General features: G+C 40.8%; 7 protein-coding genes across 8 annotated transcripts; 1 reads left to right on the forward strand and 6 right to left on the reverse strand.

Moving 5' to 3' along the window:
• The first annotated feature begins 437 nt into the window (after positions 1-437).
• Positions 438-57,483, forward strand: LOC137277947 (solute carrier organic anion transporter family member 4C1-like). Of its 2 annotated transcripts, none has more exons than XM_067809962.1 (12): positions 438-763; positions 38,104-38,477; positions 45,609-45,890; positions 46,399-46,572; positions 47,143-47,245; positions 47,910-48,031; positions 48,500-48,757; positions 49,214-49,406; positions 49,752-49,905; positions 50,519-50,694; positions 51,307-51,371; positions 51,825-57,483. In XM_067809962.1, exons 2-12 carry the CDS (start codon positions 38,225-38,227, stop codon positions 52,124-52,126), a joined length of 2,082 nt encoding a protein of 693 aa, XP_067666063.1. In that variant the 5' UTR covers positions 438-763; positions 38,104-38,224; the 3' UTR covers positions 52,127-57,483. The 2 variants fall into 2 exon arrangements, with proteins under 2 accessions (XP_067666063.1, XP_067666062.1); XM_067809961.1 differs by lacking the exon at positions 438-763 and adding an exon at positions 769-852.
• Positions 57,484-58,074: 591 nt separating this feature from the next.
• LOC137276808 (uridylate-specific endoribonuclease B-like) lies at positions 58,075-64,330 on the reverse strand. Its single transcript, XM_067808453.1, has 6 exons — positions 64,245-64,330; positions 62,516-62,629; positions 61,507-61,663; positions 60,679-60,893; positions 59,289-59,533; positions 58,075-58,372 (listed from the first exon to the last, which is right to left on the reverse strand). Exons 1-6 carry the CDS (start codon positions 64,318-64,320, stop codon positions 58,109-58,111), a joined length of 1,071 nt encoding a protein of 356 aa, XP_067664554.1. The 5' UTR covers positions 64,321-64,330; the 3' UTR covers positions 58,075-58,108.
• Positions 64,331-67,773: 3,443 nt separating this feature from the next.
• On the reverse strand, positions 67,774-74,576 carry LOC137277956 (uridylate-specific endoribonuclease B-like). The gene is made up of 6 exons (XM_067809974.1): positions 74,486-74,576; positions 73,946-74,059; positions 73,241-73,397; positions 72,400-72,614; positions 69,950-70,206; positions 67,774-68,100 (listed from the first exon to the last, which is right to left on the reverse strand). Exons 1-6 carry the CDS (start codon positions 74,550-74,552, stop codon positions 67,822-67,824), a joined length of 1,089 nt encoding a protein of 362 aa, XP_067666075.1. The 5' UTR covers positions 74,553-74,576; the 3' UTR covers positions 67,774-67,821.
• A 3,981-nt stretch (positions 74,577-78,557) lies between these two features.
• On the reverse strand, positions 78,558-85,276 carry LOC137277957 (uridylate-specific endoribonuclease B-like). The gene is made up of 6 exons (XM_067809975.1): positions 85,135-85,276; positions 83,664-83,777; positions 83,085-83,241; positions 82,425-82,639; positions 79,702-79,964; positions 78,558-78,872 (listed from the first exon to the last, which is right to left on the reverse strand). The coding sequence occupies exons 1-6, from the start codon at positions 85,202-85,204 to the stop codon at positions 78,639-78,641; spliced, it is 1,053 nt and encodes a 350-aa protein (XP_067666076.1). The 5' UTR covers positions 85,205-85,276; the 3' UTR covers positions 78,558-78,638.
• Positions 85,277-90,416: 5,140 nt separating this feature from the next.
• On the reverse strand, positions 90,417-101,981 carry LOC137277948 (UNC5C-like protein). Its single transcript, XM_067809963.1, has 2 exons — positions 101,861-101,981; positions 90,417-92,820 (listed from the first exon to the last, which is right to left on the reverse strand). Exon 2 carries the CDS (start codon positions 92,683-92,685, stop codon positions 90,691-90,693), a length of 1,995 nt encoding a protein of 664 aa, XP_067666064.1. The 5' UTR covers positions 92,686-92,820; positions 101,861-101,981; the 3' UTR covers positions 90,417-90,690.
• An 877-nt stretch (positions 101,982-102,858) lies between these two features.
• Positions 102,859-113,192, reverse strand: LOC137278870 (immunoglobulin superfamily DCC subclass member 4-like). The gene is made up of 10 exons (XM_067811372.1): positions 113,035-113,192; positions 111,037-111,212; positions 110,289-110,453; positions 107,465-107,593; positions 106,519-106,615; positions 105,933-106,120; positions 105,505-105,636; positions 105,066-105,197; positions 103,973-104,072; positions 102,859-102,997 (listed from the first exon to the last, which is right to left on the reverse strand). Exons 1-10 carry the CDS (start codon positions 113,190-113,192, stop codon positions 102,859-102,861), a joined length of 1,416 nt encoding a protein of 471 aa, XP_067667473.1.
• Positions 113,193-115,078: 1,886 nt separating this feature from the next.
• On the reverse strand, positions 115,079-124,715 carry LOC137276809 (protein sax-3-like). The gene is made up of 13 exons (XM_067808454.1): positions 124,616-124,715; positions 123,617-123,713; positions 122,555-122,678; positions 121,816-121,994; positions 121,264-121,425; positions 120,372-120,500; positions 119,600-119,708; positions 118,955-119,142; positions 117,939-118,076; positions 117,166-117,309; positions 116,878-116,934; positions 116,229-116,319; positions 115,079-116,010 (listed from the first exon to the last, which is right to left on the reverse strand). Exons 1-13 carry the CDS (start codon positions 124,619-124,621, stop codon positions 115,830-115,832), a joined length of 1,605 nt encoding a protein of 534 aa, XP_067664555.1. The 5' UTR covers positions 124,622-124,715; the 3' UTR covers positions 115,079-115,829.
• Between the last annotated feature and the right edge of the window lie 18,343 nt (positions 124,716-143,058).

Consider the following 143,058-nt stretch of genomic DNA (forward strand, 5'->3'; position numbering starts at 1 on the left):
AGTGAAAACGCTAAGCTCTCAGCAAGTCTTCATCGATCTAAGTGGGAGGTCAAAGTGTGAGTACTAAGAAGCGCAACGATTAGGGCCCGCCATCAGTTGATATCGATCTTTATTGATCGGCGTTATTCCACCGCTGCTTATGTCACACTCACACACTAGCTCCGCAATCAAGCCAGTCATTAGTCAGATAACGGTATAAATATGGTCTGCCTCTCGACTATTTCCACAATCATCTCTAAGGAAGCTACTTTGACGATGCCATAGGTGCACGTAATACACAAGATGTGCTTCCCGGGTCAGGTCTACGCTCGCGGCTCTTCTCGTCGAAATGGAGTCAATCAGTTGCTTGAGAAAATCCATATCGATAGAGACGTTAGCGACCTCATAATTAATCGGCTTCTGACGTCACATGCCTGACGTCATCGTCGCGTAACTAGGGTGAAGGAACAGGCGCGTTCAAGTACGGGAGAACGCAACGCGTTGTGTTATATTACCAGGCTGGAAAACGACGCTTGCGAACTGTCGATCGATTGTAAACCCAAAGCAGGCCTCGTGTCCCTGTAGCCTGCCTTCAGCGCTCAGCTGCTAGTTGAACGGCCGCCATGGATGATACATGACCACCTCGCTGCGATCTGCCGGGAAATGAGGCCGTGCACGTGGGATCACAGCGGTCAGTTCTCGCCCACTGACACCATATGGCTCCTGTTTACCCCTCACCACACTGGGACCTTGGGAGGAGTCTGGAACAGCCTCAAGGTCAAAGGTAAGGCTTCAGGAAGTGTTGCACGTCACGTGACACGTCACTGTTATTCAAGTACTAGCGATGCCGGATTAAAGGTCCTTCGTGAGCAGGTCTGTATACAGCATGTGTTTACTCTGTAGATTTATGTATACATCATATGATCTCGTAATATCCGTCACTGCACATCGTGCAGACATGTTCCCCAGCCTACACGTGTAACGCGCGAACCTGCACGAGATATTGGGTACAGGCAAACTTTCTCCCGAGATGCAAAAATAAATCTTACTCCAGGACCTGTTTTGCCCAAACCATCACTCAACCAGCTACACAGCTTGTCGCATCAGTCATCTTATCAGACGTCTCTCTAGCAGACTGGCATCAGAGATAGGCACTGGACGACATCAATGTCAACTTTCAAGAAAGTTCCATACCCTCGCTATTGCGCTATCTGTTCAAGATAAGACGATGTTTACTCAATTGTTGGAGTTTAAGTAAACACCAAACAGGCTCCGTCTGATGAAAATACGGGGTTTTACAAAAGCGCCCATGCATTTAGAAAACTCAAAATACCCTCTAAACTCAGTGACACGTGAATGCTCCAGATTCTCCTGTTACAACAGCAGAGACTGTCGCTATGCTCATCTGGGTATAATTAGACGAGTGATTTTGACTAATGAATACAAGGATGACTACGAGATTTATCTATCGATCACAAATATCGATCAAGATGTTGGCGTGATTTCGTCGGGAAAGATCGAGCGTTTCCTTGCAGTGCATTCACCTTTGTCTTAGACATTCACTTGCATCTCGGGTTGTGTAAACATCAATGCTTTTGGGATTAAATGCTTAGTAAGCAAATGAATTATAATATTGACTTATGACGCTTACTGATTGTCGTTTTCACTTTGAACACGTGGTCATGAAAATGTATACCGTTCAATTTAACTGATACGATCTCATGTTCCCCTCATGTCGTTTACTGTATGGTGGCAGATCCCATCATGATTCACTGAATGTCATAGCGCAGCTGTATTTCAAATGTTTGTACCTATATCTGCAGAATATTTCCTTAAACGAAGTTACTGCATGCTTATATCTAATACTTACAAACTTCATTATTATTTTACATAGGAAACCTTTTGTTTGTTAACCGACTTGATTTTGTGACGATGTATAGAATGATGCTGACAATTGCATAGGTAATGTCACGACCATGGGATAGACGTTAAGGAATCGTGTTGCTAAATACAGTTACATACATTTAGACGCAATAGAGACAATTAATGTCAGTTACAATGACTTTGACCTGTCACGGAAATCTATCCACTGAACCACGGCTAGATCAAAATTTTGTCTCTTAAATGAACATAATATAGAAAAACAAATGGTTCCTATATTGTATTCATAAAGTACGTGTATTATAAAAGGCAATGGTAATCAATGGTAATCTACACTTGCTAGGTATTAAGCACTTGTATGAGTTGTATTAGACTAACAGCTAGTCTCTGAAATGAACATATTTTTCTGAAAAAAAAACCGTTCAGATTAAAAAAAATATAATGAAATGGAGCCCTGAGACTTTCTTCATTTTCCTGAAGCTAAGGAAATCTAGACTTGCCACATTTTCTAGACTTGCGTGGGCTTTCTTGGATATATATACTTCAGGGTCTGTACGACAGACTAGAGTTGTATTGGCAACATTCGTTCCAGGATCTGTATGACAGACAAGAACCAGGCTGATCTTTGTAGAGGGGATAGGACGGATTCTTTGGGCGTGTTGTGGTGGGGTAGTGGCGATGAAGGTGTGTGTTGGGGGTTGGAGGGAAGGGGGAGTGACATGTGATAGGTTATTGATAGCGGAGGGCGGGATGGGAGATATCTGGTGTATGGGTGTTGTTTGGGGTTTATGGTGGAGCGTAAGGGGGTGTTGTAAGGAGGAGGAGGGGGGGGGGGGTATCGTGGGGTGTGAGAAGGATAATTTATTGTGAGGTGTGCCGATAGTAATATTGCATATTTGTATGGTCGTAGTGTGTTTACGGTTAAGGGGTATAGTCGTAGTGTGTCTGTTAGAGGGGGATGTAGTCGTAGTGCGTGGGGTAGTGGGGTGTAAGGATATCCCGTCAACATCTCAGCGACGGGATAACATCGTGGTTTTGTACCATTACTGTCATCCTTCCTGTTGCATGGAGGAACAATCAGTTTGCTAGTAATTACTTTGGCGTACACCTTGAAATCTACATACATCGTCAGAGTTTCGTGAGGATCGCCCGTTAACCACAGGGTATAACATTACACACTCGCGTTCACAGGCCTACTAAACACCGCGTCCATATTCCATGTGTTGATTGGAAGCATGACTTAAGTGCATAGCGCCTCCATAAACACATTCAGAACCATCGTACCGGTCACTTCAGAGATATCAATCTCCATGCCCCTAATAAACATTGATGACTTGACCGGAGGGTCTGCACATGGTTAACGAACTTTGGCTTTGTATTTGTTCATGCCGGTTAGGGGCTACACATATGTATCGCTCCTGTCCGGATAATGTTTAATAAATTCACGTTTTGATGGAATAAGGCCCTATCTTCTGTTGGTTATATTACGTGCCCTGAGCCCGCCTCGTTAAGTCAGCCTGTTCTTCAGATGTGTTGAAATTGTTTCTAAAACCGATGACACTAAAATTATGAAATTCAGTTTTGTTATTTATATAGACGTGTGTATGTGTACAAACGGATAGTCAAACGAGAATGACAATATGTATTCTAACCACATGACGTATAAATGAAAATTTGTTGTTGAGATTTTTAATAACAACAACCCTCTCTTTCCATGCTAAACACGTGTTGAATGACATGTGTATATTTCATTGAGACAACAGGTCTATTTATGACACAGCACGTCTTTTTCGAGGACTCTTTGGAATGAAATAATTACTCTCCAGACGGAAGTTACATTATCAGAGCTTAACTCGGAGCGGCATTTTTGCCTCTGCCAAATGTTACCGAGCGAGTCTAACGGCCTCCATCTGTATGCCACGAAACAGAGAGACCCACACCGAAACCTCATTTGCAACCAATGGCCGTAAGGTGTATGGAGCTCAGTGTTTGTTAGACTGAATTTTGCCCCATCTAATAAAATGGTGATATTCCAAATATGTACATCTCCAAATAATATAATATATCACCCATGTTGGCACAACAATGCTGAAATGTTTAGCTGCAGCATTCTTGACAAATCGCATGAGATATACTCCTTTTGAAATCATGTATTCTCAAGGGTAAATGATGCAGATAAGAGTCCATATTTGTCATAAGTTGTTTTCTTTTTCTTAATTTGAATTAAATGACTGTTAATAACAGGAACAACACGGCAGCATAGAAAATTATGTTTTTAATGAATTTTACAGCCTTCGAAATTACCGTCAGTCTCTCGGATTCACAGCTCTTGTTTTCTACAGGTTCTTATGGCCGACAGATCTTTCATTGTCCAAAAATGATAGTATTAATTCAATGTCAAAATATAGGGCGTGCACAGTCAGATAAGAACACATAACTTTTATTGTTTTGTGTCCATAGCGGTTGCAGCTTGTCGGGATTAAGGGAGTGGGTGGGTGGGGGGCAGGCTCGTGGTTAAACCGTTCGATCGTCACGCCGAAGACCCGAATTCGAATGCCCACGTGGGTACATTGTGAGTAGCCCATTTCTGGTGTCCCTAGACTAACAGCTAGTCTCTGAAATGAACATATTTTACTGAAAAAACGTTCATAGTGAAAAAAATAATATAATGAAATGTAGCCCTGAAACTTTCTTCATTTCCAGAAGCTATGGAAATCTAGACTTGCGACATTTTCTAGACTTGCGTGGGCTTTCTTGGATATTTATACTTCAGGGTCTGTACGACAGACTATGGTGTCCCCAGCCATGATATTGCTGGGATGTTGCTAAAAGCGACGTAAAACTGAACTCACTCACTCACACAGGACAAAGGGCGCAGACAATAACAAAAACAAAATTTACGCAGCATACTACAGAGTAGTTGCCTGATCCGAGCTGATGTATTTTGGCCCACTTTAGTCACGTTTAGATAAATTAGTCATCTAAATATCTAAAACAAAACGTTCATATGATGGTCATTGTCAATGTGTGCGAGATTCAGGACAGGCACCTGTTGCACGAGGCGGACCTCGTTTGTTGAACTTGTTGGAGTGTCAGTATGACATCTAATCAAGCCCGGTAGAATACAAACAAACCTAGCAACGTCAGTTACCAAGGGACTTAAATTGTTCTCAAGGGTATCGAATTATGAAAGTTACTCCACTCTGCAATTACGGTACACTGAATAGTTGACCCGTTGAGATGAAACTGCCATCGTACTCAAAGTACAAGACCGTCTCCCTTCTGTAGTAAAACCCCAAGTACGATGCGGTTCCGCTAGATATGGGGACCTTCACAGTTGGTAGGGATGTAGGGTTACGTTTTGGAAGGCGAAGATTAGGTGTTATATTTTGAGAAAGCGAACGTCTTTATGTGTAGGTGGAGATATTCTACTGCTTTCCCAACTACAGTTTTACCGCGTTGATAAAACGATCTGTTTGGCTCTAAAACGGATAAGGGGCATGTTTTCAGAGGCTGAAGGGAGCGAGGCGCTCCAGATCTCTGGAACCACCCTTCCAGTTTAAGGAGCAATGGTTGCTATAGCGATACCACTGACGAGGCACAAGTAGTCTTTTATATGAAATACGTTGTTGATACAACGCCATATTAGATGTAATTAATCTCTCACACGTGACATCGACTTATTGCCGATTCTTGATTGCGAAATGCTGCATTTGTAATTGGACAAGGTCGCAATGTTCTACATTGGTATTTGAATATACCATGTTGATGAACTAAGAAACAACTTGGTAGGTTTGATCTGTAATGCCAACAATGCTCTTTCCAAACGATAATAAACTGATATTTTGTATTTGGACCACAAAGGACTTAATCATATTGTTATTCGAAAGAGGAGAGTTGTCCAGGGAACATGATACGGCTAATACAGACGCATTCACGGGGTTTTGCTGACTGAGGAGAGATGTAAGTAGTAAGTGCACTCTCGATTTCAGTATCAACATGTCACAACACTGTCAGACACATCATTGTTTATGGTTGAAATGTACACCACAAAGAGGGATCCGCGTGATGTGAAATGGACATCACGTCATCTAGTCGTGAAGTGTCTTCTGGGTTTATTTTCACTTTCAAACGTTTGCGTAATATAGAATGGAGAATTGGTGAAACTTTGTTCCTTTTAATTCCCGTGTTTTCATTTATGTATAACGCCTTTGTAATACAGGACGGTGACTAATTGTTGCGTCAGTTTGACATGGGGAAATGCTCGTTAGGACTTCCCGGCTCAGAATAAACTGCTGAAACAATAGAATGACGTCATCATATTGTTTTAAAGACAGTTTCATCACATTGGTTTATTGATAGGAAATTTTATGTTGGTGTATGGCAGTGCCATTCCTCTCATCACCTCTGGCTAACATAAATGTTGTCAAAAAGCGACCTCGGTTACTATCACAACAACAACAACAGCAACAACAACAACAATAACAACAACAACTACTACTACTACTACTACTACTACTACTACTACTACTGCTGCAGCAGCAGCAAGAATACTACTACTACTACAGTTTCATTAAGGGCTTTAGAACTAAACATAACTTACCGAAAATAGAACATAAAAATATAAATACAGTAAAAAAGAGTCTACAAACGTTCTCATGTGGAAACCTATGCTTGGGTGGGCTTGCTCGGATTTGCTTTAGGGTCTGTATGACAGGGTCTGTTTGTTAGTTGGGAACAAATGCATTTAAAGCACCGTGAGACAGACTATTACTGCTGCTAGTACTATTTATGCATTACATATTCTTTCAAAAGTCCATGATGGAAACGAAGATTGACCTGTTAAACTTAAAACCTGTTCAGTGGAATTACTGAAGTCTAACTTGGTTTTGATTGTTTTAAAGAAGCAGTGTTGAGTCTTAACCATGTGTATGTTTACATAACTATGTCGTGATTTTATTTGAAAATATTTCCGGCGTTTCTACAAGAGTGGGTCTTGGTGCAGCACCTTCACAGCGTGTCGGTCGCTAAGCCATGCTTAATGCTAAGTGATCTATCTGAAATTATTGCTCTTAATGTAGGGAGACTGCAAGTGGGTAAGCCTCATATTTATGTGTTTGCGCGCACGCGATGCGATTATAGTCGTGCGAAATAAAACCACCACGGCACGCAACGGGTTGTCGATCGTTGCGAAAATTTCAACTTTCGCTTCTCATCAGCATGGACGTTGTGTTTGGGACAGCGATGTGATTTATTCGGTATTCCGGATGCATAACTTATGGAGAACTAGAACATGGTTTTATATATTTTACATACACGCTGCGTAGTACACAGTTTCCGTTCCTATTTTAAATGTGTTTTCAAATTCATGTGCACGCACAGGTTGGCCGGAAACCCCACTAATAATTCGAAAGTCACAAGTGTAAGAGATATCAGCTGTGATATACACTGAAACCTCTTTTTTCGGACTGGGACGAGACGATGTGTGCATGCATTTCTTAACTAACGAACCCCCTGAAGAAAGTAAACTTTAAGGTAATTTACCTTGGTATTCAGAGTATGATGACTCGGTTACCCTCAAAACCAAACAATTAATCAGGATAGTATTGTCAAAGGACTTTGGAGCAGCGTGTTTTTGACTGACGGTATTTGTTAGTATTTTCTGAAAAAGAATCACAAGAAAGATGGATCTCCGGAGAGGCTGGGTTCTGCTGTATATGTTTCGGGCTATGAGAACAAACGCACAAACGTAGACATCCAGTTGCTGTTTACCAGTCAAAACTGCCGACGTAAGTAAGGAACAGGTCGAATGCAAAACAGAATTCATACATATATACACATATGCAGTGCACACACACTCAAACACATACGCAAGCAACGACGCTCACACATACATGGACAAAAATGTTATTTGAAGTGTTACTGGGAATTAGCGGTGACTCCAGCCTTACGTGATCGTCCTGCGACTATCTGCCTTACGTGATCGTCCTGCGACTATCTGCCTTACGTGATCGTCCTGCGACTATCTGCCTTACGTGATCGTCCTGCGACTATCTGACGTACGTGATCGTCCAGCGACTCTCTCCCTTACGTGATCGTCCTGCGACTATCTGCCTTACGTGATCGTCCTGCGACTATCTGCCTTACGTGATCGTCCTGCGACTATCTGCCTTACGTGATCGTCCTGCGACTATCTGCCTTACGTGATCGTCCTGCGACTATCTGCCTTACGTGATCGTCCTGCGACTATCTGCCTTACGTGATCGTCCTGCGACTATCTCCCTTACGTGATCGTCCTGCGACTATCTGCCTTATGTGATCGTCCTGCGACTATCTGCCTTACGTGATCGTCCTGCGACTATCTGCCTTACGTGATCGTCCTGCGACTATCTGCCTTACGTGATCGTCCTGCGACTATCTGCCTTACGTGATCGTCCTGCGACTATCTGCCTTACGTGATCGTCCTGCGACTATCTGCCTTACGTGATCGTCCTGCGACTAACTACCTTACGTGATCGTCCTGCGACTATCTACCTTACGTGATCGTCCTGCGACTATCTGCCTTACGTGATCGTCCTGCGACTATCTGCCTTACGTGATCGTCCTGCGACTATCTACCTTACGTGATCGTCCTGCGACTATCTGCCTTACGTGATCGTCCTGCGACTATCTGACGTACGTGATCGTCCTGCGACTATCTGACGTACGAAGTGGTCGCAGTCGTACGACTACTTCAACTACGTAGACTACGCTAGTGCCGAACCGCCGATCGCAATGTGAAACAGGCATCTGTCCAGTATCACAAGAGATGTTTTGATTTGATTTGTTGTTTTACTCCGAACTTCGCAATATTCCAACAAGATGATGGCGTTCTTTAAATAATCGTGTCTGGAACGGAGAATCCAGTGATCAACAGGATGAGCATCAATCTACGCAAATGGGATACAATGACATGTACACCCACATGCCTGACCACCTGAACCCATTAGCTGCCTATTACAACAAACGTAGGTTACTGAAGATCAGTTCTAACCCGGACCTTCACAGGTTACATAGAATGTAAACCATTTGCAGGCTAAAAACGAACACCTGCAGGATGTGCTGAATGATGTTATATGTCAAGTAGGCTTGTGATACAAACATTATTTTCAACTGTATTTTTATCGGCATACAGCCTTCTTTCAATCCATCTCAAACAAACCTAGATAATATACTATTTGTGAGCCAACAGACTGTGTTTGACATGCTCATCATGTGTGACTTAAATATCTGACTTTCTGGAAACGACTAACCATGCAGGAAGTGACAAATAAGGAAACTTCAGTTCATTTTACAAGACATCCGTCGAAAGTGCTTCTCAGTACAGTCATGGCAGTTTCGAATGGAGTACGAGAGTCGCTATATAACAGACGTTGTGGTCCTGATTTTCTCTCTGGTCAATATGAAACTAATTAGTATACAAAATGCATTTAGTGAGCTCATGCAAATTTTAAATTCCCAGGTCGTAATAATAATAATACCATAATTTTCGTTTTCCTGACTTTTCACACTTGTTTTTGTGAAGTTTGAGTTAGGAAGAGGGACTCTTCTAATTTAATTACTTAGCCCCGTGTTACAGTTTTGGTTGAAAATCTGCTGGTGTATATTCCTAAAGTCTGTCTGGCTTATGGCAAGATTTCTGGCGCCCGAGAATCTACTCTCCTATGACAGCTGCTTCGAAGTGTTCTGATACTTGTTACTCACTATTTATATTGCAACCGTTAAGATTCACCATCACTGACTCGAAGAGGAACTTGAAATTACCAATCAGATCCCTGAACCACATTAATTTCCCTACTACCTTGGTGAAGCAAGTTTAGGTGTCATTTTCAGATGAGATGGGTTTATTTCTTACTATCAAAATTATATATATTCAGAGAGTAAGCCTTCAACTACACTGTGACTTACGAGAATGGATTTGATAAATATTTTGTTGTCTTTACCAAGCGGAAACGTACGGTTTTCAGTCCGTGAAGCTTTTTTTCCAGTTCGGGGAATCGGGCTTTGTTGTCCAGAGCGCAGTAGTTCACTGAGTTACCCGTGAAGGTCCAGGGTAGAATAGGTCTTCAGCAACCCATGCTTGCCATTAAAGGCGACTATGATTGTCGTCAGAGGCGATTAACGGGATCGTGTGGCCAGACTAGTTGACTTTCTTGACACATGTCATAGGTTCTCAAATGAGAGATCGATGCTCATGTTGGTGATCACTGGATTGTCTGGTCCAGACTCGATTATTTACAGACCGCCGCCATATAGCTGGAATATTGCTGAATGCGGCGTAAAACTCAGCTCAACCGCTCACTGTGGAGAGTTGAGTCCCATTTGGTTTTCCAAACTTCCTGTGAAGGAATCGCATTTTCACACTATACATATGCTTATGAGATGCATGCAACTGGTAAACGACTGAAATCTTTATTATTACGAGATCTCCTCCAAGGTCCCGCTAACGCGTCGCGATATAACTGACACACGGTACAAAGCTCCATTAAGACAAAGTCACTCACACACGCTGGTGTCTGATCGCCAAAACGCACTTTACTTCGCGGAAGAACCGTAAGATAAGCACAATCGAATGCATTTGCCTGCTGTTCCCATGCATTGTATGAGTTGAGTGTTGCATGTCGAAGACTCTATTTGTTTACAAACAACATAGCGCAGATGCAATACTGCTGAAACAAATATGTACTCATGATGTTGTCACGACTCTATACTTGACTCTGCTATCAGGAGAGATTTCTTCTTAATGTGGTTCCAAAGGGTTTTGTTGGTTCTATTTACGCTTAACCTTTCCGTACTAACCGGAAGTAATCGAACGTTGTAGTCGTCCATTTTTGTGACCTACGTAATGTAACAAAGGAGATCAGTTACGGTGCTGTATTAGAGCCAACACATATGAGCTCTACAACAGGATCTCATATCGAGTCTGTACCTTGACCCTAGAGTAGAGAGAATAAATGAAAATATAAAATCCATTTCAAGTCTGGCATGATCGGGCAAGTCTTGATTGCCACAGCTGTCGCCAGAAATTATTCATTGCCTCGGGCCCTTTTTCGGTTATGTTTACTTAATATTTTGTTAATAATTACATATTTTTGAATAATATAACTCTATTTCTGGGAGTTTCTGGTTGTGCTAGGGTGAGCGTGAAGGCTGTTCAAGCTTTTAGCAATGCTCAAGCCGTCTCACAAAGAATGTCATGACTTTGTACTAATGTGAGGGATGGAATGGTTTACTGTCGTAGTTTGTCAACCTGACAATCCTAACGTCTCAATTCATTGAAAAAAAGTTAAAAATATTGCAGCGACATCACAGCGGTGGCCAAGAAATTGGCTTCACGCCCATTTGGGGTGTCGGGCTTCAGCACATCGAGCAAACGTTTAAAGTACTAGACTACCCCACCGCCTCTTTATACATTGTGAGACTAAAGACGCGATTTATCAATGTGCAAATGCCATTTAAATACCAGTGTTTGTTGAAATTAACCCATTTCTAACCTTACCATTTGTGGAAAGTGCTTGTGTCGTTCAGTTACTAGAAGTCATTGAAGATAATTATTGCCAATTGTGGACTGTCTGTAATTAGTGGCTATTAATGTACATGCATACTATAGTACGTAAGTGCAGGGAGGGATCGGCAGGTTATGTGAGTATTCACAATGCTTAGTTAGGCCCCTTGAGAAGTCTCATTCTTATGCAGTTTTCACCTTCACGTGCTAATAAAGGAACCACGGTCGCTAATTTGGAAGATGGCGAGTGTTCTGATTTGAGGGGTAACAATTCGTCTTGAATTATGGAGACCGTGGTATAGTCTAGTAATTGCAGCGTTCGATTGTCCCTGAGTTTGATTCCCCATGGTTACTTGGTGTAAAACCCATTCCCACAGACTCCGCCATAGGGAGACGGCGGTTACAGCTGTTGCAGATGTGGCTAGTTCTTTTGTCGTTAGACAAAGTTTTATGGCCGACATGCTCACTTATAGTGCGATGATAAACCAAATTCATATTATATTTTACTCAAATATCAAGAGTATACGACGAGTCCATGTAAAACCTATTGGCGTGGGAGTGTTAGATTTCTTCTCGCGTGTGATGTCAGTTGTGAGATGCGACTGAAGAAGGCGTATTCCGACTGAGTTGATCAATGCTCATTATGTCAACCACTGGTTTGACTAGTTTTCCGTCCTTTGCCTTCAATGTAATTATGCATATGATATCGTTAGTTTTTGTCCTTGCGCTCTTGTTTGAGATCCTGCTGATATTACTGTAAGTTGAAGGGTGAGGACTATGTTTATGGGTATACAACTTCTTTATTCTGTAAAGGAGACGTTTCGACATAGATTCTAATGTCGTTGTCAAGCACGTGATGATTCTGATGGGGGTGGGGTGGGGGGGAGGGGTGTGTGTGTCAGCCTGGTGGTTACAGCGTTCGCTCGTCTCGCTAAAGACTCGAGTTCGATTCCCAACATGGGTACAATGTGTAAAGCCCATTTCTGATAATCCCCATTGTGATATAGCTGGAAAATTGCTTAAAGCGGCGTAAATCTATATTCATTCGCACAACTGGTGCCGCAGACTAGCAAAAAATATATGCTCTGACATGTTCATTACCAGCCTTATCCGAACAGAAAAGGGCTGATTGCTGTATGGACCGATTAGCCATCGAATGAGCAGGTTATATATCTGGTCGTTATCACTTGATTCCAAAGGTAGGCGTGTATTCTATCATATGGCGCTAATTGCGTTTATCTCTATTTACACTGGGCTCTGTGTGAGCATGCACCTTTGCAGAATGCCCCGAGTTCTAGGTACGAACTTAAGCTGTAGATGCGTTCGTCGATGCAGTTAGGTTATCATTGTAGGTTAACTGGCGGTTAACTATCTTTGGTCTTATGATATCCTGTATAATCACTTGTAATGTTTTATAACTGCTTACAGTCTGTTCTGAAATTTGCGTATTAGGTACAAGCGTACTTCAATTATGGCTTGTTCCATGAAAGACAATGCTGAACTAATGTGGATATTTTAAATATAAAAACCGGTTGTAAAGGATGTTCCAGCTATACTCGATTTACCAGAATCACATAGCTACTTTCACATTGGGCAAGTTCTCAGTTCTAATACTCTTGTTTGTGACACGAGAAAAAAAAAGGTTATCAAATAAAAAAAAAAAAATAGAAAAAAAATCAACTCAGGACACCCGTACCTGTTGCAGTGTTGATATCAATACAGTTCGTACAGTAGTAAGTTCACACTCGTTTTGACATTCAAAATTGTTGCAATAGGCTTCGGCGATATGAGAGACTCATCAATTTATTAAGGCGGACCCGGGAGAGGTTTACATGTATGGCAAGCACGAATTACCTACTTCCGGATATTGGATCAGTGCTTTTCACGGGTACTGCATGGCGGATGTGATTCCTCAGATGACACAAGTGTCGTGCCTGTTGGTGACAAGTGACACAATCTGGCGGGCGATATGGATGATATCCTAACGGTTCTTTCACGGTGTTCTAAGCGCGCATCCATGATAGGGGCTCCAACTGGGTTTGGCCCACTATCGACCTTAGATCTTACACGACTGTCTCGCCACACTGATTGACGATACATACACACATGTGTGTGTGTGTGTGTGTGTGTGTGTGTGTGTGTGTGTGTGTGTGTGTGTGTGTGTGTGTGTGTGTGTGTGTGTGTGTGTGTGTGTGTGTGTGTGTGTGTGTGTGTGTGTAAACCTTGATTAACACCAGTGTATTGTCGGGGTCACGGGTGGCTCTGTCTTCTAAAGACCCGTGAAGGTCCGGGGTGGAAGTGATCTTCAGTAACCCGTGCTTGTTGTAAGATGTGTCTAACGGGATTGAGTGGTCAGACTCGCTGTCATGGTTAACACATACCATGGGTTCCGAGTTCGATGCTCATGCTGTTGATCAGTGGAATGTCTTGTCCAGACTCGATTATTTACGGATCTCTGCCATATAGCTGGAATATTGCAGAGTGCGTCTTGAAACTAAACTCAGTCACTCCTGTCTTTTACTGCTTGACAAGTATTAGAGCGCAATGAACGCGTTTGTGACACGCAGACCGGGCAAGCAATCTGGACGAGTACACTTGGTTGCTACATGTAGATTAAGCACGTCCAGTACATGCTGACCGTCAATCATCAATACCGCTACTGTTTAACACGTGTCTCGTAGACCGATTTAGTTCAGTAAAACGCCACCACGACACAATTCGTACGTGGAAATTGAACTCTTCAATATTTAGACGAGGACTGTTTCCCTGTTGTTTCAAATGGACTGTCCAGGAGGGGGTTCCCATATATGCAAGTTGGGGTCATTTGTTAGGTCAGGGCTCATCTAATACTTGTCAAGCAGTAAGGTACCACATTTTACAGTATGCAGTTGCCTCCTCGTTTTTCATGAGAAACCTGTCGTGAAGGGTTCAAGATCACAATTTGGCCTGATTTAGTTTCTAGGTTTGTCGGCAATATTTCCCTTTTTGGAGGCAAAGTGGCGCACTTCTGAAATCTATACATACCACTTTGGCCTCATCTCAGCTCATTTCAGTTAGATGGCCAGTCAAAGACCATCAAGACTGAACCAGTTTATCTTTCTGACAACTGAATGTTTTATGGTTATTAAGTTCCATGAGTAACCGGTTATTCGGGGAATTTTCAGGTAAGGGAAGTGGTGCTGTACTGAATGGTGGTTACAATGTGTGTGTGTGTGCGTGCGTGTGTGTGTGCGTGCGTGTGCGTGCGTGCGTGCGTGTGAAGGGGCGGGCGGCATGGGGGATATGTTTGTACCAAGACGTGCCATTTAATCTGAACTAACACGTTCAGACTGATGACTCTGCACCGCCTTAACGAGTTGTTTCCGATGTCACCCTGTCTCACACTCCAACAGAGCTGTATTCATATGGAGTGACAAGTCTATTCAGTAAACGGTGATGGTACGTCTCAACGGGAATTGAGTAGGGGAAGCGGTGGTGCCACCGAGGCCGCCAGTTCCTGTTGGAGTGACCGCCGCAGGCCGCCATCTACATGTGGTGCTGTCACTGATGTCTGTTTCATCATCTACAGGCTTTAGTTTCTCTACCCAAGTCTCATGGGGTGCTTGGTAGTAAAGACCTTGAAGTCTTTGCACAAACACGTTTCTTAGATTGGCTCTCGCTCAAGATCTTATATTTCACCAGCATCATATTAAATGAATTCTCATTGAACATAAATTTGAAATTAAGCCCAAACATAGTTCGTAATTAGTTCTGTATGACGTCATCGTCTCGTCTTGGATCATACGCCTATTTTTAATAGCGCCAGCAGTGGTAAGAACCGGAGTTTCTATTATCAAATGGAAAAGAAAGAAACCAGTTGATTTCCTTCCAGAGTCTGCATGTTCTCATTAACAGTATACATGCTGTGGGCGGTGAAGTTCGCCGGGTTTAGCTGTAAGTATGCTGACGAGGTAATCCGTGATGCACCGTGAATTACCAGACGATGTACTTGTAATTCAGAGACAGTGACATTTTCTGAATCTTTTCTGATTGAATATTGCTTCAAATTGGTTTTTGTTATACAGGGCATTTTAAGAGCCAGCTCGTGGGTAAAATTCCTCTTGTGATACCTTCAGGTTTGTATCTCTCTAGCTGTAAATGTACATCAGGACACAAAAGGGCATATGGAAATGAAAAAGCTTTGTGTTGTATATGTGTTGAGTTCAAGGCTGATGGTCTTAACATAAACAATGACGTTCATGTCTGTAGATTTGTTGTTCTTTATTTGTTGATTACACCACACCCAGCAGTTCCGTTGAACTACGCTCTAGGTTCCAGTCAAGCTACACGATGGCGGTCTGTAAATAATCAGGGCGTTGGGAGTAGCCTAGTGATTATAATTAAGCTTTCGCTTGTCACGTTGAAGACCCGAGTTCGATTCTCCTCTTGGGTACAGTGTCTGAAGCCCATGTCTGATTCCGCCGTTATATTGCTGGAAATTTGCTAAAATCGGCGTAAAACCAGACTCACTCAAGCATTGTGTATATCAACCAACCAGTGACTGATATCATGAGCAAAGTCCCACACGGAGGGTACCATGACACGTACTTGTGCATATGTCGGCGAGATAGAGCCCCAACCATTTTAGTCAGCTCTGTCAACAAGCATAGATCGATGGGGCCATATCTAACCTAGTTCCCAGTGTGGTATTTTTGCATTTCCCACTATCCTATAGATGAATGTTGAAATTTATAGCTGATGTTTATGCAATCTGTATTGCGCGTACTGGATATTGACAATGTGATATTGTTAGTCATGTTATGGTCGGGAATTTGTACAATACAGTACAGAATGCAATCATCTAACTCGTACACAGTTATGCGGTGCCGTCTTATAGAACAGTTGAATGCAATAGGCTGGCTTAATCTAAAGAAGTATCTTACTTGTGTATCGGATCTTACGTGTGCAGGGTTCTATCGGCGGTTTTCAACCATCATACAAAATTCGTATGTATATATTTTGCGCATATGTCTTTTATATATTACACATTTAAAGTGAACACTTTCTTTTGCCCGACACTGTACTACAAGATTTCAAACGAAATCATGAAATCTGTTTTCATGGGAAATAACCGTTGATTACCTGATGTCAACCTTCTCCTGAAATATGATATTTGTTAACACTGTTATTTACAATGAACCGCCCTTTCTCCTTTTTCCTTCCTTTTTGAAAACATGTTTATAGACACACCCCAAGGAAAATAACTGTGTCAATGCTTACTGTAGTATACGGATATATTTGCCGTTTGTCTGTGTGAAATTCAAGATGGAAGCACTTGTTGAATAAACCACGAGCGGTGAAAATCGTGCCTCGAATACATGCTCCACAAACCAGCCGACAGAGTGGTATTAAAATCATTTCAGTGAGTTAATTTATATCCTCTGTTTCAGGAGAACATTTGTGATAACATTAGTTAGCGTGATGAAAATAACACCTATCGCATGCCATAACCAAACGAGATTAATATGCAGCGTGACCCAAGTTAGATTACACATTATCAGGGCCGGTAGGCGAAACCTACCGCCCTTATTGTGGATGATTATTACGTCATCCTGCCTTAGGTAGACACGGAACTAAATCTCTCCCCCACCCCTCCATCCCCCGTCCCCGGGGGCGTGAGTCTCATATTTCTCTCGTTAAACGTATGACATGCAATACAAAGTGACCGCACGGGCAAGCTAACGTGTGTGTGTGTGTGGTGTGTTGTGAATTCTGTACGGACTGTATTGTACAGAAGATACTGTTATCATCGGAATTGGAGTACATACTGAAGATATAAACATGGGGTAAGTCTATATTGTTATAGCCAACGTGTTGGTCAACTGGCTTATATATTTCAACAATGATACCTTGTATATCGTTCTGTATTATATTTACACAATTTTGATCCACGTGTATTTCCTATATTTTAATCTCAGTGTATAGTACTCATGACAATACACACCAGTTCCACTCACTGTCTGTTCCTGTAACTGTATCGTGTGTTTGTATTGTGGGTTTTGTGTACACTACTGCATGATAGGCTTTGTTCTGTCTGGCGGTTCTTGCCCCTGCAGGTCTAAAGATCTTAATGAAGCAAGTCTAGATTTCTTCAAGCACAGGATCTCCTTTCTCTCAAGGACTCCTTTCTAATTTAAATGGGATTATTTGATGCTGTCAAAATTATATAGTTTTTACATATTTATAGACTTTCGTTAGTCTGGTAGGTCTTAAGATCCTTACTTCGACAAGGAGGATTTCGTCTTCAATCCTTCTCCATTGAGTGAACAGTTACGTGCTATGTACAGACCGTGAAGGGCGGTGGGGTAGCCTAGTTGTTAAAGCGTCCAGTAATCTCGCCGAAGATCCGGGTTCGTTTCCCCACGTGGGTAGAATGTTTGAAGCCCATTTCTGGTGTCCACCGCCGTGTTATTGCTTAAATGTTGATAGAAGCGGCGTAAACACTCACACAACAGTTACTGCGAGATGCTGACAATACCAATCACTAGTTTAGCCAACTCTGTGCAGTTTTCCCCTATTTCCCTCGGCGATCTGTCCTTTCACTCCTTGACCTTATGGTGTCATCAGTGTTGAGATCCAGTGATGACTGATGACAGCTGTCACGTTCACCTTGACGATGATAACAGAGTCTATTTCAGTATTACCTCCTGGGTATATAGGAACTGGAATATACATACCGAATATGTACGGCTCCTCATTACGCTGTAGGGAACAGTTCAAGGTTGACAGTATGCCCTAATTCACACATTTCATACATGTATCATAATTACCTTGCAACAGGTATCGTCAGAAATTTGAAACGTGCATGATTATTATTTTTATCATGTATTATTATTATTATCATGTATTATTATTATTTTTATCATATATTATTATTATTATTTTTATTGTGTAAGATTTATGGTACGTTATAGTACATCAGAATGTGAGCGACACTTTGTTTACGTGTGTTAGCCTCTTGACGTGGATCTTATCAGTAAGTGTTCTGTGTGTCAGTAATTCTGATAAATTCAGGGATGATTTCTGAACCTGAACTACATCCTAACTCGGGTTCATCACTTTTAAGCATATTCACTGGAGTAAGAGAAAGTGTTATTTTGCAACACGTTGTACAAAGTAAGTATTGTCGAATGGATTCGTTTGTTTGAGGTAACACAATTTTCCCAACTTCTTCTGTACTTCTTTCAGAACACGGTTGTTGTGCAGCAACCCAACGGTTGTGATTATCATGAATCAGTCTTTCATTTTGAGGATCATTTTCCCAGTAATTCGTAAAAGAGCAAGACCGATTGTCATCAATTATCTTGTATTTTTCATTGACAAAACACGATAAGTAATGCCAAGTACGTTTTAAAGTACGTTTTAAACGGCTTGCAATAGATTATAGATTATAGATTATATGTGCATAAACCATTGACTAATGACGTGAGGCTTTTGAAACAGCTGTTTACCAGTGTAATGTGATACCGGTGAACAATAAGTGGCAGAGAAGTGTAATCATTTACTGTGTTGATGTTATCACTTTATATATACAAGTTAAGTTTAGCTCACAGTGGTAAGACTACCTATAGCGAGTGAGTGAGGTTTTACGCCGCCTTCAGCAATATTCCTGCAATGTCACTGTGGGGCACATCAGAGATAGGCTTCACACATTGTACCCATAAGCGGAAACGAACTCGAGTCTTCGGCGTGACGAACCTTACCCACTAGACTACCTCACCGACCCTACAATACGTAAAACTTCACGATTTAATATTTCAATGTATTTAGTATTGCTGTAGAATATTTAGTCCTGTCTTCAAGGACTATCTGATATGTTATGGGCCAGATTCACCTGGTGACATACTTTCGTATTTTTTCGAGTTTATGTCAAGTCTTTTGTCACTTAGACTGTTTGTTACCATCGATTGCATGGGTTGTGTATCTTATCGCCTGTGTCGTGTATCAGTCCACAGAGCATCATGCATTAATTTGAGTATATATGTATACAGAACAAACGTTTGTTACTTTCAAGGCCACTATCCATGGCATTTGGAGTTCAATGTACAATAATATTCAAATATAGTTGTATTCAGATAGGCAGCATACAGCTTGTTTACCAATCCGGTTCCAATTTTGGAAATAAGTATGTTTAAAACATGTTATTAAAAAGCATGGATGGTGATGGGACAGTTAGCTATATGTATTTACAGGCGAACCCCAAAACAGGGTACAAGGTAGATGAGAGTATCTTCTTATCCAGAGGACTTGCAGCTATATTATGGAGAGAGCAGAGTTTACTTGTGTGCATAGAGTGCACAAAGCACCATGCATTAATTTGAGTAATTTGTGCAGTGTGGATACGTATTATATACGTAGCTAAATATAAACACAAACATAGGTTAATTTCAATTTGAGAATCACATTGTTAGGTATGCCTTAAACACGTTTGATTAGGTGAAGGGTGTTAATTAAACAACGTTATGATTTGAACAAAAGGACAGATGAAACTAAATCACATGTCGTAATGCATCTTCTTGTACACCTCATCATAAATCAAACCAAACCGACACATATTTAAACCAAATGGCATTCTGAAGTAAAACAAAGCTTTAAGCCGAGGTTTATAACGTTTGTCAGCTTTAATCACTCACATTGTTTGAGTGTCATTTTCATTTAGGTTTAGAAACCTGATTTGCCTTCAGGCGTGACGATTGACTTACCGTTAATGAACGCTGTCGGACAATATTAGCTATCTTGAAAAGCTTATTTTAACCTGAGGCAGGCTTGACCCCTCGGGAATTTTATGTTATGTGGAAAGCAAACTGTGTCACGACCCCAAGACATCCATTGTGCGCGTTTAACATTACGCTTCATTACGTAAGTAGTAGTGTAAGCTTTTAATCACGTGACTGACGGGTTGTTCCTCACTGACATCAACACCCTATTATGTATTTCTATCACTTCCTGTCAAATATTTCTGAGGATTTTCCCAATGATTTATAAACTGAATACTGCAATTTTCCGCTATTGTTATTTATGGGAGGCCTGTCTCTATTACGACAAAGATTAAACGGAAGTACTTTCACGTGACCCTCTTTTGTTACCTGACGTCACATAAGTGATATGTCACCCAGTGTGGTTGAAATCGAACGACAAACATGACAGTAAACTAGCACACGTCATTAAATCAATGTGAATAATGGATATCGAGACTTCATGTTCATGTCCTTGAGATTAGTTTTGCCTCAAGAAGCCACTGTCATTTCCTCATTCAACTGTTTCTGTGGTAATGTAATAGAGCTACACTCAAGTCATATCGCGCGACATCAACTTGTAGTTCCTGTAGTGTTAGGCGCGCGGCCAACGAGTATTACCGTCCCAGATACCCCGGCACGAAGCACACCTGTTGCCATGGTGATTACTTAACGAAGAGGCAGAATGTATTCTCGTTACAGTCACAGCTTCATGCTCATCAGATAAAGTTCATAAATGCGTCACATGCTTTTCTTGAAACCTTTTGTGAAATAAACACCATATTGTTCTTTTCCTTCACATGATATCAGCTGATGATTACGCTTCTAATTTACATGGTAACGGAATTACAGAAATACACGCCTGTTTATTTCCAGATTTCAAATATATATTAAGACGACATAATGGCTTTTTGCCACGACTTTCTAAGTTTAGCCCCGGAACTGTTTCCGTCGCGCAGAACTGGGTTAAACAAATCATGATTCGTTTCACAAGAGCTAGAGTACAGGTCATCCTCGATATTAAGGGGAATGTTTTATCCATTCACAACCACCCATGACGATCTGAGTTAGATTTATCGTGAGCAATCTATGCTTGTAGAAAAAATGGCGACTAACACGATCTGGTTGTCAGGTTTGGTTGATCTATGCCAATTACTGCAGTTCCTGGTCCACAATAAATTATTTATTAACGGACCAATGTAATAAATATAAAATATTGCACCAGAATATGAGTGAGTGAGTGAGTTGGGTTTCTACCCGACTTTTAGCAATATCCCAGCAATATATAACGGCAGAGGACAACAGAAATCAGCTTTTCACATTGTGCCAATGTGGGAAATCGAACCCGGGTCGTCGACATGACGATCGAGTGCTTTATCCACTACATCACTGCTCCTGTTACAATATGAAACGGCAGTCAGGAACACTTTCATTTCCTTTCATGTACTTTCGTGTCGAACGTGACGTCATAATCACGTTTGCACGTTTGTCTCTCTCTCTTATCAGAGTAATTTCATTGGCCGCTTATTTTACTGTCGTGCCAGCAGAATCGGGTTGTGGATGCAGAAAGGATGATGTGGTTATGAACGGGTGAGTGAGTGAGTTTAGTTTTACGCCGGTTTTATAAATATTAAAGCAATGTCAGAGGGGCTGTTTCACGCTTTGATGGGGAATCGAACCGGGGTTGTCGGCGTGACGAGCGAAACACCTGGACTTCCCCACCTCTCTGTTCGAATTTCTATTGGGTATTGATCAGTATAGATTGACTGTACATTATATTGGATAATCGAACATGGTTAAACACTTGAGCGAGTCAATCATTTTGTCTGTCATTTATGGTCTCGCTTTATAATAAGGACCACCAGAGAGCAACAACCCACATCACTGTCCTACTTCACATAGCGCTGCGTGGGTGAGGAGATCATGCTTGTCTGCGTTCTGCAAGACTAGTATTTCCTTCGAATACGTTTGGTTACTTGTAACTGTGAATAATGAGCGATGATGGGCGCCATTTTTCACATGTTTCGATATATTGAAACCATAGAACATTCGTGTGCTTGAGCCACGTGGTGAGGCCATAGAACATCGATGTGGTATGTCATATAACAATATTGTGGTGAGACCACAGAAGATTCGTGTGTTGAAACCATATGATATTGTTGTGGCGAAGTCATAGAACTATGCTTTGGTGAAACCATAAAACATTGTTGTGATGAAACCAATATATTGGGTTGGTGAAGCCGTAGAATATTGTTGTTGTGTTGTTGAAGCCATAGAACAATGTTGTGGTGAAATCATAGATCTTTCTTGTGGAGAAGTCATAGAACGATGTGGAGAAATCATAGAACTTTGTTGTGGAGAAGTCATAGAACGATGTGGAGAAATCACAGAACAGTGTTGTGGAGAAGTCATAGAACATCGGTATGCAGCGAAGCCTCTCGATCATGCTCCTATTTCTTCACTGACCTTGCAATGTGGTTTCTATGAAATTCGATGTCATACAGTTAGAGCGACATCGAAAGCTTCTTGTCAATATTTAATTACATAGATTAAACAATATGGTAGTGGTGATAGGTTGTCGTCTCAGAACTGTCCTCCCTCACCGAACCGACATGATTTGATGTAACTGAAAAATACCTGCACCTCAACTCGGATGAAACTGACCTCCTCCCGTTTAGTCGAGGTGCTGTTAGAGCAAGGCAGTATCACGAGGTATCAAAACAACCTGTAACTCGAATCGCAAATCCTCTCCAGTCTCGCACGTATTCTGTGGTTCTGTAATCAAATTTTACGCGTTATATCGAGGAAACATGGAGCATTGGTAGACGTAAATTTAATGTCCCTACGTCACGTTGATGTCATTTGACAAAAAACAAAAGCAACAAAATCTTAATCATGTATCGGAAAACTATGAATCAATTCAGATTTGCCGTCTGTATTTTTCAGAATATGATCAATCCCAATTTATTATGATACCATGTCCAATGTGTTCTAAAATAATGATATATCTCAATCCCGCCATGATGTCTTGAAGCACTAGAACCTTTCTGCCACACTCACCTCGAGCTCACCAAGTTCCCGTATTTATCCCTAAGCAGGTTTATACTTTCTGCTCCATCGGCCCCAGCAGTGTATAAATATCACTTTTCACTCCTGACCAGGCAATGCGTTGTATCAAGTGAACGAAAATTACAGACAGCAGTGGACCTAATCCACCTGATTAGCACCTCAAGTCTCCTTCTAAGCAAGAATGTTTATAACATCAGCTAAACCGCCTACTGTCTCTTACAACCCCATCTCTGGTTGAAAAGGTGAGCGTGACCTGTCACCTCATCCACAGACTGTGTACCGCACATTTAACAGGTTGTGAGCAAGGTGTGTCTTTTCCGAGCTTAGAACGCAGAATTGACCAAACCGGCATCCGAAATAGCAAGAATGTGTTGCGCAAAATGCGTCCATCGTGATTCACACGGGACAATGACGCTATTATTAGCGTCCTATGACTATTAATGTCTCTTGAGTTCAGGTAGGCTTAAATGCTAAGGTGACTCATTTGGTAACGTTGATTCTATAGAGGGATCTAGGTGAACTTTAATTATAGCCCAGTGCATTTATACAACACGTGGCACAAGTGTTTGACCTTTTGTGATGGGGTGGCCTAATGGCTAAAGCATTTGCTTGTCACGATATTGCTGGAATATTGCTTAAAAACACTCGCATAAACATTTATTAAAGCGTTTCTGAACACATGCCCCAGAATAGGGTGTTTTAATGCATTATAGTTCTTATTTGGCTTCCTGTGACTAAATCAATAAGCTAACCTAGATCAATGGTTTACAAAGTGCTTCGGCCGCCGCATGGCTGGAACATTGCTGAGTGCGTCGTAAAACTGAACTCACACACACATTACAAAGTGCTTCGGATATACGTATCACTAACGTCCTACGGTTAGGTTGATATTTCGCTAGTATTTTGGCTTCAGAACTGGTGTTTCTGCCTTTCCGATGGGTTAGTGCTGTAACGCTGCCTTAAAACCTTTGTTCTCGTAGTAAGGGGCGGTGGTGTAGCCTAGTGGTTAATGCATTTGCTTGTCACGCCGAAGACCCGGGGTTCGATTCCCCGCATTGACGCAATGTGTGAAAATTATTTCTGGTGTACCCTACAGTGATATTGCTGGAATATTGCAAAAAGAGGTGTAAAACTAAACTTATTCGCCTGTGTAGTAACACCTCACATGTTGTTTTATGTTGAGAGACTAGTTAATTGTCAGTCTACCGGTTGATCATAGCGGAGGAAGTACTTCTCTGGTAACTGTCACGCCTTCGTGACTGCCATCATCAGTGCAATGTGTAAACACCAGCATTTACTACGTATTGTCATTTACGGCTTCTGCCAGTCATCAATATTTACATTATCACATTTGTAGCTCACTCGCTATCTCAAATGTGTTGGCTTCATTAGTAATTCGATATTCGATCATGGCAGCATGACAGAGCTAAATATCGTGTGAGTATTAGCAGCGAATCACATGGAGAAAGAATGTATCTTGTTAGAAGGTGTAAACGGAGAAAGAATGCATCTTGTTAGACAGAAGGTGTAAACACTTAAATATTGAATTCGACCAAAAACGTTATCAAAATGTTAATATACTGACAACAGCCGTTGAAACAGTTGCTATTTAGGTACAGAATACAAATTCCCGTATCAACTTCAGCATGAAACCGTTTCCTGTCCATCACCGGGTCAGAACTGGTCTTCACTAACCCATGCAAGAGGCGACACACGGGATTTGGTGAGCAGACTCGCCGACTTGGATGACACACGTCATCGTATCCCAGTTACGAAAATCGATGCTCATGCTGTTGATCACTGGGAGGTGTGGTCTTTATTTGACTATTTTCAGACTGCCGCCATATAGGCATTTGGCAAGTTGGCAACATTACCAACATAAGCTGAATGCAAACGAAACTACACACGTATATATAGGTAAAAATGAAACAAATAAGAGTTTAGTTTTGCACAAATATTCCAGCTCTATGGCGGCAGTCTTTCTATGATCGAGTCTGGACCAGACAATCCAGTGATAAGCAGCGTGAGCTTCGATCTACGCAAGTAGTATGTGTGCCATAGAAGTGCCTATGAATATTACGCATCATCGAATTTCAATATATGTGACATTTTATCTATTTTGCCGAAACGATCATAGCTTGCACTTTATGCTGACATGGTCGGCTTCAGAACATGTATACTTTCTGTAGACTGTTTACAGTGATATGCACTTTCCCATAAACCTGTTCAAGGTTTAAGCATGTTTATAGAATTCATACAAGTTTCATATCGAAAAAAAGTGTTAAGATGGTGGGATTTTGAGTTCGAGCTGTTTTTCTACTGTGGAAACATAGCTCATTGCATGTGTAGATCCATTAACGTGTTCTGATAGAGCACGACTATGTATTCCTTTAGGATTTGAATGCGTTGTAAACATGTTTTGGCGTAACACGACTTTTCGTGTTTAATTTAACACAGTTTGATCGTCCAGGTTTGACACAAGACACACCGAGGCTAAAAATGTATGACCTTAGATTATGAGCAGTCCCTTTCAGTGTTTTACTCCGAACACCAAAATTTGGAGTCCTGAGGACTTTAAGGAATCCGGTCGTGAAATAGGGGTGAGTGAATGAGTTCAAGTTTACGTTGCTTTTAAAAGTATTCCAGCAATATCAGTGCGGGGAACACCAGAAACTGGCTTCACACATTGTACTCATGTGGGGAATCGAACCCGGGTCTTCGGCGTGACGAGTGAACACTTTAACCTCTAGGCTACCCTACCGTCCCCGTGAAATACGAGTGTCCCCAAAGGTAATGAAATGATGTACCAGGCATTTTAATGAGGTTTAGTGCTTACTTTAGCTACATGAACTTTACATCTCTCGTCACAAATGTTGAAAAGTAAGTATTATCATGCGTCCCTGGAGACATAATTTATGTATTTGTCTACACCCATTCCGTACACATAGATCTATGTCTGCGTCGCATAAAACTCGTCATTTTCCTTGTAACCAAACACCCTCTCCCGTCCCAATACCGCTATGGCCGTAATAGGTGACTAATAAAATATGATCGATGTGGAATTGAAGTCTTGCCATTGATTGCTCAGTCATATATTTAGAATTCCTCTTATATTCATGGAAAGTTAATTATTTAGGGCCATCGGCGGATTATGTGCGTGTCCGGCAGGGCGAGTGTAATGGCAGTTTAAGGACCCACTTCAGTACCCTCTTGTCGTCAAGAAGGATGAAGGATCATGTTGACTGACTCCAGGGAAGTTAGGGGTGACGTTTCAGCATGTGCTTTAGGCGATAGTGCTAATTATGATCCATTATGATCAGGGTGATGATGATTATAATGGTTGTGTAAATATGTAAAGTGAATATGGATCATTACGGCTGTGATTAGTGTGGTGCTAGTGTTTTCTTCCTTTAAATAATGGTTTTTATTTTTCTTGGTAGTGTATTGCTGATGCGTCATAGGAACAATGGGTGGTCGTATATCAGAGTAGGTCTCTGCTGGCAAGGAGATGGAAAGAATTATTAATTTGACGATTTAGCAACCGCGATGCTGTGTGTTTATATCTTCATGTTGGATTTATTTTTATATATTGTTTGAGGCAGTGGAGAGTACCCTTTCCTTGAGGCGTTCCTTCGTCACGCCTAAGAGCCCTGTTCGATGCTCACGTAGGTACGTAATGTGTGAAACCCATTGCTGGTGCCCCAAGCTTTAATGCTTCTTAAATATCGCTAAATGCGTGGTAAAATATTCTCATGCTCTACTTATGGTTTGTGTAATTTGCTAAAGTCAAAATGTACGCCAAAGTCTTATGTCATATCACATATCTGATCTGAAGTTGAGACTTATAATTTGGTGTTGACGCATCCCACAACGTACAACCCGGACAAGATCAGCCCTTTCTGATATCGTTGGCTACGAAAGACACCTGACTGAAATGCCAGCGACATGGGGTGAACCTAACTTCATGTACAGTTTGTGAGTGATGTTTTATGCGCTCATATCAATACTGTATCATGATAGTGTAATTCGAGCTTTGGGCCCCGAAAATGAATTTCATGATTCATGTTGCCAACATCAGTTCATATGTATACATGTATCGGATTATCGTAAGGGTGTTGCCTCAGTTACATGTCATTTCCATGGCCAGTTTTTCCATCTAAGTACAGGTCGTCCTTAATTCGTAGTACTAGCTGCAAGAGAGCATGAATGTTGTCCATTGTTGTTTCCATTGTCTGAACTAAAGAAACGAAACGTGGTTAACGCTTAACAAACAGAAACCGATCTGTTACAGCAAACCCAACTGAAGATCCGGAATAGAATTAACCTCCAGCGACCCATGCTTGTCGTAAGAGGCGACTAACAGAATCGGATGGTTGCCCTCACGGTCGTGTTGACACACGTCGTATCTCAGTTGCGTAGATCGATGCTCATGCTGTTGATCTGTGGATTGTCTGGCCCAACTCGATTATTAACAGCCATATATTGTGGTATATTGATGACGTATGGTTAAGTAGAAATTAAACAACCAAGCAACAACGTATGCACTGTATTCAAAAGGACACTGTTACAATATTTGGTATTTCCTAACATATCACTGGAAACGGGAGCACCAGTATTTAGTGTTCAAATTTGTTTATCCCGACAACGCCAGACAGCTTATCTCCATTGGCTGTTTATGAAGTGCCTATTTAAGGAGGACTTTGCTTTATTTCTCACCCAGGTCAAGGCTCATGAACCACATTGTTTTACCTTGCTGCAATGCGAAAGCCCAAAATTTAACTAGTTTCTCAAGTTTACGTTCTCACATGGTCTCATTTTAAATTTATATTGTTTTTTTTTGTTCAAATGAAAATCACATATATTCCGAATCTAAGGTTTTTTCTTATTCACAACCTGAAAAGAAATATATCTTAAAGATCTCTTAAGTCAACGATTGAGTCAGAAAGTGTCAAGCTTTCTGGGATTAATATATTCTCTGAACGCTTTTGTCTTAAAAAAAAACACTTCTGCAAAAGAATATTCATGAACAGTTCCTGGTTCGATCATTATGCCCATTTGACATTGTTGGAATAATGCTAAGAGCGGCTTAAAAACGGTGCTCAGTACCAAATAAGGTGATCTCTCAAACCCTGTAACGTTGTCTTGTGTTATGTGGCAGAAACCTGTAATCCACGGTGCTTATGTCACACGATCATAGGTGTGCTGCAGAAGGATTATCACAAGCCTTTGGTGTACGACTCTCGCTAATGTGAACCACATGGCTTAAATATGTTAGGTGGCCTATCACGATCCGTATGGAGAACACTGACTCAGGTGCTGGAATACCACTCCAGACAGACACGTCAATCATGGCCGACACTCGTTTGTTCAGTGGCCACTTTGTACCGAAATTATGCCACAAGGTTGTTTGGGCACAGCACGATATGGAAGTTTTCTTGAGTCGGATCTACCGGAAATGCCCCGTTGTAGTGTCACGCACGGAATGATGTAGACTAGGTTCTGTCTATAGCGGTAATTGCTTGAACGCATGCCAAACAACAATGTAACCTGCTGTGGAACACTCCGTGCAGTGCATCCCGGACGCGAGAGCTCGGAGTACTTCATTCTTTAGCTAAAAATGGGAGTCGTTTAATGAAGATCTTTAATTACAAGTGTACGGGATTCTGTTGAAAATTGCTACTTGCAACATCGTTGACATTCTGCCGACACATGTATTTAATACATGGAATGATACAACATATGTCATATTTGGGATTTCACTTTCTTAGTAAAGTACAAATTCTAGTACTTTTTTTCTGTTGAGTCCCATCCGGGATTCGAACCCGCACCCTCAGAGTCAGGCACCTAATCGCCAGCACACATGGAATGATATGTGAACTGTGGGATGGGGTTGTGTGAAATTAGAACCGGACTTGACTCCGTTTGTCTCGTTTGCCTTTGCCAGTTCGTCCATATGTTTTCCGTAACAAAAAAGCCACACCTCGGTCTTCCGGCACTAGCTCATCTCCAATACTACAGTAGCTCCGCTGGCGGCCCAGTATGAGATAAACAAACAACAAATCGTCTGCTCCACATTCAGTCGTTTTTTTCTGTACTGGAAATAAAACCTGTCTCCAAGCCCCCATGTGTTCAAACCTTATCGCATGCCCTTCTCTCAGAAGCGCAATCAGCCGTCAAACAGGCTTCGCGTGCCATCAACGAAAGGTCACGAGTCAATCCACTGGCATACCAACAAACATATTTGGGGATGTGATTATTCCTGCGCAATAATGACACCCGTGAGTCGTTTGGGGGTGGGAAGTGGGGAGGGTGGGTGTTGGGGGGTGTTTGTTTCTTCACGCTGATTATTTCTGACTCCCTTCTGTCCCCCACAGCTGGTTATTCCTGACTCGCTTCTGTCCCCCACAGCTGGTTATTTCTGACTCCTTTCTGTCCCCCCTCAGCTGGTTCAGCTCGTTTGGAGCTAGAGAGTGTGATGTTGAATCGACGCGTTTCTTATACGGACGCTGAAGCAAATCAATCCGAAAAGTCACATGCATGTCCATAACACTGACAAGTCTAGATTTCGTCAGTTCGGGGTTAAACAGAAGAAATCCCTGGGCTCAGTAGTTTATTTGAATAGACAGTCGTCACGGGGAATGCCGAATCTCCACATGAGTGCAAATACAAAGTACTATGACTATGCGTCCCAGTCCACCCAGCGTTGAATTGGGAACCTCGTTAGGATGAGAGAGCCACAATAAACTCGGTGTGCCTAGTGGCAGCGAGAGTTGTATACTCCCCGGGGAGGTGAGATTGATAGTACAGTGTGACGTTGAGGCTGACGTTGAGACTGACCTCCAATGATCGACGGAAACAAATACCAGGACCTTGAGCAAGCACCAGTTCCATGGATATATGCGCCATATAAATATCCAATATTAATAGTAAAAAAAAACATTAAAAATTAATAAAAAAAACCCCAAAACCACTCAGTTCTTGGGTATCAGTGTTTTGCTGAAAACGGCGTAACAGTATATTCACCCTTCTTTTGCGATAGGTATGATGTGAATTTTGAGGTTTGTGTGAGGAAGTCTTTATAGGTTATTGAAATGGGGATTGGTTGGCTAATGTGGGGACTGGGTGGAAACTGGATAACATAAGTTTCAATCCACAAATCGGTACTCTACGACATTCGTAAGTCAAGGCTGTGACATATACGACATGTCGTAAAGTTACGAACGCTTTTTTTTATTGGGAATCCGCAGTTATGATGACTAAAAGGATATATAGGATCGACGCTGAATAATGACATGGTTTAACTGGCGCGACATCACTCCCCCAAACAACGATTCGGCATACTACGTCATATGGAAATACATTAGTTTTCCATTCAGTTCGGGAACCACAGAGATATCCGAAAACTGATATACAACTCTACAAGACTTATGCAAGTATTGATTTCGTTCGTTTCGGACAGTCTCGTCGTTCCCAATATATATTAACAGACTATTTCATGATGTTTTCTTCTGATATTTAATTCTTGTCTCAAACCACCGCATGTAAGTGCTGGTCACAATGGCCTCGTTCAAGGACATGAGACAACGGCACACATTCCATTCACTGACGTGTGTGACTCGCTAGATATGTGCCAAGTATGATAATCTGTGTACAGCTCTAGCTGCAAAGAAGACAATATGTATGTCTGCTAGACTAACGCTTAGTCTCTGAATTTATGTATTTTTGACTGTAACAAATGAACCCATTTAATTTGAAACGGATCCCCAGGGAGACCAGAAGATGTTTCATTTAGGGTATTTGCATTGCAAGGAAGGGTAGGTCATAGGGACAATAATAGGTTCAGCTGATAACTGTGAGATAGACTAGTATGACAACCTCCCTTTATGATTGCTGATGCCAGCTTCAGACAAACAGATGTAAATTGTACATTGCATAAGGATGGTCGATTTGTCTTAATGATACGTGAGTTGAAAGACTGTGTGCAGATTGAGGATAAAACGAGGCAAGAATCACGGGCCTTGTAACTGTGCGTGAACAGTGAGGGCTAGACAAACGCTCAGTCCCTAAACATAAATAATTTCGGTAGTATCAAGCAAACCCATTGAATGTGATGAGGAACCCCAGCTGGTAGATTCAATGTAAGGAAATCTAGACTTGCTTTATCTAGCCTAAGGGCTTCAGCATTGCAGGGAGGACTGGGCAGAAGGGAAAATAATGTGGTTCGGGGACTTTGAGACAGACTAGACGAGGGTACGAAAATGGTGGATCCCACCCAGAGCCTTGTTAGACTAAACAAAGTCTTTTGGGCAGTAAATGATCAGATCCAAACCAGACAAACCTATGATGTCTGGTATGAGGTCAAGAGTTAGTCTGTCTCATGCATATGCTCCCTGAACCACATCATTTTCCCATCTTTCTAGCCCTGCCTGCAATGCTTTTAGGCCCTAGATTACGTACGTGTAGATCTGATCACTGGGGCTTGTTTTCAATTTACATGGGTTAATTTGTAACAATACAAATAATATATATTCAGAGGATACTGGTCAGGGACCTAGCGTTAGTCCTGTCCAGTGGTGACGTCCCATTTACGATCAGCCTCTTATACATACATAGAAGCGGTGATGAGTCTACTTAAACTAGCAACTAGTCTCCGAACAGAGCATATTTTATAAAAGTTCATAGCAAATTGTTAAAATATAATTAAAGGGCCCCGGGATTTTCTTCTAGACTTGCCACATTTTCTAGACTTGCCACATTTTCGGTACTTGCGTGGGCTTTCTGGGATATATTTGCTTCAGGGTCTGTATGGCAGACAAGGGTCAGACGTGTGTCCTGAATCCTTACGGTGCTCAGATATTTTACAGTGTGACTAAGCGTGAAGTAGTTGATTCAAAGTCCAGATCTCTGCAGATGTAGAATCCACGCCCCCACGCACGAGACTGAATCACCTCGGCAATATACAAACAGATAGCACCATACGAATTGAAAACAATATACAAGTGCTCTCTAGTGCTGATAGAATTACGCAGGGGTGTCAAGACGTATCACAGTGTGAATAAATCAATAAGGGTTGAAATCATGTGCATTGACCTACAAACATTCAATAATAATACTGCGATCAGTCGGATTGGCGTAAGTCCAAATTCAGCCTTCGACAATAAGCTATATATTTGAATGTCCTGAAGACAGTAAAGACAGTTCAAATGTTACCAGTTTTGTATATAAAACGAAACAGAATATACCCGTTTTGAATATACATTGGATACGGTTGTTAATACCATGCCCGGAGACACTTCCATAGAATTTATCCCGACCTGGGCCCACTTGCACAAAGCGATCTTAGCGACTATCTTAAGCTTATGTTGGAGAATGGGCGTTACAATCATTGTAGCGCTAAGATCGCTTTGTGCAAGTGGGCCCTGTACTTATCGTAATAGCCATCCCCGTGTTCAAGGGTATTTTATTTACATTAAGTGATTATAGTGAGTGTGTTACATTTTATGCCGCTTTTAGCAGTGTTCGAGCACTATCACGATGGGGGACCCCAGAAATAGGCTTTACACCTTGTGCCCAGGTGGGAATCGAACCCAGGTCTTCGGCGGGGCGAGCGAACATCTTCACCATTAAGCTGATATGAATATGAATTGGTCAAGGGCGTATATTATTATGTGGGTGTAATTCACTGGATAATTGAAGATCCGATAAAGCGGGTTGCGTGTCCATTTTGCATTTGGTTGATAACGTCATTTTCCTCTGTGACAGCATGGAACGTTATTCTTGACTGACCCCAGTCCTCGATTCGGTACTCCCTGCGGCAGTGTGAATATTGCAAACTTGCAATCAAGTTCATGTAGTCTGTCTGTTGACACACTGTCCATAATACAGAACAGGTTATGTATAATTAATAAGCACCTGGCATAATACAATTCTCAAACATGAAAGGCTTAGGAAGGCACGATTCAAATACGCAGTTCCAGGACTGATCTACCGTCTTTGTGCCTGCAGTCCTTTGACTCCCCGCATCACCCGGTTGATGCCAGACCAAACGTTGTTATAACAGTTCCTCGTCTGGCACAAGTGGTCCCGGAACCAGCTTCTGACTATTTCTGAGAACGAGATCGAGCGGTGTCAACAACGTTGGCCTCAGTAGCGATGACTTAGTGCAGAGGAAGCTATTCCAAAACACGCAGGTGCTTGTACATACCGGTACTGGGTGTCGCTTTTCTTTGGCACCAAAGAAGTGCATGCATCTAATATGAACTCTATCAACATTAGCTCGGGAGTTTTGGGTTCATTTTTTTAAAAAAACGATCTGCACCAGGATAGTTCTTATCTCCAGTGCACCGAGGTTTGAACATGCACGTGTTTGACCCAATAATCTTGTAATTTCATGCTGCATTGAAGGGATGGCGGTAATGAGCAGGATTTTATAACGTTTATATAAAATCTGCGTTGGGGTACTTTGATCTGTGTTGGAAATAAGAGAGCAATAATATTCTTTAAAACGCTCACAAATTCAATAATTCAAGTCTGCATGTAACGGGGGTTTCGTTTTTTCAGCGTGTTTGGATTTTATGTTTTGGTAAACGTAACATTATTGGCAGTTATACCCATCCAAATCGAGATCAGCATTTCAACTACGCCCTTGAACGTATAAAAACTGTTCATGCAATCTTTCCCCAGCCTCGCAGACGAAGCGAGCCGACAGTCAATACAACGCAATGCAAAGGTTGTTGACATATGATGGAATTAGCCATCGATTATCAGTGGGGGATGCAGAGTTGGGCTTTGATGCTTTGACAAGCCGGAATGACCCCTCACCCCCACCTTCTGACCCTACGTCCTTGGGGAAGGCAGGATGGGGGGTCTGGAGAGGAGACGGGCGCATTACTCCAATATGTACAAGCAGGCGGGGTATGAAGCCGTATTAACTCCACAGATTGTCGGCATAATGGTTCCGATTCGCCTGGAGACGTGATGTGCCCTGATTGAAGGTTCCGAGTCTCCTGATAATACCATTTCGGATACAGCAAGGTTGTATCGTGGTAACTCGCTATCGGCATATGGAGGGATTTAATTCGCGTTGCGATGGTATGCCTATGTTTATAATAGATACATGTACGAGAGAGAGAGAGAGAGTAATAAAAAATAGTGGGGTGGAGGACGGGGGACGGTGTGACAGCTCCATGAATTGAACCTCCTCATGTTATAAATCTGTGACTCACGTGGGGTCCCATGACACAACGGAACATTTAGAGAAGCGGTCTATTTATAGAAAGGAAGATATGTTCTTGTCTTACTCCTACAGCAAACTAGAATATATTCCACCAGAATAGTGTGTTTCGGATCAAATAAGTTAAGATATCCCGCTAGAACCGGCCCGCCCTTATATATTCCAGATTACGTTCTGTTACAGACAGATAGTATGATGTCTGTTAGCGTCATTCAGAGTGAGTGAGTTTAGTTTTACGTAGCACTCAGCAATATTCCAGCTATATGGCGGCCGTCTGTAAATAATCGAGTCTGGACCAGACAGTCCAGTGGACCAGTGCAGTCAGCGAGCCTGGTTGCGACCAGTCGCCTCTTACAAGCATAGTCGCCCTTTATGGCATGCATGGGTTTGCTGAAAGCCTATTCTACTCCGGACCTTCACGGATCAGTTGCTTTTAGAAGTCGTTATAGGTGACTAAGATATGTTCAGGATTAATCTTTTATTTTTTCCACACAACGTTCCAGGCTCCTTACAGATCCCTGCATTGCAGTTCTCCTAATGAATGGAAAAGATTAAAGAAGAATAATCCAGAAATATCTTGGTCAGATAATATCAGTTCAAATATCCCGATGCCATAGATCAGAATATTCCGTTATAATATTCCGTGAGCTACATATTCCGTTAGATCAGTCCTCTCCATATGATCAGTCGGGTTCTTATGTTCGGTTATTGTCTGTCAACCCCAACTTTTTGTCAAATATCTTCCAAATAACACCAAATGACCTCATGCCATTAAAGTATTTATTAACAATCCCCTTTGACGTGATGGTCATTTGGGGCAAAAGTTACACAAGTAACTATCACTACAATTTCTTCATACACAGTACCCGTGTTATACACAGTACGAGTGAACGCTTTAACCTCTAGGCTACCCCACCACCCAAGACGTTACATGACGTCTGATTTGGACCAGATGAATACTAAGCTTTTTTTAAAATCAGATAATTCGATCGATTTCGTTTGTGGCCCTTTTGTTCAAACAACATAAACGGTCACTTGCGATAACCTATATACATGAACTAGCACACAAAATAATTGCATCTATGAGAAATATTTCTTTCTCTCACTGTGAAACTCCGCTACCCTCTCCCGGTATATAAACCTGTTAACGGGAAGATTGGCCGACTGCCCGCGGAAGTGGGTACCGATGCACTTCGCTTCTTGGAAGTGTTCTCTTAAATCATCCTTACAAAGCGATGACCTCCCCAGGCGAATAACATTCTTACAGAGACTGAGTATCGAACGTTCGAAATCTCCAGCACGATATTACTAAGCAAGTACAGAATCAGATTACACCCTTGGCGTGAAAGCGGATCTCATTTCGGTATGACCCTGTCACAGACCTGTGCAGTCCCTCCACTCCCGACCTGAGGGTAACAATTGTTTGTGAATGAAATTAATATAAGGGTTATTGACATCCTAATCAAATGAATATTTCTGGACGTGAATGAGCCAGGGATTCGAGAACATCTAAATTACACAGACGAAACAGGCCAAATTGAGCCAGAAATATCTCCGAAGTCAATCACGGACAAGTATCTTCTCACATATCGATCCGAAAAACAAATACCCGAAAGATAGCTCGCAATAAGTCGATTATCGTTCCTGGAAGTTGAGATTCCCCCGTTCTTCAGGTCGTGTCAAGGTATGTCCATTTGACGACTTGGCCAGACATTTGGGTTTTGGTTGGAAAAAGACCATAGTTCCATTTTATGTCTCCACTGGCAACTATTGGCACGAATCTCGTCGATTCTCCTAGAATGAAACCAAGCGCTAGGTTATTGATCGGCATACACCAAACCGTTCGTTCCAGTTTATTTCTACGAAGAACTGTGAAATTCTGCCGCCATAACAAGCTTGCCTTCCGGTCTCCTCAGCGAGACAACAACATACCATATTCGCTACGATGGCGAGATTTGGCGAGATGAGGGGATTAGGTGGAAACAACTGACATGATTGCCTCGTCATACCGTTACGTCGTCCCTTCCGGAGTAGCCCCGTTTGTTAGCTACAATTATATAAACAATATGAAAATAGCTGAGGTCTTCGGGGACGGGATAATGACTTTATTTTGTGTCTGGCTGTAATCCATTGACAGGATGGTGTTACAATTATCTCCAACTAGTCCAATATCGCAAGACCTGGTTGCGATTGATTAGTATCGACATCATTCATTTTGCATAATGTTTTGCAAAATATGGATTGGTATTCAAAACATGTGGTGAGGAATTTATTGTTTTCTGTGATATTTTGTCACTGACGCTTCCATGTAGTCACTGACGCTTCCATGTAGTCACTGGATGTTGTAAGAACAAACGTCGAGTGAAGACAGTGGACTACGGCATATTAACGAGAATTAGGAGTGAGTGAGTATGGTTTTACGATGTGTTTAGCAATGCTCCAGCATTTTATTCTGACGGGGAAACCAGAAATAGACTCCACACATTGTACCCATATGGGAAATCGAACCCGAGCCTTTGCCGTAACGAATGAGCGCTTTCACCACGAGGCTACCCAATTATGAACCTTGGCTTGTCAACAGTGCACCCTGTTATTTTTGAGAAGTACAGGAACAGAGGCCGTATCGCTGATCGTAATTTTTGTTATCTTTCAGACACATACGCATGACTTCAAACTGTCTTGACGAAGACTTTTTTTCTGATATCAGATCAAATGAGTTAAGATTCCATCTTGTTAGATTTGATCCATCAATATATTTCAATCGATCAGATCAAATGTTCTGTTACAAGTATACAAAATCGGTTCAGATATCCCGTTGGAATGTTTCGTTAGAATGTTTCCATGACTGCAGATGAGGTACTGAGGATCAGAGGAGTTACGCATTCTGTAAGATCAGTCCGAATCAGATGTTTCTATATAACCAGATGGGTTCAGATGTTTGACTATTCCTATGTTACACCATTCAGTTCAGACATATGTTTAGGTCAGATCATGTCAGATATTCCGTCAAATATGGTTCATCTTTTCAAGACGTTAGATGAGTGCGTAGAAATATCATTCTGACAATATCACAGCTGGGGACAGCAGAAATCGACACATTGTTACATAATGTACCAATGTGGGCAATCGGACACGGGTCTTCGGCGTGACGAGCGAATGCCTTAACCACTAGGCTACCCGATGCCCCTCCCACGTAAAGACTACACGTCATGCTATGACGGACATTTTTTTCTAAAATGGCGGTAGGATAACTCACGCTATGGATGCAGTCATTATATAATGTGTTGTGGCATCATGGGTAACACGTGGTTTTGCCGTGTTCTCGATCAGATTAAGCCATTGTTTATTGCACAGCCCCCAAAAATGAAAAATGGGATTTAGAAAATGGTTTCTTAGTGACGGGAAGGTGCGGTGCGCTTGTTTCAGGATGTTTACACAGGAATAGGCAGAGAACGTGGGGTTATTAAATTGATGAAGTGGAAAAGGTTGATAGCGCTGTTTACACACGGGAACCTGAGTACTGAGCCAACTTAGCCTGCGTTTCTTATCACCAACAGTTGACGTAATGAGCCAAAGCAATTTACGATATCTCTTGTAAACAAATGGATTGTCCCTTTTTTCAGATCTCGGCAGGAAGGTCGTGTGTTAGCAAAGAAAACATGATGGGATTTAACACAGAGCTCGGACCAGCCACTAGTACAGTTACCGTGCCCGCATCTTTAGAGACTTGATAGCCTTTACGACATGATGGATTCCACAAACCGAAACAGTGGTCAAGATGATGAATGGAGCACCGCCTTGAAACTGACCGCTCGAGATGATGGGAAAAAGAAAGGCAAACAGTCTATCCCGGACCTACCTGAGTTCAACCAATCGAAGGCGTTGGCTGACGATGACGTCAGGTGTGGTTTCGGAAGCTACCGTCCTGATTGGCTGCAAGTCTTCAATAACCCAAAGTGCCTGCTTTTCTTCTTATGTGCTTACTGTATGATCTTAGGTAAGTACTAGCCATTTATTGTTAGTACTTTGTCGATGACGGGTGATGAAGCCAACGCCACTCCCAGAATCACGAATGCCATTTTTCTCTTTGCTCATCCCTGAATTCCAAATACTTCTTGCCGTGAAGATCTGTGTTAGAATAGATCTTCAGCAACCCATACTTTTGTGAGAGGGAAATACTTCTTAATGTGAAGATCCGTGTTAGAACAGGTCTTCAGCAACCCATACCTTTGTGAGAGGGAAATACTTCTTACCGTGAAGGTCCGTGTTTGAGTAGGTCTTCAGCAACCCATACTTTTGTGAGAGGGAAATACTTCTTACCGTGAAGATCCGTGTTAGAGTAGGTCTTCAGCAACCCATACCTTTGTGAGAGGGAAATACTTCTTACCGTGAAGATCCGTGTTAGAGTAGGTCTTCAGCAACCTATACCTTTGTGAGAGGGACTTAGCTGATGCATGTAATGCATGCTAGTATCCGAGATTATGGCTCACGATGACAATCACTGCATTGTCTGGTCCAGTCTCCATTGGTTGCCATCAGATACTAGTAGTTATGTAGGAATATTTCGGCGTTAAACATACGCACAAATCAAAAGCATTGTGGAAGGACAGAGACAAACATCGACTATATTTGTTACCAGGTTTGAAAAATGTGTAATATCAAGATGTACACAACATGGGCTCAAGTGGCAGCCGGCTGTATACATGTGGGAAGTCGAACCCGCCATTCGACGTAAACGAATAAACATCTTGACACATTGTTCACTGGCCAATGTGAAAGTGGCTCACAAAACGCTTGAGCATCTTTATAGCTATGACTGGATGCACTGAGCCGACTCGTACGTTCTGTATACGATCGTTGTAGTTCCCTCCAAAAATATATAAGCCACGATACCACTTTTCGTCTTCTGTCTTTTAACACATAACACTGGTGCCCTCGCCGTGACGCGGAAACGGTTATCACAAGGCGTAGTCACAATTTAATTACCGCTATAGAAGATATGTTGTTGAAGATTATCTGGAAGGATTGGGCTAGTGTGCAAAGTTCTTCGAGGTTTAAGCAAGCAAGGGTTACAATTCACCAAGTAAGTCTAACCCCTAGTCCCCACGTGGTGTCTCTTTGGAAACATATTATGGATTAGAGGGACTGAAACGTGTGAACAATGGATGCCAATCTTTTTACGTGGAATGGTAATGGCCGTTTATTTGGCAGGAGTTGGTCAACTTGATATTGAAGTATTTGTTTTCTAACAGAGCCTTTACCTATATCTTGATCAAGGCCATGGGCGTTTAAACTCGACGATTTGAAGTCAACGAAGTTTCACAGTACGCATGCCGCATGTCAAAACATTGATTACAGAACAGTCTCATTTCCTGTTTACTGAGATCCGTCCTATTGCGCAACTTAGTGCGATAACCAGTCCAGAACTTTTAGACTCTGCCATTTAAAGGTCACATGCAACGTAAAACACAACCTTGCAGATTCTGATACCTTTCGGCATACACTTCCCGTAACAAATCATCAAAACTGACATTTCAGCCTATAAAGTTGAAAAAAGCCCGCGAAATCTGAGTTCAAACGATTCACTAAATTTCCCCCAGCCCTGGGGGAAAAAGTGGTTTCAACAGCTGTGCCCATAACGCATGCTCAATGAATAGTTTCGCCGAGCTTGAAACAGTATGCCTGGCCGAAGTATGAGGTCGTGAGCAATAGTCTAATCTTGGTTGTGTACACAAACAAATAAATAATCTACTCGTTGCATAAAAAACTTGTTGATTGTGGTAAGCAGCCTCTGTCACGGAGAAAGCTCAATGTCTGGTTTATTGACACCTATATGTCTGCCTGCCTGTCTGCTAAAGACAATATACAATACACAGCTTCTATCATTGACCACATATCAGGCTATACGCCATAAGCAAAATAACTTTTTTTATGAATCGTGCACCCGGGTCATGTCTCTGTCAGGTTATGTAATTGGGCAGGTGTGATACTTGAACACGACATGTTTTTATGTCTGTGGGTTGCAGACAAACTACATGCATTTTTCTCGGATGACTGGATCTGACGGAAACTGGTCCAAACTCATATCGGTTTCCAGCCACGCAGTAGTTCACCATCTCTACTGAGACGATTTATGATTGGATCGAACGCAAATTCAGAGAACATGTATTAATAAAACGCAACATGTCGGTATACATTTTTTATGGATAACAACTTCTAGTGTACATATTGTATATATAGACAATATGTTGCATTTGACCACTTTCTAAATGGCATCGTGTAATCAATCTAGTGTAGATAATTGTGTCTGACAACGGTATATGAATCCATAGTGAAACGACGCATCAAGAAAATAAAAGAAGTTGTTATCCATAAAGAATCTTACTTTCTTGTGACTCGCCATACTTCTAAAATGCCCATCAAACAGATCATCTCTCTGTACACAAAATGAGCCTTCAGCGTATCAGCAAATGAACCAGCCAATCGGAAGCCGTCGTTACACTTGAGCGCACACCCACCCGCTATGACTGGGTTCAGTCTCCCGAGGGCTGCGTTTCTAGGGAAGTAAGCCCAAGTACAAAATATTGCACTTTTGAATCGCGATTGTACGCTTACTGTTTTGTTTATTTGTTTATTTACAAGCAGCAATGTATATTATATGCCATGAATAAGTGGTAATTGTGTTTTAATTTATGTTTGAGTTTTTGGTTGCATGTGACCTTTAACTGGATGCATAATTATTAATCAGTATGATTTCATAGTCTAAGCACTTGTATTTTGCAACACTACGTCCCTTCTAATCCCAGCAAACACATCGTACAGCGTGCTTTTTCGTACAACGAGCTCTGACAAACGGAAGCATGGAAATCATGGAAATCTCAAAACGAGGCTCTCAAAACGAGGCTCTGCCGTTAGAAAAGTTTGACAGTCTGATACGGAACGGATATTTCATCAACCTCATCGTGCGTTACAGAACTACGCTTAATAAGAGCAAAAAACACATAACAGGTTTAACCAGTGAGCCAGATGCGTTGTGAATCATTTTACTACCTCACTCAACATGGGCAGACTGTGATTGTATTGCTAAGGTATGCTGCCTGAACCTCGACATAAGAAAGAGACACATAGAAAGACGGTGTTATTAAATTTTCAAAATAGAATTCATTTGTAAATACCATTTTCTTATGAAACAAAGAGTAGGAATTCAGTTTAACCTCAGTTTGTGGTGTGTATTTTCACTTTCACACGGGAAAATTCGGATTTGCTGAAAAGCAGGTCATTGTCTGAATAGTCTTCTCTTTTTTTACTGGAAATATCAAAGTTTGTTTCCATTTTGTCTGAATAGTATAATGAGACATGTTTCGGTAGGAGAATAGACATGGAAAATTAAATAAACCCACCCAATAACCATTCGTCTTTCTCTCACACGACAAATAGATGTTTGAAACAGGAACAACAGTCTAGACAAATAGGTCGTTCTGAAATCGCTGATTCAGCTGAAATAAATCGGTCACTTCACTCCTTACACACACTACCTACACTAGCTACGTACATGTGAGTATTCTATGACAACCGTAATCGCCTTCATTTTTGGATTGCAATACTGTAACTCTGTAAGATGGTGCTATTCTTACTCCAACTCCGGAATCAACTGCCGCAATTTCGAGATCGATGTAGGTGACTTGACATCAGCCGTCATTATCGCCCACCAGCTTCTGCAACACAAGCTCTCTCAGCATGACAATGTGACTCAATGGTGATACTTGACTAAGGCGTTATTACAGAAAATGTACTGTAAGGGATATTGTTAACGGTCCCCGGTGAGGTGAATATGTGCTTCCGAATTATTACTAGTAGGGGATTTGTTATTGAGGTTAGTGGGTTGTATAAATGCAAGTACTGTTGTTAAGCATGTTGATCTACTCGTCAATTAAGTGTTATTAATTATACATGCATATGCCGACACTCCTTAGTACATTAACGCCATCGCACAGTTCATACACTGACGCCATTCTCGTTACTTAGTAATGGACTCAATTTGATTTTGACGGCACCCCTCTACCGTCAGGTCTACACGAAGATTTCTTAACAAGATTTCATTTCGTTATCGTTTCATTAATATCATTCTCTGGCTTTATCAACATAATCAGTATCTATGAGGGACCATGTGGACTTTATGACTTTAAGCGGCTGGGATGTGTGTGTGTGTGGGGGGGATCATTTGTTTCTTGTCTAACGCCGCATTAACAAATATTACAGCTGCATGACCGCGGCCTGTATCTAACAAAGTCTGGACCGGACAATACGGTGATCAACAGCATGAACATTGATCCACAAAAACTGGGATACAGTGGCGTGTGTCAGCAAAGTCAGTGAGCCTGATAGCTCGATCCCGTTAGTCGCATCTTACGACAAGCATCTCAGCGTAATTTGTGCGTGCGTGCGTGCGTGCGTGCGTGCGTTTGTGTGTAGGTGGGGCAAGGAATGAACATCCATCATACATAATCACGATCTACATATTTCTCGCTTGATAGAAAAAGATGACAACTTAATGACGGAATATATATCAACGTAGCTCTATCATACTAGTGTACCAGCTTTTATCACCGTCTGCTTCAATGTGGAGGGGCAGTGGGTTCAGGTGTTAAAGGTGTCGCTTGTCACGCCGAAGACACGGGTTCGATTCCCCACACGTGTACAATGTTTGAGGCCCCTTTCTGGTGTCTCCCGCCGTGATATTGCTGGAACGCTGCTAAATGCGGCGTAAAACTAATCTCACTCACTCCTTTTTCGAAACCAGCATGTAGTATGTGGAGACAATTTACTTTGCATATTTGTGACCCGTGTTCTGTTAGGTGTTGTTTTTGACGTGCGTTAACGGTCTGTTTCAGTGTGGCGATATTGAAATATCAGAGGTAAAAAGGGATTGATCGAATTTACTGTTATATCTGCCATTGCAACAACTCGTTACCCGTATCAGCAGGGCAAAACAGAGCCATATTTCAGAAAGACGTGTTAATACATGGTATCGCACCTGATATATCAGATCCATTCGTTTTACTCACATTTCAACACCTGAAAGGTCGATTTATCTTAATCAGCCATGTTCGCCAAAGTAAATATAATTAATAGAGATCAAATGTCGCGGCAATGGAGGCTGTCGCGTATTATGCCAACCCGCTAATGGTAAAACGGGAGAAGGTATTCTTTTGCGCATCCGCTCTATATTTAAACGAGACAAAATTTCCCAAAACCATTTACCCGAAATGGGTATCAGATGGCCACAATGGGAGTTGGGAATAGCGGTGAATCTCGTGTATGCTCTTCGTGTCATGTCGTCAAGTCGACCAAATCATAACGTCTTCTCACGCTGGGTGTCGCTTTCTCAATGGAAAACTTGTAAGTATACGGTTTTACTCCAATTTTGGCAATATTCCAGCGATATCTCCGTATGGGTTACCACAGGTTTCACAGGTTTGACCCAACTGGGGAATCGAACTCGGGTCTTTGGCAAGAAAACACAGTTTTAACCACTAGGCTACTCTTCCGCATCGAGTTGAAATGTAAACATGGATGGTTACCGCCAGAAAACAGCTCGCATGGGATTAATGTAATATGCGTATTTCAAAAACCAGTCTTGAAATTTCCTCGCAATATCTAGAAACCTTCGATATGATAATACCTTCGATGTATATTTTTTCTTCTAAAATAGTGTTTTCGAGATCATTATTGGGTTTGACGTCAACATATGCGAGTGAAACGCACACCTGATCACAGAGTAAGTATTCATTGGAACAGACATCGCAATGACAATAACCACCTTTCTATACCAGCTGGTTTATTTGTATGTACCCGTCGACCATATCAGAGTTGTTCATTATACGTGAGCAATGGAATAAAATTGTTTTGAAAAAATGCATTAATTATACACTCATGATGAAAGCGATATGTACCACTGTTCGTGGATGACGGTTATCGTTGAGATGTGTATTCCCTTGACCCCAATAATGTAAAGTGATGCTCCTGTCGATACAAATTCCCTCACACTCACGTATCCAAAAACTTGGCACTAGGGAAATTGTCGATACACCGTGACATTTATGAATATTCATATTTGCAATCATAACACGTGGTAAATTTGAGTGATCACAGTAATGGGATAAACGACCTACATTTATTGAAGCTGTCTCAGCCGTACTCATCACTGTCTGTTTGGCACGGCTGCAATGTGCACCACAACATGATTGACATGTTTGCAATGTGCATATCACGACCTGACTGACATGTTTGCAATGTACAACGTTGCTGATTGGTCTGTAATTGAGGCAGAATAGCACGAACCTATTTTAGCGAAAGGATCGCAGAGAAATGGGTTAAAACACGAACATACCCGTTAGAACACTGGAGATGGGTACTGAAGCGGCAATGAACGAGTCATAATTCTGATTTACACGTGCATCTGAGAAAGCTACGGATGAGCTTGTCTATCACACAAACAAATATATTCAAGAAAGCCCATACAAGCCTGAAATAGTGCAGGTTACCACATTTCAGGTAAATGAAAATGAAAAAGGTATCTTGTCTCTTTTTCTTTATATTCTGTGTTTATTCTAGTTTATGTTTCTCAAAAATATGCTTATTTCCGAGACTAGAATGAGTGAGTGAGTTTTACGCCGCACTCAGCAGTATTCCAGCTATAAGTCGACGGTCTGTAAATGATCGAGTATGGACTTGACAATGTAATGATCAACAGAATGAGCATCGATCTACACAACTGGGTCGCCGTGACATGTCATGCAAGTCAGCGAGCCTGGCCACGCGATCACATTAGTCATCTTTGAGGACAAGCATGGGTTGCTGAAGACCCCGCATCGTCACGGGTCTCAGAGACAAGATGTAATATATATTTCGTCGCAGACTTTGGGCAATCGCGTGCTTGTTATGTGCGCTAAACTGACAACATAGATCAACTGTGGAACAAGTTTTCTATACAATCACCACAAGGGAATATCAGTTTTTGGTGTTTTAGAGGACTGTCGAATTTCTTCGAATTTCTTCAGGGATTTCCTAGTTGTGTCGGATAAAATACATGTGCATGAAAACATTTATTTTTATTTTTGCTTCACAGGGTTCGTCGTGAACGGCATCAACAATGTCAACACAACGTCTATTGAACGCCGGTTCAACCTTCCCAGCGCCAAAGTCGGTCTCATCTCCAGCGCCTACGACATTGCCGCGGGGATCTTGGGAGTGTTTGTCAGCTATTACGGGTCGGGGAGGAACAAGGCTCGATGGGTGGCGGGGGCGGGGGTCATTATGGCTATGGGGTCCCTAGTCATGTCCCTCCCCCACTTCACCACAGGGGCGTACGAGCTGGGGGAACTCGATCAAAGCTTCTGTGAACACAATGGTATAACTCGTTTTTTCATTTGGTTATGTTTTTTATTCGTGAACTATGTTTGGTGCAGTCGATATGTAGTTCAGTCAGCACGGATGAAATATACATGTATTAAGGGAAACACACAAAGGCTTGCATGAAAGCACAAGTGTTCTTTTATTTCTTTTCCAGGTTCCTTTACAAGTTACGATATACAAAGCGTAGTAACACTTGTGCTTTCATTGGATCCCTCATTTTCCCCCATCAGTATATATCGAATTATGGCGTTTATAAAATGTGGCATGGCGACAGACTGTGTCGTAAAGTTGTGTTACACAGGGTGGGAGGAGTTATCTCCCTTGCCACGCACTTTTTAGCTCAAACGATAGCTTAACATTAACATTGCCTCTATGCATAGCGTTGTGATTTGTGTTTGAAATGCCATTTTATAACAAAACGCATAGCATAAACGGTTTAAATAAATATATCAGTTTGTTTTCGAAATGTCTATGCGATACTGTAGTGGTGACGTTTTCTGCAGGGACCTCGAACAGCACGACATGCGCTCAGGACACGGAGACTCACCTTTCCAACTACCTCTATGTGTTCATCCTGGGCCAGATGCTGCACGGTGTGGGGGGAACCACAGTATACACAGTGGGTGTGGCACTCCTAGACGACAGTCTCCCGTCCCAGTCTACGCCACTGTATTTAGGTAAGGGTGAGCGGTGGGGTAGCCTAAGGCGATCGCTCGTCGCGCCCAAGGCCCGGTTCGGCTCCCTTCATGAACAAAATGCGTGAAGCCCATTTATGATGTCCCTCGCCGTGATATTTCTTAAATATTGCTAAAATCTGCGTTAATTCATAGTTTACTCATTCGCTTAAGCAGGTCTGCTCTTCATGGCATCCATCCTTTGACATTTGCCTTGGTGAAATGATCTTGGTATTGCCTATGCTGATCACTAGATCTGATGTTCGATACTTCGATTAATCTCACCATTCCTTATTCTTAGGAAACAAGTCGTAGGGCGTCAGCCGCAGAGCGGAAGAACGGTAGTTCGATTCCCAGACGTTAGAAATGTTGCTTGTTGTCACCCTGCCTGGTACTCAGTGTTATGGTATTAAACCAAGGACTAGTCAGCTCCCGTATGTCGCGTCTGGGTGGAATAATGAGCTTCACACGATGGGTAACATAATCTGGAAAGCGACGATCGCGACCTACATGCCTCACTCCATAGTCTTCAACAATTTTGCAATATACTTGACACGTATTCTTCCTACACAGGTATTCTGTACGCATGCTCAGTACTGGGCCCTGGCCTCGGCTTCGTCATCGGCGGGCAGTTTCTCAGCTACTACGTCGACTTCGACACAGTTAACACCTCAAGGTCAGTAGGCACAAGCAATTATATATTAATTGTATATATCATGCATTTCTGCACACAAAGTCCCATGACAAAACCCAGTCACGAGTAACCATAATTCCAAGATTTAATGCCTTGTTAACAATGTAACGCCTTGTTATCCACCCCAACACATTTTGCAGGGGGGATTACAATGGACTCCTGTCCGTCTCTGTGTCAGTGAGCATTCATCTTTTTTAGAGCAGAATCTAAAACTGTTCAATATTTTCTTGATACATAGATAGATCTGTAAGTATTCTGATGCATTTGGTAGTTTTGAATGTTTGATTATTTTGCGTTTTCATAGCAACAAGTACTCATAGTACACTTTTCCGGAGCAGGACGTCAAATCCGTACAATATTTCTTCACCCAATTTAACACTCAGATAGGTCTGGTGGTGAGCTGCTGCATGTTCGTATTTCTCAAAAATATTTTTTGCGTTTCCATGGTAACTAGTCTGACTTCGACTGAATTTGGTGGTAGTAGCCCTTTCTGGAGCAGAACTTAAAAACCTTTCAATTCTCTCCTTCCACTTTGTTATAAACACGCCAAAGCATTTGACATAATCGTAACTAGTAGACATATTCATGAAGAGTCGTTTGCCGTTGCCGGGGATACTGATGACTTTGTCTTCTTGTTTGTGTGCAGCCTGAACATCACGACTGACGACCCCAGATGGGTTGGGGCATGGTGGTTCACGTTCCTCGTCTGCGCCATCTTGAATCTGGTCGTGTCCTTGCCCTTGTTCGCATATGGAAAAGAACTGCCTTGTAAGTCGACCCACCTTCCGCACTCACAAACTTTATGCTGGTCAATTTTGTTAAGCCACTCAGATGTTTTTAAGGTTCATTTGTTTAACGTTCCAAAATAAACAATAAGTGAGAGAAACGTAAATAAGTAAGAGAGACGTTTTTTCTGTTTTTGTTTGAAGCCAAGGAGGAAGAATATAATCTGAAAAGATGCGTAAGAAAGTCGGTATCGATAAACATTAATATTATTATGTGTATCACTTCTAAATGCCGCTCAAAGACTCTTAACTTAATTCTTCCGAAGAGAACAGTTATGAATAAGTTATGTTGGACTCATCCACAGTCATGATTGCAATTAAAATACATTCGACCCCATATGTTGTTTGATGTTAAAATTAATGTGACCTCCGACCTTGGAACAGCAAGAGTAGAGTACACTAACATAATTATAACCAGCGTTAAAATTGACCTTCGTTCTTGACCTTCCAGCCGCCCGTTACGTGAGTGCCACCCGAAGATCTCAGGCTCACACCTCGTCCAGCCACACTGCAGCCAGGGTCGGGGAGAAGGGGTCCCTCACTGACCTCCTCCGCGTGCTCTACACCCTCATGTTGAACCCAGTGTTTTGTTTTATGACACTGAGCATGTTGATGGAGGGCCTCGTGATAGCAGGGAGCGCCACTTTTCTGCCAAAGTTTGTAGAGAATGAATATAAAATATCAGCGTCACTCGCCGCCATGTTGACAGGTAGGCACAAAAGACATTGTCCCTAAGCCACATTATGCCCTCTCAGTTCAACCCCTTTTCAAATCAAAAGCCCCAAATAAAGGAAGTTTAGATTATCCCAGGCGACGGAGCACCGAACACTCGAGGGCGCCTATTGAAATGTAACGTAGTAATCCATGTCTGTCATAGTTCACGGAGACCGTTTTCAGAGAGTAATTGCAGGCCAATCCTTACCACAAACTCCCAGATTAAAATTTTATAATCTTAATGCTTTTCAAATTCTGTTCGAAAGAACATACCGTCTTTTAAAAGGGGTACAGAAACTACACATATTGCAGTAGTTGTACGGACGCTGGGGAACTTTGCGCTGATATGATCACTGGATTGTCAGGTGCTGCTGCAAGAGCATCTGGAATGGTTTCAGCTGGCCTGGAACAACAACAGAAACATTGTATATGGTACGTCTCTGTTGTCCAGGTATAGCAGTAGTGCCCAGCGCCGCCGGTGGTCAGTTTGTTGGGGGCATCATAACCCGAAAGTTGAAGCTGGACATCAGAGGAGCCATGAAGGTCTGCATGGTTGGGGTGTTCGGGGCCCTTGTGTCCAGCGCCGTCTTGTGGCTCAAATGTGATAAAGAAATCATATCTGGCATTGACACATCGTACCCAGGGTAAGTATGGCCATGTAAAACATAAACATATGTTTGAACAAGCTTCCTCTCCCAATTTCAAATTTTTATAGTTTTTCGGTATAAATAGCAGCTGAAGCAGTTTAAGGATTACCCTGCACAAGACTAGAAATTGGTATATTTGGGTACTGTCTGCTTGCATGTTTACCAAACCCCACGTTCAGGGTTCTTTTGGAACCTGAGCCACAGGGGCACATTTTAGACTTTTTAACAACTGTTGACGGATGACTGGATTTATTCCTTCCTTCTGAGTGAGGCATGGAGGAACTGAGATTTGACTTTCATGTGGGTCTAAATGTCGACTTCATCTCTTATGTTGCCCCCCAGGTTCAACCACACCCCCTACACAGTAGAGCTGACTGTTGCCTGTAACGCCCACTGCCGGTGCAGCACTGACGTCTTCGAACCAGTGTGCGATCCCACAGGGAATGTATACTTCACTCCGTGCCATGCCGGATGTGCGCATGATCTTGGACATGGGGTAAGGCTGACATAGAAGCGTGATCTCCAAAGTTACAGAGTCTGTCTAAAGGCCAGCCAATTGGAAATGTTGAATGAATCAAGGATGATTGATGGATTAGTGCAATAACCTCTCCTTGAATTTTGCTTGTCTTTTTCGGAATATGAACACTTCGAATATTTAGGTACAGGGACATTCATATGTAGTTCCCTGGTCCCTCGGGGCCCATGGGTTGATGTATCCCTGATGTTTGTTTATAAACACGCATCGAAGGTACATCGAGAATATATCAACCCATGGGCCCCGAGGGACCAGTGAACAACGTATTTATCTTCTCAAACACTTCAATGGTAGTTTTGACCTGTTTGAAGAACTCGTATTGGATCATAATAAAGAGCACAGGAGCTAGGCAACAGCCCAAACACTACTAACACTATGTACCAAACGAAATCCCAAAGTCAGGCATTTCCAGCGAGTAACATAGAATATGTCACTTGCTTTTAAGCGGGGTATATTTACTGGCTCAGCTTGTCACACGTAGCTTGCCAGTCACATTATCTATAACATAAATGAATATTTTATTTTCTTACATCATGCTTTGATTAAGATGATTTGCCATTGTGTTGCCTTACAGAACTACAGCGGATGTGCGTGTGTGGCGGGACAGACGTTCCCCAACTCCAGCGTCCAGGTGACCAGCAGGGGCTGCAGGGAGTCGTGTTCCATCCTCTATGTCTTCCTCGCTCTCATGTTCGTCCTCATCTTCTTTGTCTTCATCCCTGTGGCGCCCGGCGACTCAGTGCAGCTCAGGTAAACCAAATGCAATAGAAGTATAGTGAGAATGTGAGTACGTTTAGTACATCAATAGCACTACGAATCTCACACTGACCCAAACAAGGATATATTGCTCAAGTACACATACTCAAGTTATTGTCATTCCATAATTTGACCTTTACTTCCAAATACTTGCCGAATGCAACTTGAATCTTCCGGTGCGAGGGGCACCGGAAATGGGCTTCTCACATTGTACTCATGTGGGACTCGAACCCGCTGTATCAGCGTGAAGACAGAATGCTTTAAGCACGAAGCCTCAGCAACTCCCCGCAACTGCGGTATACTCCAACCACCTCACTCATCCTGTACTGAAGATGCTAGTAAGGACCTCTGTTTTGAGGGGTCGAAGCTTTCGCTTGTCATGTTTTACACTTTATGACATGTGTCTAATGTGTAAAATCGTTTGTTGCCCGCCGTTTAAATGGATGATAGTAAAAAATAGCATTACAAAACTCAGCACTGACCCAATCAAGGATATATTGCTCAGCATTCTCAAGTTATTGTCATTCCATAATGTGACCTTTACTTCCAAATACTTGGCGAATGCAGCTTGAATCCTTCCTCTCTCACTCTTTCTCGTCTCTCCAGGTGTGTTCCAGAAGAGCACAAGACGTTTGCCCAGGGCGTGAAACTACTAATTGTGAGACTGCTAGGTAAGTGTCTAGCCTTTTGTCTAGTGGGAAGCAAGCATGTGTTGGAGTGCAGCCTAAAATCAAACAAGAAAGGTGATTGGATGGTGTCATATGCTTCCAGTATCTTAGTTTCTTCTTATCCGGAAGTGTACACTGTTTCCACAACAGTTCCCTAGCAACGTGTCGATGAATTTAATAGGTTGGAAACCCAATTTCCAATCCAGTTTCTTTTGTTTTATCTGACAGTGAGGGTATATTTGAAGCTGTAGCTGACCTTTAGAACTTCATGGTATCGTCATCGTATTCGATTGCGTAATGCCATACGCCATGCATTATGACGTCATTGTACGCTGACTATCTAATATCTATGTAAGCCAAATACATGGCAAGTACGCTTGAGTTCGACTTACAGTTCGACTGTACATTTGTGTTTGTAACTATTTGATTAATTATCAAGCGTTTCTTGACTACCAGGTACAGTCCCCGGTCCAATATTGTACGGCCGTTTGCTGGACGAGTCGTGCGTGGTGTGGCGAGAGAAGTGCGACAGTCGCCTCTCTTGCTGGGTGTACGACAGTAACACCATGGCAAGGAACCTGTTCCTGTTGATGATAGGAACATGTATATTTTCCGGAATATTCCTTGTCTTGGCGCTGCGTTTGTACAGACCTCCAGAAACACCAGAGGACTCTCCAAAGACAGAAGAAACAGTTGCCAAGGACGATGTTGAAAGCGATGTGAGAGACCCAATCATACCCAAGGGAGGTCAGTCATAGTAAAGGGAGGCAACTCACACTAACGTTTCTGAATGGAGATTACTCCAAGAGATGATGAAAGGAGAGAACCGCTGTTGATTTTTTCATATCATTGTTGGATATACGAATGTATCATGCGTTTTCATTACTGGAATGTATAATGATGTACAGAATTTATATTGTTTTGCCTGGCTTGTTTACGATGCTGCTCTGTTATGAGATATGTATACAGTTAAGTACTGGAATATTGTTGTATGATATCCTTGAGTGTTGAATGCTGTTGTATAGTGTTTTGTTGAAATGTTGTATCATCAATCTTGGGATGCTGACGAGCGGTTGTAGTTGTTGCAGTGTTATGAGTAGTCTCCGTTGTTGAATGGTGTCTTTTACTGAATAAGTGATTGTTTACTCGTCAACTGTTGACAGTTGACAAATTACAAAACCGCGGGTGGTATGGTGTGCTAAACCTGAATGTGTGCTCAGCGTTGTATTCGACTGCTGTAGTGAAGAACAACAGTAACTTTAAAGCTGTGGAGCATATTTTAACAGCTAATTTCAAGTGTTACAACTCATATGAGTGTCAAGGGATATTGTTCGGCCATTTTGAACAACCATCTGAAAAAATATTTTTAGGAATTTAGGAATTAACGATTTTCTCTACTGATGGGGTGGGGTTTATGGCTCGACAGTTGAAGCCTTCATACTCTCTCTTTTGAGAATGTGATTTATAACTCGACAGTTGAAGCCTTTATGCGCTCGGCTTTGAGGGTGTGATTAAAAGCTCGGCAGTTGAAGCATCCTCACTCACGGCATTGAGAATGGAATTTATAACTTGACAGTTGAAGCATCCATACACTCGGTTTTGAGAATGGGATTTATTATTACTCGACAGTCGAAGAATATGATTTAGCGACCGACTGTTGAAGCATTTCATCTCAGTTCTCTGTTGTGAGGATGAAATAGATATCTCGAGCGTTGTAGCATTTGCTCCGATTTTCCCGTGTGGGGATGAAATACATAGGTCGACTATCGAAGCTTTCAATTTTGTGGTGGTGAGATGGATAGCTCGACTGTTGAAGCATTCCACACTTAATGCTGATGTGGGATGCTACTTATAGCTCGACTGTTGATGCTTTTGATCCGAATTCTTTTGAAACATCTCGCCATACTATTGGCTTTTGGAATGAAATATATAGGTCGGCCATTGAAGTATTCTACCAAGCCTTTTTAGTGGAAGTAGGATGTTTGCGTTGATTGTGAACATCTGTAACTGAAATAAGATAATGCAGCTCCAACACGCCTGCATCTTGTTAAACACGACTTGAAAAGTGATGTTTAAACAACGTGAGCTGTTTTACGTGGGGTCGGAGTTGGAAACAGATTAGGTATTTCATTTCAAGCAATGATGCAGAATTAACTTTTTTTATATGTGCAGTCTTCCATCACGGTATTTTGTATCGATCATCATGCAATCATATGTGTGGTATTTTTTCAGACTAAACAAGTTGACAAGTTGAGCTATTTTATAAGGATCCCTCATCTCCAAAATGTTTGCTAAGCGTTTATACTTTGTGATACGATATTTTTAAACTCTGACATATATTTCATGAATATAAATTTACATCAAATTATGGTTCTGAGTAAGGTCTTCCAAGCCTACCGTACGCAATATGATTGACCCAATATTTTCGTCAGCATATGCTTCCAATATTACTCTTGCAATACACAGACTTCAACGCCGCCATTTTACAATCCTCAAACAGTCCTATGTTTTGGGAAAAGATGATATTGTGAAAGCAGTGCAAAATAAATGGGCTCAAATATACATTTTATTTTAAATTCTTTTAGAAATTAAAAAGCACCTTTCCTCACACTGATGATAAGCGCGCATTGCAAAGCACAGGTTCAATCGGTTTTATGTTTCGCTACTTGAGGTATAGCTGTAACTCGTTAACTCGACATCAATGGAAGGACGGAGATATGTCGAGTTAGTCATAGTCTCAGACAATGACCATGTTCGACTGTTGGTAATAACACGTCCTGCAAGATCCATGAAAAGAGCTCTGATAACCATGAAATCGAGTTGGAGTTCTTTTCTCAATATCAGAACTTTTAGGAAACACTGTACAAGTTTCCGAGTGTTTTGTTCAATGGACCTGCTATTGCGAGTTTCCTTTCTCGTTATAAGAGGTCTGATTTCCTTTTTCGTTTGTAATCGTAGCGAGGGAAAGTGCACTGCCAACTGGGTTATATTTTGGTGTCCTTTTCCTTTCATCACGTTATTTCATCGTGGTAATGCTTACTTTTTCACATCATGTACAAAGTATTTTGGTTCGTAGAGTGTGCACAGGTACACCTGTACGCAAAATGCTCTAAGACTTGTCCATGATCAGGGCTGGCTAGGATTTGATAGCGCCCCTAATATGGATACCTTTTCAGGAGAATGAGAAGCACTACATGAGTGATTGGTTGGATGATGCGTGGGTGTCATTACTCGTTGTCACTGCCCATATAAGGTCATATCTATAAATATATATATCTATATCTATCTATATCTATATGTTTCGTTGTTTTGGGTAACTTAATATTACATGTTGTAAATGTGGTACCTGAGATTGTTGAAGAAAGTGTTCATCTGTACATGTTGTTGATATTCCTCTATATCAGTTCTTGCCATATCAATGCAGGTTTGTTATGTTGGGCCGGAACTCTTTTTTTGAATCGTTGGTAATGTACATAAAACAAAAGCTATTTCGAAGTGTCTGTGAACGTGTTGATTTGAGCTAACGGTTCTTGACATTCGATAGCAGACACTTCGAGATATGAGATGTCGAGAATTCTATACTTGTTATATTCTTTGAGGCAGACTCTATTGAAATAACCAGAATCTACCTGTTTTATGCCGGTCGAATCTGTTTTTAATTGTTTTTAGAGTATATTTTGGAAAGGTTTTGACAATTTAAGCTTTATGCTTTATTTGTGATAGATAGGGAGTGTAACATCGATTTCTCGTTCACGGATGACGTCCTGCTTTGCAGTTATTTTTTAAGCACTTATGTTTTGCTTTTTAGTTATTTTCTTTGCTTGTTACCGTAAGGCGATGCGTGTCATTTACCTTTGACAAATCCAGTATGGCCAAATGAAACTCTTCATGTAATCTGGTTCTGTGACAAAACGACAATCCTACCAGCCGTTGTACAAAGCGATCGTACCACCCATACCTTAGTATGGATTATGGCTGACCTATTGCTGTTTTGTACAACGGCACCCAGATTGAAAATGGATTTACAGTTAAACACTAACATAATCTAAACTTGTTTTGCAGCATAATTTGTAATAAATGGCAACTTTTTGTAAATGTATACTACACAGATAGACGTCAAATAGTGCTATTTCATCGTATTCGTGTATCCAAGGCCGTGCCAAAATATGACGTCACTTTCACAAACTGGGCTTTACTTTTGGGAAAGGGACGTTTTCATTATGGCAGAACATTGTGGTTTTGTAGAAATATGAATTGTTGGAGAGAAGTATTTGTGTATAGTTACAACGTGATATAAACAGTAGATGTAATGATGTCGATGTGGATAGGGTGATATCACAGTGGATATAATGATATCAATGTGCCTTGTATATCATATTCTTCTATGTGTAACTGACGCAATCAGATTCTTCCCGTTGCATTTGTGATAAGATAATACATGTATTGCTAACATTACTAGATTTTGTGGGTGATGTATCGTCGGGAGGAAGGGCGCAATCACTGCATCAGGATCAAAGGTAACCCCGTAAGTTAAGGTATCCTCATAAACAAGAACATTATGGGCTAAATGTTACCAGTTTGCACCTGTTGTCCCGAATATAAAGGTGTCTGGATTCGTAAGGTTCCTCTTTGTTCTTATGACAGTTGACAGACTGCACTTTATTCTATTGTTTCGCCTTGAACTGGTTCCCAGGTAAACTACCTACCACTGGTCACCGAGAATCATGATATCTTGTATATTATATCTGTGACGATATATTGTAGTATCGATAATCGTGATACTTTATCTGACGATAAATACCTCGATACTTTTGCCTGCATCGTGATATGCATCGCTGACATTAAATTTGTTATTTTTCACCAGAAATTGATGATTATCTCAAAATTTACACTGTAACCTTACTTTGCCTTTTTAAGGAAAATAACTAAAGAGTGCATATAGAGATAGGCATCGACTCGATAAATCGCAAGATTTGCGATACGTATGGTATTGTAAAATTGTATCGTAACACCTCTATTTTATATACAGGGTGAGATTACTTGTAGAGAGATGTTTCTGTGACGGCCAATTTAGGTAGCTCATATCGATGTAGTCTAGGGAGTATTCATTTCATTTCAGTGGGGAAGGTATTTTTTAATGTGTCTATTACCTAAAACAATAGTTCGGTGCACTTGAGTAAAAGATTTCTTTTGTTTAAAATGCCATTACATAAAAGTGTAAATGAACAGATTGCATCATTGTGTCAATTATGAGTAGTTGTCGGATATAGGGGGCAAGGAAATAAAGTAGTTTAGCAATCAATTAATGCTTCTACATAGGTTTGAGCTGAGTGCAATGCGTGACTTTATCCCTTTGTTTACCTTTAGACATATCAGAATTTGAAGATTAATATTAATTAATTATTTTAGGTGGCGGTCAAGAACAGGGACCATTAAATATACGAGGTGTTTATTTTAATCTGTAGCTCGGGGATTGAACCGAAAACGTGTAAATAGTCAAAATTTCTGTTTCTGTTAAAGACATCAGTGGCGAAAATGTGGTGTAAGCCATGTGTACATAGTTAGGGCTTTTGGTAAATATAGTTTGGCCCTTACCAAGCATGTCAGTGTGGAGTATCCATTTGTTGTTCAGCTAAATATCGATTCAAGTCATATTTAGCCTTTTTTAGAAAAAAATACAAATACGATTATCCAATGTGTTCATTAGTCCTAATGAATAATTGGACCTCTTGTCAGACGTCTGAACGTGAATTTCAGACTTGGTCCAACAGTGAGTTCAAAAGCATACGTCATCAAAATTATTTATGGTCGCATTTTTCATATTTTGAAACAGTTTAAAGACCAATCTGTGGGAACCAAAATGTCCTTGCAATCAAATGATGAATGTCACGTGATTATGCACGAACTGTCAAGTGCGGTGGAAGTATGGCTGCTGTCACGTGCTGCTTCAGCGTTCTGTTGTCTGCGAACGTACGTTAGACTGTATGAGGGGAACGTTGACAACTTATCATGTGCCTTTTTGATTTGAAGAGAATTATGATCGCAGATCAATAATGTATTAATCTTTCTGATGTATTTTAAATAATAGCAATAAATTTTATTTATTTTAATCAAACCGTTGTTGTAGTGTTTATACATTGAGAGAAGGGCTGAATGAGGGTAGGTGTTACGATGGATGTATGCCATTCAATTAAACACAGGTAAACTGGAGTGCAAGTAGGGTTGCACAGAGATAAATAAGTTTACTCTAGACTCTTATTGCAGCGCATGTCCGCAAATATAACTACTTTCGCAGTTACCTCCCTTGCTTTCAAATGTATCGAAAGACAATATGAGTTATTTTCCACTGTAGAATGGTACATTTTTGTAGTATTATGTCTTGATTTCCGAATATTCTTGTTATTTGATTACCATTCCACGAGATTCGCTTAAAATGTTGGCTGAAACATTTCGTAATTTGATTATGGCGATATTTTATTTTGACAATGAAAATATTTTTCGAAGGAGGAAGGGTGTTCGCATTCTAAAGGAAGAATGGTACTTTTGTTCTCTCTGTTGCACAGCCCAATTGACACTACAGATTGCCTGTGATCTACATGAGCATAAATTCCAGTGCTCTTGGAGGGATTTAACTACTTGGCACTCCAACTGCCCCATTGTTTGCTCGGAACATATTTGAAGTCGATAAAGACATACCTCAAAAATATAACGGGAACAATCTAGTTTAATGACTGCCTATTCTACTGAGTGCTTGCGGTGGTGTTCATGCCGTGGAAGTTTGGCTTTACTGATGTCAGTTGCTGAATTTGTTGATGTCGTGTTGTAGTTGTCATAATTTTGATGGTTTTGCCGTTGATGGTGACGGGGCAATTCTTGTTTGGGTGAACAAGTGCACAAACTGTGTACAGAGCCATATCGAATTCGGGGCTTGTTCCAACGAAGAAAGATGAGCTCTTTGCGATTCCATTCTTCCAGTTGAAACGGACGTCAACTAGGTCGGGATCCTGTTAAGACAACAGAGCGATAAAAAGGGCAACGTACGTCACCCGTCTTACCGATCATGACAGGTCACCGATCTCAAGGGTCCTGATACATCAAAGGTCCCACAGATCCTGATACATCACCCGTCCGCCATGTCTAAATACATCACCCGTCCCACAGGTCCTGATACTACACCTGCCCCCAAGGTCCTGATACATCACCTGTCCCACAGGTCCTGATACACCACCCGTTCCACAGATCCTGATAAAACACCCGTCCTACAGATCCTGGCACTTCACCCGTTCCCCACGTCGTGGTAAAACACCCTTCCCACACATCCTGATACACCACCAGTCACCCAGGTCCTGATACATCACCCGCCCCACAGGTCGTGATACATCTACCGTACCACAGGTCCTGATATAACACCCCTCCCACAGATCCTGACAAAACATCCGTCCCATACATCCTGATACACCACCCGTCCCACGGGTCCTCATGCACCTCCTGACCCACAGGTCCTGATACACCTACCGCCCCACAAATCCTGATATATCACCCATCTCACAGATCCTGATACATCATCTGTGCCCCAGGTCCTGGTACATCACCCGTTCTCCTGGTCCTAAAACATCACCTTTCAAACAGGTCCGGATACATCACCGGTCCTACAGATCCTGATATATCACCCGCCCCACAGGTCCTGACACATCACCTGTCCAACAGGCCCTGATATATTACCTTTCCCTAAGGTCCTGATACATCACCCGTCCAACAGGTTCTGAACATCATCCTCCACACAGGTACTGAGATATCATCCATCCCACGGGTCTTAGTACAACACCCGCCCCACAGTTCCTGATACATCATATACTGAAAATAACAGAAGAGCGTTCAGCCATACGTTTCCAGAAGATCGTTATAGGCACTGTAGCTTACCTGCGTATACTTGATAAATCCATCATAGTCCAACTTCCCAGCATTTTCTTCCTGGTAGAACTGTACCCAGTTGTTGAATCCCCTGACTGTGGTGTTGCCTGCTTTGTGGGTTAACGTTTCACCCACCATAATGTGTTCGAATCCACTGTCAGACACTGCCGAGGCGTGATTTGTCACGGGATAAAGTTCGAACCACATTTCATTGAAAATGGTACGGAATGCTTTCATATCACTTTTCATAAAACCTGAAAAAAGTGAAGAGTGCAATATCAGTTGTGTAACACATGTTATATGGGGCATTACACTTTCTTAGTAAAGTACAGATTCTAATACTTTTGTTGGGTTGAGACCCATCGGGGATTCGAAAAAACTGTCCCGCTATCTGAACGAAATAGTAGTATTTCTTTTACCACGTATTTCATATACTAGTATACACCGATATCGATTTTATAGAATCGCTTTCTACAGACTCTTTATATGAGTCCCTTACCGGAACGTTTATATAAACATGCAGTTGCATCTTGTACGTAACAATATACGTACATGAGTTAAGAGAAACGTAAGAGAAAAAGCACAAAAGAAACACACGCCCCAAACAACAACAAACAAACAAACCCAACCCGACCTCCTAGCGTGTGGGACTATGGTCATTCTACTGGTCACGTACCAAAACAAAAACAAACAAACAAACAAAAGCACAAAACAACCCCCCACCCCCACCCCCCACCAAAACAAAAAAACGAACAAAACAACCCAAACAAGCCCCCAAAACCCAAAAATTTTCCCCAAACTAAAACAAACACCCCTCCCCTATACAAACAACGAAAAACGAAAAGTAATCAAACAAACAAAAAAAGACAAACCAAAGTGAGATAGAACAAAAAAAAAACAATAACAAAGCAATAATAAGAACAGACAAAAACAAACAGAACACATGAAAAGTAAGTATATTAAGTGAATAAACAAATATACAAACAAATATAAAATTAAATGAAATACAGTAAAATTAAATAAAGTAATTAGATTTACAATTTGAACTACAAAATAAATATATAACTCAAAACTTGACAGCAAATGAAATGTAACGTTAAGTGCTTGATGCTGACTTGAGGAAAAACTGACTTCAATCGTGTATAAATGCTGATATTTCTGTGACACATCTCACCATTGTCAAATAAACAAAAAAAAAACAGTAAAAATAAATATTAACATAAATGGACAGGAAATACAACAAAATGATTAAAACGTATAGTATATAAAATATTCAGGACAATAAAACAAAGAAAAACAGACACAAAGCTTTGTCGAATGATAGATACTTGACGTTGACTTGGGTAAATACCGGATTCACATCGTGGATATATACTGATATTTCTGTGACACATCTTACCATTGTCTACCAGGAACTTGAAGGTGATCTGCATGACCTGTGTTTGGGAGATGGCGTTCCAGAACCGATTCTCCTCCTGAATTTCGTGGCTTGGGCGGTGTTCTGTGTGCTGGACGTTGGCCGCGTAGTTGTCTAGCAGGTGTATGAACCAGGGGTAGCTGGTGTTATGGTCAGCAAGCACCGCGTCCAGCTGACTGTCCACTGCATTGATCAGTCTGGCAAAACATCGGGGTGTTTTAAGAGGCCATGACAAACTGTCTGCCAATGCAGATGTCGTAATTTATGATCCATCTCATAGATATGTAATCATGAGATTGGTTGAATCTCTAAAGAAATACGTACTAGTATCTGCTCATTTAATAATCTCTTCAAAGATGTTGCCTATTTATATTTTTATCATTTTATCGTCCCTTTGCTGGATAGTTGCAGCTACTGCTTTTTGTTCGATGCAACTAAATAGATAGGGTGGTGAAGTTCAGTGACCAGAATGTGTGAGTGAGTGAATGTGGTTTTTACGCCGCTCACAGGAACAGTCCAGCAATGTCCGGAGAGGGGACACACTTAATAGGCTTCCAACAGTGTAGGGAATCGAACCCGAGTCTTCGGCGTGACGAGCGAACGCTTTAATCACTTGGCTACCCCACCGTGCCTTCGGTGACCACATTGCATAGGACATTCCTCATAATTATTTTTAAACGCTGACTCAATTCTTTAACAAACACAGCTGATCTGATACAGCATGAGCATGGCTGTGGCGTAAATATACAAAATCAAACATTCTGGCTGTGTTAAATCTTGTTGAAACGTGAAGCAACGTATAGCACTAACTTGTCAGTTGCTATATCGCCCGTCTCTTTGCCCGTGGTAATCCCCTGGTAGTTGAGCGTATACAGAGAGCTGCTGACTCTGTTCACGTCATTGTCCCAAATACTCTGGGCGAAGGTGTTCAGTTCTTTGGACGTTACCACGAGGCCGTACTCAGGACCTGACATTAGTGACAGATGTCATATTGAACATGAATTTGGGTTAAACTTTAAATTATTAAGCTAACATTTGTACAGCATCGACATCCAGCCCAGCTGCTCTCCTAAAAGGCGTTTTTCCCACTCGATCACTGTCAATCTCAGTGGCACGTAGTATTATCCATCTCAACTCCCTGGGGAGTATACAACTCTTGCAGTCTACTTGGTGCACCGAGTTAATGCAGATTCCCCATCCTTACCAGATACCCATTCACATCTGGGTGGACTGGGACACGTAGTCACAGTACTTTGTCCATGTTTACTTCACATTGAGTACCCGCCACAAGGTGCTTGCGTGTACTCATGTAGCTGTCATCTGGCTATTTACCAAATTTTTCATGGGTTCTTTTAAGTGCACAGGGATGTGTACTGTACACAACTCCAGGTTTTTTTACTCCCGATCATGGGTGGGCTCGATCCCGGCACCTCAAGTTTGCTGGATCACTATCCTGGCGCCATAGACAGATTAGATAGTAACGTGTAAGCGCATGGCTGCTGGTGTTAGTTGAATTAATGCCAGTGTTACAGACACACGACTCAGAACTGTACACTCAGAGTCCTGGTCATATTAGTGCCGAGCGCCACGCATGGAAACCTCTTTAAAGTGTTTTGGTATAGGCTGACGTTATCGATCCTCCTATCGTCTGGGATCTGGGCAGACACTCGATCCAATAGACCACGGAGGAGGCCTTTCAGACTTAAACGACTTCACTTACAATGATGTTGAAACTACTACGTGCTGCACTTCACTCGCAATACAAGAACAGTCCTGTATCTGTGGTCATGAAATATATTGTTAATTATTGTGCACTAACCTCTACATCTGGTCCAGAAGTCTGGACAACAGTTACCGATGGTTTCGCAGTCGGAGTCGCATTGGCAGGGGAATGTGTAGTCGTTGGAGGTGAAGCAACGATTTCCACAGGTTCCTGATTCAGAGAAGTACAAGTCAAAACAGAAAAGAAGCTATGAACATTTAAGCTGCACATGTATATGATGGTTTGAAGGTTAGACGACGCTGCATGAACACGAACATTTGGCGTAATGATGTGCACTTTGGTTCATATCCAATCCATTCACGTTTAGGTATATGAATGAGTCGCAAGTTTGCCTCGGTATGATATTCAGTTTCCTAAGATCTGCCACTTGTATTTAGTTGGAATTTCCACATACAGATGGCATTTTACCCGTGGTGTTTTCCATCCATTGGCCATAAGCTTGTTAGTTCGAAATCACAACCAGCAGATCCTAGCAGAATTGCAGCATATTAGACTTGTTTGGAATCGGAAAGAAAGCTGAAAACGGGTTAAGGGGGACTTTGAGCACACTTCTTGAAGTTCTTTGCTTGCATTCATCAATATAATATAAGATAACATAAGATGAATATATACAAAATTCCCCCAAAATCTGTACAATAATTACATGCCCCAAATGATTGCTGACAGATGATTTCATACAATTAACATCATAGGTAAAGAGTCTGAGAGGCAATTATTGCATGCATGCTGACTATTCAAAAACATTTGTTGCTTTAATACTGGATGATATGAAGAACTGTCGAGCCTTGTTTGTTATGAGGAAAGGTAATCGAAACCGTTGTCCAGATGGAAGTAGTTCAAAACGGCGAGATAAAATATGTGAGCTAAAATTCTAAGTTTAGTTGCCCTCTTGACAATTTGGCGCGCATAGATAAAGGTAATATACTCGACAGAGACTCCAGTCATTTTGCTGGTAGTATTAACATTTTTGAAGAGTTTGTTTTCTGTTGCGAGCAGAGAGACCCCCTTGCCAACATAAAAAAAATGTAGGTCACTACACTTTCAGTTAAAGTTTTACTGAAAATGGTCATTTTGGGTTTGTCAAAAGAAACGTTTCTGAAGCGGCGGAGGAAATAATGTTGCCCGTTTCCGAAAACGAAGGTTTTGAATCTAAAATAACACCTCTTTCAATTTCTTCATTACTATTTTTAAGATGACGTAAAAGAATCTTATTTCTTCGAAAATCAACCACCATTTTCTTAGTTTACTTTAAATTCAGAAAGAGAAAACTGTATTTGCTGTGCTTTTCCGATAATTACGTTCCGAATAAGAAATTAGGTACAGACGCGTCATCGGCGAATTTCACAGTGAACACATCATTTATGGACAAGTAAGCGTCATCGGTACACAAAAGGAAGAGTAAGGGTGAAACAACACAGCCCTGTGGAACTCCAGCAAAGTTTGAAAGAAAAGAAGATTGATAGCCATTGACATTGACATGTACCATGAACTCTTTAACCCATTTGCTAATATTGTCATCAGATTAAACAGTTTGATCATCGCAGGTACTTTCAGTGTGAAATGTAATACAAGTATATTATAACATCATACAACACTAAATAAATTATTCTGCTTCCGTATACACAATAAACATTTTCAAATAATTGTATTTAACGTTTTCTGCATTTAAATAGTGATAGTCAACCATAATCAATTAGTCAGTGACAAATTCATAAGAAGGATTAATTTATAAACTGAAAGTACAAAATGATCAGTGCAGATGTACCGTGACGTTGTAGCAACAGGCCTCTAGCCCCAGCAACGATGCCAACGACGACTAAAAGCTTAGCACACAAATTCATGGCGGACGTGTGGAATAGATTAAGAACATGACCCTGGACCCTTATAAGAAAATTCCTATAACAAATATTGCTCCGTTCAAAGAAAATGGTTGTCTAATCAGATACTGTTTCATATAACTGTTTCACAGAAAACATCGAAAAGTACATTTACCGATCTGGAATCTATGTGTGTTATAATGTTGGCGAATACTCAGCTTGATTATGCAAGCAACGTTCTCAGAGTAGAGGTGTTTAAACTAGGTGTTTAGTCGCACAGACATTTAAGACGGAGTAGTAATTTCAAAGGTTACCTGATGTGTACATTCCCAGGAACAAGTCAGATAACCTATCGGCTCTGGGTTAAGGTCCAACGAGCAACCGATGACTTTGGTAATTCAGTTATTTCAAACCATGTATAAATATTTATGCGACTTTGGTCCACTGAAGAAAAAACTCTCAAGGAAGCAGTAATCGGTAAATGCTCAATTGCAATGGCCATTTGGCGGTTTTGTCATTTCGACAAGAATACACTTTCAACAAGAGTATCTGATACGCAATATGTTCAACACGTACATGTATATACACTCTTGAAAAGGTAGGGGAACTGTACTTTCAATGTAAATTGGGATTGAATCAATGTTGATACAATAATAATGGATGTTTTGAGAATGCATCACCACATGGATTTCATTCAAAGCAAAGCAGTTCGTTCCTTTGTTAGGTACTGGAATATGACATGAAACTATCAGGTTTACAATTTGCAGTCTGTAGTGTGTGATTTGACCCTGATATCCCAAGAAAATTATCAAAAAATGGTCTACAGTATTTAATCGACCTGCCTGAAAAAGTCAAGATTCATAACGGCACTCCAAGAACGTGTAGGAGACTCTCACGTTGTGCAAGTGCTTCCCATGCATTGTGTTTGTGCCTGGCGATAACGTGAAACGATGCTGCATACACAAGATGAATGTCATTGTAACGTTCCTTTCTACTAGACTTCAAAGTTCAGGTTCCCCTACTTTTTGTGAAGAGTATATTTCCACGATAAAGACTGAACATACGTACACTGTACATTATGTCACTGAGTACAGGATCGGGAGGTCAGGCTCACTTGGTTGATGTCATCGTATCTCCGTTACCTAGATCGATACTCATAATGTCAGTCACTAGAATGCCCGATTACTGATTATACTGTGTGAGTATTCATCTTTTCTGCCAAAACAGTAAAAATGCTCCTGTAAAGGAACCTACGTGTACATAATGTATTGTTGAAGTTAAATGGGATTGCTTGTGTTTGTACTTTTTGCATCCTCTCAGGGCAGTTCACTCACTCTTTTTAACACATATTCAATCATAACTTATACAGACCTAAAGTTACCGTTTGCATTGAGCCACAACATCGGAAATGATAATTTCTTCAAAAACATGGCTTTGTAAATATTGCGCTCAAAGTAGCCTTTCCTCATCAACATCACCAACGCCTAAATTAATGAAACGATTTGTTTATGACTAAAGCTTCTTGCTAATCCGGGAGCTCAAGCTGAATCAATGGTCTGAGATTGTCTCCAAAGGGTTACAAAAACGGCGGTTTGTATCCAAACCGTTCGTCGCTCGAACGTCCCTGTTATCACTGGTTACACTCTAATGTTTAAATAGCACCTGTTAGGCAGCAAAGACTTTCCCCAAACTATATGTTGACAGTTCATGAATTACTGGCATAGAATAAATTTGAATACACCTTCTGGGGTTTCCGTTCAAGAACATATGTCCTCAACATGTGCTTGCCGTTTGTGGCCATTTAATGGGTTGAGTGGTCTGATGACATGTGTCTGTATACCAGTTGTGTGTAAGATGTTCAGTTCAACCACTGGATTGTCTGATAAAAATCAAGATCACAGACTTAAATATCGTTACGTACGACTTGAAACAAACAAGAATATCAGATAAACACGCCATGTAAATAATGTTATGCCCATGTCATGCTATGCCCATGTCATGCTATGCTCATGTCCTGGTATGCCTATGTCATTCTATGCCTATGTCATGCTATGCCAATGTCATGCTATTTCTATGTCATGGTATACCAATGACATGCTATACCTATGTCATGCTATGCCCATGTCATGCTATGCCTGTGTTAAGAAACCTTGACAGTTAGGTCATGATAATTCATGATAATGTATACTTCCAGTGGTGCTGTTCATGATAAGATTAATGTCCAGACACATGTCTGTGACCCGAAACCCTCACACAACTGACATAACGTGCGGTATTTTCACATATTTTGTATATTCTTCTTATCGAGCTCTCTCTATTGGCTCCAGTGTAACGTATGTAATAATTTCCCCTCTGTATATGAATTAATGCATACGAAGTGCACAAGTCTGTTTCACAGTCCCTGAACAGCGTTGTAGTACCTTTCAGTCAGCCCTTAATGCTAAAGCACTAACTGAAGCAAGTCTAGATTCCCTCGTGTGATGGATCTTCCATCTCAGTGGGTCTTCTTTTCAAATTTAAATGAAATTATTTATTATTAATTATAACAAAACAAAAAAACAAACAAGCAATCAATCAAACAAACAAGCAGACAAATAAAAAACCCAACCAGCCAAACAAAAAACATCCATTACAAATCTCAGAGTCGATTGTATAATTCCGACGATATCATGGCCGTGTGTTTATGACTCGGAAACTGAGTTTGTCACTCATACAGAGCAAGGTTCATACTGCGTTCCTTGGGAACGTGATATATGGAAAGTACTCAGTTGTACTCCAAACGTTGTCACATGTAAACCCCAAGTGTTGGATGTATGGGAATATTGCATAAAGGGAAAGTTGAATATTGCAACGCTGAAGCTATCCATCTTGTTATACAATCCTGTGGAGATTTCTATAACTGTGGCTCTACTTCTTTACAGCTACATAAATATAGATATGGTTATATACGAAACGCAGTCTCCATTATGAAATTCATGTGTTTTTATTGATTGTCATTGTTTCTCAGATTAGTCAAGTAACGCCAGTTATGTATGTTATCACGGCTAACAAATATGTGAAGCCTAAACAAATCAAAATACAGTGGACTCATCAGCCGGCCATGCTAAATTGTAAACACATCTTCTGGGCCATTTTCAACTTCATCCTCATCATCTTCGAACCTTACTACATAACTAACGAAAACCGTTTCTGAACCCTTATTTTGTTAATCTGTAATGCTTTCCGAAGGCAAGTCTTGACGACATCAATAGCATGTCCCATAACGAATGTCCAGATTTTTTAGGTTTAACAACAGCATATATTTATGGGTAACGGGGTTTTAGTTACCGTACCATAGTGTCATGTAATGAATGTCCAGATATTCAAGGTTTAACAATAACATATATTTTACGAGTAACGAGGATTTAGCTACCTATCATTGTAACGATTATTCCCCTTTCATATGTGTGCTTAATACACAAAGGTTACGCTGAACAATGAAAAACAAAAACTACAAGTAGTGTTTATTCAAAACACGTCTTACAGTTAGTACGCCAGAACTGGTGCCGAGGTGGTGGCAGCGGAAGGGTTTTTGAAAGCCAAACTCACTGACGTGAGCTGTTGCACCTGCTGATGGCGTGCCAACGTTGCAGTTACTTTGTAGTGTTGGCCGTTGATGACAAAGGAACACGCCTTGTTTGGATAGGCCAAGCCACACACGGTGTACAAGGCTAGATCAAACTCTGGACTTGATCCGACAAAGAATGTTTTCCCTTTGGCAAGAGCATCCTTCCAGTTGAAGACGACGTCTACGACATTAGGGTTCTGGAACAGATTAACACATGTGTAAGACTCACTTGGATTCATTCTACAGATCTTGGCGTAGTTTGTCGTACCAACCATGTGCCGGGTATGCCCAATACAGTTATAAATGGTACTGACATTAAACCAACGATACGATACATCACGATGCTAGCACGACGGTGTATTGCCAAAGTATTGTGCACTGAAGCTGCGATACGACACGAATCCCGATATAGGGGTGGCGATACGATACGAATCCCGATATAGGGGTGGCGATACGATACGAATCCCGATATAGGGGTGGCGATACGATACGAATCCCGATATGGGGGTGGCGATACGATACGAATCCCGATATAGGGGTGGCGATACGATACGAATCCCGATATAGGGGTGGCGATACGATACGAATCCCGATATGGGTGTGGCGATACGATACGAATCCCGATATGGGGGTGGCGATACGATACGAATCCCGATATGGGGGTGGCGATACGATACGAATCCCGATATGGGGGTGGCGATACGATACGAATCCCGATATAGGGGTGGCGATACGATACGAATCCCGATATAGGGGTGGCGATACGATACGAATCCCGATATAGGGGTGGCGATACGATACTTATGGTGCTACAAAGTTTAATCTTTAATTCTAAATCCAGAAAACATCTCGAGATCAAAACAAAGCAATGTTTAAATAATTTGAAACATAAATCTCATTAGAGACTTTACAAAAAAGATAAGTACAAAATAAATAAAATATAATGCTGTTATAAACAGAAGACATAGACCACAAACGTCTTTATTATCTGCATGTTGCTGGATGTTGTCATTACAGTCGCATTATATCGAAATAATTTTAAGTTTGTGCTGACTCTAAAAATAGTTGCACCGCCAAGTACAGACCGTGCTGGTCTAATATACTTGGCAAGTCTAAATTACAGCAGTTTCAGAAAACTAAGACCGTCTCTAGTCTCAAGCCTCTTTTGTATTATTTTCTCTTAAACTAGATGATAGTCTATGCTGGTATCAGATACAATATTGTTCCAACTGTAACCTTCACATTGTCCTGCGGCCGCTCTTGATCTTCCTGCTACGGAGGTCGCGTCTGTCAGTATCTGTCAGAGTGGTATTGTTTTCCAAGCCTCGCGTGTTTAAGTTTAAAGAATTATTATCTATTTAACGTCATATATTACTTCCGTGATTTTATAATGACAATATTGACCACAAATACCCGCCTATACACAGCAACCTCCTCATGTCAGAACACAGATACGTGTTATTAAGCCAAGATGATCGATAATTACATACAGAGGCTGCAGATCCAAATGTGTGACGAAGGAAGGAAGCATTATTTCTATACTAAGCCACCACACTGTTGCTAATTTGGAAGGATCTGTATTATATTATCATGAAAAGACACACAATGACACTTGTTAACCTATGTCGATAATCTACACCATGGTTCATTGAAGGTACATGTCATTTGAAACCGAACCACCATTTGATAATCTCAGGGTTATTGGAAAAATAGCCTTGGTCAGAGGCGTAACTGACTGCAAATCCCAAGCATGTATAGTAATTCTATCCTTTGTAGAGTGAGATCTGCAGTACTCCAATCTGTTATTAATTGTACTATATTTACATCATCATTAATTATTACGTTCGTGGCTTGTGCAAGTCTGTTGAAAATAGTCCTGTGAATGTTTAATGCTGATTTGTTTTGGCTTGTTACTACCGTAAAAACTATTCTATTGCCTAACACCATCTCACCGTAGCAGTGCTAACCGAATCCCGAATTTTAAACTTTCTTTTCTTTATTGAAGGCACCGGCTCATTATTCCTACTCGTACATACATGTACATACCTGGGTATACTTGACATAGCCGTAGTAATTCAGATTCCCGGCTTTCTCTTCCTGGTAGAACTGTACCCAGTTGCCGAAGCCTCCGATGGTGGCGGTTGTGTTCTGTTGGTCATGTTGGTGATGCACAGTCTTCTCGCCTATCATGATGTGTTCGAATCCGCTGTCTGAGTTCGCTGTAGCTTGACGCTTTGGATACAGTTCAAACCACATTTCGTTGATAACGGTACGGAATGCGTGCAAGTCGCTCTTTATGAAGCCTGAAACAACGGGAAGAGTTTGGTTTTAAAGGATTCAAAGGGATATGTAAAAGTAAAATCATTTCAGAAACGGATGTCGCTGAAACAGTACTGGAGTTACGTCGTCTACCTAGTAATGATGACCTGTAGGTAGGTTTGGTAAACCGAGTGTGGCAAGACCTCTAGGCTATGGTGCAGCTATTACATAGCTTTACTACATGTAAGGACGATGGAGTAATTAGGCGTTCCCTCGTCGCGTCGAAGACCCGTGTTCGATTTCCCACATGGGTACAATGTGTGAAGTCAGTTTCTGGCGTCCCCGTCATGATATTGGTGGAACATTGCTACAAGCGAAGTAAAACTTAACCGATTCATTGCATAAAGGTGTCGCAGGGAAGGTATCTCACGTTACAATACCCCTTTCGTCACAATACCCCCATCCCAATTGCATATACAATGAATTCTCGCTAAAGGTTCTCCAAGTTACTTATGTATGCTGTTGCCGTAACGGAACTATAAAAAAATAAATTGTTTACGATCGTGCAAGTCACTTATGTGTATGACAGTAGTGGCTCAACTATTGACGGAGATCGGCAAGTTACGTGTTCGATTGTAATGGCTCAACTATTGACGAAGACCTGAAAGTTACCTACATGTTCGATAGTGGTGACTAAACTATTGATGAACATCCTCCAGGACACTTACGTGTTTGATAGTAGTGACTCAACTATTGACGAAGACCTGAAAGTTACCTACATGTTCGATAGTGGTGACTAAACTATTGATGAACATCCTCCAGGACACTTACGTGTTTGATAGTAGTGGCTCAACTATTGACGAAGACCTGAAAGTTACCTACATGTTCGATAGTGGTGACTAAACTATTAATGAACATCCTCCAGGACACTTACGTGTTTGATAGTAGTGACTCAACTATTGACGAAGACCTGAAAGTTACCTACATGTTCGATAGTGGTGACTAAACTATTGATGAACATCCTCCAGGACACTTACGTGTTTGATAGTAGTGACTCAACTATTGACGAAGACCTGAAAGTTACCTACATGTTCGATAGTGGTGACTAAACTATTAATGAACATCCTCCAGGACACTTACGTGTTTGATAGTAGTGGCTCAACTATTGACGAAGACCTGAAAGTTACCTACATGTTCGATAGTGGTGACTAAACTATTGATGAACATCCTCCAGGACACTTACGTGTTTGATAGTAGTGACTCAACTATTGACGAAGACCTGAAAGTTACCTACATGTTCGATAGTGGTGACTAAACTATTGATGAACATCCTCCAGGACACTTACGTGTTTGATAGTAGTGACTCAACTATTGACGAAGACCTGAAAGTTACCTACATGTTCGATAGTGGTGACTAAACTATTGATGAACATCCTCCAGGACACTTACGTGTTTGATAGTAGTGGCTCAACTATTGACGAAGACCTGAAAGTTACCTACATGTTCGATAGTGGTGACTAAACTATTGATGAACATCCTCCAGGACACTTACGTGTTTGATAGTAGTGACTCAACTATTGACGAAGACCTGAAAGTTACCTACATGTTCGATAGTGGTGACTAAACTATTAATGAACATCCTCCAGGACACTTACGTGTTTGATAGTAGTGACTCAACTATTGACGAAGACCTGAAAGTTACCTACATGTTCGATAGTGGTGACTAAACTATTGATGAACATCCTCCAGGACACTTACGTGTTTGATAGTAGTGACTCAACTATTGACGAAGACCTGAAAGTTACCTACATGTTCGATAGTGGTGACTAAACTATTGATGAACATCCTCCAGGACACTTACGTGTTTGATAGTAGTGACTCAACTATTGACGAAGATCTGCAAGCTACTTAATTGTTCGATAGTAGTGGCTTAACTATTGACGAAGGTCCGCAAGTTACTTACGTGTGCGATAGAAGTAGCACAATGACTGGTGAAGATCCTCTTTGTAACGCACATAGAGGGTTGTCGTGCAACGATTCATAAAGTTCCTCTTAATCACTTACGTTTAAGGTTGCAATTTTCGTTAAATGTGATCCAAGTCACTTATATTACGTAGGGGCAAGATCCTCTTAGTCACCCTGGTATTTGGCAGTCCGGCATAGCTATCGATGAAGCCCACTAAGACGGGGGATGATAACTACGGAAAAATGTTATAATAGAACCAACGTTTTCGTACCATTATTTACCAAAAACTTGAAGGTGAGCTGCATGACCTGCGTTTGGACGATGGTGTCCCAGAAGTTTTCTTCCTCTCGAATCTCATGCAGTGGGCGATGCTCATCGTGTGCTACGTTGACTTCGTAGTTGTCCAGGAGTTTTATGAAGGTCGCGTAGGTGGAGTTGGCGGAGCTGAGGATGCCGTCTAGTTGTGTGTCCACTGGCTGGATGAATCTGTACAGGAACGGAACGATAACAGCATCATCGGAACACATTTCCGGCGTCAATCGTTTTCGGAAGTCGGCATAAGGAGGACTGTAGTGTTACATAGACATAATTCTTTGCTGGTGGACTGTGTTTGAGATAAAGTTAGGGAACTGTCCTATAGTTCAAGTGATTATCGAAATATCAAAGAATGTCTCGTAAGTATCTGTGACCCCGTAATAGATCACCACGAAGGTTTGAACTTTCAGTTATGAGTGTTGATATCTTTAATTTCTAGACATATTGGTGACACTACATTTATCAGCCGAAATTATTTCTGAATACATGTTCACCTTGTAAAGATAAACAAGTGTCTCATGTGTAAAGATAGCGGCGTTAAACATCCAACCAACCAACCAACCAGTCAAGTAGCCTCTCAAATAAAAAAAATAAAATAAAGAAAAAAGAAGGAAAAAACCCCAGCAAGATGAGGTACTTTTTGAAATGAAGTGAGGTTTAATTCCCCGTTCAAGACCTTTCACCCATAAAGCTTCATGTGTGCACGTGCGTGGTGTTCACGAAACACTATTTTGAGCGGTCCGACATGTGTTCGATTCTCTAAACGTGAACAGTGAAGAGAGACTCTGTATACTCACCTATCGGGTGAACCATCCGTAAATTCGGGTGGAAATCTCTGTTCTTGGTAGCTCAGTGTGTAGAGGCTCGGGTCTATCCTGTTGACGTCATTGTCCCAGATACTCTGTGCGAAAGTGTTCAGTTCCTGCTGTGTAACAACAAGCCCGTACTCGGATCCTGTTGATGATATTAAGTATTTTCATTACTTAACGTAATGTGCAGGTTGTAGTTATTAAGGCTAGCGCTTGATTAGTCACTACTGGTATTACCACTGATTGTATATGTCAGTACTATAGGGACGGTGGCCATGTTCTGGACAGCTCCATTAGTAACTGTCACTACAGTAGCGACAACCATTTGTTCTTACACCACATAAGCTGCAACAAATTTCTCATAAAACAGTAGCTGCAACAAACATGGTCACTACCATGATTACTACCAATGCCATTAACTTCCAGTTCCAGAGCCACTACCAATCACACTAAAATTACACTCCCAGAGGAGTACCGGGCTAGAATATGTCTTCAACAGCTTCAATATGCTTAAGGTCGTGAGATTCGTGTATCGTGATTGGGTCTTCAAGCTCGAAGCATTCAATGGCAACCCAGATGTGTGAGTGAGTGTAGTTTTACTCCTCACTCAGCAATATTCCAGCTATATAGCAACATTTGCATCTACCAAATTGCAGTCGCCTCATCATCTCGGTGGATGTGAATGTAACTAACCTCTGCACCTAGTCCAGAAGTCGCCGCAGCAGTTCCCGATGGTCTCGCAGTCCGAATCACACTGGCACGTCTGGGCGTAGTCGTTTTTGGTGAAGCATCGGTTTCCACAGGATCCTTCAGTATGCAAGCAAGAAACAAGGAACTGTTGCATGTACAGAATAGTTTTAGGGTGTGAACAGTTTTGCTTTAGTGGTTCTTATACTGCGGAGAATATAGTCCCAGTAACCACCGTGATGATTAGATGATGAGACTCTCGTCCGTGTCTGGATCGTGTGCGTGTGCGTGTGCGTGTGCGTGTGCGTGTGCGTGTGCGTGTGCGTGTGCGTGTGCGTGTGCGTGTGCGTGTGCGTGTGCAGAATCCACCGGTTTTATGACCAGATTTTGTTTTTTTACTGACGTGCGCCAGGAAGGTTTACATAAAATACCATCTTGTAGCACGATAAAAGAGTGTATCAAAAGCTAATATATCGAACATTGTTTTATGGTAATATGGTTTTATGGTTATGGCAATATGAAAACATATATAACTCTGTAAGTTACCGTGATTCAAAAGAAAGAGGCCCTGAGCCCCGACTACAAAGAAGACAATCAGCAGACACAGCTTCATTGTGGGCGAATTAGCGACGAAGACTGACATAGAGCTATGCAGATTAACTTATCTCGTGAAGCAGGACGAAGAGTAACTCACCTGGTTGTAGTAAGTTTTGGAGATCGCGATCGTTGTTGAAGCAATATAGGTGTTGTGGAGTAAAGGAGGAAGTGTTTATTTTTTGTTTAAAGAAGCACTGTCAGTAAAAGCCTTGCTATACGGCAGCGATAAGTAAATAATCGAATCTGGACCAGACAATCCAGTGATCAATAGCATGAGCATCGACCTGTGCAATTTGGATATGATGGCATGTGTCAACCAAATCCCGTTAGTTGCCTCTTATGTTATAGTAAGACCAATTCTAACACGGATCGTCAGGGGTTCGCTTACTTATTATCTTACCTCATACATGAATGTCGCTTTCTGATTGGCTAAGCGCTATTCTATAACATATATTTTCAATGTACACCGCTGGGAAGTCCGAACTCTTTTGGTGCTTCATGGTAGTGAATTACCGATGTTTTGCGATTTAAAATCGATGGAAGGGCGATAAATCTATATCTGTTTACCTTGTGTCAAAATTGCGATTCGCCGCGCATTCAACAGAAGTGCTTCAAACAGTTCTAAATTAAAATTCAAGTGTTCGGTAAATTAAATACGTTGTTCACTGGTCCCTCGGAGGTCCATGGGGTCATGTACCCCCGAGATTTGTTTATGTTCCGCTCGCCCTGCGGGCTCGAGGAACATAAACAAATCTCGAGGATACATAAACCCATGGCCCCACTCGTGACCAGTGAACAACTTATATTGTAGACTTAAGTATTTATATCTATGCTACTGCATAGATGAGTGTTATAGGGACAACCCAGACAGCGGAATATGTGAGGCAGTTTTAGAATGTCTTCTTTAAGGTAATACAGTAACAGTAACGTCACGATGTTAGACAGAGCTTTCTTCACATCAGCAAATAGATGCTAGTGTGGCTTAACGCCATACTTTTTAAACCTTATATCTGTTATATGAGGACGTGTCAGCTCGATACAGGAGGCAAGCCACACTGTGGCTGGTCTCAAGCATTCATCACTTTCATGAAACCCATAAGTTAAGGAACCCACGGTACTTGCTGATTCAGTTGGTCTCAGATGCATGGATTACCTGATCAGTGATCTTTTATTGCGGATGAAAATGTTCATGTACAAAGGACGTCGGGTGACATACTGAGTGAGAACGGTAAAATGTTAGGTACTTCATGGTGTTTACAAACCAAGGAGGGCGGTGTGGTAGTATAGTGGTTAAATTGTTAAAGTGACGAAGACCAGGGTTCGATTCCCTATATGGGTACAATGTGTGAAGAACAATTCTGGTGTGTACTGAAAGAGCATAAACCGTCACTCGCTCACTGAAACCGAAGATCATACATGAAAGACAGTCTTTGAAAATAGTGGAGATCGATACAGCTGTTGAACTTGGTGGTCATTACGTTCCCACATAACAGTATACGACTATTTGCTATTGGGCAGCAGCACAATTATGCTCAATTCATTTGACCATCAAGATGAGTTACGTTTGACAGTCTTTGATCATTTATGCCTATATTAATCAAAAGGAATCATGTGTTTGCCAGGTGAGCTACAGGACTAGGATATGTACCCATGCATATGACACATGGCAATGTGTGAGTTCACGTAACGTTGTTTGGTTATCTCTCTGATATAGTACATATGAACTGGCGTCTTGTATGACAATTCATAAATTTTATTTAAAAGAAAATGCGGAATGTGATTGATGCATTCTGTTCGTGTTTACCTGCTGTGACCAGAATTGTTTACATGTCATCATACGTATCGCGCCATTCCTTACGCCTGACACATTGTTTACTGCACCGACAAATATACACTTAACTGACATATTTAGTATGTCAATTGACACATATACAATAAAGTGACACATGTACACTGAGTCCGACACACGTATATGGAAACTGACATTAGTAGAGTGAGCTGACACATGTACATGGAGTTGACACACGTACCCTGAGCTGACACATGTGCATGGAACTGACACATGTACCCTGAGCTGACACATATACCCTGATCTGGCATATGTACACCGTGCATGTACATTGAGCTCACACATGAGCTCACACATGTACACTGAGCTCACACATGTACATGGAGCTAACACATGTACATTGAGCTGACACATGTACATTGAGCTGACACAAGTACACTGAGCTGACATCTCTACATTGAACTGACCATGTACACTGAGCTGACACATCTACATCGAGCGGACGGAGACCTGGAAACTGGATCTGACACGTACACATCTTCATCTATTTTGTGGGCGTCCACTGGCCTCGTGTCTTTGCGAGAACTAAACAAGTGAAAAATAGGTAAAAAAAATATAATATCTATTAATATCTGTAATATCCTCTAATATTTGACATGACCCACACCTGGGAAAGCTTCCCAGTACAGCACATGTATCGCAAAGTTGATATCATTGGTATACATGTACTATTTTTATTAACACACTAGAGGCAGCCAGATGACATGTGCGTCTCCAGGTATTGTTAAATGATGTCTTTATATCTCTAGAATGCACAGCAGTATGCAATGTATCTCCATCCAGCGAAAACTGCATTTGTTTGTATAAGAAAAGAGCTCTTAAAAATTCGGAACCACTGTCCTTTCTTTTGCCAACGTTCCGTTTGAAGTAACTATTACAGTTTTTCTATTCCATTTGGCTATTGAGTTTCACATTTTGTGTGGGTGAAATGTGGTCAACTGTTGGACAGATCATGTGCTCGGTTAATGAACATTTCCTGATATTCCGTGTTAGTTTCCGCATCGCATTTGAAGAGACGTGGTACATTTTACACAAAACAAAACACCAAAGAATCTGTAGTTAAACACATGATTCACATTTGATTGGTCTTACAGTATGTAGTTAACCCTATCGTGCTCAGCACAAAGTGGGATTTGTACATATATGTAGCCAAGTGTAGTGATTACGCATTGGTTCGTCAAGCCGAAGACCCGGGTTCGATTCCTGAACATGGGTACAATGTGTGAAGCTCATTTCTGGTGTCCATCGCCGTGATATTGCTGAAATATTGCTAAACGCAGGGTAAGACTATACTCACTCAGACGTTCATTGTAGCCACCGTATTTGCTTCAAGTAAATGACGGAACCCAGTCAAGGTCATGTGACGGGTAATCAAGATTTTCATCTGAATGAAACGGATCGTGCCGTGCAAAGGACTTCGAATAATGAGACCTCCTTGATTAAAACATGAAAGGTTTCCGAAACATGTTGACGTTACTCCACAAAGCCTGCAGTCGACCGACATTTCGATGTCAGATGTCGGATGTCGGATGTCGGATGTCGTATAACGACAATGGACTCGTCAATACAACACCAAACTCCATAATCCAAGCCTAGTTCGGAAAGGGTAGACTTTTACAGTCATTTACTCTCTTGTCTCCGGAAGCTGTTTTCCTAGGTGTAATGAATAATTCCACCACTAACAATATACAGATGTAGCATGCCGTGACACGGAGTGCCTGGCAAGTCGGTTGCGCCTATGTATACAACTGACGTGTAGTGGGACGACTTGAAATGACGATAACGCCATCGTTAGAACAAGAACATGGCGGAAAAGGATAGAGGATTCGGGTGTCTTACTGATATGAAGAGCAACTTGCCCTTTTCTGAAAAACAGAAGTACATTAGCACCAAGGACTGTTCATTCCTGTCATCAGGGGTGACAGACCTGCGTCACAATACAGGACCAACCGTGGTCAAACAGCTGGAATACTGCCGAGTAAGACGTTAAACAATAAAAAATGTAATGCATTGGCTAATGAAGATGTAGTATTCCCCAAGTTCCCAATGAATCCATCTTGCCCAAGGCCAGATATGAACGTAATTTAGAGACTCTTAACAGTATTAATTTACAACGAATATCATAAATTGCATCATAAATAGTGAAACGACATGGACAACACAACCAGGCAATACGTTTTTAATTGTAAATTTATTTTTTTAAATCTGTCAACAAATGCGACGTGGATCTGACACCATTCATCAGACGCTACCTTAAAAGGAAGGCACAGCTCCTGTTAGCTGAAGGGTGGATTGGTAGCGTGACGTCGTTGCCTTGATGGTGATGTTCTGTCCGTTGATGGTCACGTCGCAGTGTTTGTTAGGTCGGACGAGCCCGCACACGGTGTACAGCGCCATGTCAAACTCGGGACTTGTTCCAACAAAGAAGTTCTTTTTCCTTCCCATGGCATCGTTCCACTGGAACTGGATACTGACCAAGGGAGGGTCCTGAAACCATGGAAACGACTCTCTGAATGGCATTTAAAGTTGGAAGGCATAAGAAAAGCAAGATTTATGGGTGTCTGTTTGTTCACTGTTATTAACACGATGTTTTGGAGCAAACATACCCTCCAAGACGTCGTGTAACTCAAAATAAAGAAGTTGACATCCATACATCTTGCCTTTCTCATGGGAACCAAAACCGAAGTTCGTAACAATAGAGGGAATATTTATACAGAAACTGCATGCAATGGTTGACCACATGAAAACGTCCAGCAAAATCACATTAAAATCAATGCCTGATCAATAACACAATGAGTGAGAAAGTCCGCAAACTGTTGCAACTGTCACCTACAAACGCCTTTGTTTCAGTAACTTCGGAAGATACACATTGTCTCTTATCAATGCTGCTGTATAATCCGTCAGACGAGTGAATGACCTTTTCGCAACATGGCCATGCAGTTTTTCTAATGCACACACTAACATCCAGAATTTGTCAAACAAACACCTCTATCAAAATACAAATATAAAGAAGATAGCTTTCATCATCATCATCATGTTGTGTTTCTGGGACGTGGATAGAAAGGTCAATCACCCCACAATAATGTTTGCAAATACATGTGTACTGCAGAATATCTTTTCCAAAACCAATGCTGTTTTCGTGCAAATATAAGAGTAAGCGTAGGGGGATGTAAGGAGTCTGTAAGGGTTTTCAAATTTTCGAGCGTTAAGTCAAGTCGATGTCCCACTTCCATAATATGTTACACATAATTCTAGTGTCCCTCGCGGTGATACAACTGACGTATTCATAGGGCGGCACAAAAACACATTCACTCACCTGTAGATAAGACAGATAACCATGGTAGTCGATCGTCTCCGCCTTCTCCAGCAGGTAGAACTGTATCCAGTTGTTCAACCCCACGATGTGATTGGTAATGTTATGCATATTGTGATGCGCGTTTTGTGACTTTTCTCCAATCATGATATGCTCAAAGCCGCTATCAACGTGACTTTTCAGCTGCATGGAATAGTGTTTGTACATCTCAAACCACATCTCATTAATGACCGTCCTGAAGGCGTGGGGATCTGCTTTGATGAACCCTGAAGAGTGAATATCAATTAGTATGCCATTATTAGTGATTGAAAGTTAATTATTGTTCTCCTGCTCCTCAGTCCTCAATATTATTTCATCACTGAATCAGTGATTCAGAGCTCAAGAATGTCGCTAATTCGTTTTGCAGAAATGACACTTTAAAATATTACAGCCACTCTATACCAACTTTATTCGCTCTACAATAGCAAGGCCATGATGTGTTCTCACCCTTGGTGAGTGAGTGAGTGAGTGAGTGAGTGAGTGAGTAATTGATACTATGGTTTTACACTGTTTTTAGCAATCTTCCAGCAATGTCACTGCGGGGGACAATAGAAATGGACACATTGTACCCATGTGGGGATTCGAACCTGGGTCATCCCCATGGCGCGCGAACGCTTTAACCAGTACCCTTTACTTTTTATGCCAATTCACACTTTAAATATAGCTTAAAAACAACACCAGCTGTCTTGAAAAGGAAGCCCATGGTTTGAAGCTCACCTTCACGTGCTCAATTAGGGATTATGTTCTGTCAAGATGACGGTATTTATTTGAAGCGACATCGGAATTGTCCCATCAACTATGAAATCAGTAAGCTAAATTTCAAGTCAAATATTATAATATACTGAACCGGAAAAGAAACATCAGCATATGAAAAATTGTGCCAGATATGTTTCGTCTAAGTTTTTATGTTTTTACACATTTTACGGCTTAACTAGGACCGGTTGGTAGACAATATTCAAGAAAATTTGGTTTCAGATTCTGTATTTGATACAAAAAACGTGGTCAAAACGCAGTTACTGAAGTAATGGTGGGACGAGGTTTTTAGTGCCTATTTCATGCAAATGACACTGCACGTGCATCCCGCGGTGTCATCCCAATAACAAGAGCCACCGAACATGCACCGAATCTGTTTGACAGTAGTGACATGCCATGATTATCAAGGAAACAGAGGGGGTTTGGAAGACTGAAGGCTGGCTAGACTGCAAGACGTGTTGCAAATCATTTTTCTCTTCATGTTCGAACACTATACTGCCTGCAGCAACGAATCCAAGCCACTGGAAGCATAGTGACAACGGTGACAACGGTGAGCCAAATTCGACGGTGTCCGTCATCACCCTCAAAATCGTTTTGCTACGGAAACTGCAACCATTGGCAAACATCAGAGACCAATCAGCACCGACATAGTGTGGAGGCGTATGAGGCAGAGAAACGTCAGGTGTCACAGGTATTACCGGGGTCAGATGATGACTGTTCGACATTATCGTGCTCCGCTCCAGTGGGCCACAAATCATTGGAATTGGCGTGGCGATCTGTTGTCTTCTCCGAAAGCTGGTATTGCGCCTCGAGTGAGAGCGTGGCGACGACGCGGGGAGTGTTTTGCAGGTTTTGGATTGTGTCCAGGAAAGAGACTCGCGGGGAGGTCCGAGCATAATGGTGTAGGGTGCTATTGCACTCAGTCGCAAACTAGGCTCTGTGGTGTTTCAGGCTATTGGTCCTGATAGAGGATATGGTGTAACATCTACCAGCTACGTTGAGCAAGCGCTGAGACCCTCCGTGGACAACACGTTTGCCCATACTGGCAGACCAACTACAGACTTTTGCCGTCAACACGGCATACAAACTCTTCAATGGCATGCCCTCAGTCCAGACGTAAACCCGACAGAACACTTCTGGGATGAGATTCAGAGGAGGCTTAATGATGTGCGACCAAAGGCCGACAACTGCAGCTGAACTCTCGCAGGCGTATTACAGAGTCTGGGTGCAAGTTCCTATGGCCTTCATCAGCTGTCTCATCCTCTCCATGTACAGTCGATGCAACGCTATTGACAACGCTCAAGGAGGGCAGACACGTTATTGACTTTCAGATTGCACTCTCGCGCCTCCTGTCGTCATTTTGACTTTTTACATAATTGAAATTCGTCATTAAGTTTGGATGATCAAACGTGTCAAGTCTGAAATCTTTCCGGCAATAAATATCTTATTTACATGTGTTTGAATTAATCTGACAATCAGTTTCTAAAAGGGAGTGGCGTATTTATTATTATTATTATATTATTTTCTTGCGGTGCAGTGTGCATTTTCAATGATACAAGTGGACGATTATTCGATCTTACGTTTTAAAGTATAAACTAGGGTCTGGGACATAGACAGATGTGATACAAGTGATTCTTGTGAATGCAAAATTGAAATGTTGTGATGGTAACTTACTGACCAAATAACGAATTGGCGACATTGTCCACTTTCACATAAAGCATTGATAACATCAGCAAGACTTTTGAAATGTGGGTGAGTGACCGAGTGAGTGTGGTTTTACGTCTCGTTTAGCAATAATCCAACAATATCAAGTACGATGAAAGGTGACAAGAGGGTGGAACATAATCCCTCTTTAATGATTCAATAAAATGTCACACGTGTAATAAATCTGCAGATGACGTTTCACCAGCTCGATAAACCCTGACAAAATTTACCGTTATCAAGAAGGAACTTGGCGGCAAGCTGCATGACCCGTGTTTGGGACGCCACGGCCCAGAAGGCATCCTCCTCTTGAATCTCCACCAGGGGGCGGTGTTCAGACTGTTGGGCATCTAGCTCGTAGTTGTCCAGTAGTTGAATAAACAACGCATATGTAGAATTGGCTCTGGCTAGCAGGGCGTCCAGCTGGTCATCGACAGGCATAAGGAATCTGTTCAAAACATTCTCGCAGTTGTTATGTGTACCTGTACCTCACTCTTAAACATGCAACGTATATGCTTCATGTGAAAGGGGCAGTGGGGTAGCCTAGTGGTTAAAGCGTCCGCTCGTCACGACGAAGACCCGGGTTCGATTCCCCATATGGGTACAAAGTGTATATTCCATTTCTAGTTTTCCCCGCCTGAGCGTTGCTGAAAAACGTCGTAAAACTATACTCACTCATTCACGCACTTCATATGAAACTAAACAAATTTTCGTTTTGCATTCAATTTGGATATTTGGAAAATGAGATATGTCATACTATTGACATGTACAATTACATGCTAAACCGAATTCAAGAAATATCATAGATACAAGTTACAAATTGTGAACTTGAAATTTTATCATCCAATTTAAGACACGGAACAAGGGAGTCACTGAAAATATAGATAATTTACTTGTCCGTGGCCATGTCCATTTCTTCATTTTGAGTAGTATTGCCTTGGAAGTTGAGTCTGTAGAGGGAGCTGTTTATTCTGTTGTCATCACTGTCCCACAACTGTTGGGCGAAAGTGTTGAGTTCATTTTGGGTGACCACCAACCCTATCTCAGATCCTGGAAAATATTCATCCTTAACAATTAAGTGAATTAGAATTATTGTTCTTTCTTTCACATACATTAACCATCTATTATAGTGAAATAATAACTTCTTCTATGGAATAATGGTATGTTTCGAATAAGATGTAAGCTAAATATTAGATAAATAAGTTTGGTTGCAAACAAGTGTTTTTCACTTGAACGGTCTAGGAGAGCGTGGGTTATTTGTAAACAGACCTTTCGTGGTCAGATAACTGAGACAAAGCCAACAGACAAAGCCAGCAACCTTCTAGAGTCTGGAAAGGGCAAATCCCCCGCAAATGGACATGTCGTTATTAGACTCAAAGATCTCCCGTTAGAGATCACGTACTTAGCTCTAACTGGCTGTAATCAATCATCACTGACAATCCCATGGGTCCATCTGTGACCAAAGTACCCACCTCTACACAATCTCCAGAAGTCACCACAGCAGTTGTTGAAGTTTTCACAGTCGGAGTCGCACTGACACGACTTGATGTAGTCGTTAGGTGTATAACAACGGTGCTGACAGGATCCTGGTCAAGTTGATGTTTCTTAGGTAAATACACTATGACCTGATTTCAATGACACTTTAATAAGTCGTTAATGGGTACACAACATTCACCAGTATACCCAGGACATGTCCACACAATGTGCAAAAGGTGATCCCAATCACTCACGAAGGGACATTATGAGCACTGCCATTAATTGATTGCAATAGTGTGAGTGAGTGAGTGAGTTTAGTTTTACGCCGCACTCAGCATTATTCCAACTATATGACGGCGGTCTGTAAATAATCGAGTCTCCACCAGACAATCCAGTGATCAACAACATGAGCATCGATCTGCGCAATTGGGAACCGATGACATGTGCCAACCAAGTCAGCAAGCCTGACCACCCGATCCCATTAGTCGCCTCTTACGACAAACATAGTCACCTTTTATGGCAAGCATGGGTTGCTGAAGGCCTATTCTACCCCGGGACATTCACGGGTCAATTCGTTCATATAGTTCGTACGTGTTTTATTTATTATGCTCAGGCGGATCCAGAGGTGTTGGATGGGGATGCAGAGGGTGCCCCCGTTAGGAAATTTTGTTATACGGCCATGGAAACTCTGGTGAAAATGAAGTGTGCACCTCCCTTTTCTCACCAGTGTACGCCTCCACTTTCTCAGAAAGCTTCATCCGTCTCTGTTATGGTTGTGCAGTAACTTGATCTTATAACCGTGCGCTGAACTACTTAACAATGTGCTTTTCTTCAGTTGTTTGTTGTGTAACGCCATATTCAACAATGCCTTTAGCTATAACATGATGACGGTCTTTCCGGGCCAGACAATGTAGTGACCGATATCACGAGCGTCGGTCTAAGCAAGGATACGATGACATGCATCAACGAAGCCAGAGAACCTGACCATCTGATCTGGTTAGTCGCCATTTAACGTTAAGCGTGGATTGCTGAAGACCAGTCGTAATTTAGGTCTTCATGGATACCGGCAGTTTTATCGCTGTTCAGATAACGTGAGAGAGTTGGGATAAAACTCACTTCGAACACTCAAACAGATTTGGGAGAAACATCCAGAGTGATGCCGGTCTAAAAACTTTGGTGAAACACACCGGTCTGTGGCTGGTTCGGACAAACCAGAACCAGGAAGGATCCGCTGTGTGCGGCGTTAAACAACAAACACACAAAGGCAGAACAAGAGACATATTGAGGTGGTAACAGTTAGACATCTTAACCGGGGTAAGCGGCTTCTATTTCACGATTACGACAAACAGGTCATCCTATAAAATGCTCGAAGGATTAAAACAGCAGATGTCGTTATGGTCATGTTTTCAGAAAAAATATCTTAAAAATACAACCTCAAAACAACGACAGCGCTGTCCTCTACATTACCGTAGTTCTGCAGAAACACAGCGTCAACAGCGACGAACACAACGGCGAACAAAAAGAAACACCACTTCATGACTCCGGTATCGTACGAAAGAAGCGAAGAATAAATATCATAGTCTTATCTGTGACCTCTCTACATGATCTCGTGGCAGTGAAACCGGTTTATAATTGTTTAACCAGATAAAGGTCATTATGGCTCGGGCAAATGACAACAAATCATCTAACACAGAACCATTGCAATTTTAAAGTATGTGCAGTGGCAATTTTACAGACTGCGCACACTACGATTAAGCACTTTTGGAAAATGGTCTCACCCGGTGCCATCTGCATCCAGGAGAGCAAAGTGAGCCTATATTTAGTGTCAACAAATATTCCCGTTGTAACAGATAGCAAGAGCAAATATTATTGACACAAACGGAAAGCTATATTGAAAAACTGGTTTATATTGAATAATGGAAACAGAAAAAGTAACCCCCATAACACATGGAAGTAATCTAACCTGAAGGTTGAGCTAGTTTCAATGACCCGAAATATATAGCACTAGACAGAATTATCAGTAAACTGAGATTATTCTAAAACTATGCTTCACCTCTTTTCAGCTGTCAAATTCTCGTGCGAGAGAAATACAGAATGAAAGAAGCGTCTCGAAAATATATACGTGCAATTTTCGTCACAATACTGCTTAAAACACGCGTTCTATTTTTATGTGGATGACGTAAAGTGAGATAGTTTCTTGCGTCTGAAGAGGTGTCAGTAAATACCTCAAACCACATAAATATGTATCCTCTGAAGGCAAAAGCATCATATTCCGTGTATTCATCTTGTCGAATACTCACACACTGCAGCGAAACACTTGGATGAGTCGAACTTCTCGAAAGAAAAGAAGCTTTGTCTCTTCTCATGTTTTCATTTAATGATTCTCGGCTGTGTAGAACATCGGATAACTCGAATATCCAGGCAGGAACTGCCACTCTGACACCGACATTTGCAATTGGCTAGATTTGTTTGGAAACGAAAACAACCCAAACCCTTCGACAGATATTAACACAAATAATGCCACTAGAAAAACGAACCAGAAGTGTGAACACAACTAAAATAGACAATTATAGTGGGATATTGGTATTTATGGTTTTTCTATTCAAGATATTGTACGAAAAGACAACGCAACAATCACAAACTTGCCTTTATTACGAATATTCGCTCAGGGTATACCTTGGTAGTATAAAAAATAATTATGATGTCTTATCAAACACATTCAAATAAAATCATATTCTGTAGGACTAAACCTCCGGGTAAAGGAGCAATACACCTGTAAATCTGACTTGATCAAAACATTCCAAGACACAAGACACAAGGACGGTATCGGCATCAAAGACACCACCATGGTATTGCCGTGTAATGTGAAAAATGGGGGAAAAACAAAACATATGGAAATGGTGTATACTTTCTTTTGCCCGGCGGTCTAGATAATCCGACCAGCAGTTTCCACAGATTTAAAAGTTTTAAAATTTGAAAATGCAAACAAAACATGTAATTGCAGTTTACAATTACTCTTTCACACAATAGAATGGTGACCACATTAACTGACTGAGGATAACAATGACTATCAAACTCATCTTTATATGTACGGGGAATATGACAGCGTTAAAAGATGAAGTGGTTGAGTGAGTTTGGTGTTACTCAATATTGCAGCACTATCACGGCGAGGGACACCACCAATGGTCTTCACGGATTGTACCCATGTCGGGAACCGAACCCGGGTCTTCGAACCCGGATGAGCGAACGCTTTAACTAGGCACTAGGCTACCCCACTTCCCTGAAGTGGATTGAGCTTAACGATGTCATGAATATGCATGATTAAGAACATTTCAGCATGCATTATTCAAAAAGTCACACATAAACAAAGTGATAAGAATAATGACTTGGGTTTGTGCAAAATAGGCTTATCAAATCTGGACATTAACACACAATAACTGAAACCGGCAGCTTAGTAACTCTACCCCAAATCCTGTTCTGCCAAAAACAATATCACAGTATATCACAAAATGCTTTGTCGCAGAAACCTTTTACAATACATATACATATATATATATATATATTCGCAGATTTCTAGGGACGTTAGGAATTATAGTACAAGAAGCATAGTGAAAACGCCCTCCAATAAGAGTTCTATGAAAGTGATCGTTAAAAATGTGATCATAAAGCACATGGACTGTCATCACCAGCCCTATCGTCTACCTATACCAAAAAGGATATAAACAAACACACCCCAAAACGACCATGTTTTCAAAAGGAGTCATCGTGAAATGTCATGTAAATGCAAAATCTAAGAGGAGAAACCTAAAACGTACATCTAGTGGTTTAATATACTGGGTCACATTGTTCATACAGGTAAAACGATATCACATATGAAAGGCGTGACCTTTAACACTTTCAAAGCCATATGTAACTATATCAGTGAGTTGGGTGAATATAGTTTTAAGGCGCTTTTATGAATATTGTAGCAGTATCATGGTGGTGGGATACCTGAAATGGATACATTGTACCGTGCGGGAACCCGTGTCGTCGGTGTGACGAGGGAACGACTTAACCACTAGACTACCCTACACCCATAGTGAGTGAGTGAGTTTAGTTTTACGCCGCACTCAGCATTATTCCAGCTATATCTGATAATCGAGTCTCCACCAGACAATCCAGTGATCAACAACATGAGCATCGATCTGCGCAATTGGGAACCGATGACATGTGCCAACCAAGTCAGCGAGTCTGACCATCCGATCTCGTTAGTCGCCTCTTACGACAAACATAGTCACCTTTTATGGCAAGCATGGGTTGCTGAAGGCCTATTCTACCCCGGGACCTTCACGGGTCCCCTACAACCCTAGGTGTTCTAAAAGAATAAGTAATATGAGATTATTTATGTACCTACATGCGTTTGTTGGTTACAGTTAAGAAAGAATAAGTATGTAGTGAGATAAAAACCAGCTAACATAAAGTTCTGATATATCTACAGAAAATAAACGAAGAAACACTTCCTTTGCAATACTGCCTTCCAGTCTTCTTAACGAAAGGTATATTTATATAAACAAACGAATATTTTCACATCGAGATAACTGAGTTCATTAAAGAGTTGATTAACATATAACCCGATCACGCTTTTTTCTGTATGCGCTACAGAATTCAAATTGTTTTCATCTACATAGTTAAGATTAACTTAAGTCTTTATATATCAGACGTCGGGTATTCTTTAACTCTGTTAGCCTAACAGACAAAGCAAACACTTGTTTGCTTTTGAGCATTTACAGTACGTCAGGTCTGTTGTGTAAGCCAGTTCGTGTGATACGTCGATGTCTAACCGTGGCCCACTTCGCACTCACAAACTCTAATATCTCCTGTAAACATGTTGCCTATGAACATGTTGTGAGCTGCATGCATAATTTCTGCATGCATAATTGCTGCAAAAGCAAACAAAATATTTGTCGAAATACACAATTATAACACAGTCACTCAGCCTTGAACGTATGAGACAATATCTGAAGCACTTACAATACTCCCCTTCTCTCTCCCTGTGTTATGCGCCGAACCACGGGACTATTGTAAAATCTGTTTAAGCACGCGACTAGTATATAAACATGATATAGTTTCTGGGACTAGCATAATCATGAGACAAATGAAAAACACACAGACCCCCCCCCCCTATCTATCTAAACATCAAATAAATATTTTGCAATCGTATGACACGCTATTACAAGCTCCAAGCTCAGATTAGCATATATAACTCTCTCTTGAAGATTAACATCAACGTCATATGTTAGCGTCAGTATTTTCTGTTCTTCATATATTAAGTTGGTTGGCTTGTTGTTAAACGGCCAACTCGGCAATATTCAAACTACATAACGGCGGTCTGTGACTAATATGTCAGACAATCCAGCGTTCAACAGCACCTGCATCGATTTTCGCAATTGGGATACGATGACATGTGTCAACCAAGTAAGCGAGTCTGACAATTTAATTCGGTTAGTAACCTCTTACGTCACGCATTGATTACTAAGACACATTCTAACTAGGATCCTCACAGGCTTTTCACATATTCAACACCAAGGCCATTGACGTTTCGATACGAACGTTGATTATGATCTGCAATGGTTTCTGATATCCATACTTACGACTCACGACTACGTCCATTGCGAGTTACAATCAATAATAGTAAGTGTACAAATATTTGAGACAAGTGTGAAATAAATTTAGCTTGTGTCCAAACACGACACACAAACATAAAAAAGTATCTATAAAAATAAAATGTCAACGTGTACAAATAATCAGTCGACAATCCATGGTCGTTATAAACCTTTGGTTGGTCATTCAGTTTGCTCTAATACAGATGATAAGACTTCATGACGCATGAATTCAAGTACAACGAATCAAGGAAGCTCTCACAGAGCACATGTGAACGCCTAAGTGATACTGATAACCCCCTGGTCAGTCTGCGAGACTGGAAATAGACTGCCGTCGAAAAACAGGTACATAGATAATACCTCCAGGCTGTCATATGATCTAACTAAATACATATTTAAAATTGGTTTGCAAATAATAAATAATTTACTTTTCCATGTGTATAGTCTTTGTTCGCCTCCGTGTTATGGAAACCATTAATGAAATGCAGCAATTTGAATTACGCATCCATCCTAAAGGTTCTTACGACAATAAAGCTTCTAATGACAGCTGTAGAATAGAAAATAGCGAATCCTGCTGAACTAGAATATAGTCAAAATTAAACAGTATAGGGTCACTTGACTACCCATGAGTTAACTGTCTAACTTCATGATCTGTGTCAGTTGACATGGGACAGGTTTTGCGAAAGACATAAAACTATTTCCTTGATTACCCAAGAGTTAACTGTCTAACCTCATGATCTGTGTCAGTTGACATGGGACAGGTTTTTCAAACGACAGAAAGCTATTTCCTTGGTTACCCAAGAGTTAACTGTCTAACCTCATGATCTGTGTCAGTTGATATGGGACAGGTTTTTCAAAAGACAGAAGCCTATTCCAAAAATAATGCTTCAACGGGTACTGTCTTCGACATTGGGAGTTCTGAAACTGTACACATCAAGGCAGTCTACAATGAAAAGAACATTCACAGTGATATTGTTCTATCGAACTAACGGTTACTGGAAGAATTTAAACTCCTTCCGGGGACGTCGAGGTAGCACAACATGGCCACGGCAGTAGTTGTTTAAATGTAAGTGTTCATATTATGTACTGTATCGTCTTCGGTTATTTGTATATACAGTCGTTTCTTTAGTTCCAAAGGCAATAGCTATCACGTACCCATGACGAACAGAACCGCCTGTTTTCTGTTGAAAAGCTTCTCTGGACCAGGATCACAGATCTTCATTCTTTTTTATGAGAATATACCCCACGCACAGTTTCTCTGTGTCACTGGACCTCATTACATTCATGGACATATGTCCACATGTCGCGTCATGACCAGCGAATTAACTGTTGTTCATAGTGCCAGAGCTGCTAAAATATAATCCATTATACGACTTGCTACTTTTCACGTCACGACCTCCGATTCCACAGGGATCTTAGGAACTGTGTCAGGGTGGTGCCGTCTTCCCGTGTTATTTATGTACTCTGCCACCAGATTCGATGCGTCCAGCCTCCCTATATCTGTCAGCAACTGTTGTAGGTATACCATGCAAGCCCCCTTCTGCTCCATATGCTGGAGGAGAGCTAGTGTTTGACTTGTCCTTATTGACTCAAGAAATGTGATGACTTGGTCCAGGGAAAGCTTCGATGCTAAAGCCCTCCAGTCGTTGCCTAACGGACAGCGTGGGTCAAGAAGTATCATTAAGTCTCGTTTCAGGTCATCAGGGAAAAAGACGTTCCTCTGAGCCATAGAAGCCTGTACTTCGTCCAAACTGAAGTTTGGTTCTGGGTTGTCGATCCTGACATCAACGGAAGTTCCGTCGTGATTTTTTCTACTCACCTGTACCATCGATGCTCCGGGACTTCGCGGATTGGATCCAGGGATTCGTATTGTGACGTTTTTGAGACCAGGTTCGGGTAATCCATGATGGATTTCGGTCATGTGGATGATTAACCTCTCGCTTTCGTTGTCGCGCCCATCCTGGTATGCGAGCAGGTGGATGTTGATTTCTTCAGCTCTCAGGCTGTAGTCGCCAACTCTTTTAAAACACATAGATAGGTGAGGGCACTTCCCATGCCAAATGTTCAAAAATGGGACCCTCTGGGTCTCACATCCGTCAATGCATGCCCATCTGTCAGATAAGTAGGCAATGGACAGTAACATATCCTCAGCATTACCGTTGTAAAGGAACACTTTCTCAGGACAACACTTTCTACTACCAAACTGAGACTCATTATTGATTGCCCACTCCAATGCACATGGTGTTTTGTTCAGAAAATACACCCTGATCTGGTAATGGTCAACGTCCGGTTGCAGTGAACTGCTGAACACAGCTATCTGGATCCATTTCTTACTAAAGGCTGAGTCAGGACGACACTGTATGCTGCTCAGCAGACTGAAGTGGTCCAGCTTCACCTGACACTCTTCTTGAGTCACCACACATTTGCCAGCCTCTTCCTTAGCCTCACATAAAACACTCCATTCCTTCTGATGCGTCAGCTCGGTTTCACTCACCATAATTTTGATGCTTGCCGGATCATATGCACAGTGCCTGTACGATAGGATGCATTGCTCATTTAGTTTTAGACCATGAGGCCCGCAATACACGACAGGACTAACAAGAGCTTGATATGGTTCCATTTCAGGACTGTCTCCCAAGTCCCAACTAAGGACAAGAGTCATCACCTGCTTTTGACCTCTGGGGATGGCACCGGGAGGAATACGTAGAGATATACCCATATTGTCGAGAATAAGAACATCCCCTCTGTGGTCCACCAAGTGGGCTACCATTACCACCAACTTACCAGCCACAGTTTTCATGATACTTCTTTCTGTTACAATGAACAGATCTTGTATTCCAGCTTCAAACAGTAGTGGATCGATTTGAAGAGAATCATGATCTGCGTTCTGTTCACTTACTGGATATCCACTGTCATATCTTGCATCGGCCTCGCCTTGAACTTCGAAACCACGTCTGCCTTCAGCACCAGCAACTGTATCAGACATTCCGGGAGGATGATCTCCATGTTGGAGGTGACAAGCATAAGCACTAGATCCGTAACCAACAGCAAGGGGATTAATTCGTTGAACACCTCCATAGAACCTAGTATGGTCTCTGATTGAGGGACCCCAGGGAGAAGCTGTTTCTAGGGTGGGTAGATTGTAAGGATCATATATAGCTGGGACAGGTGTTGGTGTGCTGAGGCGTTTCTTACAACACCGTCTGATCCACCAGATCACGAAGACTACAACGATGACAGCCAATACGGCAATGGAAATCTGTAGGGCTTGCTGGTCTTCGTCATCGTCAGATGGGATTTTTTCACCCGGTCCATCAAGCATTCCAGGTTCTGGTTTGACTGACTCTTTGCTATCGTCTGTTTCCACTAACGTCTTCATTTCTTACATATATATATATAACGTCTACTCAAACAAGCTTCCAGTGACATAGTGAATGGGTGACATATTGTTCATTTCATGTGAGCTCGCTCTGGAAAGACCAGCTTAAACCTCTCTTGTGTATCCACCGAATACCTGCAAAGTGAAAAAAAACCCAAACAGATCTTTAACAAATTTGTTAAGAAGGATGTCCTGCAACAATGCAGTTCATCCGTTGTACCGCTGACCCACCCGTCATGAATAGTCCTGCCTCTGAACACTCCGTTCATCTACACTCGTGCATCTCCCACCATCCCTGAATCTCTCATCCCGATGACAAAACCCTAATAGTATTCTTGACAGGGTAGACATCGTCTTCATCAGTAGTTCCACACCAACTTCCCTCCCCTAGATGAGTCCACATGTTAGTGACCATTCCTCAACATATACACGAGTCGTTACCTATATTCATCTGTCAGTCCTTATACATATACGTATACATGTAGCCATATCTACATCCATCTGTCAATCCCCATACCTCCATATATACACTTGACCTTACCTTCATCCACCTGTCAGTCCGCATACCTCCACATATACACTTACCTACATCCATCTGCCAGTCCCCATACCGCCACATATATATGTGCCCTTACCTACAATCATCTGCCAGTCCCCATACCGCCACATATATATGTGCCCTTTCCTACATCTATCTATCAGTCCCCATACCTCCACATATACACTTGCCCTTACCTTCATCCATCATCCTTAGCTACAGTCCCCATACCTCCACATATACACTTGCCCTTTCCTACATCTATCTATCAGTCCCCATACCTCCACATATACACTTGCCCTTACCTTCATCCATCATCCTTACCTACAGTCCCCATGTCTCCACATATATATGTGCCCTTTCCTACATCTATCTGTCAGTCCCCATACCTCCACATATACACTTGCCCTTACCTTCATCCATCATCCTTAGCTACAGTCCCCATACCTCCACATATACACTTGCCCTTTCCTACATCTATCTATCAGTCCCCATACCTCCACATATACACTTGCCCTTACCTTCATCCATCATCCTTACCTACAGTCCCCATGTCTCCACATATATATGTGCCCTTTCCTACATCTATCTGTCAGTCCCCATACCTCCACATATACACTTGCCCTTACCTTCATCCATCATCCTTAGCTACAGTCCCCATACCTCCACATATACACTTGCCCTTTCCTACATCTATCTATCAGTCCCCATACCTCCACATATACACTTGCCCTTACCTTCATCCATCATCCTTACCTACAGTCCCCATACCTCCACATATATATGTGCCCTTTCCTACATCTATCTATCAGTCCCCATACCTCCACATATACACTTGCCCTTACCTTCATCCATCATCCTTACCTACAGTCCCCATACCTCCACATATATATGTGCCCTTTCCTACATCTATCTATCAGTCATCATACCTCCACATATACACTTGTCTTTACCTACATCCATCTGTCAGTCAACATACCTCCACATATACACTTGAACTTACCTACATCCATCTGTCAGTAAACATACCTCCACATATACACTGGCTACATCCATCTGCCAGTCAACATACCTCCACATATACACTTGTCTTTACCTACATCCATCTGTCAGTCAACATACCTCCACATATACACTTGACCTTACCTACATCCATCTGTCAGTAAACATACCTCCACATATACACTGGCTACATCCATCTGCCAGTCCCAGTACCTCCACATATACACTTGACCTTACCTACATCCATCTGTCAGTAAACATACCTCCACATATACACTTGACCTTACCTACATCCATCTGTCAGTAAACATACCTCCACATATACACTTGACCTTACCTACATCCATCTGTCAGTAAACATACCTCCACATATACACTTGACCTTACCTACATCCATCTGTCAGTAAACATACCTCCACATATACACTTGACCTTACCTACATCCATCTGTCAGTAAACATACCTCCACATATACACTTGACCTTACCTACATCCATCTGTCAGTAAACATACCTCCACATATACACTGGCTACATCCATCTGCCAGTCAACATACCTCCACATATACACTTGTCTTTACCTACATCCATCTGTCAGTCAACATACCTCCACATATACACTTGACCTTACCTACATCCATCTGTCAGTAAACATACCTCCACATATACACTGGCTACATCCATCTGCCAGTCCCAGTACCTCCACATATACACTTGACCTTACCTACATCCATCTGTCAGTAAACATACCTCCACATATACACTTGACCTTACCTACATCCATCTGTCAGTAAACATACCTCCACATATACACTTGACCTTACCTATATCCATCTGTCAGTAAACATACCTCCACATATACACTTGACCTTACCTACATCCATCTGTCAGTAAACATACCTCCACATATACACTGGCTACATCCATCTGCCAGTCCCAGTACCTCCACATATACCTCCATCAATCAGCAATAACAGTCCCTATACCCATTTGTCCTTAACTCTATCCATCCTCAGACTCCACCTGTCGACTCCAACATTCTAGAAACAACATCCTCAAAATCCATCTATCCACACATCTCCCCTTCGGTGACTCTTCACTCCTACTTCCGTCTACCTACCAGCTGCATTACGTCCTCAGTGCCCGGTCCGAACTTCCCAGTGCACAATAACAAGTTGAACCAGGCATGAACGACACTGATATAGAACGATTTTTATGTGCTCTCGATCAACAAGTCATAATCCACCACGTTTCATCTATCTCCACAAATATGAATGTCTTCAGAGAAGTCACTTTACTAATACTTTGTTCAAAATATCGTCTGTTACGGATCTGTGGTTTTACAAACTGTCACATGCATAGTGTTTTACTCTGATATAAAGTCGTCTATTTCAGAGCTACCGGCTTATATAGTGTACTCAACTGGAAAAACACATAGCTATTAATAGACGCATTTCGCGTTAGGAACAATGGAAAGGTGTGTTGCCGACTAGAATGTTTTTGATTGGGTAATGCATTCACCCAATCGGTATCGCTCCTGGTCGAAATCAATACTTTCAGAATGTGACCCCTTTCTGGCTGACATCCTACTAGTAATTAACGCTTTACAAACTCTGGCCTGTTTGTTTACCCAGGAAACTTATATAACCTGTCATATATGCTCACATGCCGATGAACAACTGTGATACTAGATTCCATCGGTACAATCTACCTTTGCTGACTCGTCAACGAATGGGTGGGTTTGTGAGTCTTTTAATAATATGTCGTGACGATGGTGTTATATGTTTGAGATTCTGACTGATTGTTTGACTATTTTCCTTGTAAATATATTGTAAATATAAATTACGTTGTGTATGGTATCTATACTCAAGTAAATTGTATATATGTACATGTCTGGCATGTGTTAAAGTCTCTAAAGTGTCCCATATGTCAATGTTTATAAGCTCACAAATTGGCTCTAAAAATGCATTGTTGTAAAAATTTGTGAGCTTATGGACACATGAACATACGTGCACATAAGATGTGTGGATTTATCTCCGCGAGATCTTTCCAATGATGTGAGAAATGAGTTTGTAGCATGCTCCCTTCTATGTGTCAAGTGAGGACTGGCAGGCCATTCCTAAGTTGTCCCGCCCAGCCTTAATTCAGGAAGGTCTCGGCAAGCAACCATGTCCCACCTCCAGACACTCTCGTACTCATCTGGATAATCCAAGCAATTCGTGCCAAGGTCAGGGTTCGATATAAGTAGGTGGGTTTTAAGGTTATCTGAATGGGGAGCCTACACAGCTTTGCGAAGGTCACAGCGTTTGTCCATGTACCCGAAAAAGTTAAATTCTAACAGATTTTGTCAATGTGTACAGTGTTATTGTGTGATGCTTTAACTAAAGGAAATTTACGTGTACACGTTTACCTTTGGAAGAAAGCACTTGAACGAGAACTGCTTTGTGTTTTTGGAACAAATCATTTCAGCCATGACACTTAACTGTTCCTGCACGTATCTGTGTCACATGCATAATAAATACAGGACAAATATGCACTGTAACATATACCGTTGAACCAGTGCGACTTACAGCTAAACCTCGTCAGTTTGGACAGTGTAGTACCCAAGTGAATGCCTTTTCTAAAATCAGTGGGACTGACTGACTACGATATTGCGCCGCTTTAAGCAGTATTCCAGTGCTATCACGACAGGAGGCACCGTACATGGCTTTCACATGAAGGGTGAATGAGTTTAGTTTTACGCCGTTTTTTAGCAATATTCCAGCAATATCACGGCGGGGGACACCAGAAAATGGGCTTCACATATTGTACCCATGTGGGGAATCGAACCCGGGTCTTCGGCGTGACGAGCGAACGCTTTAAGCACTAGGTTACCCACCGCCCTTCACATGAAGGTACTGAGTACCTCTATATTATACATTATTGTCACAAACTGATTTTTTTAATAAACACATTTGATTGAACGTATGCACCCCCATTCGTTCTCGTTCGAAGATTATACTTGCATGATGTGTAAGAAACACACTCAGGGACACTCCAGCTGCACCACGGCTCTCTTTTAACACATACGTCTACACCAAGCAGGCGAACCCGTGAAGAATTGGTCTTCAGTAACCCACGCTTGCCGTAAGAGGTGACTAACGGGATCGGGTGGTCAGGCTCTCTGACTTGGTTGACACATGTCATCGTATCCCAGTTGCGCAGATCGACGCTCATGCTGTTGATCACTGGTTTGTATGGTCCAGGCTTTATCATTTACAGACCCGCCATATAGCTGAGTGCGTCCTACAAGTAAATGCACTCACTCACTTTACATCTGTAGAAACTGACCGGATAAAAGAGTGCGGTGTTACACATCAAAACAACCAAACAATCGATTGAACACATTCAGATATATCACAGGAGCTGGCCTTCTTTTAGTTTTCTCATTCCACCAACATGGGGCAATTCTATGGAATAAGACAGATGCTATGATGATTTATGCAACATATATTGGAAAGACATATTTCTTGGGAAGTTTTTTTTGCAAAGAATGAATCAAAACTGTTACCAGAAAACCAAATTAAAAGTCAAACTAACTCCAACATAACTTTAGATGACAAATCGATAATGTATGATAACTGAAAGACATGTCGAAGGTAGGCTATTAGCATTTGAAGAATGTTCGTAAAATAAAAACCAATTTCCTAACCTTTGAAGGAATCAAAGCAGCAGTAAGGTTATATGCACACAAACATAAAATTTATGAATTTTCAGAACCGCTCCAAAATCCCATCTTTCCCTTTAATTACCAAACATTAAATAAATCTGGGGGAAATAAATCTTTTTATATGATACTCTTTGAATTCATCCTTCATTGCGCTACCATATTATAACGAATGAGTACGTCGTTTAGACAGACATTTCCCTGACAAACAATGGACGATTCATAACGTTATCCCAAATAAATGTACTAAAAGTACCGAACTTTCGGTTGCAATAAAAATACTGTTACTGACACCTTAACATACTTTAAATAAACTCTCTGTCAGTGTGCTTTATCATAAACCACGTTTTCCTCGAAGAAATATTTCGAAATTTGTCCAGTCGAGACAGGGCTTGCATTCTGATATTTTTGCCACTTTATAGCATGTACTGCTTACATTCTATTGCTTTTGGACGTGGAATATCTATGATTTCTATTTTATATGCTCAGCTGCAGATACCTTTAAAAATCGATATATGTTCAACAATCATTTGCCGTTGTGGGATGCCTTGAATGTTACAGTGACATGAATAGTATTAAACACGGAAAACGGTTTGGTCTGTATCCTTATTGTCAGTGAAGGTCTAGGCATTCAATGCTTAAAGTGAGTGAGGGACGTCGTTTTGAACCCATATTCTGTTATCCATAGAGTAGGAAGCCGAATTGATGCATTCTAGGAGGGTCTGGGAGGCAAACACAATAGTTGTTATCCAAAAAATCGGTGATTCATCACGTCCCACGTCAGCCTGGTTCCCTGGGTCTGTTACGCCAGCGCTAAAACTCAGAGTGTTAGCGTAGGCGCAACAGGTCCAGGGAACCAGACTGGTCCCATGTTTCATAGTTATGTTGTCGAGTTAGGCCAACGTGTTTAAAAGCTATGTTATGGAAAGCAATGCCAAATACTCCCGGGGTAGTTGGGAGAAGGTTTCTCTCTCTGTGACTACCCCCCTCCCCCACCCCAAACCCACCCCTGAACTCCACCCCTAGCCCCACCACAACTCTCTCTCTCTCTATCGAGCAGTAGCTCAGGTACACACCATGTGTCTTGGCGGTAGTCTGTATTGTGAATTGACCTGTAGTGGGCTGTGTATGCACTCAGTTCGGCCTTATCGGGTATGTAAATACAACGGGACAGCTTCTGCCTTACAAGTCATTGTCAACTCGATGTAGGGATACATCGTTAAAGTGATGAACGCCATGTTGCTGTATCTTTAGTGTGGCGTGTTATAGTGATTCTTTCTCCCACGGAATTAATCAAGGAAGGAGCCCAAAGTGACTGAACAAAACATATTGCTATTGCGTTCCATCGACCAATTCATTCATTCATTCATTCATTCATTCGTTCGTTCGTTCGTTCATCCAATGGTGTAGGTGTAAAATGATTTCAGGGAATAACTACCAAAGGTAGGTTAACGCCAGTCGCTTTGCAGCAATTACCAACTAATTACTAAAAAAATCATATTTGAATGTGAATAAATATCTGAAGTTGCTGAACAGATGAATAGTATAATTATGCTTCTTCCAAACTGACATGAAAATTGAAAATGCTAATGGAAGACAATTTGAACTTTGACAGTATATGACCACATTACAAATAAGGCGTTGTAAGGAAACTCTTTCCATTAAGCAGTTTAAGTTTTTTACTCCCCACCTACACCCCCATCCTCCCAAAATTTCAACTGATATTAAAATGCAACAGTATCAACATTCATGACTGTCCACATCCTGTAATGTTCCAATGAACTACTGAGTTCAGCTTAAAAATTAATTGTCTGAATTGTATGTACATACGTTAAAGAAATGTAATTATGTTTAGCAACAGTAGAAGACAAACATTCACAAATTAAATTCACTTTGACCATTTTAACAGCATGGTACTCTAGTTTATGATTCTCTTGTCTGAGCTGCATTTGTATATCTACATACACTATTTTGAAATATATATCTTGTACACGTTTACAAAGCATATTTCTGTCATTAACTGTAACAGAGCATACTTCAATAAGCTATGGACAAACTCTCATGCTTTCTCCTCTTGAATCTATGTTTAAAAATACAATTAAAAAAACATATAAACACTCAAATGATAATGGAGATGTTGAACCGCCACAGTCTCAGGTATTCTTGAAGGATGCGTTCTAAACGTTGGATCATACCAGAGGTGTTGTATTGTTGTATTTAGTAGTTGTGTATGGTATTAATGTTCACATGTCATCTTGGTACAGGACCAGATCTATGGCATTCGCAGTATAGAAAACATAAATGCTCATTTTGCGTTGTTGTCTTAGTACTTAGTGTCCTGGTACGATATGCCTTTACAGACTTACTTCAGTGCCCGTTTACAGACTTACTTCAGCACCCGTTTACAGACTTACTTCAGTACCCGTTTACTGATTTACTTCAATACCCGACATTGGCGTTCGTACATACATAGAACATGAAAAGTCCAGCTGTCATGGTGGCGGCCTGTAAATAATCAAGTCTGGACCAGACAATCCAGTGATTAATAACATGAACATCGATCTACACATATGGCATACGATGTCAGTGAGCCTGACCACCCAACCCTGTTCGTTTCCTCAAGCATGGGTTACTGAAGATCAAATCTTACCTGGATCTTCACGAGTTGGCTTGTAGTAAGGGTGATATTCAAAGAATGTAATTAACGGTAGCATCCAGTAGTAGTAACGACAAATTATTTTTTTAAAACACGCCCCACAGCAGGTTTGCTCCTTTTGTGATGAGCTTTTTGAACAATGACCAGTGCGCATGCATGACAAAATATGAGTAGGAGGGCATGAACCCTCATCCTCATCACGACAGTCATTGTGATCGCGTCATGCTTCACGTGGCAGTCATCAGGATGTGTTGGGTCAAAATGACTTCTCTTTGCAGCAATAAATACAAGTTCTATTTTATATAAATGCACACAGATGAAATTATATATGGGCGTTTTACTGTTACTTCATACACAGTTACGTGCAGCACTAAAATACCATCGTAAATCACTGGGTACGTCGTATCGAGGATGAGTGAATGAGTATGGTTTTATGATGCTTTTAGCAGCATTCAAGCAGTAATAACGTGGAGTAATATAGGAAATTCACACAATGTACCCATGTAGGGAATCGAACCTGGGGCTTCATAGTGACAAGCGAACACTTTAACCACTAGTCTACCGTCCTTAACGAGGGTGGAGATGATTATATTTATCATAGAGCAACAATGGCTACCTGGCATTCCAAGATTGCTGAATTGTAACAAGAGGTGAGGTGAGGTGAGGTGAGGTGAGGTGAGGTGAGGTGAGGTGAGGTGAGGTGAGGTGAGGCAATTTCTTTCAATCATACAGAGAAGAGCACACCTGGTCCGGCACTTGCACTTACATAGTTTTCCGTTTGAAGTGATCGACAACTAAAGTGAAGAGTCTACTTACTCTAGGTCTTCCTAAGACCAGGCACGGTAACATCAGGTACCACATTTTAATGCATTTTGATACGGAGAGGAGAGGTGAACTCTCGTTATCAGGTGGACGTTCTATCCACTAAACCACTAAAGCCGTCCTATTGTGTTACGACACAATACCACCAGTTGGATCACGTGAAACCACGATATCTTGTTTCCAAGTGTACACAATAGCTTATACAGACAGGAGTGATGGCACACTTGCAAATCACAACGTCAACACACTTTAAAGAAGAACACCCCAGTTTACTCCGACAAAACTTCACCTGTACACCCGGAATGAAGATGAACCTATTCAATCTTTCAAATTCATCTCACCACGAAGAAACCCGCCAAGTCATATATTTTAGACCGATTGTAACCTCGGTATGTGATAGCTTGTAAATAAGACTTATGATGGCAAGACAGGTACACAATACGAAATCTTACCTGCACGGGTATGTGGGTCGTGTATCCATGACGGTTAATTTACAGCAGTGAAACTGCACGGTAGATGTAACTTCCTGGTTGCCTACAAAAATGGATCAAATGTGGCCCGACCTTGACATGAAACGTGAGGTAAACCCGGATGAGTTAGCACTTGCTTACACTGACACCGCTAGCGTCGCTGTTGCCACTGGTTCGAATCAACGCTGTGACTTGATATTTGTGTCGTCAATAATATTGTTTTTTTAATGATTGATTTAGTCTTTAAAAGGGTGTTAGGGTGAAGTATGTCGTTCTTATACAAAGAAGCGGCTTTACGGTGATTTATGATGCGGCTTTACTGAGCATTCTTGAGTGAGTGAGTAACGTTTTACGTCGCTTTTACCAATTTTCCAGCAATATCGTTGAGGGAGACACCATACAGGAATGGGTTTCACAAATTGTAACCACGTGAGAACCCGAATGAGAGTCTAGTTCTTACGTTCCCTCAAAAGTTACCCCTGGTATTGTACAGTCTCATGACTTTTCTTTAGGTCTTGGTGCATTTTTCAACAGGTCGCCACCCAGTTTTCTGAAGGTCATCGTATAGTTTCAACCATTCTGCGGAAACTTGCAAAAATATTTGTACAGTTTCAACTCAAGGGTCTTCAGGTTTTGCTGTTGTTATCACCATGCTTTAGTACAGTTTCATCTTTCAACAGTTGTTGCTAAGTCTTGGTACAGGTTCCTGCAGGCAATCGTACAATTTTCAACAAGTTTTCGTTCAACCGTAACAGGTAATTGAACAATTTTCAACAAGTCGTGGTTTAGATATAACAGGTAATCCTACGATTTTTAACTAATATTGGGACAGTTTTAACAGGCAATCGTACAATTGTCTTGGTGCAATGTTCCATGGGTGTTGTAACAATTCGTCAGTGGTGCCAGTGGGAATAGTTTTAGGGGATGACTTTAGTGCCTGTATGAGGTCAACTCCATATGAGCAACACAGTATATCACACTTATATACCACCCCGCTGGCCATCAACGTGATTCTGGAGATGGGAAAGCTGTCGTTCTATCAGCTGGTGGGCCTCTAGGTAAAGGCTAGCTGTAATGGGAAGATCGGTTTCCACCGTAGGTATACCTCTGTTACGACGACTGAAAGTTAGCAGAAAAATATTTGTATTATATATATTGCCAACAAAACACAAACAATGGAATGATAGAAGGAACGTAGTCACGCTGTCGCAAGCATAGAGTGACACAATTAACTAAAACTTGAAAACGATTCCATGCAATACTGTTATGCTTCCATCTTTGCGTCATTGTAGCACAAATTGTAACCGGGGTCAAGTATTGACGTTTACACAAATCGAATCCTTGAAGACAAGCGTTCTAGGTAAAAATGATACTTGGATGACAAATGGTCTATGGCGTATGCTAACAATTTGAATAGCGTAAACAATAAAACTTAATGTGATTGGATCTCGATAATTTATCGATCATGTGACTGCTGCGTGTAAATACATGTGTGTTAGATTTGCCATTGTCATAATAAATGTACTCATTTGGGTGTTATTACATAGTCCCTGTATTATGCGAAACTGTGAGTGGGTTTAGTTATCCGCCGCACTCAGTAATATTCCAGGGATGATTAACATCATGAGCATCGATCTGACCATTTGGGATATGATGACCTCTGACAACAAAGTCAGGTCTGACCACATGATCGCGTTAGTCGCATCTTAATTAAGTGCGTGAGAAAGTTCAGTTTTGCGCCGCACCCAGCATATTTCAGCCATATTGTGGCGTTCTGTAAATAATCAACTCTGGATCAGACAATCAACGAGCATCGATCTCCGCAAATGGGAACCGATGGCATGTGTCAACCAAGAACAATTCTTCACGGGTATTAGGCAAAACAAAATAAGGGCTTAAAAGATAGTGGTGTAAATTATGGGAATATGTCACTGACAATCAATAATGGCATCAGGTATCAGCGAAATTAGACACCATGTAAGTAATGAAAAAGACATGTCCTCCACAGGAAGCACGAGCCATGCACCCATCCAGTTTGCATCGACCTTCTCTTTTATCTCGTCATTGTTATAGGCCAACAGAACCTTTTCTTACCTCACTCCTATGATGATGACAATTGTGATGATAATAATGATGATGATACTGCCAACGGTGACAGGAACGATGATTGTCCATAGCTTGACTTTCTGTAGCACTGAGAGCAAATTGAATGTATCATTCGATGCCTTAAGATATCGAACCAGTGACAATATAGATTTGAGCAAATCATCAATTCATATGCTGTTCATCAATGCTTTATATGCTGTTCATCAATGCTTCAGATGCTTCATCAATGCTTCATATGCTGTTCATCAATGCTTCATATGCTGTTCATCAATGCTTCATATGCTTCATCAATGCTTCATATGCTTCATCAATGAAGCCCTGTTCACGCCCATCATGATCGGGAATTTAGTCTAAATCACAAAGTATCAGCTTGATGTGGGAATGCCCGAAGTATAGGTCTTAGCTACTGACGTATTTCATGAAGAAATAGGAATACTTTACTGACAAAACTGGAACCATTATCAGTGCACTTTGACCCTAAGCATGTTTAGATATTAGACGCGTAAAAATTAGGCGTCCATCCGTCACGCCGAAGACCCGGTTTCGATTCCACACATGGATACAACGTGTGAAGCCTTTTTTCTGGTGACCCCTCAATATATAGCCGGAGCATTGCTAAAATCTGCGTAAAAGTAAAACTCACTTACTCACGTAATATGTATGGAATTCTAGATGGGACATTGTCGTGTTGTCACATTGTCCTATTGTCCAAGCAAAAACTCACTCACTCACGTAATATGTATGGAATTCTAGATGGGACATTGTCGTGTTGTCACATTGTCCTATTGTCCAAGCAAAAACTCACTCACTCACGTAATATGTATGGAATTCTAGATGGGACATTGTCGTGTTGTCACATTTTCCTATTGTCCAAGCAAAAACTCACTCACTCACGTAATATGTATGGAATTCTAGATGGGACATTGTCGTGTTGTCACATTGTCTTATTGTCGTCTTTACAAAAACAAGCAAAAAGTGGCAAACTTAACCAAAGAACAACAACACGACATTTTGACCATTGTCACACTTTCGCGGTTTGACTAATATTATATCATATATATCTGCATATATATCTACCTACCTACGTATGTGACACAGGCGCTGTACAGTGTGTAGGCGATGTCGCTACTGACGTTGCACTGGGCACAGAAGTTTCCAGTCGATGCTCTCGAATTTACGATCAGGGTTTTTCCGTCAATTAAGTCTTTCACACCTAAAACACATGGTTGTATTAAGTCAAGTTAATATGAGAGTCGGAAATGATAACAGTACACAGTGTACAAATTGATCATCTAAATGTGACACTAGAGGAATAGCTCTCTAAGAGAAAGAAGAAATCTTAGGACCGTACGGTTCAATAAATATAGAGTCATAGTTATTGCACACTTAGAGATACGTACTGTGAAAAAAATACATTATATTCTGCTGTAATTTTCAGGTGAAAACGAAGTGAAAAATAGTAAATTTTGAAGTGGTCATCGCAAGCCGCAGTTTTGTTATTATGAAATGCAATTGTCCACCTCCGTCTGCTGGCCATCCATCAAGAATCCACCTAGACTCCAGTTGACCATCTTCAGGTGCGCAGTGGTACTTGACGCTTGTTCCAGTATGGAGGACACGTGATTCGATCGGTTGCGCCAAGGCTGGTGCTCCTGTTTGATACGATGGAGCTGTTAATTGTTCATGACATTGAGATACACTCACAACTACATTGCCAAAATGAGACATTACGTATATCAATGCTCACGCTGTTGATCACTGGATTGTCTGGTCAAGACTCAATTATGTACATACCGTCGCCGTATACCTGGAATATTGCCGAGTGCGGCGCAAAACAACAAACCGGCCAAGCAAGACTTAAATAAATCTGGATATAAATATGCTGAAGAAGACTATTTGGTTATGATTTCTTATCAATAAATATTACATCTACAAGAAATGAACATACTTCTGACACGTAAGTGAATCTCTGATGCAGCTTCCCCTTGTGGGTTTTTAGCTGTACAAGCGTAACTACCGCCGTCACTGACGCTGATGTTGGCTATACGCAGTTGCTTCCCTTTAGTCGCAGGATAGATGTACTTGTGACGGGCCTCGTGGCTATACTTTCTTGTCCATGTTACTATGGGCTCGGGGCTGAAAGAACATAATTATCCCACATGAAATCTTATATTGTACAATGTAGTATATCTCCAGTGTATTCTCTTTATTTACAGTGCAATGGGGGTAGCACGGTATTGTCGGGTAGTAAAGACATATTTGGCGGTCGCGCAATTTGGAACAAAAACTGGTTCTTGAATGAAAGCTTACATGTATCACCGGAAATCAGGAACCGGAAGTAACCTTGGCACTGTCTAGTATATCACAAGTGGGTGAGCAACCAGCTTGTGTAAGCGCGTAGCGCAGGCGCAACAGACTCAGGGAACCATGCAGGCTGCCGAGCAAACAGCATAGTACAAGAAGTAGCACTTAATGGTTAATGTTCACCAACAGACAAAATATATTTTATGGAATGTCATGGACCTGTCACTTACTCTCCACCGAAACTGCATTCCAGGATGACGTCATCACCTTGAGCAGCCGAAGCTGTTTCAGTACTGCTGATGAGAAATGGTGCTCTGTCTTCTCGATCTGGATACAAATATACGGTTCTTGTCAGTGACAGAAATGTTTACCTGGAGGTTCAAGACCGTTTCGTATGTTTGTTATTTAAAAATCTAACTTATCAATATTCCCGTTATTTGACGACGGTCTGTAAATAGTCGAATCTGAACGAGACAGTCCAGTGAGTGATATCATGAGAACTGATCTACGTAATTGAGAGTAGATTGAGAGAGATCAAGTCACCTGATCACCTTTCGTAAACACGCATGGATTGCTAAAGTAAGTGAGTTTAGTTTTACGCCGATTTCTAGCAATATTCCAGCACTATCATGGCGGCTCACACCATAAATGGGCTTGATACATTGAGCCGAGTCTTTTGCGTGACGAACGAACGCTTTAAAACCACTAGGTTACTCCACCGCCTCTAGATTGACTCAGAGACATGCCTGTCATAAGAAGTGGCTGACGGGTGATCACGTGTTCTTAGACGACACAATTTTGGTTTCATGAAATGATCGTTGTCCTGGGTTCGAATCTAGGATTCGCTAGAACATGTCAGGGCCATACCTGCTGGCTGACGTCTTAAACTGTGACAGGGTGCACACACTGATGTAATACAATGGAATATTCGTTTATACTTAAACTCTGGTCTGAGCGCACGTAATGATTCATCTGTAAACAATACTTGCTTGTAATAACCGGCCGATTAACAGAAAACTATCAATTTAATTGATGATTAATATATTTGCGGACGTGATTAACAGGCACTTCACTTCACACTTGTGGCAGTTGTCACAAAAGAGGTGTTATGATAACGTTTGTAATTTCATGGTCATTGGTAGTCAGATAACTAAGTAACTCGGATAATCAACATACGTGTCCATGTATCTTTCAAGACAAAGGTTGTATTCCCTGTAATGGTCTGCTGTAGTATGTTGCTGCGCACCGCACAGTTATACGGCTTTCCAAAGTCATCAGATGTGAGGTAGAGAAAGTTTAACGATCCTGAAATCAGATATAGATTCTTAGAAAACTGTTGCTGCATTTTCACATTTATAAAATTACCCGTCCCGTTTACGAATTTATTTCTTAACATTGTTCTGTGTTTTAAAACCTTAAATGTCACATGCAACCAAAAAATCAAACATAATTAAAACACATTTATCACTTATTCATGACATATAATATACATTGCTGCTTTTAAAAAACAAATAAACAAAATTATAAGCGTACAATCGCAGTTCAAAGGTGCAATATTTTGTACTTGGGCTTACTTCCCCCGAAACGAAGCCCTCGAGAGACCGAACCCAGTCATAGCGGGTGGCTATGCATCCAAGTGTAACGACGGCTTCCGATTGGCTGATTCATTTGCTGATATGCTGAGGGTTCATTGCGTGTACAGAAAGATGATCTGTTTGATGGACATTTTAGAAGTATAGCCAGGCACAAGAAAGTAAGATTCTTTATGGATAACAACTTCTTTTTGTGTACATGATGCGTCGTTTCAGTATGGATTCATATACGGTTGTCAAACAAAAACAAAATCATATACACGAAAAGAAGTCGTTATCCATGAAGAATGTATATAGAGATGTTGGGTTTGGAAAATACATGTTCTCTGAATTTGCGCTCGATCCAATTAAAAATCATGTCAGTAGAGATGGTCAACTACTGCGTGGCTGGAATCTGTCATTCGTCCAAGTACAAAGCAGGACTTGAAACTGACAAGAGTTTGCACCAGTTTCCGTCAGATCCAGTCATCCGAAAAAAAATGTAGTTTGTTTGCAACCCACAGATATAAAAACGTCATGTGTATCACACGTGCCTAATTACATAATGTGGCAGACACGGGACTCGGGTGCACGCGACATGAATCAACTTATTTTCTTTATGTCGTATAGTCTGATAGGTGTTAAGTTCAAATTGCACGTGGTCAATGATTGAAGCTGTGTATTGCTTTGAGCTTTCTCTGTGACAGAGACTGCTTACCACAATCAACAAGTTGTTTTACGTAACGAGTAGATTAATTACTTGTTTGTGTACACAACCAAGATTAGACTACTGCTCACGACCTCAGACGCTGGGCATGCATACTGTTTCATGCTCCGCGAAACTATTCACTGCGCATGCATTATGGACGCAGCGCAGCACAGTAGTTGAAACCAGTTTCCCCCCCCAGCGCTGGGGGGAATTTAGTGAAACGTTTGAACTCCGATTTCGCGGGCTTTTTTTCATCGCGTTTTTTTTCAACTTTATAGGTTGAATTGGCACTTTTTATGATTTGTTTCGGTAAGTGCATACCGAAAGGTACCAGAATCTGCAAAGTTGTGTTTTACGTTGCATGTGACCTTTAAGATACCAATGTGATGGGTTCTGAGCTCTCTTGTACGAATGTATGAAGCTAAATTAGTTTTGTACCAACTGTCCAGGAAACAGGGGCTTTGGTCCTTTTAAAAGTCCGAGCAAATTATGTGTATTTAAAGCCTTGAATTTCATTATATGAATAATTTTAATGCAACAATGCAATATTAAAGTGATATTAAAACAGACACTGTACTGTGTTGCTGAGAACAAAATACATCAACGTTTCATTGACAATTTCCATGAACTGGAGACCAAATTCTACTAACACGCACAATTCTACTAGCAGCACTCTCGAAACCGTTCTCACACTACTGGTACTTTATTCAGAATATTCACTGCCCTTTAACTGACATTTTGGCTACTTTTCCTACTCACAACAATGCATAAAACCACGAGAACATATTTAAAGAGCTATAGTAGTTGTATAGTAGGTCAGTGAAGAAATCGTACATAAGAACTGTTTCTAAACATGAGAGGATGCATTAAGGATACGCAACAATAGGAAAATGACCTGATGCCCACCCACCCCACCACCAACACACACACACGCACACAATTTGTTTTATGAAAAAACAATGCGAAAGTAGCGCGTTTGTTCACCCACGTGACGTGTTTTTGTGGAAATATTTCATCCCTCGTCATTTGTTGTTTGTTATCTATGGCGACCTCATACGCGAAAACGGGAAGTTTGCTCTCAAATCCTCGGGAAGCAGAAAGATTCTAATGGTCTGTTTAGACAACCCTTCTTTCCGATGAATCGAAATGCAAAATTTCAGGCTGGACCCGTGAAGGTCAGGGAAAGAAGAAGCCTTCAGTAACCCGTGCTTGCCATAAAAGACGACAATGCTTGTTGTAGCAGGCGACTAACGGGATCGGGTGATCACACTCGCTGACTTGGCTAACACATGTCAGATCGATGCTCATATTGTTGATCACTGGGTTGTCTGGTCGAGACTCAATTATTTACAGACTGCTACCATATAGCTGGAATACTGCTGAATGCGTCACAGACGTATTGTTATGGTCAAAAACCCAACGGAAAGATGATAATATATTAAATGGACTAACTCGCTGTCTGACCTGATCTCAGAACATCTTTTGTTACATGTGTATCGTCACAACTGATCGAGTTTGGGTTCAAGATTATATGCTTGTCATAAGCCTGACCACCAGATCCCGTTAGTTACCCTTTACGACAAGCATGGGATAATGAAGGCCAGTTCAAATCCGAATCTACACGGGTTCGAAAAGACAGGGCCTCGAAGACATATCCATTTACAAACGACATATGTCCTCATTCTGATGAATATTCCTTATGTACTCACAAAGTGCATACCGTCAATATCTATGTACAAGTTGGGTGATTCTCTGACGTCTCTCTTGTCTTTAAGCCACGTGACGTCCCCACGTGGTGTGAAGTACCCCATGACGTCACAGTGCAGGAGATGGGGGTCTCTGATGATATGATGCCAATAGTGAACAAAGGGAATTTGTGTGAGTACTAAAAACAAACAACCACAGTGTAAGTTCCTAAAGTCAATAACATATTTCACACAATTTAAAATACACTTTATTGTATGACGTAGTTTTTGGACGATAATGTAGGTATTTTGTAAAAGGTCATTGGACGTTTATGCTACCAAGTATTCATTTAAGAAATTAGCGGAAACTAATAATTCTGAGAAAATGTTTGAAGGAAGTCAAAAATTGAGTTTCAAGGGAATGTAACCTTCCAGAAATCGGAATGACTGTCCCAAAGCAATAAGTCAAGAAAACACACATTCTGTCTCTTGTCATGCATGAGGACATAAAGAGTGTTTATTCGAATCTCTTGCTCGCTAAAAGTGGATAATTATTCATTCTTGAACTCTGAATAAGTGTGTATTCTCGGAATTATAAGGGACGGGGAATACCAGAAATAAGCCTCACACATTGTACCCGAACGGGGTAAACACTTTAACCACTAGGCTACCCAATCGTGCCTTTCTGGCAAATAAAGTACGTCGGGTGATTATGTAGATTCAGCAAGACGCCCAGCCATACATAGATCATGTAAGACGACAGTTCACAGGAATCAGTCTCACCTGCAATCTTCAGCATAACTGTTTCTGACAATAGTGATCCGCTAGTGGTATTCACAAGACAGTTGTAAGATCCCTCGCTTTCTCCCACGAAATGTCTGCTCAACATGTTCTCTTCAGTCAGATTACCATAGTTTGTGTCTGTCGCCACCATGGCACCATTGTAGATCCAGGATATCCTACAACGTTTGTTCTCAAATGTGAAAATTCCAACAATATATTCTGGGAAAGACGTACAGTACATAGCGCATATTGTGACCGATGGAGTAAGTGCGTAAAGGATTTATGACCACTATGATTGAGTGATAGAGTGAGTGAGGGAGTGACACCACTAAGGGATAGCGAGCAAGTGATTTTTACTCAGAAATATTCCATCCATGTGGCGGAGGTCTGGAAACAAGAGGGTCTGGGGCAGACAATCCAGTGATCAACAGAAAGGGCATCGATCTACGTAATGGGGATACGATGACATCTGTCAAACAATTTAGTGAACCTGACCACCCGACCCCCTTAGTTGTCTCTTACAATAAGCATGGGTTACTGAATATCATTTCTAACCAGGATCTTCGCTGGTCTGGCCATTTGAGTATTTCAGTGACACCAAGTCCTGTCATTAGATGTACGCGAGAAGTCTGAAATTGTGCAGGTCTTATGTTTTCTCTTTACTTGGCCAAACCTCGATAAGTAAACATGGCGGGATTTGGGGAAGGTACACGTGTAGAGCGTATCACCCTATTTAACAACAGTTTTGTTACCTCACGGTAGGATTTAAATGTTTACAATGTTTTATTCTCTTTAATTTTCTTTTGTCCATCTCAATCGAAATCCATCTTTACAAACAGTGTTGTATAAGAACAAATGATAAGTGAATATACCCTGCTAAACAGAGACTAGGACGAAGTTGTACCACTTTGGTAAAATACACAGACTATAGTTCGTTTGGCTCAAAAGCGGATCGATGAATCGCAATCTGATTCGAAAACTAATAAACCTGATCATAATCAAAATATCAGTCCAACACTGAGTTTTTTCCTGAAGAAATGTTTTGAACAAACTTTCGTTAAATTATTGACTCAGTTCACTATTTGTTACGAGGGAGGAGTGCACAGAAAGGATCCGATTTTGAGCACTGCCGTTACCTGAACCTAAGGGACTCTGCATAGAGAACTGTGGCTACTTAGAAGACAGCCACTAGTGAAATAGTTGCTCATCACTATGAGTGTGTGAGTTTAGTTTTACGCCGCACTTAGCAATATTACAGCTATATGGCGGCGGTCTGTAAATAATCGAGTCTGGACTAGACAATCCAGTCATAAACAACATGAGCATCGATCTGCGCAATTGGGAACGATGACATGTGTCAATCAAGTCAGCGAGTCTGACCACCCGATCCCGTTAGTCGCCTCAAGCATAGTTGCCTTTTATGGCACGCATGGGTTGCTGAAGGCCTATTCTACCCCTGGACCTTCCCGGGTCTCATCACTATGATGTTATGTTGGTCGTTAAAAAGGGTTGCGATTTGTGAAGATGTCTTCAGTCGAAAGAGAATGGCACATTTATGCATATTTTGTGTAAAAAAAGTACTCACTCGACATTTGATGCAAGATAATCACACAGTATAATTTTGCATAACAGGTATTCCAAACTTCCCGTGAAACATACAGTGGAACCCCTCTGAACCGGCATTCGTTGGACGGGCGAAACTACCGATATAGAGGGCATGCCGGTTTAGAGAACTTTACCCTTTTCAGCCTGGCAATAGACTGGCGCTTAATTAGAAGGCGTGTAAATGATCATGAATTGACAAGCGTCTGTCAGGATCAAATTCTAATGCCGATAATGAGAGCATGCCGGAATGGAGGGCTGCCGGTTTTGATAGCTTTCGCTGTAGCTATCAGTCAGAGTCTTTATACGTGTTATGTTCTAATTTGAAAAGGCGCAGGTTTACCCTGTTGTTCTAGTTTCAGTACAGAAAATATACCATTCCTGTGTATTGCATACCTTCGAATACCGCTTACACCTTCCTTGTCAGGGTCACACTTCAAGGTCACTTTGGTGCCTTCCCTGACGTAATTAACCTTACTGTTGACGGTGAAGACCGTGCGAGATACCCGAGCGCGTACTATGATGGCCCGACGGTCTGTTTCCGCTTCCGGCATCCTCGAGCCTTTGTAGCCCATCGCATAAAGAAACAGTTCTGTTAACAGAACTAACCTCATCTCACAGGGAGTCATTTGTTGGGAAACGACGCTGCAAAAACAGAATCACCCTCTATGATCAAGGATATTATAGCTTCATGCTGTTTTTCAAAGTACCCAAGACCCATTCGGCAACATAGATCCGGATGTCACCACTTCCGTTGTCACTAGCTGTAACTTATATACATAGGATATAATTCGTGTTGATTTCTGTATTTAGCTTTAATTGAACTTCGAACATATCAGTGGTCGTGAACAATAAACCAGTATACACATGCACTCCAGGAATCGTTTGTTAACGAGTATTGCAGAAAAACAACGGAATTTAATGTTACTTTTTTCCTGTCGTTACTATACAATATTCTGTGATCATTGGCTTTTAATTTAGTTGACTCTTAAATAATCCTGATCCACCACTCGGCCGTCCTAGTATGTTATTGTCCTTGGGAAGATGGAACTGCTACTTTTTTTAGCAATAAATTCATAAATGTTTCAACAAAATGAATGGTAAATATTGTCCAGACAATCCAGTGATTTCACATTCTGTTGGGTAACGATGATACACACTCCTTGGGCGTTACATTCACCATCCAATCACCTGTCTAACAAAGAATTCCCGTGTTGCCTGCATTTACTGACAGTTACTTCGACATTTACTGGAGATCAAACAATGTATCGAGTGGCATTCTTAATTAATGGACAGACATTCATACGTGACTAAAAGAGAGAGAAAAATATATATTAAATACATCTCTTCTCACCTGGATTATCCAGTCTTACACCGTTAGAAGTTTCACCTGGGCTGCTTCCAAAAACAGCGAAAATCCTTTCTTTCTAGTTTTTGTTGAAGCAGGCAAATGTTGTATGTAAAGAGTTGTGATTAAATGACGAGTCCATATCCCTACTAACATGTGATAAAACCAAACGAGGAAATATTTTGTGAAATGTGTACATGTTTCGATATCATCGGTGTATCACGTGAGTTGTACGTGGAAGAACCCCGTTTTCGTGTTATTGTTATGTACATCTATCTCACAATAAATGACGCACCGATCTGTCGGCAGTTTAGATTTTCAGGTATTTATTAGGTGTGGAAAAGACTTGCTTGGATGATATTTAAGATTAATTTAGCTCGTTGCAGTTTGTTCGCTCTGTTTATAGACACTTTGCAGAATGCAGTGTCCGAAACCTGGGCAAGTCCGAACACAAGTAAATCAACTGCCTTGATTTTTGCACGCGTTAGTATATGTGTACAATACTAGCCATACTTGGAGACATTTGGTAAAACGCAAAGCATGTATACTGCAAGGTGCTAAAGTAAGTGCAGCTTATATACGTCATTCAAAACCATGATTCGTCCGTATTTTAAGACAGGGGAAACGTTATATCAAGACATACACCTGCCTTCGTCGTTTTGCTAAATGAAAGGTTTATTTATTGCTGCTGCTACTACTACAACTACTACTACTACTACTACTACTACTACTACTACTACTACTACTACTACTACTACTACCAGCACGATGGCAGTGTGGTAGTGCACGTTTGAGGCGTGTACAAAGCCATAGTTTCGGTGATCGTGGATATTTCAGTGGTGTAAGACTCCATATCATATATGAGGTTGAAATCTATACTGTTTGGATTGGAGTGTAATCCCCAATGTGCACCGTTTAGGATCCTTGACAATCCGTGTCAGTGTATTAGAGTTTCTATGTCTTACATCGAAAAGACTTTAACGTTGATATACGTGTACTGTGAAAAGGTACCTTACTAAGAGCGAACACATATGGTAGAATACTCACTAAAGGTATAGTTCGCCTTTGAAAAAATACTGCTTTAACATCAGATGATTGTGTAATTTCAAGTTTATTTCAGATTACCAGAGGTAGACAAGCAGCATATTTATTACATGTACACACAGTTAATATGAGCAGTCATTAAATACTTATCTCCAATTAATAATAATGATGATAATAAAAACAATCAACGAAGAACATCTGATCATGATGTCTTGGATAGTATACACAGTGTCTAATTGCGCTGTGGTCTCCCTACGACATAGCAGGGAGATTCAAACAGAATAGATTGCAGAAGATATTAGATAGTTGTAGATTATCTCAGGACATAGGTGTCAGACCTCAATCAGCATGGTGGAACACTCTCGACTGACAGTGCAAGCTGGCCTCTGAAAGCCTCTTGTATTGAGGCTCATTGCATATGTAAGGTTTGCTATTTTTATGAAATGTTGATAGTTACCATACTTTGTTTATGTTTGTTGTTTGTGTGTCAAAACAAGTTTGAGTGTGATATTGTATCTTAATGGAAACATCAGTACAATGAAAAAGAAAGCCAGCACTATGCTGACGGTAACGAACGAGTAAATGTATAAACCATGGCAAAAAACGTCAGTGACATAAATCGCATTGTCTTCTTATATGATGTGGGTTAGCCTAGTGGTTAAAGCGTTCGCACGTCCCGCCAATAACACGGCTTCGATAACCCCCATGGCTACTATATTCGAACCCCATTTCTGGTGCCCCCGCCGTGATATTGCAGGAATATTGCCAAACGGCGTAAAACTGAACTCACTCACTGACTCTATATGATGTTGTTCCAGAGTTCGTCCTGCTGTTGTTTCTTTTCGATTTGTGCGATTCGCCCTTTGTCAGGTTTCTGTTCTATCATTTGATGGACTTCCCAGTAGATGCTCGCCTTGTTGGGAAGGTCAACTGTGCTCCCGACGGTTGACAGACGCTTCTTCTGATTTGCCCTTCGGCGCCTGTAAGTAAGGAAGATCAAGTGTCCGTTATCGAATGGCAAAGATTGCTTGAAAATGTGCGCGTGAGTAATTTGCGCAAGTATTTAAGCATTAATTTTGCTTTCTGAAATTTACACTGATTGGGGTCAATTCGACTTTGTCTGTCTGGCATCTATAGGGAAACAATTATGATGAGTGTGATTTTCATGTTACACGTTATATGTATACACCATATATACCTCACGCAAATAACTGCTACGGCGATGACGATGGCGACAGCAATGACAATGACAACAGGAACGGGAATCCACCACAGCTTCGAGGGTGTACCTTTACAGCAAAAACATGAAGAACAGGTAAGGCCAGATCATAAATAAATAAATAAATAAATAAATAAATAAATAAATAAATAAATAAATAAATAAATAAATAAATAAATAAATAAATAAATAAATAAATAAATAAAACAACAAAAAAGTCTTGGTACATTTTAAATAGAGAAACCTGATATCATGCAGAATACATGTATTTCATTTTTGGCCAAGACTCCTGTTGATACAGTAATATCCTCCTCTCCCCATCCCTCGACTCTAGCGCCCTGTAACGAACGATTATAAGCAAACCCCACAGAGTTATGTCCCTTGGATTGCTCTTGGATTGTCTAATATCCCCACTCCTGATTGAGGCTGGTTCATCAAATCATCAAACACCGTGTACGTAGCAATCCAAATATGACCAGAGTTATCTGTTTGGAGCCTGTTCGCCAAACGTGAGTGCATATGCCCCCAATATATACAAGAATAGGTCCAAATATTGTTGAAAATGTGTGACACGGTGCCTTTAAATGCCACGTACGAGAACACACGATAGATATTAGAAATGGATTACCTTGCGTGTTAGAAGTCGTGATGAGCTGGGTTGTCGTTGGTAGATCGGCTTCAGTGGCTGGAACAGTGATGGAGGTGAGGTGATGGGAAATTAGCTAACGCCTGATTCAACATAATCCCTCTCCACTCTCTCGCGTATTGAAATTGCAACAGGTACATATTTACAAAGCCATGTATCAGACGCCGGGACTGCTGACGTATTTACTCGACCCGATTTTGACTAATGCAGCAACCATGATACCACCTACTAATGTAACCTCATACAAGTTGCGTGCGTGTGTATACGTACCGACGTAACGGATACAGGCGCTGTACAGGGTGTAGGCGATGTCGTTACTGACGTTGCATTGAACACAGAGACCAACTCGGTCACCACGAGTTGACAAAATGGTCAACGACTGATTGTTGTTGCTCAGAAGATGACGATCTGTCCCTGGAAAATAGGCAATCATTTAATACGTGAGTTTGAATTTGTCTTAGAAATACAAGGTCTTCCATTTATTCATCTGCGCAAAATGAACGCTTTTAACGCCTCGACTATACCACTGCCCCCACACGTTAGGAAGACAAGGTGAGTTGAATAATCTTTACTAATTATTTGATCCGTGAAAATTCGCGTTAGAATTGGTCTCCAGTAAGCCATGCCTGTCGTAAGAGGCGACTAACGGGAAAACAACCAGTCTGGGTATGGTTCTGACAAACGTGAAACCGTGAAAAGAGCGAGGTTAGAAAATATTTTTAGCACTCATGATGCCCATGATGTTGATCACCGGATTGTCTGACTCATTTCATTACAGATAGACGCCATATTGTTGGCATAAACAAACAATCAAAGAAAAGAAGAAATACGTAATACTATTAATTTTTTTACACACCATGAATCTGGATGATGAAGCAACTGATTTGCCTTTGCATGTGTTTGTGATGCATGCCACCAGTGGTGCAGGATTCGCTTATCTGTTAGCGAATCCTTGATATCATCACTACTACTACTAGTCTACTTTTTACGGATACTGATTGTGTTTTTTTAAATGACCTTGCAGCTGTTTTATTTGTATTTACCTTCACTGACTGGCTTGCCATCCAGGAGCCATATTAATTTCATCCCTTTTTTTACGGGGGCACAGTCATAGGTGACATTATATCCGGCGACGAGGAAACGTGACTGGACAGAACTCGGATACATCAAAGCTGGCCTTTCTGAAAAAAAAGTGGATGTGTCGAACCTACGGCGGTCACAAAGTGAAAGCTTAGTATCAATATTTCGTTAGTCATTTTATTATCCTATACCTTAATTCGAAGCATTAGTGTAGGTCGGTTCAATTTCGACATGACAAGATATGACTGATGTCGGAAAGCACACGTAAAATCTCAACTCATCATCCCCATCATCATCATCGTCGTCGTCGTCGTCATCATCATCATCATCATCATATGAGTGTGTGAGTGAGTTAGTTTTACGTAGCTTTTAGCAGTATATAGTATTCCAACAATATCGCGTCGGTCGTCATCTAAAAACAATACCTTCTTCGAGAAAGACAGTATTTTTTGGATCGGTTATGCCGGGGTTGAAGTTGCAGATGCAAATGTATACGAAATGTTTTTAACAATCATCGTTTGAAATAGGCATCATTATAAATATACTTTTTTCGAAGCTGCTGATGTAAATTTCATTACAGCAGTTTTATACAGTTATGTAACAACGTGGTGCTACGATCGTTATACATTTAGAGGCGGAATAGAAGTGATCTTCAACATCTCCCTGTAAGAGGTGACGAAATGGTCCGACTTTCTGATATCAATAAAGCATGTCATCTTATCCTAACTGCCTAGATCTATACCAGTTATTACCACCACTTGGTTGTATAGTTGTGAAGAGTTGTATAATCCCCAGGAATTGAGATTCAAAATACGATGTGCTGCTGTGATGGACATTCAGTGATCAGGGGAAAACAATGCGCCTTTAAGCAGTTGAACTGGGTATCGACGCTATATAAAAGTTTGGTATAATTTGAAACTAAATAACAGTCTGGAATCAGTTGTTACCAGACTGCAAAGTGCGGCGTTAAACAACATACGTTCGATGTGTACAGTCACTGTTGCTTCAGCCTCCCCTGATGGGTTTTCCGCTTTGCACGTGTAGCCACCGTCGTCACTGATGCTAGTGCTGGCTATACGGAGTTGCTTCCCTTTAGTTGCAGGATAACTGTACTTATGCCGGGCCTCGTGCTCGTATTTCCTCGTCCATGTTACTGTGGGTTCTGGGCTGGGTAGATAAAGGAGAATAGTTCTCATTGTACAAACATTATTGTCCCTACCAATACACACAATGTATGAGGGCAAAAATGGCACAGTCAATAATGGCGATGCAACTGGTAGAGCAGAGTTGCCTCCCTTTATAACACAAAAAAACAGTTATGGCTGGTTCGAGTCTGATAGGCAATGATAACTTTCTGGGGTTGCCAGCACCATCGTGTTCCTCTCACCTTAAGCTGTGACACCGTAGTGGAGTACGTTTGAAAGCGGGATAGGGGCGATGAGGCATGCTAGCTAGTGGTGAGACACGGGTTCGATTCCCCACATGGGTGCAAATGCGTGAAGCCCAACCTGGTGTCCTCTGCCCTGATATTGCTGGAATATTGCAAAGAGCGGCGTAACACTAAACTATCTCACTCACTCCTCAATGCGTAAAACCAAATGACGCTGAAATGTGTGTAACTCACCCTCCTCCGAAGACACATTCCAGTATGACGTCATCGCCCTCAGCTACCGATACGGATCCAGTACTGCTGATGAGTCTGGGTTTGGTCTGAGGCCGCTGCAGATCCGTACCTGTAAATGATATGCATCGTTGACTTGTTGGTAAATCAGCTTAAATTGGTCAGTTTGTTGTTTAACACTGAATTCAGTAATATCTTTAATGAGGCGGTCTGTAAATAATCAGGTCTGGGTCAGACTGTCCAGTGAACATCGTTCTACGCAAATCAGATACGATGACGTATCAGCAAGCTTGACCACCTGATCCCATCAGTCGCCTCTTACAACAGTGCATGGTTATAATGACGTAGTTGTGTTTTGAGGTAAGCTGGTTATCTAAATTATTATACGTTTATAGATTATTAACCACCAGGGGTTCATTATGTGAGGTAGCCCGAGTGTGTCCTCACGTGTCCCGATCCACCAGGCTAGGCGTACACAGGTTCACACCGAAATTCATCCCTTCTGATGTGCAAAACGTGAAGCACGAAATGAACCGAGTTATCTCCCTTACACACTGCACACTCATAAACGAGGTCTTCTTACCGGAGAAAGTTTGCTGTGATGTGTTCGGATTGTCTTTCCGGAGGGCTACGTTACCGATTTCAACGCAGCCTGTGAAAGGCTGAAATACCTTTGTTCGGAAAAGGAACAGCCCGCTTTGTAACAATTTACAAAATATTACTTAAATTTAAGGTATAATATGTCCACTTATCTTGACTTGGCTGAATAACTTACCGACCCACTCATCCTGTGTTATAAGAGTTGTATTTCCCACGATGGTTTTGTTCAATATACTGTTGTACACATTGCAGCTGTACAGCTTGTGAAACTCATCTCTTGTCAGGTACAGTAAGACAAGGGCACCTGGATAGGTAACAAAGAGATGACATTGGTGATAATATTCTATAGTGATAAAGTATCTCGGTTCTTTCACATCCTGACAGCCGTTATTTGAAAAGACCAACGTGAACTCTGATTCAGAATGTAGACGTTTGTCAAGTCAGAAATTAACACTTCAGGAATGTTTGTTTCAACTGTGCTTTCTTTAACAATATCCGGGCTATTTGGCAGAGGTCTGTAAATAATCGAGACTGTAGACCTACTACTAGAAATTCTATGAAATTATGATACGATGATATGTGTGAACAAAGTCAGCTGGACCGACTACCTGACTACAGACTATATATATATAGAGCTAGACAGGGAGGGGAGGTTGTGAAGAGAGTTGAGTTAGGACGGGTGGTCGTCATGGCGTAGGGTGGGGGTACAGCTGATTACTCTTGTAAACAGCCACGCTGATACAAGGTTGTCTGTTTCTTGTTTAACTCCACACTCAGCAATATTCCAGCAATACGACGTCAGTCTGTAGATAACCAAGTATGAACCAGATCTTGATTGATGTAATAAACATCAATCAAGGCTATTGATCTGTATCTATAGTGTCAGAGAACGATGGACACCCAATCCCGTTAGATGCTTCTGATCATGACAATATATAGCTCCTGAAGACCAGTCTTATAAGATTCTTAAATGGCACAATATGTACTGACAAGGTAACGACATAGAACTAATCTATAAAATGCATTTTACAGACCGACAGGTTTAAGTACTATTTACAAATACATACCGTCCATGTTTATGTAGATATTTTCTGAAGAAAGCAGTTCTTTTCCGGTTTTGATCCAAGTCACTGTGCCACGTGGTACAGAATATGCGAAAACATCACAGGGCAGCAAATCTACACCACTCTTCCGGATTGTTCTACTCACAGTATGGGGCTCATGGATTCCTAGAAACATTCATTCTGACATAGCATCGCGAAGCGATTTAAAACACAAATACTTCTAACTTAAATAATTTTTAAAAGTGGAACAAACTCAACCAAATTTGTTTTACCATTGTTTTGATGGTTTAAAGTAGAAGATGAAGATATGAAGACAAAGAAGACAAAATGATGAAGACAGGACAAGAAGATAACCTAAAAACATATGCAAAAAAAAAAACAAAACAAAAAAACAAAAAAAAAAACAGAAAGAGAAAACGAAGTAGAAATGCAGATTCTGAACCAAAATAGAAGAAAGAAAAATGTTGATAAAAAGAAGAGAAGATAGAAGATAGAAGAAGTATACGAAGAAAAGTAAAGGATGAGCAAACAGCAATGTGCGCGTAAAAAACCTACCAGCAAACCGGAGTATAACTGTCTCCGACAGAAGACTGCCATGGGAGGTATTCACTAGACAGCTGTAGGTACCCAGTTCCTGGTCAGAGACCTTGTTGATGTAGATCATACCTGCTTGTCTCTCAGTGTCATACCTGTTGTCTTTGTGTATTGTAGATCCCTCGTGTTGCCAAACAAACCTGTTCAAATACAATGATAGTACAAGTTACGGGTTAAGCCTGAGATTGGTGCGAATATTTCCGCTAATTTTGAAACTTGAACACTTTTATATTCAAACCCGAAATTGATAGAAATTACGGCTTCACTTTATCTGACAGAAGGGACAAAGTTAACAGTATTCTACAGAGCCAGTGCAATAGCTAACTAGCCTATGGATACGGCGACACTTGGTTGATGTAATGAGCGTAAAAGAGCGAGCGAGTGAATTTGATTTTACGCTCCCTTTAGCAATATTTCCGCAATATCAAGGGTCTTCGGTGTGACAAGCGAACGCTTTAACCATATGGTTACCCCACCGGCCCTGTTGGACGGATGAAACAGAAAGTACACAATTGTAATTTGCCAATAAACGGCAGTTTGTACAGAGTCAGATTCCATACTAAGTACGTATTAAAGTTTTAACAGGCAATGCGCACGAGCGATTATTGTCGAAACTTGTTTTATACGTGATGGAAAATATCAACGAAAACTACTTCGATAAAAATATATTTTCCTATTACAGAGTAAAAAACTTTCTCACCCATCCGTGCTGATATCCTTGTCAGGGTTGCACTTCAATGTCACTGTGCTTTCCCCTCTAACGTAGAGAAACTTCCGGTTAACGGTGAATGAAGTTCTGGAGACTCTTAGATTTGCATCGATATCTGCAAACACAGGTATTCCAATATCACATCAAACCAAACACGTCACCTAACTGTAAATAACAAGAACAATGACAGTAAACATTTTCCACGAGCAATATATCTTTTCGTTAATATATGTTATTCCTTTAAAAGAATTGAAGATAGGTCGGATCTGTTGTCATCAGCATGTGCTTTGTCAGAGAATATTTTGTGTTACCGGATATTTCGTGTCAACTGTCAGAAATCACGGGGTGTTTTTGTCATCTGTCAGAGATGATGTTAGTGAGATTCATGTAGAAGTTGATATTCAAATATCCGGTGATCTGACATACGACAAAATGTTATGAATGTCAACTTTTTCTTTATTGCATACAAAACATACATAATTTTCGTTAACTGTCAGAAGTCACCGGACATTTTCGTCCACTTTCAGAAATACCCAGACATTTTCGTCAACTGTCAAAAATGACGGGGTACTTTTCGTTAACTGATAGAAATAATAGGGTACTGTCAGAAATCTCAGGACGTTTTCGTTGATTGTCAGAAGTGACGGGGTACTTTCTTCAGCTGTCAGAAATCGTCGGAATCTATATTTGCGTCAACAGTCAGAACTCAAGGAGCATTGTCTTCAGCTGTCTGGAATCACGGGTTATATTTCTCAACCGTCAGAAATCACAGGGTATTGCTGTCAACTGTCAGAGGTCAGACTTGAACTCTGGTCGCAGTTATTTCTATATTTTAATATATACAATGTACACTAAAAATGAAAACCATGAACATAATATTTCACAGTGTTGAAATTCACAGTATTGGGGCTTTACTTAGTTTACTGTTTCTCTCAACAATATTACTTCGCTTGCATTGTCCGGTGGCGACCGAGTACAGTGATATTGTGTTCGGGTATATACCTAAGGCGTGATATTGATGCTATGTTACCGTACATGTGTATGTCACATTACCTTGTTTGGTTGAACTCAGTACAACAGTTGATCCCTCCAAAAGTAAAGCGAATATCAGCAGTTGCATAACGATTTGGTAACAAGTTGTTAAGATGAGCTGAAACAAGACACATATGTGAATTAGTGAATGAGCGAGCTTAGTTTTACGCCGCACTCAGCAATATCCCAGCACTATGGCGGGGGTTTGCAAATAATCTGGACCAGACAATCCAGTGATCAACAGCATGAGCATCGATCTGCGCAACTGGAAACCGACGACATGTGTCAACCAAGTCAGCGAGTCTGACCACCTGATCCCGTTAGTCGCCTCTTACGACAAGCATGGGTTACTGAAGATCAATTCTATCTGGGATCTTCACGTGTGGTTGTGAGAGTGAACAATGATTTATGGATGTCGTGGACCACGCGACAGGGACAATCAGCCATGTCATCTGGTTTCATATTTAGCACCACGTAGTGATATTGCTGGAATATTGCTAAAAGCGGCGTAAAAATATACTCACTAACTCACATCGATATCTCTCATGAAGTACTAGAAATTCTGTACAATAATTATCGAATATATAGATCGAGTATTGTCGATGAATGCGCCAGAGCAAAATGTATCTTCCGCAAGGGATATATTTATAAACTTACTGTGTTTCCTTCCTGCACAATCATAAAAGGTGACACACATATTGCAGATGGCCACTAGATAAATTCTCTAACTGTATTACAAATCATGAAGTAATTTTTAAATTTTTTTTAGGTTAAACCGTGCAAATTATTAAGTTCACGTTAAAACCTGATGCTTTGTGATATAGGAACGCTCTCACACAGACACACATAAACGAAATTATGTGAATGTGAACTCAGTGACTGTGTGAAATTTAACTTACATCTAACATCAGCTGCATGAAATGTAAGTACAAAATTATCATTGTATACCGTGTTATACACATGCTGATTTGTATCAGTATTAATTCATGGACACAAGCAACAACGCCTCGGTGTGCCTACCTTCATCGACCATCGCCGCTTTACCACTGTTGATCGAACAAGGAAATAATAACATGACTAGACACAGTTACTGTGTCGAAAGCGTCATCCTTCTTGAATTAGACCCGTGAAGTTCCGGGGTAGAACAGGCCTTCAACAACCCATGCTTGCCCTGAAAGGCGACTAACGGGATCGGGTGGTCAGGCTCGCTGACTTGGTTGACACATGACATCGGTTCCTAATTGCGCAGATCGATGCTCATGTTGTTGATCACTGGATTATCTGTTCCAGACTCGATTATTTACAGACTGCCGCCATATAGGTGGAATATTGCTTAGTGCGGTGTAAAACTCAACTCACTCACTCATTATGTGAAGTTCCATGCTTGTTGATCAGTGCCGTAAATCGTGTATTACAATACTGTGCTCGTGTTAGACTAATTCAGATTTATGATTATATACACTTGGGGTAAAAGAAACACAGACTTTCTAAACGTTGACACAGTTTTAATCCACGCTTAAACCATGGTTAGAGACATCTATCAAGTAAATGAGTCATTTCTGTTGCCTCATGGTGAATCTGTATCACGAATTGTCTGTGAAATATGGGTTTTCGGAATTTTTGTAGAAAATTCACAAGGAAACTTTTGTGTATGCATCAGGTATAAATCGTGCCCAGAATCCTTCCATAGGATTGAATCGTTTAGATTTCACCAACAAGGATGCTCACTATTTCTTCCAATATCATGTTGTGGTTGTTCAAGTCGGTCAAAATAATGTTAACTGTTTTGTCTGTGAAATAAAAATGATATCTGTCAACATATTTTCTCGTATGTTTTTTTATTTTATCGGACGAGAGAATTATAAAAGAAATACACATGGAAGCGCATGGTATAAACTAGTAGTAGCCGGCGAGTAATCTTACTGTGACCCATCGAAGATAAAAAGATTTCTAGCTTATATCAGTCATACTTAAACCACTGACTGGTTTTGCAAAAACGTGTTTTATCAAATGCGAATCAAACAGATCGCATTCAGTAAAAGTTTAGAAATAATCTCGGTTGTGCGTTTGTGTAAGAACCCACTAGAATCATTTCCGTTTTGTAAAAGGTTTGTGGAAAGCGATCGTGAAGAAATCTCAGTCAGTACACGTACAGGTCTGTTTTCCGTGATACCACAATTACGACGGTCCCTTGTAAAGGTGAATGCCTTGTCATAACGTGAGTGAGATTGGATTTGCACAGCTTTTAGCAATATTACAGCAATATCTCGTGGAGAATCGAACCCGGGTGTTCGGTGCGATGAGCGAACGCATTAACCACTGGCAGATCAATGCATGCATATGTACCACCATCAACTGGTCTGGGCAAGCAATTATTACATCTCCGGACATACTCAACATTTTCATTTGAATCGCCTAAAACGCTTTCAGTTTATACCGAGACCTGGGGTTGATTTCTATGGATGTATTTGTGAGATTAATTTTAAAACGAAATTAGAATTGTTGGTGTTTTCCCCAAAGTGACCAGGACATGTTTCCAGATTTCCATGAGAACAAGAAACCTGTTTCACTATCGTGTTTATGTTCTGAAAATATAATTTCCTTGATTTTATCACGTACATCTGCTAACCTAACCACAGCTGTAGTTGAAATAGCGCTGTGTGTGAACATAAGCAACAAACACACACTCCCTTCGAGTATGAGCACACCAACACCTTAGTCACGACAGTATGTCATTCTCAGGAACCTGAATGTTCGACTAGCCTATTACACAATTATGCGTCATTTTGTTTGCTAGTTTTCCGGAGAATTATGAATCACAATACGTTGCGTCAGTTTCCAGGTAGCATTTGAAAGTTTCGAATCTATATAGTAAGTTAATGGGCGTAGCTGCAAGGACTTTGTGACTGTGGTTTAAAAACGTAGAGCTGCCAGTAAACTGGAATCGATGATCAATATTTCATTGTTTTCCATGTCACAGTGTCACCTTGTTATCTAATTCCGGTTGAGGACTTTGAAATAAATCCCCAATAAAATGTATTGAAAATATGTATTTTTTGTTTGTTGTTTAACGCCCCACTCAGCAATAGTCCAGCTACATGGCTGTGTTATGTAAATAATCGAGTCTGGACTAGACAGTCCAGTGATCAACATCACGAGTCCATTTCTGGTGTCCCCGGCAACCGATTGCTAGAATGTTGCTGAGTGCGTCGTAAAGCCAAACTCACTCACTCATTCGCTGTATCGTTTTGCCGCACGTGCATCTTTAGGCTGTTCGTCCTGTGTGCCCCCTTCATCAAAGATTGTAACTTGTACGCATAACAACACAATACTTTCTTAACCACTACCACTGATGGCTATGAAAATAACAAACAACAGATATTATTACTAATTCAGGTATTCACTGAAGTCTTAATAAACTTTTCCCGATTTGGAGGTAATTTGGAGGTCATCGTTCTCCTTTGGCGATAACCGATCCGTAACGGGAGTAAAACGGCGGATAGGTTGCAGAGTCGACATAACACACTGATATTTGACTATACATAAGATGTGGAATTTACAATGACTGGTGCCACTCCAATGGGTCTTCTACACCCGCCCTGCTAAAATTGTGTTTCCTTTGTTCTCGTCTAATTCCAGGTGAATGTTAACGATTTGTAACATGCCCGAAACTGGCATCGCCGTGATTGATATTATTAGTCCCATGTCGTTAAAATCAAATCCTAACAATCTGTCCCTGCAGTCGCATAGTAATAAATGAGGAATGGACCTTTGCCCAAATCTGGAAGAGTGTGCACCACACCTCCATGCACGCTACTAAACAATTAAACACATTTGATATTTGGGTTATCAATTTAATGATACGTGTGGGGACTCTGGTGAATGAGGTGAGTTGAAATATGGTATAACGTCGTACTTTAGGACATTTCGCTGATATGACGATGTGCATGTGTGTATGTATGGCTGCTTGTACTAGCCCAGACGTAGTCTGATTTTTGGCGCTATTTAACTGAGATAACATGCCGCATTTAAGCATGAATCCGACACTTGCTACTAACTCCGAGCCTACTGGTCACAGATATACTTATTGAAGACAAGCGTAGGGACCAACATGTACCAACAAATCTTTTGGTATCACGCGAAAGGGGATCGAACCCAAGAACTTCCATTCTCCAGGTGGACACGCTAATCACTACACCACAGAGGCGGTCAGGTGTCCACGTGGTGACAGGGTCATAGGGAAATGCTGCAGTGTTAGTCTGATTATTGCAGATTTATTATACAAATGCATCCGAAAAAGTACGATTATGATACACGAATTGCGATTAGTCAGAATATAATGTTAAAAACTGCTTGCGTGTTTGCCCGGATGCAACTAAATCTTATTATGATTCGGTTTCTACAATGTTTTCCGTGTGATCCCAATGAGCGGTGAGTCATCCTCACAATATCAGATACCTGAAACTATAGAACCCGGGTGTAAAGTGAACAGAGCAACACACCATTCCACCGAAATTAACTTGTTTAGTGATTTACTCTATATCCTTCTGCTGTGGTTGAGTTTGGCTTAACTCCTGTTAATTATGAGTTTTAATAATTCATCACGAAGTATCTGCTTTCAGTAAGAGGATTCCTAAAAGTGCAGGAGTGAGTGACTTTAGTTTTATGTCGCTTTTAGCAATATTCCCCTCATATCACAGTGAGGGACCCCAGAAATGGGCTTCACAGATTGTACCCATGTGGGAAATCTTGAGCGTGACGAGTGTTAAAGAATGTAGATTTCAATCGTTTACCACTAGAACAAACCCGAGCACAAACTGTACTGATAAAGGTAGGGTAACTAACTAACTAGGGTAATTTGTTTCATTCAACCAAAGAAGTAGGTTTCTCGTACGTTGAAGAGAAGCACATCGTGTTGCAGCGCCGGAGACCATCATGACTTGGGTTCTATGATACAGTGACATTGTCGACGATAGGGATGACCCATGACTTGGGTTCTGTGACACAGTATAATTGTCGATGATAGGGATGACCCATAACTTGAGTTGATAATTATAAAAATGGATTTGCTCATTTGCGCTATAAAGAAAAAAAGACTGTAGACAATGTGTATGGAAAAGAGAGTTTGAAATGATGAGTCTTGAGGGCAGTTTGCAGTTTTGAAACCGTCAACTGATTCAATTTCTTTTAATGCGAGAGGTAGAATGTTCAAGAGGTAGGGGGCTGCAGCAGACAACGCTCTTGATCCCCTTGCTGTTTTGACGTGAGGCTATGTAAGCAGTAGGGAGGTTGAGCAATCGGCTTGAAACATGCGGAAGAACGAAAGTTTTTATGATATTGAGGAAACTAGATGCAGCTGTAAGAAGAAGAGGTTTGTGAAGAGTTTGGAGGATAGGTGTCACAGTTTGGTAGCGTGGTGCACAGAACAACAGAGACGACAGACTTCTGAACCCGTTGGACCCGTGAAAGGAGCTGTTGAAAATGTTATAATAGAGGGAGTTGCAATAATCAAACAGACGGAGAACAAGGCTGGCCATTAAAAGCTGGGCGGTCTTGAAGTCTAAGAGGTTTCGGATCTTGCTAATATTGAAGATGTGGTAGTATCATCCTTTTCTGATTGATGTTATTTGAGTTTCTAATGATATTGTTGATTGAAAGACTGTGTGATAACATCTTGTTCAGTTTCCACAGATACATTGTCACTGACTCCGGAAAGTTGATGCCTAGATCCAATGGTCAAGAACTCAATCTTGATGTTATTCAATTTCAGAAAGTGCAAGGTCATCCAGTCTCTTAGTTTAGCAATACATTGATGTATCTTCAGTGCACAATCTAGAACAAGGTTAGGCTCTGGTGATAGATGTAACTGATTGTCATCAGCACAGAGATGAAATTTCAGTCACAATGGGGACAATGTATAGGAGAGTGGAGAGTACAGATTCCACTTTGACCGAGACCTATCGGATATGTAGGAACGTATCCCGTCATGGACAGGTCCATCAATACCGACTCTGACCTTCAAACGTTGCAGCAGCATCTGATGATCAACAGTTTCAAAAGCTCTGGAGAGATCCCAAGGAACAAGAAAAGTCACCTGACGCTGGTACATGCAAGTCATGATGCCATCGTGTACCTGGACTAGTGCAGTCTCTGGATTGTGCTTTGACGTGTACGTTGATTGGTAGGGCTCCATCAAGTCATGTTGCTAAAGGCGTTCCACAATTCTGTTTCTTCTCAAAACATTTAGACAGAAAGGACAAATTTGACTCTGAAATTCTGAAATTGTTTTAGTCAAGTGTTGGTTTCTTGAGCAGGGAGAAATCATAGCCGCATGTGGACATTTGGCAATTCACCATAACTGAGAGAAGAGTTGAAAATGTTGAACATGTTCAACGTATCTGGCAGTAGACTAGAACACGTCACAATTTAATTCTGGACTCACAAAAGTCCAGAAACTCTCAGCACTGTGGCCACTCTCTCACAAGGGATTTCGCAAAATTAAACAGGCAGCTGTTATGTATATGTGTTAAGGATGAAAAAATGAAAAAAATTTTTTTCGAAAACTCAAACTTTAAACTCGCTCGCCCATGGGCACGCCCATGGGCGAACAGTGGCCAATGGGTAGGCCCATGGGCAGGCCCATGGGCGAAAGTGTTTAATTTCATCCAGAATAAATGTTTTGGAGGTTGTAAATGAATGAAAAAATGTTAATAAGTATCATGACACAAATTTCAGTTTGTTGTGACTTGACTCTGCTAACTGACAGCGATTTTAAAAAATCTCGCCCATGGGTGAAAAACATATTGGCCCATGGACGAGAATAAATAATTTCATTGAAACTACATGTTTTTTTCCAGACTTTGCAGTTTTTCAATAAATGAACGTGTATTTATTATTGTCTTGACACGAAATTAAGCTTAGTTTGACTTAATTCGGCTAATTAAAAGTGATTTTTCAAAAAAACCATTTGGCCCATGGGTGAGAATATTTACTTTTACTCAAAATACACCTTTTCCCATGTTTTGGAGGTTGTGAATGGATGAAAGTATGTTCATAAGTATCATGTCACAAAATTCAACTCATTTTGAATTAATTCCGTTAATTTAGAGCTATTTAACAAAATCTCACCCATGGGCGAAAAACATTTTGGCCCATGGGCGAGAATATTTCCTTTTACCCCAAACACATCTTTTCCAATATTTGGAGGGTGTAAATGAATGAAAGTACATTTATGAGTATCATGACAGAAATTTCAACTCATTTTGACTTAATTCCTCTAAATGAGAGCAATTTTGAAAACTCTCGCCCATGAGTGAAAGACAGTTTGGCCCATGGGCGAGAATATTTGCCTTCACTCAAAATACATCTTTTCCTGTGGCTTGGAGGTTGTAAATGAATGAGGATATATTTGTAAGTATCATGGCACAAAATCCAACTCATTATGACTTAATTCTGCTAATTGAGACCGAGTTTCAAAAACATCTCGCCCATGGGCGAAAAACATTAGGCCCATGAGCAAGAATATTTCCTTTTCACTCCAAATACATCTTTTCTAATGTTTTGGAGGATGTAAATGAATGAAAGTGCCATTATGAGTATCATGGCACAAAATTCAACTGATTTTGACTTAATTTTGCGAGTTCAGGAAGATTTTTAAAAAATATGCCAGAATAATTACTTTTACTCAAAATACATCTTTTCCTGTGTTTTGGAGGTTGTAAATGAATGAGGATATATTTGTAAGTATCATGGCACAAAATTCAACTCATTTTGACTTAATTCTGCTAATTTGTAACAAGTACAAGAATCTGGACTTCCACTTAAATTTTCATAGTTTTTTTTTATTGTCTTGGGGGTTGTAAATATATAAATGAAAGTGTGTTTATAAGTATCACGACAAAAAAAATGAAATCATTCCGGTCTTAATTCAACTAATCTCGCTCGTGGACGAAAATATTTTCGTTTGCTCGTTTTCTTTATTTTGCAAACATGTGGTTTAAAAATAGATGAAATTCTAATGACAATTCAGTGTAATTTCGTGAGTTTAGTTTTATGCAATATCCCAGCAATATGGCGGCGGTTTCTAGATAATCGAGTTTGGATCAGACAATCCAGTGATCAACAGCATGAGCATCGACCTGCACAATTGGGAACTGATGACATGTGTCAGCAAAAGTCAGCGAGCCTGACCACCCCATCCCGTTAGTCACCTCTTACGACAAGCATAGTCGCCTTTTATGGCAAGCATGGGTTGTTGAAGCCCTCTTCTACTCCAGATCTTCACGGGTCCCGAACACAGAGCTTTACTTCAAGCAACATATACATTACACTTAGAATACCTAGCCTTGAGATTCTTTTGAATTTAGGTATTCTATAAATATAACAAAATGCAACCTATATCTATGAAGTTGAAGTTATTTGTGAAAGCCCTAATCAAGAGTGACCAAACTCCAGTGACTATGCTGGGACACATTAATAAACGGTGTTGTGAGATCTTTAAACTGTATTGAAATATGTCTTGTCAATTCCACTGACATTCGCCAAATGTACCTACCTAGTAGTTTTAAGTGTACCTACCCAGTTTAGCATGTTTCGTTTTAATAGTGTGGTCTCCATTTTAGTAATTCCCGTTTGCCAGTCCCGGCTTTTCTTCGTCCGAGGTTTTATGAGGTATTCTCCTATTTGTCAGACCAGAAATAATCTACAACAGGGGTAGGTCACTCGCTTGTTTTCTTTACTATTTGTACTAATTAGTATGCGCCTCCTTGTGCTCCAATGCACACAGTGACCTGATTCGTCTCCATCGCAACTTAGGCTGCGTTTAACAGTACTTCAGCCAGTTTACTGTATCAGTCGAAATCTTACAATGAATGAATGAATGAATGAAGAGCAAGAAGTATATGTGAATGAATGAAAGAAATGATAAAAGAAAGAAGTACATATGTGAATGAATGAGAAAGATATAATAAAAGAAAGAAGTACGTATGTGAATGAATGAAAGAATAAAAACATGCTAAAGAACGCAAAACTATCGTTAGATCACATGTGTTAACATCAGCTTGTTATTGTCTCCCTGGTCAGACGTAACAATTGTCAGACAGGCTAAAACAACAAACTATCTGGTTGACTGCACAGCTGCCTGTTGACGTAGTATACCCACATCACCTACTTTTCCTGCGTAACCTTCATCTACATCACCACCCTTAATATATTGAGCAGAGAGCACAGAAGGCCCTATAGCTGTAACCACTGAACCGTGGCGTCTCTCTGCTCCCAAGTTCCCAAGTGGGGGTGTCCTTCTCTACCTCTTCCATTAATCTTTAAAACATCTAACAAGCTCAACGCATGCATTTTTTTACTCAAATGTGATGTTATACATATCATAAGAGTATTTTTTTATGTATTATTCAGTTGATAAATTATTATTTCATGATACATATATGTACAATATTTTGCTTCGATTCTGTAACTACCCACATTATGACATTGAGACCATTCTGATTTATCGAGTAAAATACGATTGTATAGTTTTGAGTTTGAATCTTGGCATATTTTACCGGTTTGCCACTTTTGCACTCTGCCCTTTTAAAGGGGGCGTGCATATTTTGGTGGTTTTTAGCATTCCATCTATTCATTTGGATTTATTAATTTATTTGTTTTTGTTTTTGTTTTGTTTTGTTTTGTTTTTTACTGCTAGTGGGCCTGTTAGTCTGCTTTGATAACTGTAAATTTATTCTGACGTTTGACGAGCGAAACATGAAGTGTTGTTATCATGTATGCTATGTAATTATATTATTGGTATGGAGCGGCATTGATATGTATGTTTATGCTTGCCAATCCAGTCCCGATTACTTGAGGAGATTAGTTTAAACTATAGATTACCGTATCCATACTATTAATGTGTAATCATTATATCGGGCTATGAGGAATACGTAATGTAATCAAGATTGACTTTGCGTTTACTTTTCTATTTTTTAAATAAATTTTCAAATTTAAATTAGCAAAACACTCGAAAAGATTTACTTTGGCTTTCGTGATTGTGGTCTCTAAGTATTTTAGAAATTATGTTGTTGAGACAACTAGAACTGTTGATCTGCAGTCTTTCAAAATTCATTTTCACGAGATATATTCTCCCTTTTTACCAGTTCTCAAAAAGAACATATAGCTGTTTACACAAAGGTATCTTCCCGTAAAATAAGTAGGACATAGCATAGCAGCGCATTTGCCATAACTGAAGTTGTTAAAATGATCCTGAAAACTGTCATTTTCAACATTCACCTTGGAAGCAATTTTATCAAGAAACTAAATAACTCATTACTAATGGAAGGAGTGAACTGAAAGCCCATTTTATTAACTGAAGTCACTGATTGAACTCGCTAACATCGATTCACTTACATTCTGGTACACGTGTCTTATTTCGTTTCCTGAGGACACACATTTTACTTTTTTTATAGAAAATCCGTGTCTAATCCCATAAAACAACACCGTTGTCACTACACCAAACGATTTTGACCTCGACCTAAAACAAAGGTTTAACTTACAGGACTACCTGTAAGATATCCCTTTCTTGATAACGAGTTTAACAGCTACGCCGAAATGCTGCTTACCTTATAAGAAGTTGTATATCCATAGAACTTTCGTGTTTTTTTCCAAATGATCATGACCTGAACAGATATTACTTTGTCAAAGACTTCATGAGTGATTTTCAAGTTCTAATCCACACACTGATTTCCACTTTTTCATCATTTTGACTTTTATCTCAGTTTGTTGAGTATCTCAGCATAACTCGCAAAGACAGTGGAAACAGAGCGGAACGATGACGCTTTCTGTTTCTTCCGCGTTCACTTACGTAATTTCCGCAAAGCGCCTACGACAATTTCCACCGAAAGTCATGTCTCGTCCGCTGGTTTGTTTATTGGAGTAAAACAGCTGCCGCTTTCAAGTGTATTTTACTTGTCATATACAAAATTCATCCATGGATCACATTAGGTCATTAGGGGACACCAGCTTTGAAATGAACAGGTGTTCGTGAGTGTATATGGATGAAAAAGACTGATTGCGCAAGACGCGCAGCCAAATATCTCACATTCAAAGGAAATCTCGAATTGATTGTTTTATAAGGCGTCGAGCTGACCAGTTGGTTTTGGTGTTGTGTATAAACCTCCTTTGCAAGAACTTTGTCAAGCATACCTGCTTTGTCCTTTTGCAAGACCTGCACATATTAGTGTTTGAAAGACATTGACATTTATGTGCATGTGCTCTGGAAAACCTTGTCCGGCACGATATTCCTTCCAATTTAGTTATTGTGTGCATGCTGCATTTCAATTTTGGAAATGTGCTTAAAACATATTTTGATTCTCAAATAACGTGGTTCGTTTAGCAAGTAAAATATTGCTTTGATTAACACTTCACCAGTACTATGCAATATTACAGAATATACAAAACCGGATACACAAACACGACAAATTATAGCATTGTGATTAGGGGTATATGGGGTTATAGGAGTCCCTTTTTATCCACCGAGACAAGTCCTACACGCCCTGGTGGGGTGTGGATTCGGGGGAGGGGGTAACGGAGGAGATGACCAAGAAACACGTACTCCATACGCTATCATGGTCTTCCTTACTGCTTGAAGATCGACCTTTTCTCACAGTGGTCTATGATGACTTCGGTGAACGGAAAAGAACTTATTCACTGTGAAAACCAGAAAATAGTTGAATCCGTCCACGATTTTATCATAAAACACAAAGCTTGATTTTTAATTTTTTAACAGGAAACTAATTAACTTGTCAAAAACCTTCTCACAAATGTTCAGTGTTTCTACAAAGAGCTAGTCAGACACAACAAACCATAACTCTATTTTTCATGTTTACTTATATGATAGTTGTATTTTATGTAATGATATGTATGCCTATGTTATTATATGATAGTTCATATGGATGACGACACATGCTTCATTTATATTTGGTATTATATGCTGTATGGGTGAGGTACTGTAAAGCTTGTTCACCAGTCCCAATCAGAGTTCCAAAACACACAAATATACAACAACATGGAGATGTGTGGAGAAAATAGAGACATGTGGAGAACAGCAATGTCATAACTGAACAGAAATCATTCCCTCTATTGGTGAAGGCCGTGTGGGATTAGTTAAACAAAGAAATCTAGTCGACCATGTCTCCTAATCCTCTTACTCCTTAAACAAACGACTTGCCTGGGCTGTCTAAAATTGAATTGAATTTTTTGTAAATTCGATGTTTCGGGTATTACGTGAGGAGATAATCAGGTGTCAACACTATGGCGTTCGACGTTCCGGACATGAAGGAAAACCAAATACGTTATAACGTACAGTAATGTGGTCACTATGAGCGAGGCAGACGGTCTGATGAGCACAGCTCATTACGGAAATCTCTTGTCTTTGGAGCTGCTCGTTGAGACGCTGAAGCCTTCTGTCAAGTTCTTCTTTATTCTTTATTGTGGCCACTGTGTCACAATATGCTGTTTACAATGCTCACAGACCCTCGATTCACGATGACGCCAACTTTCTCGACTACTGTTCGTGCGACGACTATCTTTCAGGAATTGGTTCCACAGCTAATTCTTTCACCGATGTCTTTGTGTATGTGTTTTAGTTCGTTAATTAGCGTAGAGACGAGTCTTCTGCTATTCTCGGGCACAAGTTCTCCAAGGCAGTCGACGCTCCGGGTGTCATTAGAACAGTGTTGAGCACTGTCACACTCCACTGCTTTTCGACAGTCCTGTTGTGTATTTGATAAAACAATCGACAATCCGGGTGTGAACCAAAAGAGGATACCACCATTCTCATCGGTGGATGAAATGGGATGAAGAAAACCCGCATACTCTTCATCACATTGCTACACCGTATTTACCATAACGAATGTTTAAATATCACTTTATGTAAATAGAGCATCAAAACAAGCTGGAACCATGTATTATATTAAGATGGTACTAACTATACTTGATTCGAACCACCGCTTTACAGTTCACTGACTGCCGTGTATGCAGGCTTTTCCCACGTGGCGGGGTAAAACTTAATGATCTATTATCCCTCGCAAGGCCACGTGAACCAATCAGAAATGGACATTCTTAAATGGGGTAGGAGAAATGTGCCCTGTACGTTCTTATGAACCTTGATCTTTCAGGTACATCTCATCAGTTGTGTACAAATAATGGTCTAGAATAATGTTTCAAACACTTTAATACGTATTGATGCAGGGGCTCATTATATATGTTCTTGTTTACGTCCCGCTCGTCAAACGTCAGAATAAATTTACAGGTACCAAAGCAGACTCACTCGCTGGGCCACTAGCAATAAAAAAACCAAACAAAGCAAAAACAGATAAATCAATTAACTTAAACAAATGGATGGAATACTAAAAACCACCTAAATATTAACATGCATCATTTAAAAAGATAGAGCGCTAAAGTGGCAAGATTCAAACTCAAAACTATTCAATCGTATTTTACTCGATAAATCAAAATGGTCTCAATGTCATAATGTGGGTAGTTACAGAATCAAAGCAAAATATTTTACATGTTTATGTACGATTTATTTAGCAAAGCTAGAAAAATCCCCGACAAACACGGCCGCTTCTCCTCAATATGTGGGTTTGTGAGAGTGAGGGTACTCCCTACAAGGCTCACTCCCATTAGTTAACAAGGAGTCCTCCCATTTTATGTATTTTTAACTCGATAGGTACGGAAAATTAATTAGGCGATGTGGGTATGTCATGACTGGTTGATTTCTCAGGATTAGGTGAATTGGGTATGGTAGAGTCGGTATACTATGATCATAGGGGATTTAGCAACCATGTTGGAGTGAAGGAATGACAAAACTCTATGATAGATTAATGAGCATTATGAAAATGGTATTGGTAAATTAACGCAAAATGCCCTAAACCTGTCCAGCGTGTCATATATATAATTTATCAACTGAATAATACATAAAAATACTCTTATGATTATGTATAACATCACATTTTAATAAAAAGATGCATGCGTTGAGCTTGTTAGATGTTTTAAGATTAATGGAAGAGGTAGAGAAGGACACCCCCACTTGGGAACTTGGGAGCAGAGAGACGCCACGGTTCAGTGGTTACAGCTATAGGGCCTTCTGTGCTCTCTGCTCAATATATTAAGGGTGGTGATGTAGATGAAGGTTACGCAGGAAAAGTAGGTGATGTGGGTATACTACGTCAACAGGCAGCTGTGCAGTCAACCAGATAGTTTGTTGTTTTAACCTGTCTGACAATTGTTACGTCTGACCAGGAAGACAATAACAAGCTAATGTTAACACATGGGATCTAACGATAGTTTTGCGTTCTTTTGGAAGGGATGGCCGTGGTGTATCATTTATTCTTTCATTCATTCACATATGTACTTCTTTCTTTTATTTATATCTTTCTCATTCATTCACATATGTACTTCTTTCTTTTATCATTTCTTTCATTCATTCACATATACTTCTTGCTATTCATTCATTCATTCATTCATTCATTCATTGTAAGATTTCGACTGATACAGTAAACTGGCTGAAGTACTGTTAAAGGGGCACTGATGCGGATTAATATCCGTGGACTGGTGTAAACGTTTGTTATTGTTTTTCTCTCGTGAGTACCCGGATGATATCCCAGAATTCGTGACTGGTTCGTGACCTCTGCTGCGCATTCCGTAAGCGCAACTGATAGTTTAATTATAGACAGATCAACTTAGGTGAAGTCATTTTTACTTCACTACAAATGTATTATGAAAACAAATGAAACACTTTGAAGGTTAATCATCTGCCAGTGGTAGAAATGGTAAAAAACTATTAGGACAGAAAAATAACGAAGCCAATGTACGTCTCTATATTTTGTCTCATAACCCTGATTAGTTTATTGTCATATTTGTATGATTCTGAAAATTATTAAAAGAACACACGACCTGCATATACTCATAGTAAATTTCTAACATAACAGCAACATTTATACATTGTCAATGTGGATCCTATTTCACACACATACGCGATCTAGTGTATGTTTTCTGTCATACAGATTCTGCTGAATGCTACAACAAATAAATTAAAACAAAATGCAAATAATGAATGTAAAACAGACTAATTTTATAGCAACAATGTCAGGCTACTACCTTGTTCAGGAATGCATCCATCAATATTCACGTAAAAGAAATCGTATTCCATTCATCTGCAGCTGGTAAATAATCCTGCTCTGTGTCGCGTGTCTTACAACTGTCTAGTTTGCGAAAAAGTAACACATCGTTTCACGTCTTTCGTTAGTGAAAACCAAATAAACCTCTCATTGGTCTCCCAAGATAGCACACCTGGCAACTAATTGTATGATGTCCACTATTCTAAGTAATTTAGTTAACCAATAATGAACAATCAATCAATGAGCGCAAGGGTGGTTAATTCTTTGAAGGGAGGATGTTGTTTTTGCACTCACTCTTTACGACAGGGTGTAGTCATCTACACACACTGCCTTTTGACAAATCCGCTAGGAGATAAAAGTAATTAATCAATCAGTGTGTTATCGGTTAATCCTTTGATCGATGTTTGTTTTTGCAACTCAGCTGATAAACCCTCTTGCATCACTTACATGCACATATTACATAACATACAATACATTTGCAATTACAGACCTTAATTTATAATGTTGAGTATTTACTCCAGACAGGAGAAATGCCACATGGGAACCTTTGTTGAGTAACCGAAGTGGTGTTACTACTAATTATACCTGTTATAAATTCGTTAATTGACCATCCAGAGAAGGATGACAAATAACACGTGTAGGTTCAAACGCGAGTTACAGCAAGGAAGATGTAATCTCTGTGTCGCATGCAGCCTGAAAACACTTATGGGCCGAAACTGTTTTGCAGATACCAACGGAATTTCGTTACATAAGGAATACACACAGGCATTTGCTGTGTACTTGGGTAAATAGGTGAAATAAGGGGTTTTTACGTAAGAAAATTTTCAGATTTCTCTACCAAAGGCAAAGTCATCGTTTTTTGTTTACGAATTCAAATAAATCAACCGTGTGTTTTTATTATCATAAATAATAAACCATCGTAGTTACCATAGCTACCAAAATTGACGTATGATATTTGCTATCACAGCTGAACCAACACTCAAAACTACCTATATGTAAAGCTTTGCAATCTTCCATACTGAAACAAATGGCTTGCTACGTGCCTGTAGACATCATATTTTCATGTAACGTGATTAAATATCGATGTGAAAAACACAGAAATAGGATCAAATTGGATCAGTAACTATACCATCCAAGCATCCGAAAAGAACTACACTGCTGGGATATTTGGTTACGATCAGACAAGGAATACCATGGATATTTTTAAACAAATGGCATATGATGGGCATCCGGCCTCCTGACTGTTTAGGCGAAGAAATTGTGCTAATATGGACAGGAGCCCAGTTCCTTTGTCCGTCACGGTCGAAGGAGCGGGCGCTGACCAATTTGCGGTTTGGTTTCGTAATTAGACCGTTGGCGAGAAACATTATTCGCTCCGCATCAGTGCCCCTTTAAACGCAGCCTAAGTTGCGATGGAGACGAATCAGGTCACTGTGTGCATTGGAGCATGAGGAGGCGCATACTAATTAGTACAAATGGTAAAGAAAACAAGCGAGTGACCTACCCCTGTTGTAGATAATTTCTGGTCTGACAAATAGGAGAATACCCCATAAAACCTCGGACGAAGAAAAGCCGGGACTGGCAAACGGGAATTACTAAAATGGAGACCACACTATTAAAACGAAACATGCTAAACTGGGTAGGTACACTTAAAACTGCTAGGTAGGTACATTTGGCGAATGTCAGTGGAATTGGTAAGACATATTTCAATACAGTTTAAAGATCTCACAACACCGTTTATTAATGTGTCCCAGCATAGTCACTGGAGTTTGGTCACTCTTGATTAGGGCTTTCACAAATAACTTCAACTTCATAGATATAGGTTGAATACCTAAATTCAAAAGAATCTCAAGGCTTAGTATTCTAAGTGTACTGTATATGTTGCTGGAAGTAAAGAGCTTCAACAGCCCATGCTTGCCATAAAAGGCGACTATGCGTGTCGTAAGAGGCGACTAACGGGATGGGGTGGTCAGGCTCGCTGACTTGGTTGACACATGTCATCAGTTCCCAGTTGTGCAGGTCGATGCTCATGCTGTTGATCACTGGATTGTCTGATCCAAACTCGATTATCTAGAAACCGCCGCCATATTGCTGGGATATTACTGAGTGCGACATAAAACTAAACTCACGAAATTACACTGAATTGTCATTAGAATTTCATCTATTTTTAAACCACATGTTTGCAAAATAAAGAAAACGAGCAAACGAAAATATTTTCGTCCACGAGCGAGATTAGTCGAATTAAGACCGGAATGATTTCATTTTTTTGGTCATGATACTTATAAACACACTTTCATTCATATATTTACAACCCCCAAGACAATAAAAAAAAACTATGAAAATTTAAGTGGAAGTCCAGATTCTTGTACTTGTTACAAATTAGCAGAATTAAGTCAAAATGAGTTGAATTTTGTGCCATGATACATACAAATGTATCCTCATTCATTTACAACCTCCAAAACACAGGAAAAGATGTATTTTGAGTAAAAGTAATTATTCTGGCATATTTTTTAAAAATCTTCTTGAACTCGCAAAATTAAGTCAAAATCAGTTGAATTTTGTGTCATGATACTCATAATGGCACTTTCATTCATTTACATCCTCCAAAACATTAGAAAAGATGTATTTGGAGTGAAAAGGAAATATTTTCGCACATGGGCCTAATGTTTTTCGCCCATGGGCGAGATGTTTTTTGAAACTCGGTCTCAATTAGCAGAATTAAGTCATAATGAGTTGGATTTTGTGCCATGATACTTACAAATATATCCTCATTCATTTACAACCTCCAAACCACAGGAAAAGATGTATTTTGAGTGAAGGCAAATATTCTCGCCCATGGGCCAAACTGTCTTTCTCCCATGGGCGAGAGTTTTCAAAATTGCTCTCATTTAGAGGAATTAAGTCAAAATGAGTTGAAATTTCTGTCATGATACTCATAAATGTACTTTCATTCATTTACACCCTCCAAATATTGGAAAAGATGTGTTTGGGGTAAAAGGAAATATTCTCGCCCATGGGCCAAAATGTTTTTCGCCCATGGGTGAGATTTTGTTAAATAGCTCTAAATTAACGGAATTAATTCAAAATGAGTTGAATTTTGTGACATGATACTTATGAACATACTTTCATCCATTCACAACCTCCAAAACATGGGAAAAGGTGTATTTTGAGTAAAAGTAAATATTCTCACCCATGGGCCAAATGGTTTTCGCCCATGGGCGAGACTTTTTGAAAAATCACTTTTAATTAGCCGAATTATGTCAAACTAAGCTTAATTTCGTGTCAAGACAATAATAAATACACGTTCATTTATTGAAAAACTGCAAAGCCTGGAAAAAAAACATGTAGTTTCAATGAAATTATTTATTCTCGTCCATGGGCCAATATGTTTTTCACCCATGGGCGAGATTTTTTAAAATCGCTGTCAGTTAGCAGAGTCAAGTCACAACAAACTGAAATTTGTGTCATGATACTTATTAACATTTTTCCATTCATTTACAACCTCCAAAACATTTATTCTGGATGAAATTAAACACTTTCGCCCATGGGCCTGCCCATGGGCCTACCCATTGGCCACTGTTCGGCCATGGGCGTGCCCATGGGCGAGCGAGTTTAAAGTTTGAGTTTTCGAAAAAATTTTTTTTCATTTTTTCATCCTTAACACACATACATAACAGCTGCCTGTTTAATTTTGCGAAATCCCTTGTGAGAGAGTGGCCACAGTGCTGAGAGTTTCTGGACTTTTGTGAGTCCAGAATTAAATTGTGACGTGTTCTAGAAAACGTGGATTATGTGACCCAGTCTGGGAGAACATCAAGAGATGGTGTTTTCACTTTTTGCAGAAACGACCAGCCTCAAATCAGAACCTGCAAGAGTTCTACATGTGGTGCGAGGTTGTCTGGTGAAAGGAACCTCATCAAGGACAATGGGGCACGGTTTCTGTCGTCTGAGCAAATCACTGCGAATGTCTCCAGTTTTACTGGAGAAGAATTTCACAAACTCATCTGATAAGTTCTTCGGATCACTGTGTTCAGTAAGACAACGGTTACAATTTCGCTTTAGGGGGTTAATGAGGTGAAGCTGCAGTTTTACTCTCTTTAATGTTTTTCGACATGAATGCCTGTTTTGCCGAACGCCATATTGCGAGACGCCATATTGCGATATTTGACGATGAATTTCTAGGTGTGTATTTCGCCAAATCTTTCCAACGGCACGACGTTCTTTTTCACGTCACAGTTCTATGATACAGTAAGATCGTCGATGATAGAAGTGACGCATTCGGCCAGCCGTGCATTC

Source organism: Haliotis asinina, chromosome 3 (genome assembly GCF_037392515.1).
Source record: "Haliotis asinina isolate JCU_RB_2024 chromosome 3, JCU_Hal_asi_v2, whole genome shotgun sequence".
Taxonomy (NCBI): Eukaryota; Metazoa; Mollusca; class Gastropoda; order Lepetellida; family Haliotidae; genus Haliotis; species Haliotis asinina.

Bases quoted from the DNA above. Each gene is read 5' to 3' on its own strand.
- LOC137278870 (XM_067811372.1), bottom strand. From the start codon at position 113,192: ATGCCGGAAGCGGAAACAGACCGTCGGGCCATCATAGTACGCGCTCGG. The intron at 107,594-110,288 runs GTATGCACTTTG...ATCTGATTTCAG, and splicing joins CTTGTACATAGATATTGACG to GATCGTTAAACTTTCTCTAC. The intron at 106,616-107,464 runs GTATGTTGATTA...ATTTGTATCCAG, and splicing joins CTTGAAAGATACATGGACAC to ATCGAGAAGACAGAGCACCA.
- LOC137277956 (XM_067809974.1), bottom strand. From the start codon at position 74,552: ATGAAGCTGTGTCTGCTGATTGTCTTCTTTGTAGTCGGGGCTCAGGGC. The intron at 74,060-74,485 runs GTAACTTACAGA...TGCATACTGAAG, and splicing joins CCTCTTTCTTTTGAATCACG to GATCCTGTGGAAACCGATGC. The intron at 73,398-73,945 runs GTTAGTTACATT...TATCATCAACAG, and splicing joins CTTCTGGACTAGGTGCAGAG to GATCCGAGTACGGGCTTGTT.
- LOC137276808 (XM_067808453.1), bottom strand. From the start codon at position 64,320: ATGAATTTGTGTGCTAAGCTTTTAGTCGTCGTTGGCATCGTTGCTGGG. The intron at 61,664-62,515 runs GTTAGTGCACAA...CACTAATGTCAG, and splicing joins CTTCTGGACCAGATGTAGAG to GTCCTGAGTACGGCCTCGTG. The intron at 58,373-59,288 runs GTAAGCTACAGT...TTGTCTTAACAG, and splicing joins GATTTATCAAGTATACGCAG to GATCCCGACCTAGTTGACGT.
- LOC137276809 (XM_067808454.1), bottom strand. The intron at 119,709-120,371 runs GTAAGTTATTCA...TATCATTTACAG, and splicing joins AACACAGGATGAGTGGGTCG to GTACGGATCTGCAGCGGCCT. The intron at 116,935-117,165 runs GTACGTATACAC...TCACTGTTCCAG, and splicing joins CGCCTGTATCCGTTACGTCG to CCACTGAAGCCGATCTACCA.
- LOC137277957 (XM_067809975.1), bottom strand. From the start codon at position 85,204: ATGAAGTGGTGTTTCTTTTTGTTCGCCGTTGTGTTCGTCGCTGTTGAC. The intron at 82,640-83,084 runs GTAAATTATCTA...TGTTTTGAACAG, and splicing joins ATGGACATGGCCACGGACAA to ATTCCTTATGCCTGTCGATG. The intron at 79,965-82,424 runs GTAAATTTTGTC...TTCACTCTTCAG, and splicing joins CAAGTTCCTTCTTGATAACG to GGTTCATCAAAGCAGATCCC.
- LOC137277948 (XM_067809963.1), bottom strand. From the start codon at position 92,685: ATGAAGACGTTAGTGGAAACAGACGATAGCAAAGAGTCAGTCAAACCA.
- LOC137277947 (XM_067809962.1), top strand. From the start codon at position 38,225: ATGATGGATTCCACAAACCGAAACAGTGGTCAAGATGATGAATGGAGC. The intron at 47,246-47,909 runs GTCAGTAGGCAC...GTTTGTGTGCAG, and splicing joins GACACAGTTAACACCTCAAG to CCTGAACATCACGACTGACG. The intron at 51,372-51,824 runs GTAAGTGTCTAG...CTTGACTACCAG, and splicing joins ACTAATTGTGAGACTGCTAG to GTACAGTCCCCGGTCCAATA.